The 144,179-nt window shown below is 42.1% G+C and overlaps 1 long non-coding RNA gene across 1 annotated transcript; it reads right to left on the bottom strand.

Annotated features, from left to right (window-relative positions):
• Positions 1-62,370: 62,370 nt before the first annotated feature.
• On the bottom strand, positions 62,371-107,781 carry LOC136872560 (uncharacterized). The gene is made up of 3 exons (XR_010859953.2): positions 107,704-107,781; positions 88,070-88,136; positions 62,371-63,133 (listed from the first exon to the last, which is right to left on the bottom strand). It is a non-coding gene; the product is annotated as an uncharacterized lncRNA (long non-coding RNA).
• Between the last annotated feature and the right edge of the window lie 36,398 nt (positions 107,782-144,179).

Raw genomic sequence — 144,179 nt, 5'->3', positions numbered from 1 at the left:
GCAAGCCTATCCTTCTATGACTTCGTGGCAAGCCTTTCCTTCCAAATGCACTGACCGACCAACTGTGGCCTCTCCATCCTTTCGACTCCCTCACTGTTCACTTATCCATTTGACTTCTTCACTGTTCACCTTCCGTTTGACTAATGACTAATGACCGACTGAGGCCTCTCCATCTCGTTGACTGAAGCTATAAAACGCTGGTCCTAGTATTTATAACCATTGGTTGACACACCTACGCAATCTCCAGAAATGACTATGATCTACTCCCACCCTGCTCAAACTGTTTCACACTATGGTGAAACCGCCTGCGGCACCGTGGCTTTCTCAAACAAAGTGAGCTCACCGCTAAATACGCACGATGACAGAGCGATGACTCAGCAGTTAGTCCAGCAGTATTTCGCAACATTACAATGTCACAAGTTATTGTACACACTACATCCTCATCTGATATACAGCAACTCTTACTGTATACGTTTTTAGTGTTAATCTATACACACGTACATACGTAACAATTTGACTACAAGCACGCAAGCAACAAGCATTGCATAATTGAATTGAACAAAAATAATAGTTACAATAATATTAATATCACAGATAAAATAATAATAATACGGACATAATAATAATAATAATAATAATAATAATAATAATAATAATAATATCACAGATGAAATAATAATAATACAGATATCACCTTGTAACGGGATTTGAACCGTAACACAACAACCACTTTAAACTGTTCCAACTCATTATTTTTATATTCATGATTATTATTCCTAAACACATCATCTCGAAGAGCTGTCTACTGTCCACAGCTATCACCTTCGTTTCTAAGGTCAGAATTACTTCCCAAGTCATTCTCTACCAATGTTTCGATTAAATCATTGCTTTAATATAATCCGATAATTTATTATTATCGACATGATTTTTAATGAAGTCATATATCATCCTTATTATTATCATTAGCCTTCATTTCCCCGTAATCCATTTTTAAGACCTTAATTATACACGTAACCTCGTGAAATTCAATAACAACTGGGGTTATCAATCACTGAATCAACACAGCAATATTCCAAGAAATCAACAAAATGAAATCAATGAATCAATAAATCAATGACTACTCTACCATCACCACAATTTAAATACTACTTCTCTAACTAAATCTAACGTTTCATTACATAAGAATACAATCCAACTAGCAATCTACGGAAATAAAGGAAAATGTGACAAAAGTACTTATTATTCCGATGCAAATCTCCAGCGTCTTGAATATAGGTGTAGATGTAGGTTCCTCCTTTTGATCACGGCGGATCGTAGATGAACAAATTCATCGTGATGGCTCACACGTGTCGGCTTAACACATCAGGATTCCTGTGCAGTCAAATAGTGTAGAATCACTTCAGCGGTGTTTTAGAGTTCCCCAGGATTTCCTTCTTGGTCGGTCCATGATGACGACTGGCCTTCGTTGGTGTTGCTGAAACTAAAATGTTATATTAAAATTGGATCCTCGCTCGTTGTAGACTAATAGTTTGCCTTACAATACTTAACCGGCGCAATGGTGTACAGTGTGATTCAACCCTACAGAAAGCTTCAAATTTGGACCTTATTTATCAGTTTACAACACTTCGTTGAGTTGTGGTAATCTCGAATATTCCACTTTATTACTGTTGAGAATTATGTTCCTCGGCCAGGTATACTCTCGAAGCTTCCATTTCAATGATTACCTTCCCTTGTAATACCTAATAGAACGTTCCATAAGTTTCTGCGGGAAAATTTTAAGTAACGTCTTGCAGTGACTGTCCATGGTTTGGAATCTTTCACCCAGGCAAATGTACTGCAATGAGATATCGTACTAGGCTGATCCGTCTGTAAAAAAAATTGAATTAGCACACTCGAATACCATAACGTCGTGCAGTATCATCTCATAGTCAACTAGTTTCTTCAACAGGTTCAGCAGTGACTATCATACTCCATCTGCCTCTCAGTCTTCCTTCCAGAATGATTCTCTGACTATAGAATGGCTCCGCTAATTCTCATTGGTCGACAGCTATTCTGCGACGTGATTCGTTATTCCATATTTGGTGCAGATTTTTCTGGAATCTCACTCCCCTTCGTCTCCGGCACTCGCTATGTGACGTAAACCTTATGACGTATGATGTCCTTGACCGCCTGACACAGTTTTAACTCGCCCGCAGCGAAACGGCATGGTAACCAGCTGATGCTTGTTCGTGCGTACACCCGTGTTACATTACGAGAATTGAACGAACCTCTCTAAATCCAATAAAATACCATTTGAACGGGTACAATACATGGAGCAAACATAACAAATACGAAATTTCAAGGTTACCTTCAAAATACAGAAATTAATTTAAAAGATGGCGGAGCCAAAAAATAAAACTAGAGAGAGGCTGGGGAAGCCAAAAACAAGAATGAAATAACAAAAGGTACTGGAAAACGGTGACCCAAATAAACAGTATAGATCCAGATATCAAACTCGTTCACACGAACACACATAGAGACCAACACACAGAAAGGTAGGGCGGAGGGACAAGCCGACAAATTATGTCGTAATAGTTCACAACAAGTATAACCAAAACAATCAATTTGCACGTGAATCCGGTCTGGTAAAACAAACACAGAACCAGGCCAATAGGGAAAACGTGCACCACACCAGTAACAACGTATCACACAGTCAAAACCCTCGTTATCAGTACACATCCACACCACACACCAAGAGTGGACATGAATAGTACAGATTGGACGAGCAAGAAAACACCAAAGGGTATCGGAATCGAGCAAAATATAGAATGCCCATGTGTATACAAAAATAGGTCTCCACACATGTATACATACACACGAACCAATCAAACTGAGCAGAAAACATACCGGGATCTACACTGCCCTTGGTTTCCGAATAGAACATAAAAAATGGCAGACATACGAGAATATAAGATCAATGAGAAACAAGTCTGCAATACAATTAAAGTAGAACAAATACGTAACACTAGAAAACTTTTAAAGACAATCATGACAAGTCTTGGGTGGACCAAAAATAACAACCCCATGGCACTACAGGCCTTGAAGGGCCTTAGCCTACCAAGCGACCGCTGCTCATCCCGAAGGCCTGCAGATTACGAGGTGTCGTGTGGTCAGCATGACGAATCCTCTCGGCCCTTATTCTTGGTTTTCTGGACCGGGGCCGCTATCTCACCGTCAGGTAGCTCCTCAATTCTAATCACATAGGCTGAGTGGACCTCGAACCAGCCCTCAGGTCCAGGTAAAAATCCGTGACCTGGCCGAGAATCGAACCCGGGGCATCCGGGTAAAAGGCAGGCACGCTACCCCTACACCACGGGGCCGGCAGCAAAATAATAAGTAAAATAAAATAATTACCTGATGGATAATAAGAATTCTCCCTAATGAACCAAGAGTTTCACAATACCATATATAAAACGATCAAAGTATCTTTTATAGGATAGGAAAGCCATGTCAGAAACCTCAGTCGCCATTTCCTTTTTCAAAAACTGAACAAGAATAAACAAGAGGGCAGATAAAAAGGACAAGACTAGGCAGAAATAAAGAATGACGAATCTGAGAGCGGGAGTCGCCATCCGTCTACATAGGTGTAGGGATGAGTTGTTCGATTATGCAGACATACTCTTTGGATGATCAGCCATTTTGAGCAAGGTGCGATACATGTCAAAAAAGGGATATAGTATAATGAATAGAAAGCTGTGCTTGAAGGATGTACTCGAAATTTATACCGAAAACGTTAAGGCCGTATAGAAAGTGTATTTCCGGCAATATTGTTCAGCTGCCAACGCCCCGTTATTTTCCACAAGGAAAGAAAGTCAATAAAATTACAGTATTCTTGTGTACGTACAGAGCTTATAAGAAGGGACATAATATGCTACACTGTTTGAAATAATCACTGATGATATTGTTACGTACCAGCCCTGCAATAGCCCCTTTCAGTATTTCCTGGAGGGGGCTTGTGAGTTACACGTCTGGGGAACTTCCAACCGGCCTGGAGGCCGGAGCCGGCCTTTCCGTGTATTGTTCTCGTCGGCTCATTTACCTGTCAGTTTCTGGGAGATCCAACGAGATTGTCCCGTCCTTACCACGTCACAAATATTCTGGTGCATGACCCGAGATATTAAAATGAGTCTAGCCGCATGCAGGCAGGCAGGCAGTGTTAGTCAGTGTTAAAGTCACTGTGGGACTCAGTTATGCAGTCAGTGTGAAACTCAGTGTGTTGGGACACCCCCCTGCCCAGTGGTGTGGGCTGTCACTAGTGCATTACCGGTGTTTGAACGAGGAGGTTGTTGTTGCGTCGGAGTCCTGAGCGCGAGTAGCTGGACTCAAGAAAACGTACGGGACAGAAGACTGTGTTCTGCCTTAGAGTATTGTGCGTTTGTGTACTTCTGTGAACTGAGGATCGATGAGTGTCAGTGTTTGGAACAGCTATCGTAAGTGTAATTGGAACAGTGTAAATGGTCATTGTTGTACGGAGTATATCCCTGCTGTTTAATACTGTTGAGCTGTTGCTATTTAGTTGTTCACTGTGTCTGACTGTGTGAATTTCTGAACTGTCTCTTGAGTCGAACGAAGGAACAGTCATCGAGTGTTATGTAGCAAGTAAAACTGTGTTCGAACCAAGGGTCTGCACAAGCAGCTGCTGTGTGGGGTGACGGGACGTGGAGAAGTGAAAGTAAGGATTATAGCCGACCCAGATAATACCAACAACGAGCCGGCCGGCTCTTGTGTGAATTGAAGAGGGATTTATAAATAACCACAAATGAGTAAGTGTGGCCATTCATGGTTGAATAGAACTGTGTGTCTATATGTGTGTGTGTGTGCATTTATTGGGTCATCCTGAAATTAATGAGAGTAACAAAGCCGACATTTGAAAGATTATATCACTCCTGTGGTAGCAGACAAAAAATTCAGGTTTTCAATTAAGGTGGGAGGAAATTGTTTTAAATTTAAAAATATTTCCCAAACCCATCATACGTCCCACTCCCATCTTAACACATTTAAGAGATGCCGCCTCCCATCGTTGATCTCTTAAAAAGGTGCGGGATACTATGTGAAAGTTTGGAGCCAACAGAAAGGACAAAATTCACTGTCCTCTTTAACATCACGGAAAGTCTCACGAAGCAGAACTTTTTAAAGATTTTCGGAGACACCGCGGTGCCGGAATTTAGTCCCGCAGGAGTTCTTTTACATGCCAGTAAATCTTCCGAGACGAGGGTGAAAACCGGACTGAGCCAGGATCGAACCTGCCAAGTTGGGGTCAGAAGGCCAGCGCCTGAACCGTCTCGTGCCACTCAGCCCGACAGCAGAACTGTACATTACGACCAATAAGGAAGGAGAAGATCCAGGACGTTCGATACCTCCTTCAGCATATAGCCATTCCAGGGACAGTCACTTACTTTGTGTTATCAGAAGTAGTCCCAGATGAACCGGCTATTGAGAAGGAAGGAATAATGTAAGTGTGAAAATATCTCTGATTAGTCTATAATAAGAATAAGAATAAGAATAAGAATAAGAATAAGAATAAGAATAAGAATAAGAATAAGAATAAGACTAAGAATAATTGTTATGGAGTTATCCGTGGTAGTTAGAGGTGAAAGAAGGTGTTGGGATGAACAGGTCTCAACTTACGAAATTAAAGTTAATTTAAAATTTAACAAATGTTATATTTTCTTTTCAAGGTCAAGAAATAACAAGTATAACTCAACAAGTTAAGAAAGTACAATTACAGTTTATTAATGCATTTTGGGCTTTGAGCCCCAGATTCACAATCCCTGAGCAATGAGCTCAACTTTACTTATGAACAAGGTTCAACAAAGGGGCAGAAAACCCCAATCATGCCAAGGAGCACTAGCTCCCAATTACCAGTTAAGCCTGCTCGAGGCACACCAAAACCAAATTTAAGAAAGGCAGCCCGCTCTCAAAGTTCAAGCCTATTCAAAGGCCACACCAAACTCCACCTTTAAGCTGCCCTCCAGGCACATAAGAACAGGGGTAATAATACCCAATCTACTGAGGCCTATTAAGTAAAGAAACAGGTCAATTACATGGCCCCAAAATACCAACTTGAGTTGAGGCGTAACTTGCACTCCTAATACACCTTTTTAAAACCTATTTGGCACTAGGCCGCTTATGCAAGGGCTAATCCCATACTACGGAGGTGACACGATAGGAAAACTTTATTACATTATGAAGCGAAGAAAAAAAGGTTATGAAAACGTAGTCACCTCAAAAAACACAATGAGAGGGAGCTCGAGAGGGTTAAGCACTCTCTATCCCGATTGGTAGTTAAAGAGACGGAACTTATACTAAGTGTCTTTTACATTTTAAAGGAAGGTTACATGATGAAAGTTTCGAACCTGCCCCGAGGGTTAAACTGCTGAGCTAGCAAGAAAAGAAGTTATTAAAAGGCCTTTACCTGATGGATGAACTGCCGCCTGAAGAAAGAGGCGCTTCCCGCCCCCTGCTATATAATCACACTGTTACTGAAGTGGCCAGGAGACCAGAAAATCAGCAGTTTATATACCCTAGTGGAAAATTCGAGACGTTTCATGAATGATTACAACCCGCCCACAAAATTTTATTGGATAATGGCAAAAACTAATACACCAGACGAAGAAGAAACACCTTATTGGCGGAAAATTAATTACAGAAATTCCTTATTGGTCAAATTCAAAACTGGCGGAAAGAGAAGGGTTATACTGCCAACCCAAACAATGACTGAAAGAAATTTAACAAAGAACAAACTTATGAATACCAAATTTCTTCAAAAGGAAGGTTCCCTCACTTCGCACTAGGGTGCACAATTGTAGTTCTTAAGTAGTGCCATCTAGGAGAGAATGTTCACACTTCTTACTACAGAGAAAACAAAAACAACTCGAAACCTACATAGTTCAAAACACTTCAAAATTTACAGTAAAGACATCTTCTGAGAAACCTTAGAATTAATGTGGTTGTTAAAGTTCAGGCTTTCTCCAGTAGAGGAGTTTCAACTGGCGCAATGTTTGAATTAGGGGCGTGGAGGTGTACCGCCCGGTACAGACCTCCCCCCTCCCCAAAAGTCCTTCCAAGGGGTGACGCAGAAGAACACCAAATTTGTTTTTAAACAAGGTCCAAGTTATGATGTTGATATAGAAATTAATTGCAGGAGGATTCACCAAAAGGACATAAATTTTTCCGTATCAGAAGTTTTCTTAAATTGATTTGATCCAGTTTCAAAATTCTTTGTAGTAGCTTTTGGTGAAATATCTTTATGCTTGTAGTAGTTGAATTCAGAAAAAAAATATTTTAATTCTTGAAAGGAAGAGACAAATTTTTTTTTTCTAAGTCCACCGCATGTTGCAGCTGAATCCAAAAATGTAGTAATTGTGGAGATGGAATGTCCATGTAGCTGGATAAGTACATTAGTTGCCAATTACTTTGACGGCGAGACCAGCCGCGGCAGCTTGTGTCCAGAGGAGGCCGCTCGGACCCCTCAAGTACCCTGAGATACCGCTCACCCGCACTATGAGAGGGGTAGTGGTGGTGAAGCACGCCGCACACGCGAGGATTGTTTACAGGCCGCGGGCAGTTTGCAGGAGGAGCGCCGCACATCAGCCTTGGCCGGAAGGAGGGCTCCGGCTCGCCGTCCACTGGTTGACCTCGGCCCGTGCTCCACTCCAGTAGCGGTACGGCGCCGCACGGCTGCGGGGGCACTGAAACATAAAGATCTCGGCTGCACCCATGAAATCTGGGGGCAAGCTTGCCCGCGGGAACAAAATTATTGACCATAACCTGCTCGCCTACCTTCAAATGGGTGGGTCTCCGTCCACGATCATATCCTTCCCTAACCTTTTCATGAGACACTTTAAGATTGGCTTTAGCCTTCTTCCAAAGATCTTTAATATTATCAGGATCTATTGTCTCGGGTAGAATGTCACTAAGAGACCAAAGGTTAGAGAGCGGCGTGTTGGGAACAAACTTGAACATCAAAGAAGCTGGAGTAAACTTATGAGATTCATGAACCGCCGAATTCAAAGCAAAAGCTAACCAATGCAAGGATGTGTCCCACCTAGAATGATCGTCGTGATGATAGGCAATAAGGGCCGACCTCAGATTACGGTTGACCCGTTCCGCTAGAGATGGTTGAGGATAGTAAGCAGATGCGATATGGACAGATCAAAACAGAATTTACGAAAGAGATTGGATGTGAAAGCTTTAGCATTGTCAGACACAATATATTGACACGGGCCGAAAGAAGCAAAAATGGAATTTAAACAAGAGATAGTGGACTGCGCGGTAGCCAGCTTAGTGGGAAATAACCAAGAAAATCTAGTAAAGCCATCTACACACACAAGGATGAATCTATTGGCATTCCCCTCTGACTGGGGAAAGGGTCCTACGTATTCTATGTAGAGACGTTCCGTAGGGCGCGACGCTTGGTGAGAAAACAAAAGCCCTTGCTTAGTGGACATGGTAGGTTTACTAAGCCAACATGATTTACAAGATTTTACCAATTCACGGATTTCTCCGTCCATACCCTTCGAGATGAACATTTCACGAATCCTTTCTCGGGTTTTGAAGATGCCTAAATGGGGTCTCATGATAGTACTTGAAGATCATTGGTACAAGAACAGCTGGAACTACAACTTTCATTTTTTGATCATGCCTCGATGGGCAACATAAAACACCATTCCTCAATACATAAGGGACGACATGTTCCCCAGAAGAAAGGGTTTCCATAATGGAAGCCAGCACTGGATCTTCACGTTGATATTTTTCAATATCCCTAAACAATATGGGAGCATCAGTCAGAATGGCATAAACCTCAGGTAGTATGGACTCGGGAGGTGAAGAACTATGAACCTGTTCAAGGGGCTCTACATCATTCGAAAACATACGGCTTAGTCCGTCTGCCACAACATTTTCAGTACCTCTGATATGCCTAACGTCAAATTGGAAGGCAGAAATTCGGATGGCCCACCGGCCTATACGACCTGTACGACGCGGCCTAGCTAAGACCCAACTTAAGGCTTGGTTATCGGTCTCCAAGTCGAATTTGACATTTTCCAGATAGAGACTTCTAAGGAAAATAAGACTGCCAAACCTTCGAGCTCATAGATGGAATATTTGGATTCTTGAGCCGATAGAGTCCTAGATGCATAGGCGATGGGTCGCCTCCCTAGTTCAGTCTCTTGAAGAAGGACTGCAGCTACCGCCGACGACGACGCGTCGTTTGGACGATGAATTTCTTGGAGAAATCGGGCATAGCCAGAACAGGGGCATTACACAGAGCTAAATTGAGATCTTCAAAAGCGGCTTGTTGAGAAGGTCCCCACTCAAATTTGACGCCTTTCCTACGTAGTAAGTTCAAGGACGCCGCTCTATTGGCGAAATTTGGAATACATTTCCTGAAGAAATTCACCATACCAATGAACCTAGCAATACCTTTGATGTCCTTGGGAGGCTTGAAATCACGGATGGCCTGTGTTCTAGAGTGATCGACTGCAACACCATCGGGCGACACAATATGCTCTAGGAATGATATGGAAGGCTTAGCGAAGGCGACCTTGGACAACTTCACAGTTAACCCAGCCTTACGAAGGCGATTGAGAACTTCTTTCAGATGATATAGATGTTCTTCGAAGGTCTCCAAAAATACGACGACATCATCAAGATAGTGATACAATTACTCAAATTTGATCGGAGAAGACCCTATCTAAGAGTCTAGTGTGCACAGCTGCTCCCGTGGGGAGCCCGAAAGGCACGCGGTTGTATTCATACAAATTCCAATCCGTAACGCTGTAAGATGTTTAGATTCTTCAGCCAGAGGAATTTGATTATAAGCCTGATTAAGATCCAAGATGGTAAAGAACTTAGCCTTTCGAAACCATGAAAAACAAGAGTGAAGGTCTGGAAGGGGCACAGATTGTAACACCACCTTCCGATTGAGAGCCCTATAATCAATCACAGGCCTGAAGCCACCTTGGAGTTTCGGGACTAGAAAAATAGGCGAAGAATACGCCGACTTAGAGGGTCTATGATTTCCTTCAAGGCTTTCATTTTAGGAGGAGACAGCCTATAATGCGGAAACCGGACTGGAATCGAATCCGTAACCTTAATCTAGTATTCAATAAGGTCAGTAACACCAAGAGTATCAGAGAACACCTCTGGAAACGACTGACACAACTTACGAATACTGTCAGCCTTCTCCTCAGGTAGATGTCTAAGGTCTAAGAATATCTCATCCTGGGTACGCGAAATAGATGAACATGATACAGAACTACACTTTAACAAAGGAATTTTGACATTAGAAGCAAATTTGAATGTGCACGACTTGCTCTGAAGATCGAGCACTAGACCAGTATATGACATGAAGTCTGCTCCCAATATAATGGGGCAGGACAAGTGCTTCGCCACCAACAATTTGACTTTCCAAGTAAATTTAGATATCCGAATTTTGGCATATAAAAAACCTAAAATTTCTAATGGAGAAGAATTAGCCGAAATATATTGAACTGAAGATGAGCAATAGTCAGGAAGTTTACAAACAGTTTTCAATTTGGAGTGCCATTCAGCCGAAATAATAGAACAAACACTACCTAAATCTAATAAAGCTGTTACCGGTTCATTATTTAATTCAATTTTGAGAAAAGGAACAGGTGCGGGGGTATCCGCCGCAATCCTAAGACATTCTTTAGGGCCTTCAAAAGAGGAATTCGAAAACTGAGTTTTCCTTGGGAATTCGGCAGTTTTACTTGGGGCTGAGCCTCGGAAAGAAGAGTTAGTCGACTCAGCCGAAGCCACTAGTCACTTGTTATTATTGGCATTGGTGGAAGTTGCACCAGGAGTTGAGCAGGAGGGGGTGCTATTCGAATTTGGGCAATTCTTGGCGATATGGGAAAACGCGCCGCATTTAAAACAGCCCTGAGATGACCCTGCTCCATTCGTTGTCCCACTAGACTAGATCAATGGACATTTATAGCGAAGATGGTCGGGCGACCCGCAAACGTAACATTTACGAGGTGTGATGGGTCGGCGAGGTGGAGGCCGAAAACTACTATAGGATGGAGGGGGTTCTTTCGCGACACGCAAGGTATCGGCGTATCTAACTCCTTCGGCTGAGACAGTCATCGCCTCTAACTCGTTAAAAGTTTGCGGACGCGACGCAAAACACAAGTATGAGCGGTATGATGGAGAAATACCTTCCACTATGGCCTGAACAATTTGATCTTCGGGAAAATGAAGGGCAAATATCCTAGTGTAAAACTTAATGTCTTGGATGAAGTCTGCTAAATTTTCATCCAACCGTTGTACTCGGTAGTAGTACTTTTGAATGAGCGATGATCTAGCTCGAGCGGAGATAAAATTTGCCAACAGATGGGCATGGAAGTCTTCTATGGATGACTGTTCGCAATTGCCCTAACTATTTTGTCGGAGAGGAAACCAATGGAATAAGGGTAAATTATCTGAAGGGTTTGACACGGAGAGAGAGAAAAAACAAATTAGGGGCGTGGAGGTGTACCGCCCGGTACAATAATAATAATAATAATAATAATAATAATAATAATAATAATAATAATAATAATAATAATAATAATAATAATAATAATTGTTCCGGGGATACCGTGGAACGCAGACGTGAAAGGAGGTGCGGGCATGAATGAGTAGATATATAAAAGATGATAATGATGATGATGATGATTGTTGTTTAAAGGGGCCTAACATCGAGGTCATCGGCCCCTAATGGTACGAAATGAGACAAAATGGAATGGCAAATAAAAAGTCTAAAGTTCTCCACTGACCAGAATTCAAAGCGTGAGAACGAAGAATGAATGGATGGACATGAATTTAACACAATCAGTGGATGCGACCCGCAATGCTTTACATTCACACAAACTGACGTAAAAGAATAGGATTACTGACCAAGGGACTGCTGCTATAGCATAACACTGAAACGATGATGCTTGCAGTCTAAAAGGAGTCCAAAATCCAAGTTATCGGCCCCTCATAACGGTACTGATCGCTAGGAAAGTAGAACCATGGTATTTGTCCTGTTGCGGTACTAATCAAAAGTAGCAGAGACTTGCAGTATTCTACACATTATTGTTCTACTCAGAGTTATGAAATTCGACATATAATACAGACCTATGTTTTTCTCACTTTGCGGCGCCATTCACAGGTAACGCAAACCTATGGTGTTCATCACATGAGTACTAACTACAGGGACCTTCCACTATCCCGTGGTGTTCCCCACGTAGTGGGTACTAATCACAGGCAAGGCAGAACCATGGTAGCTATCATCCCATGGTACTGCTCATATGGTGGTACTAATCACAGGTTCTGCAAAAGGCGACCGCACGGTGCTCCAGTGTGCTACTAATCACAAACCTATTTGGCATCTAATATAATGGTACTACAAGCAAGTAAAAGCGACCCATGATGCTCTCCGCGTGGTGGTACTAATCACAAGTAGTTTCATGGTTCCAAGACATAATAATAATAATGTTATTTGTTTTACGTCCCACTAACTACTCTTTTACGGTTTTCGGAGACGCCGAGGTGCCGGAATTTAGTCCCGCAGGAGTTCTTTTACGTACCAGTAAATCTAACGACACGAGGCTGACGTATTTGGTTCCAAGACAATCATCCCTTGGTCGCCCCTTTTAGTCGCCTCTTACGACAGGCAGGGAATACCGTGAGTGTATTCTTCGTCGGCGTCCCACCACCCACACGGGGTTGTGTGTTTGGTCCGCGAGAGGTATTTTATTTCCCTCAAGTCCGCCGGCAAGCCGGTTAGAACCCCCCCCCCCTATCCGCCACCTGGGACACGCCACGTGGAAGCTTAATTTAAACCGTTAACATTTGTATTTCTTCCTTATATCTATGGTTGCTTTTCAAATTTTAAACAGGGTTAGAAAGTAACAATCAATCAGGTACAAGAGTTTAGTTCGTAAGCTTGAGTAACAATTTTAGAGAGGTCTAGAATAATCAGACAACAATACGTTAACAATCTGAGCTTGAATCTGCCTAATTACAAATTTTACATGAACACTGCTGCCTCTTTCAACCAACAGTAAAGGAGACGGATCTCTCAATTTTTACACTAGTAGGACGAACGTCTTTACTCTACACAATTACTTCCTATGAGACTATTCTCAAAAATTACAAGTTCCAGGCCTATTAAGGCACCTACCTACATTTAACAGAACCAAACAGTAAACACTGTCTTATATGCTCGACAGTTTGATTTACCTTAAAAGTAAAGTGAAACTGACTCTAACAGGGGCATCAAGTACCCATACTACGTGGCCTTTGGTAAAAACGAAAGGTTAAAGTTAATGGCTGAAAATCAAAAGGTTAGGAGGCGAACACTTGCACACCTTGAAATTCACATGAAAATAATTGAAATCCTATGTGGGCTGATGGCCCTACGTTACAGAGGCTAAGCCTATAGTTCGGAGGTGACTAGATTTAGAGAAAGTTTACAAAATTAAGAGACAGATTTAAACGTTACATAATCATAGTCACCTCAATATTAAGTTGAGAGCCAATACAAGAGGGTAACTCACTCTTTATTCCCTAAGTTCTTGTTTGAAATTTACATTTAAGTTTTGAAACCTTCCCCTCGGACTATCTTTCAGAGTCTATTACATGTTTGTAAACGTTCTGCCATTACCTTGAGCTGATGGGCGTTCCGAAGATGGACAAGGCAGCCTTTCCCCCTGCCTCCGTTACGTACACACCCTAGACCTGAGTGATCACGAAGATAACATGACCCGAAATGTCACAGCTTTTATAGCGGAGAGGAAGGTTCCAGATTTCTCTAGGTCGAAACCCTAACACACCGCCAATTTTCATTAAACAATCAAATAAATATCAATAACAGTGACTGGTTAATTAAATAAATGTACGAATATTCTTACTCGTTTTGTTAACACATTAAGCTGGCAAGAAGAGATAGAAGTGTTGACAACCTTTTAACGCCTAAAGCAAACTATAAACAATTCAGGTTAGGAAACCTTTATATACAAAATTACTTTGAAAATGAATAGTTCGTGTTCACCCCGGAGGGCGCAACGTAAGTTGATAATAGCGACATCGGTCGAGAAATGTTCAAAATATTTCCGAAATGAGTTTCAGATTTCCCGTTATAGATGTTCTTCTACAACGCGCTGTTGTAAATGCACGGGGCGGGTGTACCTCCGGTATAATAATAATAATAATAATAATAATAATAATAATAATAATAATAATAATAATAATTGTTACGGAGATATCCATGGTAGTTAGAGGTGAAAGAAGGTGCGGGCTGGAATAGGTCTCAACTACAAAAGTTCGAAAGATGAATTAAAATTTCAACAAGGTTATATTTTCAAAACTTAACAATGGTAACATAGAATTTTGAGCGTACAACAAATAACAACAGTTAAATCAGGTACACAGCAACTTTACAAATTCTGGGCTACAAGCCCCAAAGTCTGAGCTCTCAGCTCACACCCACAATTTAACAAAGGGCAGAAAACCCCTTAATTACATGGAGCTCTTGCTCCCGCTTAATAATGTCAGGCCTCCTAGAGGCACCTTCCAAAATACCAGAAAGAGCTGACCTGCTCTCGATTTTTACAAGCCTATCAAAGGCCACAACAACCCTTACTACTAACTGCCCTCAAGGCACCTACAGGGCCTTCACATGCAGAAAACAAAACATCGGGTTAATTAAATAGCCCAAAATACAAAATTTAATGGAGGCGAATAAATGCACTCCTACACAAAAGTTATTAAAACCTAAGAGGCACTAGGCCGATAATACAGGGGCTAATCCCAATCTATGGAGGTGACTCGTATGAGGAAACTTAACACATTAAGGAAGCGTAGAAACGGTTTTGAAAACGTAGTCACCTCAATTTCAAGATGAAGGGGAGCTCGAGAGGGTAAAGCACTCTCTATCCCCGCTTTACAGTAAAAGAGATTTGTAGTTTTTACATAGACTGAAAAGGAATTTACATTTTAAAGTGGTAGGTTACATATTAAAGGTTTCGAACCTTCCCCGAGAGTTAAACTGCTGACCTAGCAAGAGATAAAGATGTTAAGAGGCCATTACCTTGATGAAGAACTGGTGCCTGAAGAACGGGGCACTTCCCGCCCCCTGTTACATATCCACACACTCAGTTAGATGTTATACTAGTGGCCCGGAGACAAGAAAATCAGCAGTTTTTATACCCTCGTGGAAAATTCGAGACCTTTAAAGAATGAGTAGACACACACTCTCAACTTTATTGGATAGCTTAGAGCTACATATCCATATCGAAGAAGACATACATGATTGGCTGAGAATTAATGAAATAAATTCGGGATTGGCTAAGTTCAAACCTGGCGGCAGGAAGGATTAATATTGCCAACTCAAAAATAAAAGAACAAAAATTTAGTAAAGACAACAACTTTTGAATATATAATTTCTTCAAGAAGGTTCATTCCTTTGCACCAGAGTGCATGATAATAGTTTTTTTTTTTTTAGAGACATCTGGTAGAGAACGTCCACACTTCTTGATCAATGACAAACAAAAACACATCAAAATTCACACAGAGCCATTTTCGGAGAAACTGTTGAGTTAATACAGTTTTTTAAAGTTCAGGCTTCCTCCTGTAGAGGAGTTTCAAATGGCGCAATATTTGAACTAGCGGCGTGGAGGTGTACCACCCAGTACAATAATAATAATAATAATAATAATAATAATAATAATAATAATAATAATAATAATAATAATTGTACCAGTGGTACAACTCCCCGGCTGTTTAAACTGCGCGTCTTCTCTAAGGCCATATATGCCAATGGAATTGAACTTGTAAACCACTGTTAAACGGCTCTACCATCGATAGAGTTGCTCCCTCTTCTGGACTAACATTTAATTACTGGATAGAGTAATATTTATTTCTGGAGTTGGCAAACCTTTTTCTGAGAATTTTTTTTTATGTACCAAAATTGTCAACACTTCAGCTGCTTCTAGATGCTGGTAAATATGTCCTTTAGGCAATTAAAACCGAGGGTGAGCACAGGAATCCAGCCTATCAGCTAAGCGTTCTGGAAGCTTCCCCTTATGTTACTATAAAAGCAGGGCATTTTAGGGCCGTCTTGTCTGAATTGCTCCAGTGCTGAGGAGTGCGACTAGACGTGAGCCAAGGAGGCAAGGGCGAGGCCCGCCTGAAGGATATCCAGCGACACAAGGTAACGGCAGAATTTACCTACACATGTTATAGCGCCTGTGGGTCGTTTGAGGGGAAGCTTTCAGCCGTTTTTTTCTTTTAAATGTAACTTTGCAAACTGTAATTTTAAATATATGTTTTTCGGCGAAGTCTGAGGACTCCTTTTCTACTACCTAATGGGAAATATGTAATGTAAGGGAACGAAGAGTGCTGACCCTCTGTCGTTTCACATTCAACCTTGCAGTGGGTGACTGGAGCTTTCATCCTCAAATTTCTGTAAATCTTATCTTGGCATTAATGTTTCTTCTTTAGTCATCCGTGTGTAGTATAGGATTAACCTCTATTTCTTCGGGCCGTAAGCCCACTTAGGGTTTTACTGATTTATATAAGGAGTCCTGGTGTTTCGCCTCCTTGCCTTTTGTTTATGGCCGGTTGTGTGCAACCTTTTCTTTTTACCATCAAGGCCAAGTAGTATGGGCAATCATGTCCCTGTTTATTCATTTCAGAGTATAAATATTTCCTTGTTTTAGTTTCCTTTGGGAACAGTGACTAATATAACTGTTGAGCAATGGATAAGCCCACAACTGGACCACTGTGTATGAATACTTTATGTGAGGCCAACCGATAGGTCGTCAGGTGAAATTTTAGTGCGCCATAAGAAACTGATGCCTCCGCGACGCTAGGCTATGGTATATTTGGAGCACAGACCTCTGTGTAGTGTAACTGATCGGAGTAAATCCTGCTCTTGTAAAAACTATTGTACCTGTTTGGAGCAATAATGCTCCTTCCCATGTAAACTAACTACTTGTTAAACTATCATACAATTTTGTACCTGATGTTCGTACTTGTAAGTCCCCGATGTTGTTAGAGCTGACTAGCTCGACAATAACTTTTCGTATTGCTTGTTATTCATTCAGATTTTCTATCCGTAAAAAAGGAAAGAAATAAAATTTCCAAATTTGTTATGTTAAATGTTGTTCTAAGTAATTCCTTGTCCAGCCATTCAATCCAGGCGGTTCTTAATCCTCTGCGAGGCACGGAAACCTCCAAAATAATAATAATAATAATAATAATAATAATAATAATAATAATAATAATAATAATAATAATAATAATAATAATAATAATAATAATAATAATTACTTGGACTTGAGGCTGGTTCGAGGTGCATTCAGCCTACGTGATTAGAATTGAGGAGCTATCTGACGGCGAGATAGCGACCCCGGTCTAGAAAGTCAAGAATAACGGCCGAGAGGATTCGTTGTGCTGACCACACGACATATCGTAATCTAAAGGCCTTCGAGCTGAGCAGCGGTTGCTTGGTAGGCCAAGGTCCTTCCAGGGCTATAGTGCCATGGAGTAATAATAATAATAATAATAATAATAATAATAATAATAATAATAATAATAATATTGTTTTTATTGTTTTTACATGAAATTAAGTACTCTTCACGGTTTTCTGAGACGCCGAGGTACTAGAATGTTGTCCAGCAGAGAGTTCCTTTACGTCCCTATAAATCTTCTGACACAAGGTTGAACTATTTGAGCACCTCCAAATATCACCGGACTGTGTCAGGATCGAACCTGCCAGGTTGGGGTCAGAAGGTTAGCGCCTCAACCGTCTGAGGTACTGAGCCCGACAAAATCAAATGCAAGTTTGTTTGCTCGTTATGCAAATCTGCATGCCTCCCCAGATCACTACTAAAATTTACACCAAGGTGCGTGTGGCACTGGGATGGGTCATAGAACTAGTTATACTGTCAAATTCAAACGTGAATTCCATGTTTTAAGGTGCACAAACAAACAAACAAACAAACAAACAAACAAACAAACCGGACACTGATAATTTTACGCCTCCCACTACGAAAAACAAAACTTTGTAACGGACACCAAAAGCATCATTTTAAGGCCCAAAAATCAACCATTTTAAATATTGTCAATAATCTCTCCATTCTTGGAAGCTGATCAAGGAATGGCCAGCCGTAACCATGGTAACGCCACTTCAAGATGTCTCATTCAAAATTTCATCTAGATTTGTAAGAGTCAGTGACCAAAAATGGCTTGGCTAACTTCAACAACAACTGCGTATTTTGTGGTGTTATCGCTCTACGTCTTTAGAAAAAACGCTTCTTTAAGTCGTCAATACCTACTACATTTTTCTGCATGATACAATCTAGCATTCATTCTCAGAAAAATTAACCTCAATTCCATGAATGAGCATGGAATGATTACTTTCACGTGCGGATCACTTGCTTCAATCGTATGTATTATAATTCTGCATTCTTCTTAGTTTCTTGATTCCAAAACGATGACTGTACTACGTATTTGATTGACTGTGTTTATTCCAACCTGTAGAGACTTCGTTTTAGTCGTTAATCGCAGCAATTGGTAAGTTTGCTCAGAATCTTTCACCTCAGCTTCATAATTGGAGGAAAATCAAAATCATAACGACATAATTAGTAGTAGAAACTGTTGCTGGTCTATGAGATGGCACTACATCAGCGTTACGAAGATTTCGCCAGGACTGTAAACAAGGCTCAAGGACAATCGCTGAAAGTAAGAGGGATTAATTTGTAAACTCTGTTTCTCTCATGGTCAGTGTTATGTTTCTTCCTCCAGAATTGGAACTGCGAGAAATTTATACATTTACGCCTCTAATAGTGTGATACGTAAAATTGTTTATCCTACAGCACTTAATTAGCGATTTCGCACTTAGATAAGATATAAAAGTTAATGATTCGATATCAACAATTCTGATTATTTTTAAAAGTTACTAATCTGTACTAAAGCACAACGAAATTCAATTTCGATTTGTGATTTATTTTCACTATTTGTTGGTATAATATTCTATTATTACCAAACCAAACTCCATGGCGCAACAGCCCCGAAGGGCCATGGCCTACCAAGCGACCGCTGCTCAGTGCGAAGGCCTGCAGATTATGCGATGTCGTGCGGCCAGCACGACGGATCCTCTCCGTCGTTGGTCTTGGCTTTCTAGACCGCGGCCGCCATCTCATCGTCAGATAGCTCGCAGTTGTAATTACTTAGACTGAGTGGTCCTCGAACCAGCCTTCAGATGCAGGCAAAAATCCCGGACCTGGTCGGGAATTTAACCCGCGGCCTCCGGGTAAGAGGCAGGCACGCTACCCCTACACCGCGGGGCCGGCATTCTAAAATTACAAGAGTATAATTTAATCAACTCGAAACTTTCCAAGTACATACGTGGGGATTTCAATGGAAAGCATCATACATTGCAGGCGAAGCCACGGGTAACAAGCTGCTAGTATACAGTATAATAATAATAGCATTTATTTTCTCATTTTTCTCATGTTCCCGATTTCTATGGAAATACATGTGGCATATACTGTTAAAAAAAATGGTATCAAATTTCCCGTTGAGTAAGTCAAATTATCATAACTATGTATTTCAATAAATGAAGCTTAAATTGATAGCGATGAATTTATTTGCATCTACCAAATCGTTTTCGAGATATATCCGTATGGAATTTGGAGTCAAGTGCAGGATTTATTTCATCGAAAGGAGGAAAGTGACTGAGGGTCTATGGAACTACCACGAAGTAAATATTCAGGCCTCTAGAGTTTGATGAGTTGAGGCCTATTTGACAAAAAGCCTTTTTATGTGTATCTCAGTCATGGCTATCCATCAGTACTCACATTACAGGTTGCAAGATCACATTGACCATCTGTACTTTAAAGCTCCCCTTTGATAATATGTCTCTCAGTCATAGTCATCCATCAGTACTCACATCACAGGCTGCAAGATCACATCGACCATCTGTACTCTGGTGATGATGATGATGATGCTTGTTGTTTGAAGGGGCCTAACATCGAGGTCATCGGCCCCTAATGGTACGAAATGAAAGAACAAAAATGTCAAATTCATCCACTGACCAAAAAATAATAATAATATCGTCATGAAGAATGAATGGATGGACATGAACCCAACAAAAAAGACAAAAAAAAAGAAAAACAAAGGAAACAAACAACCAAAATACAGTGGATCAGACTCAAACAAAGATCATACATAATTGATTACTGACCAAGGGACCACTCATAAAGCACGATGATGCTTGATGTCGAAAGGGGTGCAAAATCCATGTCTAAGGCCCCATAGAATGGTACATGTCGCGAGTAAAGTAGAACCATGGTATTGGCATGTTGGGGTACTAATCAAAAGTAGCGAAACTCACGGTGTTCCACACAAGACGGTACTACTCACAAGTATTGTACTTCGTACAGGTAACGCAGACCTATGGTGTTTCACACACAATGGCGCCACTCAGAGCCAACGCAAACCAATGAGTTTCCTCACCTAGGTGTACTAGGCACGGATGCCGGTCCCACGGGCCCCGTGGTGTTCCTCACAGAGTGGATATTAATCAAAGGCAACGCAGACCCACGGTGTCGCTCATATAGTGGTACAACTCACAGGCTACGCCCAGACCCGCGGTGGTGCTCACATGGGTACGACGCACGGGTACTGGAAACCCCCAGGCCACGCTCATGACTACTACTAAACACAAACCCATTTCGTACCGAACATAGTGGTACAACTCGCAAGTACAGGCAACCCATGGTGTTCCCCGCGTGATGCTACGAATCAAAAGTAGTTTCATGGTTCTAATCCAATCATCCCTTGGTCGCCCCTTTTAGTCGCCTCTCACGACAGGCAGGGGATACCGTGGGTGTATTATTCGTCAGCCTCCCCCACCCACAGGGGGTGTGTGTTTGGTCTGCGAGAGGTATTTTATTTCCCTCAAGTCCGCCGGCAAGCCGGTTAGGACCCCCCTATCCGCCACCTGGGACGCGCCACGTGGGAGTATCATCTCTCCCCCTGTTACGCCAGCGTAGTAGGTTCGTGGCATCTGTACTCTAAAGCTCCCCTTTGATAATATGTCTCTCAGTCATGGTCATCCATCAATACTTCACATCACAGTCTGCGCGGTTGCTACGTAACATCGCACCACACATTTTGTACCGGTAATTTCGTGACGCAATAATGTCAGAAGACATATTTATGTCAAAACGTCATCTCAATATTTATAAACAAAACCTTCTTTCTGTAGAATTTAGACTTTTGGCAGCAACCGCTTCAATTAGGCCTCATCATGGTGGTCGCCAATCTTCTATTAGGGTAAGGCATCAGAAGAAAATGTCCCATTCTTAGGTCGCGAACCATCAGTTCTGAGCCACCCTGTAGATCTGGTCTTAGATCAATTACAGTAAAATGATTACACAAACAAGCCAAACTTTATTAAAGAATCTCTGATTCCATGAGTAATGTATCCTGGTTAAGAGAGCTCGCTGCGTTCCTCATCTATTATGCATGTCTTGACACTCGCAGTGAGCTCCTTCATAAACATTAAAAGGGAAAGTCTATAATGGTCTCAGTAAACTGTACTATATTGTATTAAATAATCTTCCCCTTGTAGTCACAATTGCGCTTGCCTTATACGGTATTGGTAAATCTATTTGAAAGCCACATAATAACACTTCCCTCACTCTTGTGTGCTGTACTGTATAACTCGTCTCATGTATAAAATATCATTCCAATTACAACGTTCAGCTTCTTTGTCTCTTCCGTATATATTTTATCGCCTGTAATAGGAGAGTTCGGACAGAGTAGCTGACAGACCGATGAGACCACAGCAACCGCGAAAGAGTTTTTTATGAAGATAACGTTATTTATTAGGGAACCACAGGCAAGTAAGGCAATTAGCACGAAACCATTTCTAGAACGCTTCGCCCCTTCCAGCTGGATTGTAATACATTGCAAGCGCTGGTGGCCAGTGGGCTGTAGAGCAAACCACCTTTCTAGGACAATCTATTAATTAATTATAATGAATCTATTAACTGAAGAGTGACAAGACAAAGTGAGTTGCCAAAATGTGCCAAATCCAGCTCTTTGGTCCAATGTTGTTGACGTGCCAATGCTATACTGAGTGATCTGCGTGCGGACGCTCCTTGCTGTTTTTTACGGGCCATGATCACGACCACCTTGCACCTCTAAATATACCACACTCGTCATTGTTCCAACTCGTAATAACAAATATTTCTTTTTATTAACGAAAGATTTCCAAAATAGGGAAAATCTTATAGTATTCAAGGATTTTAGGCCATTGAATCGTGAAATTACCACCGTTTCGCCTCATTGTGGCAGCTGGATTTTCACACCTTGCCAAGTGCTGGTGGCCAGTGAGCCGTAGAGCAAACCTCTTATCTAGGCCAATCTATTAATTCATTATAATGAATCTATTAATTTATGTCAATAATTTTCCAAAATTTCTAAAATGTTCAGTTTAATCCCGTTTGAATGTTCAAAGAATAGATCCACAACATCTGATCAATGATACAATAGGAAATGAATATAAAAAAATTAAAAATGGTGTCAAATTTCCCTACGGGAAAATCAAATGATCATAAATATGTCTTATATATCGCTTAGTCATGGCCATCCATCAACAGATGTTAAAATCAGATGACCGCCATCCATAAGACATAGACTGCACTGTCGCTAGGTAATTCTTCCATACATAACATCAAAGCCTGCACTGTTGCTAGGTAGCATAGTCTGAACATCCATCCATACTTTACATCAAAGCCTGCACTGTTGCTAGGTAACAGTCTGACTATCCATCCATACTTTACATAAAAGCCTCCACTGTTGTTAGGTAACACAGTCTGACCATCCATTTATACTTTACATCAAAGCCTGCACTGTTGCTAGGTAGCATAGCCTGAACATCCATCCATACTTTACATCAAAACCCTGCACTGTTGCTAGGTAACATAGTCTGACCATCCATCCATACTTTACATCAAAGCCTGCTCTGTTGCTAGGTAACATACTCTGACCATCCATCCATACTCTACATCAAAGCCTGCACTGTTGCTAGGTAACATAGTCTGACCATCCATCCATACTTTGCATCAAGCCAGTAATGTTGCTAGGTAACATACTCTGACCATCCATCCATACTTTACATCAAAGCCTGCACTGTTGCTAGGTAGCATAGTCTGAACATCCATCCATACTTTATGTACCGGGCGGTACACCTCCACTCCGCTAATTTAAAATGTGCGCCTGTGGAAACTCCTCTGCTGGAGGAAGTCTGAACTCTATTTACCCTATTAATTTTCTGGTTTCTCAGAAGATGTCACCACCTGGAAATTTTTAAGTTTGTGAACTGTGTCATTTTCGACGTACTTTTGTTTCGCTTGAAGTAAGAAGTGTGAACTTCCTCTTCTAGAGGACACCACTGAAAAACTACAATAGTGCACCCTAGTGGGAAGAAAAATAACTGTTCTTTGGAGAAAATTTTATTTCAAAAGTTTGTTCTTTGTTAAATTTCTTTCTGTTATTGTTTAAGTTGGCTGTATGCCCCTCTCTTTCCCCTTGTTTTGTATTTGACCTATCCCGAATTTCTGTTATTAATTTCTGACCAATCATTGGTATCTTCCCCCAACTTGAATATGTTTCTATACCCTAGCCAATAAAAAGTTTGTGGGAGGGTGTTTTCTTTCCCCTAACACCTAGAACCTTCCGCGAGAGGATTTAAACTGCTGATTTTAGGGTCTCCGGGCCACTTCTGTTCCATCTTTCAGTGTATAAAGTACATAGCAGGAGGCGGGAAGCGCCTCTTTCCTCGGCAGCGGTCATCAATAAGGTAATGGCCGATTAATAAATTCTTTCTTTGCTAGCTCAGCAGTTTAACTCTCGGGGCGGGTGCGAAGCGTTCCTCCATGTAACCTTTTCCTAAAATGTAACGATCTTTTCTTCTATTCTCTTTTAAGCTGCATATTGGGATAGAGAGTGCTAACCCTCTGGAGCTCCCACTCACATTGTCTTGAGGTGAACTTATTTTCTCAACCTATTCTTCGTTAATGTAAAACAAATTGTTCTTTTCTTAAGTCACCTCTTTAGTATGGGATTAGCCCTTGTATTAACGGCCTAGTGCCAAGTAGGTCTTAATCAAAGTGTATTAGGAGTGCAAGTTCGCCTCCTCTCAAATTGTTATTTTAGAGGTCATTTAATTAACCTGCTTTTCATTTAATAGACCTCAGTAGATTGGGTATTTTACCCCTGTGTTTATGTCCGTTGAGGACAACTTGAAGGTGGAGTTTGGTGTGGCCTGGGAGAGGCTTAAATTTTGAGAGCGAGTGGCTCTTTTGAAAAAAAAGGTGCTGTATGCCTCGTGGAGGCTTTTCTGTGTAATTTGGAGCAAGGGCTCCTAGGTATGAATGGGGTTTTCTGCCCCTCTGTTAAAACTCGTGTTTGGGGTAAAATTGAGCTGATTGCCCAAGCAGTGTAAAATCAGGGCGCGAAGCCCAAATCCTGTAAATATTGTAACTATCCTTTTTGATTTGCTACCTTGTACCTGCCATGCTTGTTATTTCTTTGTTTTTGAAAAGAAAATATAACCTTGTTAAATTTTAAATTAATTTTGCTTTCGTAGCTGGAGACCTATTCACACCCGCACCTTCTTTCACCTCTACCTACCACGGAAAAACTCCGTAACAAGTGGTAGCAGAGCGTGGTTGAATGGGTCTCAATTTAGCCCCTTTTGACGGCTAAACATTGTTTGTTCCGAACTCTAACTATTTTCCCAGTTGCTGGAATTTTTTGAGTTTTTCAAAATTGTTCTGTCACCATGCCCGGCCCTCGCGATGTTCTCCATCTTAACTATTTGCGCAAGGAGGAGCTTATCTATGAATTGACTATTAGAAATGTACAATCTGGAGGCACGGTTGCAGTAGACACTAACAAGCTTAGAGAGTCCCTAGATTTGCCCATTTCCATCCCCAATTTGGGAGAGAAAGAAATTGACGACTCTCTTTCCACGATCACGGAGAATATTACTGGGCTAGCTTCTGTAGTTAGTTTTTTTGATGAAAATGATCCTTCTCCTAATCAAATTAAGCGTGTGCAAGCTAGGCTATATCATTTTTCGAATAGGGTTAACGATCTGTTGTCTCTAAAGTTGAATGACGTTCAGAAGAAGGAAGCTAGTACGCTGCTTGAAAATATGTCTGAATTATCTAGCAAGGTCACTCAATTGTTAACAGGGGAGGTTCCTCCCAAAAGCGATCTACCCACCACAGTGAATGCAGGTAGTGAGGAAGCGCCTCCCAAGGGAGAAGTTAATAGGATAACCGTTGCTGCTCAAACTATCCCTGCCCCCTTGGACAACGAATCTGAACGTCGTGCATCATTGAGTAACATCCGTTCTGAATTAACTTCCTTGCCATTGAAACCTTTACCTACTATGTCACCCGGGTTTGGCAGCTTGCCTCATCCATTGGCAATGTTGCTCAGAGGTATCTCTAAGTTTTCCGTTAATACCACCAGTGATGTAATTTCTTTTTTAAGATTTCTGGTTGAATTTCAGGATCATGCACTTGTGTTTTCTCTTTCTCCATGTCAAATTTTGCAAATTATCTATCCGTATGCTATTGGTATTCTCTCAGATAAAATCGTAAGAGCCATTGCCGAGCAATCATCTATTGAGGATTTCCATGCCCATTTGCTAGCTAACTTCATCCCGGCTAGGGCCAGGTCCTCCCTTATTCAGAAGTACTATTACCGTGTACAACGCTTGGATGAAAACTTGGCTGATTTCATACAGGACATTAAGTTTTATACTAGGGTGTTTGCTCTTCATTTCCCTGAGGATCAGATTGTACAAGCTATTGTGGAAGGGATTTCACCACCCTACAGGTCATATTTGTGTTTCGCGGCGTGCCCGCAAACTTTCTCTGAACTTGAAGCATTGGCCGTCTCAGCGGAAGGAGTTAGATACGCCGATTCTTTGCGTGTCGCGAAAGAACCCCCGCCTTCCTTTAGTAATACTCGGCCTCCACCTCGCCGACCAGTCAATCCCCGTAAATGTTATGCTTGCGGGTCGCCTGACCATCTGCGCAACAAGTGTCCACTGATCAAGTCAAGTGGGACAAGGAATGGAGCCGGGTCATCACAAGGCTGTTTTAAATGTGGGGCTTTCTCACATATCGCCAAGAATTGTCCCAATTCGAATAGCACCCCCTCCTGCTCAACTTCTGGTGCAAACTCCACCTATGCCAATACTAAAAAGTGACTAGTGGCTTCGGCTGAGTCGACTAATCCATCTTCCCGAGACTCAGCCCCTAGTAAACTGGTTGTAAATGCAGAGAACGATCAGCCTTCAAATTCATCTTTTGAATGCCCTAAAGAATGTCTTAGGATTGCGGCGGATACCCCCGCACCTGTTCCTTTTCTTAAGATTGAGTTAAATAACGAGCCTATAACAGCTCTCTTAGATTCAGGCAGTGTTTGTTTGATTATTTCGGCTGAATGGTATTCTAAATTGAAAACGGTTTGTAAACTTCCTGACTATGTCTCTTCTCCTGTTCAATACGTATCGGCTAATTCATCTCCATTAGAAATTCTAGGTTCCTTACTGGTCAAAATTCGTATTTTTAAGTTTACATGAAAAGTTAAATTGTTTGTGGCCAAGCAATTGTCTTGCCCCATTATATTGGGAGCTGACTTTATTTCTCACACTGGTCTTGTGCTCGATCTCCAGTCTAGGTCGTGCACATTCAAATTTGCCTCTAATTGTAATATCCTTCTATTAAAGTGTAATTCTGCATCATGTTCTTCTATTTCGCCTACCCAGGATGAGATGTTGTTAGACCTTAGACATCTACCTGAGGAGAAGGCTGATAGTATTCGCAAATTGTGTCAGTCGTTTCCCGAGGTGTTCTCTGATACTCTTGGTGTTACTGACCTTATTGAATACAAAATTGAGGTCACGGATTCGATTCCTGTCCGTTTTCCACCTTATAGGCTATCTCCACCTAAAATGAAGGCTCTAAAAGAAATCATCGATCAGATGTTGAAGGACGGTATTATTAGGCCCTCTAAGTCAGCGTATTCTTCGCCTATTTTTTTAGTCCCGAAACCCCAAGGAGGCTTCAGGCCTGTCATTGATTACAGGGCTCTCAATCGGAAGGTGGTGTTACAATCTGTGCCCCTTCCCGACCTTCATTCTTGTTTTTCATGGTTTCGTAAGGCCAAGTTCTTTACTATCTTGGACTTGAATCAGGCCTATAATCAAATTCCCCTTGCCGAAGAGTCTAAACATCTTACAGCGTTTGCCACGGACTGGAATTTATACGAATACAACCGCGTGCCTTTCGGGCTCCCCACGGGAGCAGCTGTACTCACTAGGCTACTAGATAGGGTCTTCTCCGACATCAAATTTGAGTACTTATATCACTACTTGGATGATGTCGTCGTATTTTCAGAGACTTTTGAAGAACACCTAGATCATCTGCGAGAAGTTCTCGATCGCCTTCGTAAGGCTGGGTTAACTGTTAAGTTGTCCAAAGTTGCCTTTGCTAAGCCCTCTATGTCATTCCTAGGGCATATTGTGTCACCCGATGGTGTAGCAGTCGATCATTCTAGAACACAGGCCATCCGTGATTTTAAACCTCCCAAAGACATTAAAGGTATCGCCAGGTTCATTGGTATGGTGAATTTCTTCAGGAAGTTTATTCCTAACTTCGCTAATAGAGCGGCGCCCTTAAACCTTCTTCGTAGGAAAGGCATCAAATTCGAGTGGGGACCTTCTCAACAAGCCGCTTTTGAAGACCTTAAATTAGCTCTTTGTAATGCCCCTGTACTTGCTATGCCTGATTTCTCGAAGAAATTCATCGTCCAAACCGACGCGTCGTCGTCAGCAGTAGCGGCAGTCCTTCTTCAAGAGACTGAACTAGGGAGGCGACCCATCGCCTATGCATCTAGGACCTTGTCGGCTCAAGAAGCCAAGTATTCCATATATGAGCTCGAAGGTTTGGCAGTCTTATTCGCCTTAGAGAAGTTCCGTCTCTATCTGGAACATGTCAAATTCGACCTGGAGACAGATAATCAAGCCTTAAGCTGGGTCTTAGGTAGGCCGCGTCGTACTGGTCGTATAGCCCGCTGGGCCATCCGTATTTCTGCCTTCCAGTTTGATGTTAGACATATCAGAGGTACCGAAAATGTTGTTGCTGATGGACTCAGCCGTATGTTTTCTAACGACGTCGAGACCCACGAACCGGTCGACAATTCATCACCTTCCGAGTCCATACTATCTAAGGTTAATGCCATCCTAACAGATGCTCCCATGCTCTTTAGGGATATCGAGAAATACCAACGTGAAGATCCGACGCTGGCTCCAATAATGGAAACCCTTTCTTCTGGGGAACATGTTGTCCCTTATGTTCTGAGGAATGGTGTGCTATGTTGCCCTTCGAGGCATGATAAGATGATGAAAGTTGTTGTTCCAGCGGTTCTTGTACCTATGATCTTCAAGTATTATCGTGAGACCCCATTAGGAGGGCATCTTGGTATCTTTAAAACTCGTGAAAAGATTCGTGAAATGTTCATCTGGAAGGGTATGGACGGTGAAATCCGTGAACTAGTAAAGGCTTGTAAATCCTGTTTGCTTAGTAAACCGACCATGTCCACCAAGGTAGGCCTCTTGTCTTCTCAGCAAGCGTCGCGCCCCATGGAACGCCTGTATATTGATTATGTAGGACCATTCCCCCAGTCAAAGGGTAATGCCAACAAGTTCATCCTTGTGTGTGTAGATGGTTTTACAAGATTTTCTTGGTTATTTCCGACTAAGCTGGCTACCGCTCAGTCTACCATTACTTGCTTAAATTCTATTTTTGCTTCTTTTGGTCCGTGCCAATATATTGTATCTGATAATGCTAAGGCTTTTACATCTAACTTATTTCGTAAATTCTGTTTTGACTTATCCATCTCTCATGTAACTACTTCTGCTTATTACCCTCAACCATCTCTGGCTGAACGGGTTAATCGTAATCTCAGGTCCGCACTTATTGCCTATCATCATGAAGATCATTCCAGGTGGGACACGTCCCTGCATTGGTTAGCTTTTGCTTTGAATTCGGCGGTTCATGAATCTCATAAGTTCACTCCAGCTTCTTTGATGTTCAAGTTTGTTCCCAACTCGCCGCTCTCTAACCTCTGGTCTCTGAGTGACATTCTACCCGAGACAATAGATCCGGATAACATTAAAGATCTTTGGAAGAAGGCTAAAGCCAATCTTAAGGTATCTCATGAAAAGGTTAGAGAAAAGTATGATCGTGGACGGAGGCCCACCACTTTGAAGGTAGGTGACCAGGTGATGGTCAAGAATTTTGTTCCCGCGGGCAAGCTTGCCCCCAGATTTCATGGGCCATGCATCATTCTCGATTTTCTTACTCCGGTTACATTGTTAGTAAGCAATCCAGCCACCGAGAGGATATTTAGGGTTCACATGTCCCAGGTGAAACCGGTGTAAATTTTGTGTCAACTTGCTTCATATAATTTGATAGGAATATGAAGGTTATATTTTTTTTGTGAGTTCCACACTTAAGGCTTTCTGCTCCTTCTATTATATTTCTCTATATTTAAGCATTTCTTGTAAACCAACCCCGATTTGTTAAACTGCCATCCTGCCCTTGCCACGGCCATTACCACGCTCCCGTCTCCTGCTCCACTACACGCAGTGGCTGGCTTAGATGAAATGCCATGGATATCTGCACGCCGCTGGCCCCTCAATCTCTCTACATGCCTGTGCCCTCAAAAGAAACATGATGGTCCAACACAATTCTGCCGCCTAGCTTATATGTTTCAGTGCCCCCGCAGCCGCGCGGCGCTGTGCCGCGGCTGGGTTCGAGGACGGGCCCCCTCGGCCCCAGCGAGGACGTCATGTGCACGGCGAGCCGGAGCTCTCCTCCCGGCCTAGGCCGATGTGCGGCGCACGACCTACTACTTGTCCGCAGCCTGTATATGTTCACCGCGGGCGCGGCGTGTTTCAACACCTCTGCTCCCCTCATAGTGCGGGCGAGCGGTATCTCAGGGTACTTGAGGGGTCCGAGCGGCTTCCTTTGGACGCAAGCTGTAACGGCCGGTCGGGCCATCCAACTTTGCCTACATCAACTACATAGACATTCCTGTTCAACCTTAATACCGTTTCATGGGAATTCAACAGCAATATTTGGTGGACATTGCAAAATTTTTCTTCACTTTTAAGTATTAAAAGTTTATCCTCAGAATTCAACTACTACAAACAGAAAGACTTTACTTCACTTACAACAACAAAATTTTGAAACTGAAACAAACCAAATTAAGAAAATCTCATAAATGCTTCTGCAATCTATCTTCATATTCACATCATAACTTGGAACTTGTTTCAAACTGACTTCATGTGTCATCCCTCGAGGAACTTTTGGGGGGGGAGGTCTGTACCGGGCGGTACACCTCCACTCCGCTAATTTAAAATGTGCGCCTGTGGAAACTCCTCTGCTGGAGGAAGTCTGAACTTTATTTACCCTATTAATTTTCTGATTTCTCAGATGATGTCACCACCTGGAAATTTTTAAGTTTGTGAACTGTGTCATTTTCGACGTACTTTTGTTTTGCTTGAAGTAAGAAGTGTGAACTTTCTCTTCTAGAGGACACCACTGAAAAACTACAATAGTGCACCCTAGTGGGAAGAAAAATAACTGTTCTTTGGAGAAAATTTTATTTCAAAAGTTTGTTCTTTGTAAAATTTCTTTCTGTTATTGTTTAAGTTGGCTGTATGCCCCTCTCTTTCCCCTTGTTTTGTATTTGACCTATCCCGAATTTCTGTTATTAATTTCTGACCAATCATTGGTATCTTCCCCCAACTTGAATATGTTTCTATACCCTAGCCAATAAAAAGTTTGTGGGAGGGTGTTTTCTTTCCCCTAACACCTAGAACCTTCCGCGAGAGGATTTAAACTGCTGATTTTAGGGTCTCCGGGCCACTTCTGTTCCATCTTTCAGTGTATAAAGTACATAGCAGGAGGCGGGAAGCGCCTCTTTCCTCGGCAGCGGTCATCAATAAGGTAATGGCCGATTAATAAATTCTTTCTTTGCTAGCTCAGCAGTTTAACTCTCGGGGCGGGTGCGAAGCGTTCCTCCATGTAACCTTTTCCTAAAATGTAACGATCTTTTCTTCTATTCTCTTTTAAGCTGCATATTGGGATAGAGAGTGCTAACCCTCTCGAGCTCCCACTCACATTGTCTTGAGGTGAACTTATTTTCTCAACCTATTCTTCGTTAATGTAAAACAAATTGTTCTTTTCTTAAGTCACCTCTTTAGTATGGGATTAGCCCTTGTATTAACGGCCTAGTGCCAAGTAGGTCTTAATCAAAGTGTATTAGGAGTGCAAGTTCGCCTCCTCTCAAATTGTTATTTTAGAGGTCATTTAATTAACCTGCTTTTCATTTAATAGACCTCAGTAGATTGGGTATTTTACCCCTGTGTTTATGTCCGTTGAGGACAACTTGAAGGTGGAGTTTGGTGTGGCCTGGGAGAGGCTTAAATTTTGAGAGCGAGTGGCTCTTTTGAAAAAAAAGGTGCTGTATGCCTCGTGGAGGCTTTTCTGTGTAATTTGGAGCAAGGGCTCCTAGGTATGAATGGGGTTTTCTGCCCCTCTGTTAAAACTCGTGTTTGGGGTAAAATTGAGCTGATTGCCCAAGCAGTGTAAAATCAGGGCGCGAAGCCCAAATCCTGTAAATATTGTAACTATCCTTTTTGATTTGCTACCTTGTACCTGCCATGCTTGTTATTTCTTTGTTTTTGAAAAGAAAATATAACCTTGTAAAATTTTAAATTAATTTTGCTTTCGTAGCTGGAGACCTATTCACACCCGCACCTTCTTTCACCTCTACCTACCACGGAAAAACTCCGTAACACTTTACATCAAAGCCTGCACTGTTGCTAGGTAACATAGTCTGGCCATCCATCCATACTTTGCATCAAAGCCTGCACTGTTGCTAGGTAACATAGTCTGACCATCCATCCATACTTTGCATCAAGCCAGTAATGTTGCTAGGTAACATAGTCTGGCCATCCACCCATACGTTACATCAAATCCTGCATTGTTACTAGGTAACATACTCTGACAATCCATCCATACTTTACAACAAAGCCTGCACTGTTGCTAGGTAACATAGTCTTACCATCCATCCATACCTTACATCAAAACCTGCACTGTTGCTAGGTAACATAGTCTATAGTCTGACCATCCATCCATACTTTACATCAAGCCAGTAATGTTACTAGGTAACATAGTCCTATCATCCACCCATACTTTATATCAAAGCCAACACTATTGGTAGGTAACATAGTCTGGCCACCCATTCTTACTTTACGTCACAGCCTGCACGGTTGCTAGGTAACATAGTCTGACCATCCGTCTATACTTTACGTCAAAGCCTGCACTGTTGCTATGTAACATAGTCTGACCATTCATCCATACTTTATATCACAGCCAGCACGGTTGCTAAGTAACATACTCTGACCATCCATCCACACTTTATATGAAAGCCTGCACGGTTGCTAGGTAACATAATCTCACCATTCACCCATAATTTACATCAAATCCTACACGGTTGCTAGGTAATACAATCTGACAACTCATCCTTATTTTACATCAAAACCTGCACTGTTGCTAGGTAACATAGTCTGACCATCCATCTAGTCCGACTCGTTGGCTGAACGGTCAGCGTACTGACCTTCGGTTCAGAGGGTCCCGGATTCGATTCCCGGTTGGGTCGGGGATTTTAACCTTAATTGGTTAATTCCTACGGCACGGGGGCTGGGTGTAGGTGTTGTCTTCATCATCATTTCATCCTCATCACGACGCGCAGGTCGCCTACGGGAGTCAAATAGAAAGACCTGCATCTGGCGAGCCGAACCCGTCCTGGGATATCCCGGCACTAAAAGCCATACGACATTTCATTTTTATTATACCATCCATCTATAATTTACATCAAAGCCTGCACTGTTTTTAGGTAACATAGTCTGACCATCCATCCAAACTTTACGTCGAAGCCTGTACGGTTGCTAGGTAACATAACCTGACCACCCTTCCTTACTTTACATCACAGCCTGCAGGGTTGCAGGATTACACTTTCGTCACACACTTTGTTACCTAAACTCTTTCCATTAAACAAATGTTCGGATTATGTCGACAGTCTTAAACTTTAGCAACAACTGTATATTTCTGATATGACACGCACTTATAGCTGACCCAACATAGATATAGTACATTCATACGGTACATATATCCTACTTTTAAATGTAATATGAAGAGTCCAGGGGAATAAAGATGAGGGTCCACTTTTTTAAGAAAAATGAGCTTGCTTGAATTTGTATAGTTTAACCCCAACAGAATATGTTACACTACTCCTAGAACGCTAAAAGATGAATGTCTGGGGGTACACAGCCAACAAAAATATGTAATGTAGACAAGAAAGACGAGAATGCCATTTTATGTGAGCTACAAGGATTAGGGTGCACTTAGTTGGCAGTGCTGAGTGCAGAGTGATCTGCTTTCAGTTCACCCTGCTGTTGATGGTTTAATGTTGTGTTAACTGTTAAAGAGTGTTACAAGAGTTTTGGTTTATTGGTTGTTGTGCCTTGTTTGGTCTGTAACCTATTAATGAAATGTCGGATAATGAAGAGAATACAATCTTTGAAAATAGTTCAAAGAAAAGAAAATCCTTTGGCTGCATCAAGGTGTAATGAAGAAGTTGAGATTGAGTAGCAATGAAACAGGACCAGACTGTAAGTACTTAAGACCAGAGTGTTTTGAAAACATAAGTGCAACTGAACGAAGTGATATCAGTTCGAAGTTTAATCAGATTGAATCACATGAAAAACAGTCGATATATGTTTATGGATTAATACAGTGCTCTCCTGTCACTCGCCATCGGCCTAGGAAAGCAGAATCTGAGGCTGACTTTCACAAATATTCATATTCTTATAAGGTAAGAGTAGTAAGGAGTGAAATTTACAAAAGAGTCTTAAAACAAAAGGTTTACCACCAGTTGATATGCGAGGAAAGCACAGCTCCAGGCCTAACAAGTTTCCTGATGATGTTGTAAATTCGGTAATTGAACACATTCAGTCCTTTAAAAGCAGGAAGTCGCACTATGATTTAGGTAATTCTCAAAAACGCTACTTACCAGAGAAACTTAATGTGAGTAAAATGTTTTGTCTCTATACAAAGGCTTTCCCATACAATAAAATATCACTGGACAAGTACAGAGAAATATTTAACAACAAATTTAATTTGAACTTTGGCTATCCGAGGTGTGACACCTGTAGCACCTGTGACGAATTTACTGTGAAAATACAATCTGTCCATTCAAAACTATGCCTGCCTACTACTATTCAGAATGAAGCTTTAAAACTTAACTCTGAACTAAAGAACCTACTACAGCAAAAATAATTACACGTAAAGCGAGCTTATTCTTTTGACAAATTGAAGAAAAATGCTAGGCTTGCAGCACAAAAAGACAAGACCAAAGAAGCAATCACCATGAACTTTCAAGAAAACCTGCCTCTTCCAAATATCACCACCAACGATGTTTACTATCGACGGCAACTATCATTCTAGATGTTCAACATATATCAATTATCAGATTCTGAAGCTATTTTCTACACTTGTCCTCAATACTCCGTCAAAAATGGAGGAGATGAGGTTTTTTCCATGATGTGGGATTTCATTTTTAATCATTTTGACTCTGAAGTAAAGGAACTGTCAATTTTTTGTGACTCGTGTAGTGGTCAAACCAAGAACTACTCTGTGTTTGGAATGCCACACTACATTGTACAGAACACCAAACGACTAGATACAATAGAACTGGTTTATCCAATAAGAGGACATTCGTATTTATAATCCGATAAAAACATGAATTTTGTCAACCAGAATTCTGTGGTTGAACTTTCGTCTGAATGGAACAAAGTTCTCCAAAACTCGAGAAACAAACCAAGACCATTTAAAGTCATTTCTTGTGACAATCAAGAAATATTCATATCGTTCACAACCTTTCTTTTCCCACTATACCGCGTAAAACAATGTCCCTTTAAAACACGTCCAGTGAGGAAACTGAAGATCGTCCGTCACCATCCTAGAATGATCTTACATCGGCAAATTTGCAATGGCATGGATGATGAAGGTGTTGTCACCAAACCGAAGAGGAAACTCTTATCTCTACCAGAAGGCTGCTTTCCCCTTCCTGAACTAGCATATGCCTATACCTGTCCCAAAAACAAAATCTGATTACCCTCAGCACCTGAAAAATGTTGTTCTATCAATGCCCAAAAATGTTATGAATCACTCCCTCATTTGTGAAGTGTACTGTGTATTTAAGAAGCCTTTTATTAGTTTCACGTAATGATGAAGGCCAACAACCAAGTGACATTTTAAGTGTTCCAAAAACTACCACACAAACAATATATTCATAGATTTTACTACAAACCAATGGACATTCATCCTTTTTGCGTATATTTTTGTGACATGAATCAATTACAAATATTATTTTTATAATACTACATAAATGCAAAATGTCTATCTACATAATAAATATGTGCCAGATATGTTATTCATCAGTGTAACATCAAAATAACTCTTGTTTTTTGTTTAGGATTTAGGTATTTCTTTTTAAAATTAAAACGGCTGTTTTCTCCAAACTTTGTTTTCTGGACCCTCATATTTATTCCCCTGGATTCTTCATATGTGATAAAATTCTACGGAAATAATTGTATATGAAGTAGAATTACAATGCCTGTCACCATTTCACTGCCTGACGATGGAGCACGTTTCCTGAAACGCGTTGTGAAGTGAATTAATTAATTAAATTTCAAATGTGACCGGTAACAGTGTTATATTATTTCGTACAGAATTATTTCACTGTCAGGGAAAGGGACCCCCTGTGGGTGGGGGCGGTAGAATAACACCCACGGTATCCTCTGCCTGTCGTAAGAGGCGACTAAAAGGGGCCCCAGGGATTCTGAACTTTGGAGCGTGGGTTGGCCACCACGGGGCCCTTAGCTGAGTCCTGGCATTGCTTCCACTTACTTGTGCCAGGCTCCTCACTTTCATCTATCCTATCCGACCTCCCTTGGTTAACTGTTGTTCTTTTCCGACCCCGATGCTATTAGGTTTGCGAAGACTAGGGAGTCTTTCATTTTCACGCCCTTCGTGGCCCTTGTCTTCCTTTGGCCGATACCTTCATTTTTCGAAGTGTCGGATCCCTTCCATTTTTCCCTCTAATTAGTGTTATATAGAGGATGGTTGCCCAGTTGTACTTCCTCTTAAAACAATAATCACCAACACCACCATCAGGGAAAGGGACCACCCCAATACATACTAGTGTTCAATATTTTGTTTATAATTCTTTCTAAATCAAGTTATTTATTTATTTATTTATTTATTTATTTATTTATTTATTTATTTATTTATTTATTTATTTATTTATTTATTTATCATTATGTTAAATTATGCATACGCAGGAAAGTCTATGAACACCCAAGAAGCTATTTCAAAATGTGTAAAGTAAATGAGTCATTAGAGCCTTCAATTCATAGGGCCCCAGGTTCGACTCCCAAGTGGGTCAGTATTTTAACTTTTCTCGAGGACTGCGTGTTCGTGTTTTCTCCTGCACCTCATACTCCACACTTAACACTATCCACCACTACAACAATACGTAGTTTCCCGTACGTGGCAGATGCCACTCATCCTCGTTGGAAGGTCTACCATATGAGGGTTGCACCACGCTAATATCAGCCACACAAAATTATTTATTAGAGGAAGGAAAATTATGATGATTATCGATTTTTATGGGTTACATCCTCCTTAGCACAGAAAATCACAAAAACAAACACACATAAATACTTACGTACATATCACATATAAAAAGAAACATACATGCATATAAACTCGTGGCCCACAGAGCATGAGGGCCTTTAAAGCCTTCAAGACAACTACTGTCAACTTTGATATGAGAAAGTCACGAGATTAGTGTCCGACTCGTTGGCTGAATGGTCAGCGTATTGGCCTTCGGTTCAGAGGGTCCCGGATTCGATTCCCGGCCGGGTCGGGGATTTTAACCTTAATTGTCTAATTCCAATGGCTCGGGGGCTGGGTGTGTGTGGCGTATTCAATATTAGAAATCATCCTAGGTAGGTTCCTCGTCTTCACAGACATGCAGGTCGCCTAATAGGCCGTCTACTAGAAAAAGACCTGCACCAGGCCTCTCCGGAGGCCATACACCATTATTATTATTATTATTATTAAATGAGATTAGTCGTATTACTTACTGTACGTGAAGCAAGAAAATGTTACGTTTCTTTATTTCGCTCACCTTTGTTATGTACAACTGGTATATTTGGTTCAGATAATAACGTATGAGAGCCTCTATCTACACACAAACAGGCCCTTAAATCGAACGAGCTTGAATAATGGCAAATCATATATTTCTTGTCCTTCTCAAGTAGGTTTTGGGTATTAATTTTCCAACAGATGTGCCTAAACTTTCGGGTCATTAATTTAACAGTTATTACTTTAAAACCGACCTTCGACACCCTAAACCAATAACTTTTCTTCTTGAAACAGAAACACTTTAATCTTCGCACAGTCCAAGAATGAAACCCTTGTTCCTGCAGAATATCATTAACAGCACAGCAGTGTTTCTTTTCTTTTGACATAAATGACAAGAACACTGCTACCTACTAACCAATACTAATGATTTACAGGAACATAAATATTATTTATCTCTATCAAGTAAATATTATTCATTTTACGAACCCGGAGAGAGTCTTAAGAGCTGGAAATCTTTATCGGGACAAAGCACTGGCAGTTTCCACTTGTCTAATTGCCATGTTGAAGCCATCTGATAAAGGCTTGAATTAGATATCATCTGTGGGAAGAAGCAAAGGTTTTCGTGTAACAACAGCTGCAGTTGAGGTAATAAAAGTGTAGTAAATAAAAGCGAAGAAAGAGAGAGATCAGAACAGAAGCGGTGTCAGAGCGCCCTGCCCTCGCCCCGAGAACTACTGTGTGTGTCGCAAGTTGTGTACCACTTCATTACCGGAAGGTGCGATATTTTAAATACGATTTCGAAGAGATGTTTTGACTGGAAGTTTTTTCTCATGTTGACACCGATGAACACGAAAACCTTAACGAGTGTTACATAAAGAATTCAAAATCAAAGAATAGAAATTATGTACGAGGTTTCCATAAGGGTCTCTATTAGCTCCTCTGATATACACTGCTTACGCATTTGACTAACCAGAAACCAAAAGATGAACATGCACATTCAGTTTGCGTTAATGATACTAGGTTTCTTTCTTTTTAATTTAACATATTTTTATACGGAGAACTTCATGTCAAAGTTATTTCACGGTCCACTGACCAAATGAAGAAAAATACCTGTGGCGGACTAGCCCCGAAGAGCCATGGCCCACCAACCGACCGCTACAGATTACGCAGTGTCCTTCAGTCAGCACGACGAATCCTCTTGACCGTCATTCTTGGCTTTTGAGACCGGGTCTGCCATCTCGTCGTCATCTAGCTCCTCAATTGTAATCACGGAGGCTGGGTAGACTTCGAACCAGCCCTCAGATCCAAGTGAAACACCCTAACCTGGCCGGAGCCTCCAGGTAAGAGGCAGGCAACCTACCCCTGAGCACTGACCAAAGGGGCAGCTGCAATTGTTTATAGTTACTGGTTCCAGTATTCTCTCCTTTCAGTTAATAAATCACAACTCCCTAACAGTTCTTTACTTAGTATTTTCTTAAATTATTTCAAAAAAGTTAGAAATGCGTCCTACATCTCCCTTCATAAATTACATCAATCCCTAATTCCTCTTCCCATAAACGACTATGATTAGACTAGCATTCTATCTTTGGAATTACAGATTAAGTTCTCTGCCGTAGTTTATATTTTTTTAATGTTAAGGATAAAATTCATAACAATATGACCATACAATATAATAGAGATACACATCAACATGACATACGCAAATTCTGAATATTTACACTTGTCAATCAGGTACAGTAAGTTACGGAGCAAAGAGTCTGAAGAGTATTTGTTTAAAATATCCAACGAAGTACCTCATGAAATAAAATAATAATTCATCTATTAACAAGTTTAAAATTAAACTAACGAAATTATTGTTTCAGTCCTACCTGGTCTAAAAAAATATTTATGTAAAAATTATCTGTAAATTATAAGTTAAAACATTTAAACATTTTTTATCATTTAGGCTATGATTTAGTTTCTTTCGATTTTATTCTGATTTTTGTATACGATATTATTATTTGTATTATTGAAGTAGTTCGAATTTTAAATTCCATTGTAACTAACTGATTGATCACACATATTCAATATATTCAGATGTTATATTTCGAATGTGATGTACACAGCCCCTTTAGGCAATCTTTGCTCGTTTGGGTCTTTCATGAATAAATAAAATGAAATACTTGCCCCAATTCGTCCCTTTGAATTCCAACTTTATCTTCATTTTTTGATCTTTCCTACTCTTAAAAACTCACTCAAGTTATCGTTTAGTAATGTAATTTCAAGCCATCTCACCACCGACAGGTCGAAACATGCCGCTTAATCAAGCAGCTCGTCTCGTTACTTCCAAGTCTTCCCTGTACAAAGTTTGCAACGTTTTCGTAACACTACTCTTTTATCGGAAATCACCCAGAACGAACCGTGCTGCGTTTCTTTGGATTTTTTCCAGCTCTTGTATCAAGTAATCCTGGTGAGGGTCCAACTTATCAGTCCGATCTCCATAAGTAAACTCTTAATTTCTTCCAGTCTCGATCATATTGAGTTTGCAAGGCCAAGGTAGTTTTGAGTACCGCGACGCTAATAGTTCTTCCCTTCCTTTATTCTACATTCTTCCCACTGCCTTCGTCTTTGTAAGAGTCTTCCCAACATGCACACTGTTGGGTGATGAGTGCCGAAGACCCACCCTAATAACTATTATGTAATCAGCCAACTTGCAATAATTCTCTCTTTTGGTTCTCCTTTTATGTTTTTCCAAGTCTTTACGTAAAATTAATTTCATGCTGAATGCATTAATTTAGTCGTGAGGACTATTACTCAACACCAAACGATAGCTTATATAACACTTTTCCGCATGATTCCTCATCTTGTTGGATGTAGCGTATTCACAGCCAAACTCACTGATGTTTATAAAGCATTACACCCTTACTGCAGGTGTAAGATGTAACGCATCTACAGCAAGTATTAAATAATTGATTTCTGTGTCTCTTTACGATATTTCATAAACTAATGCATGATGAAAAAACGAACTAGCTAGCAGTTTCAGGTGAATGTTAAACCATCTATAGTGTCATATGAAAATCAAATAAAGCGGACATGAATTTTCATTTCTAAACGTCCGCATACACGGACCGATCTTCAAACAACACGCTCGAGAGATTATTCCTCGGTTCATTTTAAATGTTTGGAAGCAGTTTAATTTAGACGTTTCAGAACTGCGAACTATTTCTGTATTAGCCTTACGAGGTTCCATTTCATTACTTAGAAATCATTTCTACATGCTATAACTCCTGTGATTTAACGACATTATAAGAATTATGTAATCAACAAAATTATCATTGTAGGCCAAAATTATACATTTTATTGTTTCCTTATTGTGGCAACCTTCAACTGAAGGAAGTTTTGTAAATAATAAATGTAAGAGTTAGTTACTAGGTTAAATTTCTCTTTAGAATTAATTACTAATGTCCACCTCTGTGGTGTAGTGGTTAGTGTGATTAGCTACCCCCGATGCCCAGGTTCGATTCCCAGCTCCGCCAGGAAATTTGAAAATTGGTATACGATAAAGAGGAATTTGGACAAAAAATCACAATCCAAGGAGAGGAAATCAAACCTCTGAGATTTACCGATGATATTGTTATTTTGTCTGAGTCTGCAGAATTCCTGGAGAAATTCCTGAATGGTATGTACAGAGTGTTAGAGAACGAGTACAACATGAAAATAAATAAACCCAAAACAAAAGTAATGGAGTGGAATCGAACGAAGTCTGGGGATGCAGAGAATATTAGGAAATTAATATTGTTACTTGGGTAGTAGAATAATTAACGATGGCAGAAGTAAGGAGGATATAAAATGCAGACTAGCACAAGCAAGGAATGAAGGCCCTTTTTAGAAAAAGAAATTTGCACACTTCGAGTATTGATATAGGAATTAGAAAGACGTCTTTGAAGACTTATGTGTGGAAGTGAAACATGGATGATAACTAGCTTAGGAAGAAAGAGAATAGAAGCTTTCGAAATGTGGTGTTACAGAAGAATAATGAATGTGATGTGTGTAGATCGAATCACGAATGAAGATATACTAAATCGAATTGGTGAAAAGAGATCGATATAGCACAATTTGGCCAGAAGAAGAGATAGATTCAAAGAACACATCTTAAGACATCCAGGACTTATTCAGATGGTTTTTGAAGGAGGTGTAGGTGGAAAGAACTGTAAGAGTAGACCAGCGTATGAATATAACTAAAGCCACAATAGTAATAAGTTAGAATGTAAACTAATTTTGTTTGTAGGAAGTGTTGTCCAGCCCTCTGTTCGGTAATGTAGAAAGAATAACATAAATTCAAGGGTTTCTGATACAGTACCGGTCAAAAGTTTAGGACCACATTAAGAAAATCATGAAGTGTCATCTAGAACCTGAAATTGTGATACAAGACCTCTGTATTTTTCTTCCTAAGCTTTCTCATCTAATTTAATATACGTCGCCAGATTTCATTGATTTACGCCAAGTATTGTGTAAGTTATACATTTTTAACTGTTGGAATGTCACATCAGAAAGTCAACATTTTTTGAAATATTATGTAGTATATATTCTAATTGGTTTCAAGTATCACCACAAAGTTGCTTTTGTAGACTTAGCAGTTGTTGGGGGCATTTTCGTATAAATTTAAAAATTCCGAAAAAATCCAGCACCAAATTTTGTACGTTTAATCTTTTTCCAAAACAGCCCTAAAATGGTCAATCTTTCCTTGTTCTTGTCATAGGTCTAGTGTGAGCCATCGGCATCAGAAATGTGTTCTTGGATGCCAACCGCAGAGTGAAAATGAAACTATCAGGGCAGATAAGTCTGACGCCAATAGCTCGCCCTGAGACCTTGGGCCACACATGACAAAGACAAAGAAAAATCAACTATTTTGGCTCTGGTTCGAAAAAAGTAAAAGACGCAAAAATCGGTGCCGCATATTTTCGAAATTTTTATATTAATACTAAACTGGCTCCCGCCTATTGCTAAGCCTACAAAAAGATCTTGGTGGTGATAGTTGCAACCAATGAGAGTATACAGTACATTGTATAACCAAAATGTTTGATATCCTGGTGTGACCTACCAAGAGTTGAAAGTCCATAACTTCTACAGTGACCGACTCGTTGGCTGAATGGCCAGCATACTGGCTTTCGGTTCAAAGGGTCCCGGGTTCGATTCGCGGTCGGGTCGGGGGATTTTAAACATTGGTTAATTCCAAGGGCCCGGGGGCTGGGTGTTTGTGCTGTCCCCAACAACCCTGCAACTCACACACCACACATAACACTATCCTCCATCACAATGACACGCAGTTACCTACATATGGCAGATGCCGCCCACCCTCATCGGAGGGTCTGCCTTACAAGGGCTGCATTCGGCTAGAAATAGCCACACGAGATTATTATTACTTCTACAGTATTTGGACTAACTGAATGAAATCAGGCGACATATATCCTATTAGATGTAAGAGCTCAGAAATAAAATAACAGAGGTCTAGTGGCACAATTTTAGGTTCTAGATGACATTTCGTGATTTCTTTGCGTGGTCCTAAACTTTTGACCGGTACTGTGGACCGTGCCCCTAAAGTTTATGCAAATCTCATACCGTACACATTTAGCAGGCTAGAATATACTTGTTACTCGCTCGATTGAGATTGCATTCTAACCTGCAACTGCATAAAAAAAACAGGCTCTAAATATCATAAACCGATTAGAGTAAATGTAGGATGTAGTAGTTACATAGAAATGAAAACATTAATGCAGTTCAATAGACGGATGACACAAAGAACAATCATAACAACCACCTTTCGATTGAAACTGTAATTCGAATATATTTACTTATAATAAAGCATAACGTACGAATCCACTCCTGAGTGGCCATCACCTTGTCCGTCAGTTCTTCGGGACGCAGGTTCGGTTCCCGGTCGAGTCGAGAGATTTTAATCTTCAATGTTACATTCCCTTTATTGGTGGAGAGAACGATTACTTGGTGTCTAGTAATAAGCCACACGAAATTATAATTGTCCGCCTCTATGATGTAGTGGTTGGCGTGATAAGCTGCCACCTCGCGGGCGGGCGGGTTCGATTACCACTTCCTTCCCTCTGATTTGTCTAACCCTTCCAATCTTCCCATCCCACTTATAAGGCCCCTGTTCAGTACAGCAGGTGAGGCCGCCTGGGGAAGGTACTGGTCCTCATCCTCAGTTTTATCCACCCGACGCAAAATCTCACGTTCCAGGACACTGCTATTTAGGTGGTAGAGGTGGGGCACTAGCTGAGCATGATGGCGAAACCAACCTTGGACGAAACAGTCTATGAAGAAATTATTATTATTATTATTATTATTATTATTATTATTATTATTATTATTATTATTATTATTATTATTATTATTATTATTATTATTATTATTATTATTATTATTATTATTATTATTATTAATGTACCGGAGGTACACCCACTCCGTTCATTTAAAGTGAGCGCCTTTTAGAAGGCCATCTGTTACATGAACAGTGAAATATATTGCAGAAGTTTTGAACTTTGTCTTCAGATGTGTCTACTGTCGACTTATGTGCCTCATCTGGTGGGAAGATAAACAATTAATTTTCGAAGAAATTTGTAGTTTCTAAGTTTGCAAAACTGTAATATTTGTAGATTATTTTATGTGTTCTTAGGTTACTAGAACTGTCATCCCTTCCTCCTCCTCCTTCTTCTTCTTCTACTTCTTCAATATTTTCGACCAAACAGGAATTTTGTGCATTTATTAAATCAACCAATAGAAATTGTGGGTGTGTACAGGTCTCCGGCCAAGAGAGATCTGGAACCTTCCTCTCCACTATAAAAGCTGGGACATATTGGGCCATGTTGTCTTCCCATCGTTTCAGTCTAGAGGTTTAGAGTGTGTCAGAGGCAGAGGGTAAGCCTCTCCCATCGTCGGAAGGTCCACCAGCTCAAGGTAATGGCAGACATCTTTTACTCACGTAATAGCCTCAGAAAGCCAACTTAGTGGAATGTTTCAAAATAATTTCTTAATGAAAAACTCAAGCCTTCAATGTAAACTTTCAAAACAGTCTAAAGACTTTATTGTAACTTAGGAAATAAAGAGTGTGAATCCTCTTTTAATTCCCATTCAACTTGGTATTGGGGTGACTATGATTTCGTAAACTTTAAAATTTATCACTCCTTTTTGGAATCTAAATTTTTCTCTCCGTCTAGTTACCTCTCTAGTATAGGCTTAGCCTCTGTAACGTCGGGCCATAAGCCCACATAGGATTTTTAGAGTTTGTGTGTTCGCCTCCTAACATTTTGGTTTACGGCCGATATTTAATATTGAATATTTTTTCGCTAAGGCCATGTAGAATGGGCACTTATTGCCCCTGGTAAATGTTAACTATCCATGTTTAAATGTAACTTAGGCTGTCTAGCGAGTAAGACAATGAAACTGTTTATATTCAAAAAGTAGAGAATTGGGCCTTGGAGAGGCTGGAATATTGTAAAATTTGGAGTCTCGTCTCCTAACTTTTAACTGATTGGAGCAGTAGTGCACTTTGTAACAGTGCAACGTTTCAGTTACCACAGTCATCTCTTAAAAATCATTGTGTCTATTGTAGTCATTATCCTTAGAATTCGAAGAAATATTGTTTCTAGAGATAACGAGCTCGCCTTTTGCCTATCGAACTTTTTACTTGGTGTTGTTCATTTAAATGTGAATTGAAATAAAAAGAAAAAACAAGGAAAGAAATAAAATGTTAAATTTTTGAATTTTAAATTAATATTTGATCTTTTCTCTGCCTATCCTATCACGCCCGCACCTCCTTACACGTCTATGCTCCACAGTCCGTAACAATTATTATTATTATTATTATTATTATTATTATTATTATTGTACCGGGCGGTACACCTCCACACCGTTTATTTAAAAGTTGCGCCAGTTGAAACTCCTCTTCTGGAGGAAGTCTGAACTTTTCTACGGTCTTAATTTCCAAATTTCTCTGAAGATGTCACCACGTGGAAAATTTTGAGTTTTTGAACTGTGTCATTTTCGACGTACCTTTGTTTTGCTTGTATTAAGAAGTGTGAACTTTCTCTTCTAGAGGACACTACTGAAAATCTACAATAGTGCAACCTAGTGCGAAATCAAAGAACTATTTTTTTGGGAGAAATTTTTATTTCAAATGTTTGTTCTTTGTTAAATTTCTTTCTGTTATTGTTTAAGTTGGCTGTATACCCCTCTCTTTCCCCTTGTTTTAGATTTATCCAATCATGAATTTCTTTGAGTAATTTCTGTCCAATCTTGTGTATCTTCCCCCAACTTGATTCTGCTGCGGGATCCTATCCAATAAAAAGTTTGAGGGAGGGTGTTTTCATTCCCCTAATGACTAGAATCTTCCGCGAGGGTATTTAAACTGCTGATTTTAGGGTCTCCAGGCCACTTTTGTTCCATCTCTCAGTGTGTAAAGTACATAGCAGGAGGCGGGAAGCGCCTCTTTCTTCACCAGCTGTTCAACTTCAGGTAATGGCCTCTTAATAACATCTTTTCTAGCTAGAGTTGGCAGTTTAACTCTCGCGGCGGGTTCTAGGTCTTCCACCATGTAACTTTCCTTTCAAATGTAAAAGCAACTGGTATCTATTCTATCTTTCAAACTACATATCGGGATAGAGAGTGCTTAACCCTCTCGAGCTCCCACTCACATTGTTTTGAGGTGAACTTATTTTTCGCAACCTATTCTTCAGTAATGTAATGTAAGTTTGTGTTTTCTTAAGTCACCTCAGTAGTATGGGATTAGCCCTTGCATCAGCGGCCTAAGAGCCAACGTAGGTCTTAGAAACAAAGTGTATTAAGGAGTGCAAGTTCGCCTCCTCTCAAATTGTGATTTTAGAGGTCACGTAATTAACCTTCTTTTCATTTATTAGACCTCAGTAGATTGGGTATTTCTCCCCTGTGTTTTGGTCCGTTGAGGACAACTTGAAGGTGGAGTTTGGTGTAGCCTTTGAGAGGCTTAAATTTTGAGAGCGTGGGGCTCTTTTGAAAATCGAGTGTCATATGCCTCGTGGAGGCTTTTTAGTGTAATTTGGAGCAAGGGCTCCGAGGTATGAATGGGGTTTTCTGCCCCTCTGTTGAAACTAGTGTCTTTGAGGTAAAACTGGGCTGATTGCCCAAGCATTGTGTTTTCGGGGCTCGAAGCCCAAATCCTGTAAATATTGTGACTCCTCGTTGATTTGCTACATTGTACCTGCCATGCTTGTTATATCTTTGTTTTGAAAAGAAAATATAACCTTGTTAAATTTTGAAATTAATTTCTCTTTAGTAGCTTGAGATCCATTCACCACCCAGCACCTTCTTTCACGCCTACCTACCACAAAAACACGGTAACAAGTGGTAGCAGAGCGTGGTTGAATGGGTCTCAGTTTAGCCCCTTTTGTCGGCTAAACATTGCTTTGATTCGAACTCTAACAATTTTCTCCGTTGCTGGAATTTTTTGAGTTTTTCAAAATTGTTCTGTCATCATGCCCGGCCCTCGTGATGTTCTCCTCCTTAACTATTTGCGCAAAGAGGAGTTGATATACGAGTTAACTATTAGAAATGTGCAATCTGGAGGCACGGTTGCAATCGACACCAACAAGCTTAGAGAGTCCCTTGATTTGCCCATTTCCATCCCCAATTTGGGAGAGAAAGAAATTGATGACTCTCTTTCCACGATCGTCGAGAATATTACTGGGCTAGCATCTGTAGTCAGCTTTTTTGATGAAAACGATCCGTCTCCTAATCAAATTAAGCGGGTGCAAGGCAGGCTGTATCACTTTGCAAATAGAGTTAATGATCTGTTGTCTCTAAAGGTGAATGACGTTCAGAGGAAGGACGCTAATACGCTCCTTGAAACTATTTCTGAATTCTCTAATAAGGTCACTCAATTGCTAACCGGCGAAGTTCCTCCCAAAACTGATCCACCCGCCACGGTGAATGTAGGTAACGAGGAAGAGCCTCCTCAGGGAGAAGTCAATAGGAAAACCATAACTGCTCAAACTATCTCTGCCCCATTAGACAGCGGGTCTGAACGCCGTGCATCATTGAGTAACATCCGTTCTGATTTAACTTCGTTGCCATTGAAACCTTTACCTACTATGTCACCTGGGTTTAGCAGCTTGCCTCATCCATTGGCAATGTTGCTAAGAGGTATCTCTAAGTTTTCTGTCAACACCACTAGTGATGTAATTTCATTTTTAAGATTTCTAGTGGAATTTCAGGATCATGCTCTTGTTTTTTCTCTTTCGCCATGTCAAATCTTGCAAATTATCTATCCGTATGCTATTGGTATTCTCTCTGATAAAATCGTAAGAGCCATTGCCGAGCAATCATCTATTGAGGATTTCCATGCCCATTTGCTAGCTAACTTTATCCCGGCTAGGGCCAGGTCCTCCCTGATTCAGAAGTACTATTACCGTGTACAGCGCTTGGATGAAAACTTGGCTGATTTCATACAAGATATCAAATTCTACACTAGGGTGTTTGCTCTGCACTTTCCTGAAGATCAGATTGTACAGGCTATTGTAGAGGGAATTTCACCTCCCTATAGGTCATATTTGTGTTTCGCGGCGTGCCCGCAAACGTTCTCTGAACTTGAAGCGTTGGCCGTTTCAGCAGAAGGGGTTAGATACGCCGATTCTTTGCGTGTCGCGAAAGAACCCCCGCCTTCCTTTAGTAACACTCGGCCTCCACCTCGCCGACCAGTCAATCCCCGTAAATGTTATGCTTGCGGGTCGCCTGACCATTTGCGCAACAAGTGTCCACTGATCAAGTCAAGTGGGACAAGGAATGGAGCAGGGTCATCACAAGGCTGTTTTAAGTGTGGGGCCTTCTCACATATCGCCAAGAATTGCCCAAACTCCAATAGCACCCCCTCCTGCTCAACTTCTGGTGCAAATTCCACCTATGCCAATAATAAAAAGTGACTAACGGCTTCGGCTGAGTCGACTAATTCTGCTTTCCAAGGCTCAGCCCCGGGCAAAAAGGTCAAGAATTCAGGGAATGAGCAATCTTCAAATTCATTTTTTGAATGCCCCAGAGAGTGTCTTAGGATTGCGGCGGATACCCCCGCACCTGTTCCTTTTCTTAAGATTGAGTTAAATAACGAGCCTATAACAGCTCTCTTAGATTCAGGCAGTGTTTGTTCAATTATTTCGGCTGAATGGTATTCTAAATTGAAATCTGTTTGTAAACTCCCTAACTATGACTCATCTCCTGTTAAATATGTTTCGGCTAATTCATCTCCATTAGAAATTCTAGGTTCCTTACATGTCAAAATTCGTGTTTTTAAATTTACATGGAAATTCAAATTGTTTGTGGCCAAGCATTTGTCTTGCCCCATCATACTGGGAGCGGACTTCATGTCTCACACTGGTCTTGTGCTCGATCTTCAGAGTAAGTCGTGCACATTCAAATTTGCCTCTAATTGTAAAATCCCTCTATTAAAGTGTAATTCTGCATCATGTTCATCTATTTCGCCTACCCAGGATGAGATGTTGTTAGACCTTAGACATCTACCTGAGGAGCAGGCTGATAGTATTCGCAAATTGTGTCAGTCGTTTCCCGAGGTGTTCTCTGATACTCTTGGTGTTACTGACCTTATTGAATACAAAATTGAGGTCACGGATTCGATTCCTGTTCGCTTTCCACCTTATAGGCTGTCTCCTCCTAAAATGAAAGCTCTGAAAGAAATCATCGATCAGATGTTGAAGGATGGTATTATTAGGCCCTCTAAGTCAGCGTATTCTTCGCCTATTTTTCTAGTCCCGAAACCCCAAGGAGGCTTCAGGCCTGTCATTGATTACAGGGCTCTCAATCGGAAGGTGGTGTTGCAATCTGTGCCCCTTCCTGACCTTCATTCTTGTTTTTCATGGTTTCGTAAGGCCAAGTTCTTCACTATCTTGGACTTGAATCAGGCCTATAATCAAATTCCCCTTGCCGAAGAGTCTAAACACCTTACAGCGTTTGCCACGGACTGGAATTTATATGAATACAACCGCGTGCCTTTCGGGCTCCCCACGGGGGCAGCTGTGCTTACTAGGCTACTAGATAGGGTCTTCTCCGACATCAAATTCGAGTACTTATATCACTATTTAGATGATGTTGTCGTATTTTCAGAGACTTTTGAAGAACATCTAGATCATTTGCGAGAAGTTCTCGATCGCCTTCGTAAGGCTGGGTTAACTGTTAAGTTGTCCAAGGTTGCCTTTGCTAAGCCCTCTATGTCTTTCCTAGGGCATATTGTGTCACCTGATGGTGTAGCAGTCGATCATTCTAGAACACAGGCCATCCGTGATTTTAAACCTCCCAAGGACATTAAAGGTATCGCCAGGTTCATTGGTATGGTGAATTTCTTCAGAAAGTTCATTCCTAACTTTGCTAATAGAGCGGCGCCCTTAAACCTTCTTCGTAGGAAAGGCATCAAATTCGAGTGGGGACCTTCTCAACAAGCCGCTTTTGAAGACCTTAAATTAGCACTTTGTAATGCCCCTGTACTTGCTATGCCTGATTTCTCGAAGAAATTCATCGTCCAAACCGACGCGTCGTCGTCAGCGGTAGCTGCAGTCCTTCTTCAAGAGACTGAACTAGGGAGGCGACCTATCGCCTATGCCTCTAGGACCTTGTCGGCTCAAGAAGCCAAGTATTCCATCTATGAGCTCGAAGGTTTGGCAGTCTTATTCGCTTTAGAAAAGTTCCGTCTCTATCTGGAACACGTCAAATTCGACCTGGAGACAGATAATCAAGCATTAAGCTGGGTCTTAGGTAGGCCGCGTCGTACTGGTCGTATAGCCCGCTGGGCTATTCGTATTTCCGCCTTCCAGTTTGAGGTTAGACATATCAGAGGTACCGAAAATGTTGTTGCTGATGGACTCAGCCGTATGTTTCATAACGACGTCGAGACCCACGAAACGGTCGACAGTTCATCACCTCCCGAGTCCATACTATCTGGTGTTAATGCCATCTTAACAGATGCTCCCATGCTTTTTAGGGATATTGAGAAATACCAACGTGAAGATCCGACGCTGGCTCCGATAATGGAAACCCTTTCTTCTGGGGAACATGTTGTCCCTTATGTTCTGAGGAATGGTGTTCTATGTTGCCCATCGAGGCATGATAGGATGATGAAAGTTGTCGTTCCAGCTGTTCTTGTACCTATGATCTTCAAGTATTATCATGAGACCCCATTAGGAGGGCATCTTGGAATCTTTAAAACTCGTGAGAAGATTCGTGAAATGTTCATCTGGAAAGGTATGGACGGTGAAATCCGTGAACTTGTAAAAGCTTGTAAATCTTGTTTGCTCAGTAAACCCACCATGTCCACCAAGGTAGGCCTTTTGTCTTCGCATCAAGCGTCGCGCCCCATGGAACGTCTGTATATCGATTATGTAGGACCCTTCCCCCAGTCAAAGGGTAATGCTAACAAGTTTATCTTTGTGTGCGTAGATGGCTTTACTAGATTTTCTTGGTTATTTCCGACTAAGCTGGCTACCGCTCAGTCCACCATTACTTGCCTAAATTCTATTTTTGCTTCTTTTGGTCCGTGCCAATACATTGTATCTGATAATGCTAAAGCTTTTACATCAAATCTGTTTCGTAAATTCTGTTTTGACTTGTCCATCTCTCATGTAACTACATCTGCTTATTACCCTCAACCATCTTTGGCTGAACGGGTTAACCGTAATCTCAGGTCCGCACTCATTGCCTATCATCATGAAGATCCTTCCAGGTGGGACACGTCCCTGCATTGGATAGCTTTTGCTTTGAATTCGGCGGTTCATGAATCTCACAAGTTTACTCCAGCTTCTTTGATGTTTAAGTTTGTTCCCAACTCGCCGCTTTCTAACCTCTGGTCTCTGAATGACATTCTACCCGAGACAATAGATCCAGACAATATTAAAGATCTTTGGAAGAAGGCTAAAGCCAATCTTAAAGTGTCTCATGAAAAGGTTAGGGAAAGGTATGATCGTGGACGGAGACCCACCCCTTTGAAGGTAGGCGACCAGGTTATGGTCAAAAATTTTGTTCCCGCGGGCAAGCTTGCCCCCAGATTTCATGGGCCTTGTGTCATTCTCGATTTTCTCACACCGGTTACCTTATTGTTAAGTAATCCAGCCACCGAGAGGATATTTAGAGTTCACCTGTCCCAGGTGAAACCGGTGTAAATTCTGTGTTAACTTGCTTCATATTATTTTGAAAGGATATGAAGGTTATATTTTTTTTTTTTTTTTGAGTTTCACTTTTAAGGCATTCTGCCCCTTCTGTAATATTTTGGTTTTAGATGTAAGCCTTTTGTACAACCTGCCCCGATCCGTTAAACTGCCATCCTGTCCTTGCCACGGCCATTACCACGCTCCCGTCTCCTGCTCCACTCTACACTGTGGCTTCATAATAGTAAATGCCATGGATATCTACACGCCGCTGGCCCCTCAACCTCTCCACAAGCCTGTACCCTCAAAGAAGATGATTGTCCAACACAATTCTGCCGCCTAGCTTTAATGTTTCAGTGCCCCCGCAGCCGCGCAGCGCCGTGCAGCAACTGGGGAGGGGGATGGGCCCCCTCCTCTCCAGCGAAGACGACATGTGCCCGGCGAGCCGGAGCTCTCCTCCCGGCCAAGGCTGATGTGCGGCGCACGACCTGCTACTGGCCCGCAGCCTGTATATGTTCACCGCGGGCGCGGCGTGTTTTCAACACCTCTGCTCCCCTCATAGTGCGGGCGAGCGGTATCTCAGGGTACTTGAGGGGTCCGAGTGGCCTCCTTTGGACGCAAGCTGCAACGGCCGGTCTGGCCATTCAACTTAGCCTACATCAACTACATAGACATTTCTGTTCAACCTTAATTCCGCTTCATGGGAATTCAACAGCAATATTTGGTGGACATTGCAAATTTTTCCTTCAATTTCAAGTATTAAATGTTTATCTTCAGAAATTCAACTTTTACAAACATAAAGACCTTACTTCTCCGGCAACAACAAAATTTTGGAACCGAATTAAGAAATTTCTCAAATACTTCTGCAAGTTATTTTAATATCAACATCAAAACTTGGAACTTATTTTCGAACAAAAGTTTATGTCCTTCTGTGTAACCCCTTGGAGGAACTTTTGGGGGGGGAGGTCTGTACCGGGCGGTACACCTCCACACCGTTTATTTAAAAGTTGCGCCAGTTGAAACTCCTCTTCTGGAGGAAGTCTGAACTTTTCTACGGTCTTAATTTCCAAATTTCTCTGAAGATGTCACCACGTGGAAAATTTTGAGTTTTTGAACTGTGTCATTTTCGACGTACCTTTGTTTTGCTTGTATTAAGAAGTGTGAACTTTCTCTTCTAGAGGACACTACTGAAAATCTACAATAGTGCAACCTAGTGCGAAATCAAAGAACTATTTTTTTGGGAGAAATTTTTATTTCAAATGTTTGTTCTTTGTTAAATTTCTTTCTGTTATTGTTTAAGTTGGCTGTATACCCCTCTCTTTCCCCTTGTTTTAGATTTATCCAATCATGAATTTCTTTGAGTAATTTCTGTCCAATCTTGTGTATCTTCCCCCAACTTGATTCTGCTGCGGGATCCTATCCAATAAAAAGTTTGAGGGAGGGTGTTTTCATTCCCCTAACGACTAGAATCTTCCGCGAGGGTATTTAAACTGCTGATTTTAGGGTCTCCAGGCCACTTTTGTTCCATCTCTCAGTGTGTAAAGTACATAGCAGGAGGCGGGAAGCGCCTCTTTCTTCACCAGCTGTTCAACTTCAGGTAATGGCCTCTTAATAACATCTTTTCTAGCTAGAGTTGGCAGTTTAACTCTCGCGGCGGGTTCTAGGTCTTCCACCATGTAACTTTCCTTTCAAATGTAAAAGCAACTGGTATCTATTCTATCTTTCAAACTACATATCGGGATAGAGAGTGCTTAACCCTCTCGAGCTCCCACTCACATTGTTTTGAGGTGAACTTATTTTTCGCAACCTATTCTTCAGTAATGTAATGTAAGTTTGTGTTTTCTTAAGTCACCTCAGTAGTATGGGATTAGCCCTTGCATCAGCGGCCTAAGAGCCAACGTAGGTCTTAGAAACAAAGTGTATTAAGGAGTGCAAGTTCGCCTCCTCTCAAATTGTGATTTTAGAGGTCACGTAATTAACCTTCTTTTCATTTATTAGACCTCAGTAGATTGGGTATTTCTCCCCTGTGTTTTGGTCCGTTGAGGACAACTTGAAGGTGGAGTTTGGTGTAGCCTTTGAGAGGCTTAAATTTTGAGAGCGTGGGGCTCTTTTGAAAATCGAGTGTCATATGCCTCGTGGAGGCTTTTTAGTGTAATTTGGAGCAAGGGCTCCGAGGTATGAATGGGGTTTTCTGCCCCTCTGTTGAAACTAGTGTCTTTGAGGTAAAACTGGGCTGATTGCCCAAGCATTGTGTTTTCGGGGCTCGAAGCCCAAATCCTGTAAATATTGTGACTCCTCGTTGATTTGCTACATTGTACCTGCCATGCTTGTTATATCTTTGTTTTGAAAAGAAAATATAACCTTGTTAAATTTTGAAATTAATTTCTCTTTAGTAGCTTGAGATCCATTCACCACCCAGCACCTTCTTTCACGCCTACCTACCACAAAAACACGGTAACAATTATTATTATTATTATTATTATTATTAAACATTACATTCTTCACGTAGTTACGATTATTGGTAAGCAAGGGATTCGCTCAGCCTCATCTTCGTTTACGGGGTTAACGAGTCCCGGAAGCTTGGGAACCGGTCGTGCAGTCTCTTCAAGACTTATGAGTGAGGAGGGTGTTGAAACTTCTTTGTTTTCAACAGTGTGTTAGACAGTAACAGTTAGTGTGATGACTTACACGCCTCCCCAAAGAAATTGTTAATCATGCTATGGCGTGGTTTCATAAATATGATAGCTCAAAAAAGTTTATGCCGTTAGTGGGTGAGGCCCTTCAATCTTAATGTACGAGGGTGCTTCAATAAGTAAGGTAGCAGAACGTCTTAATGTGTAATTAAAAGAAATTATTTTCTTCCATACCCATGTAATATATAGTAGAGCTTAATGCGTTGATGATGCTTGTTGTTTAAAGGGGGCCTAACATCTAGGATATCGGCCCCTAATGGTAATAAATTAGACGAAATTTTTTATAATTTAGAAGTCCAAAATTCATCCACTGACCAGAATTCAAAAAGACCACAATAAAAATTATTATGCACATAAAACAACTAGTGGATCCGACCCGCAATGCCCCACCTTCCCAGAAACTATCTTAAAACAGTATTACACACTGACCAAAGGACTGCTTCCAAAGCACAATCCTGAATCGATGATGCTTGTTGTCTAATGGGGTACAATATCCAGGTCAACGGCCCCTCAAAATGGTACTTATCGCTAGGAAAATAGAACCATGCTATTTGTCATGTTGCGGTATTGATCAAAAGTAGCGTACACTCGATGATGATGATGATGATGCTTGTTGTTTTAAGGGGCCTAACATCGAAGGTCATCGGCCCCTAATGGAACGAAATGAATGACATGAGACATGGAGTTAAAATTTTAAAAAGTATCCACTGACTAGAGTTAAAAAAGAATGGTGATGAAGAAAAATGAGGGTGAGATTAAAACAGTCAGTGGATCTAATACGCAATGCCTTATGTTCTATTAAAATAAGAGAAAGTACAGGAAATCGAAGGAATAAGGCATTGCCCAGTAATACAGATATTAACACATAATTTACGTTAGACGTTCAAAACACATTAAAATGCGCAACACAAACTAAAATGAAGTCAATGAGATAAAAGCGCAACTGACATAAACAACACTAGGACAAAGGACATCATCACACACGATAAAACAGACCGCTATCCCTCATAAAGCGGATGACGAGGTCTGCTGACTGCTCGTCATCGCGCAAGATAAGGGAGATAGATCTCGGAAGGTTAATACTACGGCGTAGATCGACCAGGTCCACGCACTCCGTAAGGATGTGTACTACGGTAAGATGGTCGCCGCAGGTACACACCGGAGGGGGTTCTCCTTTCAGTAGATGGGAGTGCGTCAAGATACCGTGGCCGATCCGAAGGCGACATAATACCACGGCTTCCCTCCGCGAAGCCCGAAGGGAAGTCCTCCATACCTTCGTTGTTCCTTTTATCGCTCTCAGCTTATTGGGAAGTGGGATGGCCTGCCACTCCATCTCCCAATGAGACATAACCAGATGTCTCAGCTGAGAGCGAATATCACTTGCTGGAACCTTGAAAGGCAACGGGGGCAGTGTAACTGCCTCCTTGGCAGCCTGATCTGCTAACTCGTTTCCCTCTATGCCCATGTGGCTGGGGAGCCACACAAACGTAATTCTGGTGCCGGCATCCGAACACCCGGCCAGCAGGTCCTGGATCCGCTGCACCAGAGGGTGTCGAGGGAAACAGGTATCAATAGACTGAAGCGAACTCAAGGAGTCAGTACACATAAGAAAGTGTCGGCGCTCATTGTCTAGTGCGTACCGCAGAGCCTCACAGATAGCATAGAGCTCTGCCGTGTACACACTACAGGTGTCCGGGAGAGCAAAAAGAAACCGATCATTGTCGACAACGAACGCACAGCCCACCTTCGTATCTGTCCTTGAACCATCCGTGTAAACGACGACTGAACCTGGATAGCGGCCAAGAACGGACAGGTAGATCCTCCGATAAATCGAAGGGTCCGTGTCTCCTTTCGGGCCAGTGTGCAAATCCAGGATGATTTCAGGTCGTCGTACAACACACGGAGGTACCCCACTTGGTTGTCTGACAAGGCAAGGAATCGAAGGTACGTCAAACAATTCATAACTGCTATCCAGGCGTATCCCAACCGGCCGCGTCGCACGTGGATGAGCAACGTACAACAAACGGTTGCCATTGTTGAACACGCAGGGATAGCTCGGATGAAGTGGCATCTGTCGCAAATTAGCAGCATATGTAAGTAGTAGTTGCTGGCGCCTCAGGTGTAGAGGCGGCACACCAGACTCAGCGAGCAGGCTAGCGATGGGGCTAGTACGAAAAGCTCCCGTTGCCAACCTAACCCCGCTGTGGTGGATACTGTTCAGCTTCGCAAGAACGCTTGCTCTTGCGGAGCCATATGCTGCACTGCCGTAGACTAACCGGGATAAAATGTGTGCCCGATAGAATCGCAGGAGCACCACGCGGTCAGCTCACCAATTAGTGCTGCTAAGAAACTTCAAGAGGTTAAGCCTCTTGGTGCATTGCACTTTTAGCTCCCGCACGTGTGGCTCCCACGATAATTTACTGTCAAAAAGGAGCCCAAGAAATCGGTAGGTGTCAACAACTGGAAGAACGACATTTCCTGGATAAAGCTCAGGATGAGGGTGAAGAGTACGTTGACGACAAAAGTGGACAACGGAGGTCTTTGCGGCAGAAAACCGAAAGCCATGTTCTAAGGTCCACTTCTCCACCCTCCTAATAGCTTGCTGTAACTGTCGCTCTGCGCCTGCCATACTGCACGAGCTATAGTGCAGAGCAAAATCATCCACATATAGGGACGGTATTACTGCTGGACCAGCAGCAGCGACAATACCGTTTATGGCAATCGCGAATAGAGTGACACTAAGAACCGATCCCTGTGGGACTCCGTTTTCTTGAACGTGGTATTGCGAATATGTCCTCCCTACTCGGACACGGAATAGACGGAGGGACAAAAAATTCGCAATAAATACCGGCAAGTTACCTCGGAATCTCCATTGATGCAGGACTGAAAGGATGACATATCGCCAGGTGGTGTCGTAGGCCTTCTCCAAGTCAAAGAAGACAGCTACCAAGTGCTGTTTGTGGAGAAACGCATCCTGGATAGAGCTCTCCAGGCGTACCAAGTGGTCTGTGGTGGATCGAGCGGCTCGAAATCCACATTGGTACTCGGACAAGAGTCCTTGTTTCTCCAGACACCACACGAGTCTGCGATTTACCATCTTCTCAAATAGCTTACACAGGCAATTTGTAAGACAAATCGGTCTGTAACTTCCTGCATACTTAGGATCTTTGTCAGGCTTGAGGACAGGGATGACTATGCCCTCTCGCCACTGAGACGGAAAATCACCCTTTGTCCAGATTCGGTTGAACACACGAAGGAGATATAATAAACTATCATCACTAAGGTGTTTCAACATCTGGTTATGGATGTTGTCCGGTCCAGGAGACGTGTCCTTGCAAAGCGCTAAGGCGCTGCGGAGTTCCCACTCCGTAAAGGGCACGTTGTAGTCCTCTGAAGCTTGGGTGGCAAAACTAAGGTGATGACGTTCTGCCTCCCGCTTCAGAGGGAGGAAATCAGGATTGTAATTCCCGGAGCCAGAGACATCCGCGAAATGACTAGCGAGATGATTAGCAATCGCGAGGGGATCAGTGGCGACACTGCCTGCAATGGAAATTCCCGGTACAACAGATGATCCTTGAATACCCGAAATTCGTCGAAGTTTCGTCCCCACTTGAGATGATGGAGTATGTGACGTCATGGACGACACATATCTCTCCCATGAAGCCTTCTTACTTTGTCAATTAAGAACTCGCGCCTTAGCGCGGAGTTTCTTAAATGTTACCAAGTTGGCCACAGTAGGCTGTCGACGGTAACGTTTATGAGCGCGACGGCGTTCTTTGATGGCTGCTGCTATTTCATCGGTCCACCAAGGAACGAGTTTTCGGCGAGGAGCCCCCGCGAAAAACGGAATGGACTCCTCAGCAGCAGCAAGAATAACTTGGGTGACGTAAGTTATTTCCTCTCCGACGGTCCGCCTGACATCATCGTGAAAGACAGCTAGTGATGTGTACTTTGGCCAATCAGCATGTTTAAGAATCCATCGAGGGGGAGCCTCGACAGGTTTATGTTTCAGCAAAGTAAGAATAATGGGAAAATGGTCACTGTCACAGAGATCATCATGTGCATTCCACCGAAACAGTGGATCCAACGTTCGGCTGCATAGACTTACGTCTATGCGAGAGTATGTGCCGTAACGTACACTAAAGTGAGTTGGTTCCCCTGTGTTCAGAATACATAAATCCAGAGCTGTTAGAAGTGTTTCCAGCTCTCTTCCTCGGGGACAAGGTGTCTCAGAGCCCCTTGTGGGGTGATGGGCGTTAAAATCGCCCAATAAGAGGAAGGGTGGTGGAAGCTGATCTATAAGATCAGCGACATCATTAATGTTCAGATGCTGGCCTGGTGGAAGATAAACATTACACACTGTTGCTATGACAGGCAGCGAGACGCGAACAGCTACAGCCTCAAGAGGGGTTCTTAATGGAACCTCTTCGCTGTAGCTATCAGAACGTACAAAAATGCCAACGCCTCCGGAAGCCCGGTGAGCATAGTATCGTTCTGTTGAGTATAGTTTGAAATGCCTCAAGACCGTATGATGACCAGGTCTGAAATTGGTCTCCTGAATACAGACTATACTCGCTCCGTACTCACCAATAAGCTGACGTAACTCAGCAAGATGCCTGTCATAACCGTTACAATTCCACTGTAACAGTGCCATAGTGTGGACTATAAAAGGAGTGTTAGGTTATGAGCGACAAAATGCTCGTAAGCCTAAACACTATCTAGTTCTACATCCGTAGATGTAGAGGACAGCGCGACATCCATCCCGTCATCGAAAGATGGCAGGGGTGCCGCCCAGAACTTCGACGCTTTTCGGGCGCGAGGGGGTCCCCTACGAGGAGAGCGCGCAGGTTTGGGAGCAGGAGTGCCTCCTGGCGCAGACTCATATCCCCCAGATGGGGGGCATGACTTCTCCTTCGCAGGGGAAGTCCGAGAGCGCTCAGGACGGGCGCTCTTCTTCCCCTTTTTCTTTTCTAGTTTAGACGGGTTGGGAGATGGTTTCCCAACCCTGGTCGACGATGCCGCCTCCGCCGGCTGGGGCACGACTTTCGTCGACCTCCTAGGGGGGGAGACTTAGTCTTCCCCCCTTGCTGTGCCGGCTGGGAACTGCCAGCCGGCACAGACTTCTGGTTGGTCGAAGGTGGGGTGGTCCCCCCCTTCGAGCTTTGACTATTTGCGACGTTGCTGGGAGCAGCAACAGTCGCCTTGGGCGCAGCGGTCTGGACAGGTGTCGAGATTGTGAATGACGAACCGGGAAGACTCTGAGCTATCAACCTATAGTCGAGTGTACGGGCAGGTGTATTCGTAGAATTAAACTTACGGCGCGCTTCCTGGTAGGAAAGACCATCCAGGGTCTTGATCTCCTGGATCTTCTTCTCACTCAGGTATGTCGGACAATTCCGATCCCGAGGAGAATGAAAACCGGAGCAGTTAGTGCACTTGTATGGAGTTGTGCACTCCTCCGCGCCGTGAGCTACTCGTCCACATGTACCACATACTGCCTGATTCGAACAGCGAGATACCATATGTCCGAATCGTTGACATTGATAGCATCGCATAGGAGGCGGGATGTACGGCCTCACATCGCAACGATAAGTTGTTACCTTGACTTTCTCTGGTAACACTGACAACTTGAAAGAGACAATGAAGTCACCAGTGGCAACGTCTTCACCGTTGACCTTGCGCGTAATGCGCCGGACGTGTGTCACGCCACGGTTCTTCATGTCTTCCATCAACTCGTCGTCAGTGTTCAAAATAAGGTCGCGGTGAAAGATGACTCCGCGAACCAGGTTCAAGGACTTATGCTCCTCCACTTTGACGGGGATTTCGCCAAAGTGCTCGCACTTAAGCAACTGATCAGCTTGCAGTGCTGTACGAGTCTTTAGAAGCAAACTACCGTTGCGCATTTTCTTAAGTTCTTCCAGTTCGCCATAGACGCCTTCGATGTGTCTACTAAACAGGATCGACTTCACCAGCTTAAAATCCTGCCCATCGGTTCTGGTAGCGACCAGAAACCTAGGGAAGCTGGATCCCATTCCTTCACGCTGCGCATGTTCCCAGGGAGTTGAACCTCTCAGGGAAGCAAAAGTTAAAGACTTAGGTGGGCGACCACCTTGAGAGAGCCGACTTCGTTTGGAAGCCATGCCCGATAGCATCCTCCCCGAATGCCACCCACTCCGATCAGGGGTCTCTGTAGCCGAACCAAGCAGCCAAGGCAATACCCACCTGGTCGTAGCAGGTATTGCCCGGGGTCCGATGTTGAACGATGCCTAATACGGGATGACTGAGGCAATGAGCACTAGGACTCCCTTCCTCCAGTCACCCGCAATAGCATGTACCCCATAGCGTGTACAGAGCACTAACAATAGGAAAAATAAATAAAAATAATTAATAATAATATGTCCTTCTGGCATTCGGCTGTGCGGGGACCTGCGTTGTCAGGCGGATACCACTGCCCGGGTACATGACACTCCCACCCGCCGCGTCCTGGGTGGTTGCTGGCACGGGCTTTCGAGCGTAGTCGCACACATAGGAGCTCCATCGCCGGGCACCACGCACATCAAATTTTGAATGGTCTACATCTGACCCTCGGAAAAATAATAAAAAATAAAGAGGGGACCATGGCCACATGACCCTTTAAGTCGCCTTCTACGACAGGCAGGGATTACCTATGGATGTATTCAGCCTCTCCCATCCACAGGAAGTCCATCACATGATACCAAACCGCAATCCATGTCCGCGCCAAGGTCGCCCCTTTTTGTCGCCTCTTACGACAGGCAGGGGATACCGCGGGTGTATTCTGCATGTGTGTGCCCCACCCGCAGGGGGTGCGTACACTCGCATTATGTTACTACTTACAGGCAATGAAATTCGCACATGTAACACAGACCTATGGTGTTTCGCACACTGCGGCGCTATTTACTGGTAACGCAAACCTATACTCGCAACGCAAACCTATGGCGTTCATCACACAAGGGTACAAACCACAGGGACCCGCACTATACCGTGGTGTTCCTCACATAGAAGGTACTAAGCATAGGCAAGGCATAACCATGGTGTCGCTAATTCCATGGTGTTGCACATATAGGGGTACGAATCACAGGTACTGTAGAAGCCGCCAACGTGCTCTGTTGCTACTAATCACAAACCTATTTGGTACCTAACGTAGTGGTACTACGAGCAAGTAAAAGCAACCCGTGGTGTTTCCCGCGTGGTGGTACTAATCACAAGTAGTTTGTTCTAGTTTGATCATCCCTTGGTCGCGCCTTTCAGTGGCCTCTTACGAAAGGCAGGGGCGACCGTGGGTGAATTCTTCGTCTGCGTCCCCCTTCCACAGGTGGTTGTGTGTTTGGTCCACGAGAGGTATTTTATTTCCCTCAAGTCCGCCGGCAAGCCGGTTAGGACCCCCCTATCCGCCACCTGGGACGCGCCACGTGGGAGTATCACCTCTCCCCCTGCTACGCCAGCGTAGTAGGTTCGTGGCTGCTGCCACTCACCTCAGATAGATTGGATTACTGTTGCGTCCTGAGTAAAACAGCCTGCTTGAATATTGACGGAAATTAACTGGGGAGTTACGTAACTGTGCACATGCTACACAATTGCCCCATCAACGACGGGCACTACAGCTAGTTTTATATTAATAAGAATTGTTTGGAGGACAGTGTAAGCACTAGCCCTTTCATCTCCCATCGTTGTCATAGGACCTACCGGTGTCGACGCGACGTAAAGCCAATTGTTTAAATTTGCTTAAAAGGGTCGAACATCTAGGTGGTGCTGGTGGTGGTGATTTTGGTTTTAAGAGGTAGTACTACTCTCTGAACAAATTAAGTGACAAACAAATTAAAAGTAAAACAATTAATTCAACAAAGCATTTCGAAATGAACTAAAAGTAAAACAAAATTATTGTGTCATCGGCCCCTAATGAAACGAGATGAAACGAAATGTAATAGTAATGAAAATTACCCACTGACTAGAATTTAAGAAACGAAGAAAATAATCATGAATTTAAAATAATCAGTCTAATTCACAGTGTTTTATTATCTTACAAAATGGTTTAAAGGGATTAAAATGGAATAAGGCATTGCCTTTGAAGGGGATTTATGTATTTCATTCAAATTACAAGTTCAAAAACTCACAAAAATAGATTAACAACGCAGTTAGCAATAAAATAAAAAGTAAAACAAATAGAAAATTCACTTTTAAAAACGATAAAACAGGCCATTATCCCTTATAAAACGGATGACATGGTCTGCTAAATAGCGCAGATCGGCCAGGTCGGAACGTTCAGTAATGATGTGTACCACGGTAAGGTGACCGCCACGGGTACACACCGGGGAGACTTCGCCCTTCAGTAAGTACGAGGTCGTCACTATACCGTGGCCGATCCGAAAACGACATAATACCACTTCTTCCCTCCTAGAAGCCCGAAGGGAAGTCTTCCATACCTTCGTAGTTCCTTCAATAGTTCGCAGCTGATTTGGCAGAGAAATGGCCTGCCACTCCAACTCCCAATGGGGCATAACCAAATGTCTCTGGTGAGAACTAATATCACCGGCTGCAAACTTGTAAGGCAACGCGGGCAATGTGAAACGACCGTATTTGATCTTTCCTGCCAATGTTAATGTAGTTCAGAGCATTCGAACACAAACACTTCCCTAATGATTAACTCCCCTCGTCAGTGACCATGTTCCTGTATTCGGCACTAGTTGGTTCTTCACTTGGCTAAAAATCTGGCTGAATAGAATTTTCTAAAAATGGAATTACAGTTGCTTTCCTGAGTTGAGACGACAACTCTTGGGATCAGTACTTGAAGAAGGATGTTCACCTGCCAATTACCGCTGGCTCGTGGACAAACGACGGGCAGAACCTGAAAAAAGAAAGAAAGGAACAGTTACGAAAGTGATTCAGACTGCTAATGAAGACCGAAGCTGCATATTAATGTGGAGCTCAGACTGGTTTAGCAGCTCTCACGGCAGCTGTACTTAGAACTTCGAGAGGTAGCAGAATGTTCACCAAAACTGTCATTACATAAACACTCTTTGATAGTAAACCAATTAAAATAAATAAAAACTCGAAGAAAGAAGAAATGGGAGAACTGTGGAGTAACAGAGTTAGCCCGGTAAGACTGTGAATGAGGCAAACATTTCTTCTTCTTATTCTTCTACTTCTGTTTTACGACCGTTTTTCCCACACCTGTGAGGTCGGCGCGCATATGTGGATGTGGCCCTGTTTTACGAGCGGACGCCCTTCCTGACGCCAGCCCGATGTGGCGGGATATATTCAATATCGCGTGTTCCTCCGGTGGTTGGTAGTGTAGTGCCTTGTCTGAATATGAAGACGACAATGTACGGGCAAACACAAACACCCATCCCCAGAGCCAGAACAATCAGACGTGATTAAAATCACGGACTTGGCCGGGAATCGGACCTGAGACCCTTTGAACCGGACGCCCCAATGCTGACCATTTAGCCAAGGACTCGGACAAACGGCGTAAAGACTAAATCTCTGTGATTATAATTTGCATTTCGTCTATGCGATATGTAAATGATCGTTTTGTTGGACTAACCAAAACTTGATCCGCCTCTATGGTGTAGTGGTTAGTGTGATTAGCCGCCACGCTCGTAGGCGTGGGTTCGATTGCCCCCTCTGCCACGAAATTTGAAAAGTGGTACGAGGGCTGGAACGGGATCCACTCTACCTCTGGAAGTCAACTGAGTGGAGGGGGTTCGATTCCCACCTCAGCTATCTTTGAAGTGTTTTTTGCGTGGTTTCCCACTTCTTCACCAGGCAAATGCCGGGAAGGAACCTAACTTAAGGCGATGACTGCTTCCTTCTCTCTTCCTTGCCTATCCCTTCTAATCTTCCCACACAAGGCCTTGTTCAGCATAGCAGGTGAGGCCACTTGGGCAAGGTCCTGGTCCTCCTGCCCAGTTTTATCCCTGACCAAATGTCTCGGACTCCAGAACACCGCCCTTGAGGTGGTATAGGTGTTATCCCTCGCTGAGGCTGGTGTAAAAGCTAAACCTGGAAATAAGAAACTATTTATGGTTTCTCCACCGCCCCCCCCCCCCGGACTCAGCGAGGGATCCCAAATGTGCCGCCTCAAGGGCAGTGCCCTGGAGCGTGATACATTTGGTCGGGTGGGATAGAGGACCAATACCTCGGCCAGGTGGCGTCACCTGCTATGCTGAACAGGGGCTTTGTGGGGGATGGTGGATGGGAAGATTGAAAAGGGCGGGCAAGGAAGAGGGAAAGAAGCTGCCGTGCTCTTAAATTATGTACCATCCATGCATTTGTCTGGAGAAGTCGAAGACCACGGAAAACCATTTTGAGGATGGCTAATGTGGGAATCGACCCACAACCCCTCTACACAGCTGACCTCCCGAGGCTGAGTGAACCCCGCACCACGTTTCACATTTTGTGACAAAGCCGGCAATCGAATCCGGACCTCCGGGGGTGGCAGCTAATCACACTAACCACTACACCAGAGAGGCGGACATGGTTTTTTTTAGAATTATTTACACTTTTACATCCAACTTCGCAATTGTTTCTTAATATTTCGAATCCTTTACAAAGTATTTCCTTTTAAATCAATATTCACTCTATTGTGTATTCTTTACCTTCCATCACCTCTAAGTGGGGGAAGAATTTATAATAAAAATAGCCTGTATGTAAATGATGAGTAAAGAACTGGAATCACAGAAGGGGTTTTTTGCGGATGATGTTATTCTGTGTACAGTGTAGAGATATGCGAAGTTGTTCTTTTTGTGAAAGAGTTTCCGTTGTTCTTGTTCCGGAAAGATACTATGTTCCAAATAACAGTTCCAAAATAACGGTCATCGGCTTAGCAGGAAAAATTAGAAAATGTTTCCTCATTGTGAGTTACATGTTTTGTTTTAATTAGATGCGCTTTGGGGTAGTTGAGAGCCTAAAAGAGTTAATTAGTACCTATCTTTATCGAGATGGTACTAGGAGCAGTATGAATAGGATCGCAGGAATGGAGAGTGAATGGTTAGCTGATGAAGTGATGACAAAAAGACTTGTTAGGCGAAGCTTAATCTGGGGACTACGAGTAGCGTCTTTCACGTACTTACCTGTCCGACTCGTTGGCTGAATGGTCAGCGCACTGGCCTTCGGTTCAGAGGGTCCCGGGTTCGATTCCCGGCCGGGTCGAGGATTTTAACCGTCATTGGTTAATTCCAATGGCCCGGGGCCTGGGTGTTTGTGCTGTCCCCAACATCCCTGCAACTCACACACCACACATAACACTACCCTCCACCACAATAACACGCAGTTACCTAAACATGGCAGATGCCGCCCACCCTCATCGGAGGGTCTGCCTTACAAGGGCTGCACTCGGCTAGAAATAGCCACACGAAATTAATTTTTTTTAAAAAAGTAGTTACCTGTACACATCTGACGGTATTTATGCAGTTCAAATATTATTGTTAGGGTATCTTCTAACACCAGTAATTTACAAATTGCTGTGAACCGCTGTAGAAAATAATGGTAGTTGACGATGGACGTGATTAAGAGCAATTAGAATTGAAAGGAACAAAGATGAATAATTAATCAGTGTCATTTCACGGATACTTACTGTGAATTCGCTATCTGCCGAATTGCTAACAAAGATACACGCCTCTTACGTATTTATATTTTGCGGTTTCACTTCTCTGGTCGTTTAGTGTCCACTGCTGTTCATTGCAGCCAGTGACTAATCTAGTTTGAAATAACACCGAAAACAGTGCAGAGAACTAAACTAGCACTTACGTTCTCCCATAGTCGGAACAGTCAGCCAAACACCGGTGTTTGCGAGATTCTCAAACACATCGACCGTGGCGTTGTTAGACCAATCCCGCTGGTGAACTGACGGTACGGAAAACTATTATTCAGAAACAGGATGTTGCGGCGTACTGTTCACTTTAAGAGCAGTTTTGAGTCCGGAACAGTTCCAAAAGCACTGTTCGCGTTCTTTTTCGTCCATCTCCAGTACAGTGCATGAATGTTAGCAACAGCAACACGAGGTTGTCGAAATTGTGAGATGTACAGCAGACATTGACATGTTGATAAACAGGATGAAAGTTAATTTTGTAAGTTTTACCAAGAGGAAAAGCCCCTCAGTTTTAATGACTATGTTGCTGGAGTGAACCACACAAAATGTGGCCGGTAAAGAAATCTCTAATTTTGTACATTCTTGAATAGCCAGGATATTGATCAACTGTGCATTGCCAGTGGCCGAAGAGGAGATACTTGGAATCCTACCATCTGCACAGTAAATGTAATGGCCTATGGCGTTTCGTGCCGGGAGTGTCACTGGACATGTTCGGCTCGCCAGGTGTAGGTCTCTCGATTTTACACACGTAGACGACCTGCGCAACGTGATATGGATGAAATGATGATAAAGACGACACATACACCCAGACCCAGTGCCAGCGCAATTAACCAATGTTGGTCAAAATTCCTGACGCTGCCAGGAATCGAACCCGGGACACTTTTAACCAAAGGCCAGCACGCTAAGCATTCACACTGGAACCGGACTCCTGCACAGTATGTTCATACTCTCTCAGACAAGAGGATTTTAAAGAAAGTTACCTTCTGCGACGGCCAATTTCCAATCAATCAATCAATCTATCTATCTATCTATCTATCTATCTATCTATCTATCTATCTATCTATCTATCTATCTATCTATCTATCTATCTATCAAGCAAGCAAGCAAGCAAGCAAGCAAGCAATCAACAATCAATCAATCAATCAATCAATCAATCAATCAATCAATCAATCAATCAATCAATCAATCAATCAATCAATCAATCAATCAACAAATCAATCAATCAATCAGTCAATCAATCAATCAATCAATCAATCAATCAATCAGCCATCAATGATTTTCATTTAGGATTGTCGCCCATGTAGTAGATTCCCTACAAATTGTTTACCTAGGCTATACTTAAACGTTTTCAAAGAACCTGGAAATGTATCAAACATTTCCCTTGATAATGTATTCCAATCCCTTATTCCTCTTCCTATAGGGCCGATGACCTCGATGTTAGGCCCCTTTAAACAACAAACAAACCTCTTCCTATAAATTAATATTTGCCCAGATTTATCCTCTTGAATTCCAACTTTACGTTCGTTATGATCTTCCCTACTGTAAAAATTCTACTCAACCTCATTCGACTACTAATGTCATTCCACGCTATCTCTCCACTGACAGCTCGGAACATATCGCCTAGTCGTCCAGCTCATCTCCTTACTCCCAAGTTTTCCCAGTTAAAAGTTTGCAACGTTTTTGTAACAATAGTCTTTTGCCGAAATTCACCCAGAACAATTCGTGCTACTTACCTTTGGATATTTTCCAGTTCTCGTGTCAAGTAATCCTGGTGAGGGTCCCATTCCCTGAATTGGGGGTCTTACCAGATGATGATGATGATGATGATAGTTGTTTAAAGAGGCCTAACATGGACTGTAGGTCATCGGCACTAATGGTACGCGGTGAGTCGAAATTACATGTTAATTAAAATTTTAAAATGTATCCTCTGACTAGAATTTAAAACAAACTATATTGAAAAATGGCTATTAGTTTAAAATAATCAGTGGATCTTATTCGCAATGCCTTATTTTGTGATAAAATTATAAAAATATAGATTACAGTCGAATAAGGCATTGCGTTGGAAGGCAGTAATATATATTATTCAAATTAATATTAACAAAACACATTAAAATATACAAACACAGACTAAAACAGAGTCAATAGCATAAAACGTAGGAAACAATATTATTAAAGACTAGTAGGTAATACTACGTTTATATACGATATAGCATCCCACTTTCCCTCATAAAACGGATGATGAAGTCACGGTCTTGCCAGAGACATACGCCCTCTCATTTACATTCTTAGTACAACAATTAAATAGCCTACGTGATAACAATTTAAGAGATATCTGGCCGTGAGATAGCGGTCCCGGTCTTCAAACCCAAGAACAACGGCCGAGAGTATTCGTCGTACTGACCAACGACACCTCGTAATCTGCAGGCGTTTGCGTTGAGCAGCGGTCGCTTGGTAGGCCATGGCCTTTTGCGTGCTGTCACGCTATGGGGTTTGGTTTTATTTCTAGAGCAATGATTGGATGGAAGGTGAGTGGAGGAAGACTGGAGTTGAACATCTGAGGGGTTGGAACTAAGTAGTGGATAGCCAAAGGAGAGGAAGCACTGGAGAGTAGAGGGATGAACTGGTCCAGAGTGTTCATAGAAGAATGTTGCAAGTACAAGCAGAGGTGGTCGTCACGAGTTCATTACCCTATCCGGCACGGAGTCGAATAGAGAGGTTACGGAACAAGAAATTTAAAAATTCCATCCAGAATCCGTTGGTTTCGAACCTAGGTCGTTAAGTTAAGAACATTCCTTAAGTACCTGCAACAACAAAACGTCTTTGCTGAGCTACAGGCGACACACTTTTAGTCCTTGTAGCAAGCGAAGGAATGATATCGGTTAGCAAATAATCGTGGTTATTGCGAATATCTCTTTTCTGACCGCACAAGTTTTTGTAGGCGACGTCCAGCGCACGCAGTTGGCCGGTAGGCAGCACATTTCTCTGGGTCATTTTCTCGAGCTGTCTGGCGAGCTCGGTTACAAAACACCATTTCACCACCACACCGATAAAAGAAAGAAGGAGACTTGAAGTAATAGCAGTAAGTGGTTAATGAATAGAGCAAGCTGCAGTAGGCACGTAGACCCTCGGTTTTATCGGCCCAGCACTACCATTGTGTACCTTATTGAAAACAAATCGATTGTATAACTAGATTACAGCCTGCCCTAATAAACCATTGTAATTTTGTTCCACCAATAGATGAAGAACTTACCCAGTGATTTGGCTAAACACTACCTATGTTTGCATTCGACAGATGGGGCGTTCGAATCCAGCCGTCAAAAGTACTGAACATTTTTAGTGGCCTTAATTTCGCTATGGGTAAATCCCAGGGTTGCTTGTACGGCATTAAGCACATAAGTAAATAATAACACGAACTTCGTTTCATTGTAATTAATTCTTCTTGCTCTTCCTCTTCTGTGTACCGTATCACGACAGCTTTATATTGGCTATCATTTTGATGACGATGTTTGTTTAAAGCGATCTACCCGTCATGGTAGGAAATGAAATGACAATTTAAGAGTACAAAATTCATCCACTGACTACAATTCAAAACGTGATGATGTAGAATGGATAAATATGCATTTAAAATAATCAGCGGGTCCAAATCACACTCCTGAAAGTTAAAAATAATTCCAAAATCAATCCACTGACTAGAAATCAAAAAGACGACGATGAAGAATGATTACGAACGTAAAACAATCAATGTATCCCACCCGCAATGCCCCACCTTCCCAGAAACTACCTTGAAACTACAGTATATATTGACCAAGGAGCTGCTTCAAAATTATTACGAATCGATGATGCTTGTTGTATAAATAGGTGCACTTTATGGTACTACTCACAATTAATGTACGTCGCACAGGTAGCACAAGTCTCTCACATAATGGCGACACTCTCAGGCAATAAAAACCCATGGTGATCCTCACTTAGATGCACTAATAAGAGGCATGCGAACTATCCCGTGGTGTTCCTCACACAGCGGGTACTAATCACAGGCAACGCAGACCCACGGTGTAGCTCATATAGTGGTACTAACCACAGGCAACGCTCGGACTCGTGGTGTTTCTCACATAATGGTACTAATCACACGCAACGTAAGCCCGTGGTGTCCGCATATAGTGATACTAATCGCAGGTACTGTAAACATATACTGATTCACCGTCTGTTGCTACTAATCACGAACCTATTGTGTACCTAACCTAGTGGTACTACTCGCAAGTAAAGGTGACCCATCGTGTTCCTCGCGTGATGGTACTTATCACAGGTAGTCTCATGGTTCTAATTCAATCGTCCATTGGTCGCCCCTTTTAGTCGCCTCTTACGACAGACAGGGGATAACGCAGGTGTATTTTTATCTGCGTCCCCCACACACAAGGGGTCAGAGAGACATAGAGAGAGAGAGAGAGAGAGCGAGAGATAGAGGGAAAGGAAGGGATACGACAATTCCAAAACTGAAGTACCGGACAAGAAAAGCAAGGTCCTCGATGTGCGTGAAAATGAAAGAACCCCTGGGCCTCGAATGCTCTAATATCACAGGGGTCAGAAAAGAACAACAGTTGACCGAGGGAGATCGGACAGGATGGATGAAAGTGAGGAGCCTGGCAGAAGTAAGTGGAAGCAATGCCGGATCTCAGCTATGAGCCCCGTGGTCGCCAACCTACGCTCCCAAGTTGAGAAACTCTGGGACCCATTTTAGTCGCCTCTTACGACAAGCAGGGGATACCGTGTGCGTATCCTTCATCTGCGTCCCCCACTCACTGGGTGTCTACCAATTTGACATGTTCGTATCTGTTTGCAGCTGTTCTAAAAATCCTCACTACGGTTTGAATTCATATCCAGTGCTTGGTATTCAGTGTGTTTGAGGCGCTGGCCTTCTGACACAACTTGGGCAGGTTCAATCCTGGCTCAGTCCGGTGGCATTTGAAAGTGCTCAAATATGTCAGCCTGGTTCAGTAGATATAGTGGCACTTAAAAGAACTCCTGCGGGACTAAATGTCGGCACCTCGGCGTCTCCGAAAACCTTAAAAGTAGTTAGTGGGACGTAAAGCCAATAAAATTATTATTATTATTAGTCCTTGGTATTGTTCGCCCACGATATTCTTCTGCTTTCTGGTCGACGTTAACTATCCATTCGACCCAGAAGTATGATATGCAGCAACTGCCGTTTTTCCTGTTCCGCGAAGTGACCGACATACGACATTTCCCTACATTTTACTCTTCTTCTAAGTTCATATTGTGAATTAGCTATTAACAGGACTTAATTAGTTAAAACTTTGTCATCCCAGGATATAATAATAATAATAATAATAATAATAATAATAATAATAATAATAATAATAATAAAGATGATCGAAAAACAAGAAAGAAAAATCCACAGGAAAATCTTGGACCGAAATGCGAAAATGGGATTTGGATGAAAAATACCACCGGTGTGAGCCAGGATCGAACCTGCCAAATTGGTGCCAGAAGGCGAGCGCTCAACACTCCGAATACCAAGCACTGGATGGGAGTTCACCCCGTAGAGAGGATGTTCCGAACAGCTGCAAACAGATACGAACATGTCAAATTACCGAAAAAACACATATACAATCAGGATAAGGTGATTACATTTTTATAGAATGGATAATAACAAGCCCACAAAGAAAATTTTTCACTTAGTCATATCAATGAAAAATCAAAACAATTGGCTGAAAGAAATCAGTGAGCCTGTGTGGTGTAGTGGTTAGTGTGACTAGCTGCCACCCCCGGAGGTCCGGGTTCGATTCTTGGCTCTGCCGCGAAATTTGAAAAGTGGTACGAGGGCTGGAACGGGATCCACTGAGGCTCGGAGGTCAACTGAGTAGAGGTGGGTTCAATTCCCAGCTTAGCCATCCTGGAAGTGGTTTTCTGTGTTTTCCCACTTCCCCTCCAGGCAAATGCCGGGATGGTACCTAACTTAAGGCCACGGCCGCTTCCTTCCCTATTCCTTCCAATCTTCCCTCTTCCTTCCAATCTCCCCCCCCCCCCCCACCCCGCAAGTCCCATGAAATTGACATTAATAAAGAAACCATTCAAGTCTGAATAAAACTCAGAATCTTAATTCATGAACAGAAATTTTCTGTAAAACCCACCTGACTGAATACAGGATGGACTGAACAACGTATAAAGGAACACAGCGAGAGGATGAGGAGACACTGGGAAGAGGAGGAAAACCAAACAAAAAAGAGCAAATAAGTTAGTTGGGCATAACGAATAGAAATTAATAACAATAATTTCGTAAGAGGAGTTGAATTACTGTAAATGTCAAAGTTGTCTTTCCGAGCTTAATTGAAAGTATATTGTATCTTAATAATTATGATAATGAATGTGACGCCGTCTTAACGGACTTCACTGAAAGAACGGAACCAGTGTTTGATTACATATCGAGTCAGCTACGTGTTACGAGTATGCAGTAATAAGTTTGCATTCGAGAGATTTTCCGCGGCTTCCCTTTCTTCACAGGGTTCGAGCCCCACTGTCGGCAGCCCTGAAGATGGTTTTCCGTGGTTTCCCATTTTCACACCTTAATTAAGGCCACGGCCGCTTCCTTCCAATTCCTAGGCCTTTCCTGTCCCATAGTCGCCATAAGACCTATCTGTGTCAGTGCGACGTAAAGCAAATAGCAAAAGTAGCAACCTTTCTTCACAACCCCCTGTGGGTGCGGGTGACCGAATAACATCCTCGTTATCCCCTGCCTGTCGTAAGAGGCGAATGAAAGGTATACCAGGGGCTGTCAACTTGGCAGCGTGGGTTAGCGACCACAGTGCCCGTAGCTGAGCGCAACATTGCTTCCACTTAACTGTTCTCAGGTTCCTCACTTACATTTAACATATCCGAGCTCACTTGTTGTTTTCCGACTCTGACAGATTTAGGTTTGTGACTCCGTGGGAGTATTTCACTTTCTTTCACTACTGTTCAAACAAACTGTTCATCAGTTAAGAGAGAATGGTTGCCAAGAAATGCTTCCCCTTAAATCAATAATCTAGTGATATCGTCAATCACTCCTCAATGCATCCTTCGTTGTGGTTGGATCACGACTTTATAATTCACAGGAACTCTAATCCTACATCAAAATTTAAGACTGGATGCAGAGATTACCTGCTGATTAACGCTGATCGTTTCGCGCTATTGGTGACGTATAATAGGTTGTGTGATTCGGTTATGTAAGCTAGTAACATATTCATTTTACTGTGCAATTGCAGACCACTGTTGTTCCTTGTCATTGATATTATTAGCTTATTATTTTTAATTTTAATTGCACATAATATTTATATTTTTAGAATTTTAATCCCGTGTAGCTATTTCTAGCCGAGTGCAGCCCTTGTAAGGCAGACCCTCCGATGAGGGCGGGCGGCATCTGCCATGTGTAGGTAACTGCGTGTAATTGTGGTGGAGGACAGTGTCATGTGTGGTGTGTGAGTTGCAGGTATGTTGCAGACTGCACAAACACCCAGCCCCCGGGCCAATGGAATTAACCAATGAAGGTTAAAATCCCCAACCCGACCGGGAATCGAACCCGGGACCCTCTGAACCGAAGGCCGGTACGCTGACCATTCAGCCAACGTATATTTTTGCACATGTGCATAGATCAATGTTTATTGCCATATTTGTTTTCCATTACATTATTACTCCCTGCGGGTGGGGGACGGAGACGAAGAATACGCCCACGGTTTCCCATGCCTGTCGTAAGAACCGACTAAAAGGGGCGACCAAGGGATGATGACATTAGAACCATGATATTACTTATGATTAGTACCATTACGTGCGGAATACGTTACATAGGAACAGTACTGCTATGTGAGGAACACTACTGGTCTGGGCGTTCTTTGTGATAAGTATCATCGTGTACATTCCACCGGTCGTTTCCATTGGGTTCAGAATGAGTCTGCGTACCACTTTCTGAGAAACGCCATGGGTGTACGTTCCTGTGATTGGCACCACTATGTGAGATAAACCACGCGTTCGGCTGGTGCCCTTGATAAGTACCACCATGGGTCTATGTTGCTTGTGAGTAGTACCTTTATGTGTGAAACACCATGAGTTTGTGTTACCTACGAGTGGTGCCATTGTGTGTGACATACCATGAGTTTATGTTACCTGTGATTAGTACCACTGTAGGATGAACACCATGGTTCTGCTAATGAGGGACCGGTGACTTGGACATTGCTCTCCTTTAGATAAGTATCATCGCAGTACTTAAGGCACTGTGAATTGGATCCACAGATTGTTTTAGTTTCACGATCATTATTTCATCATTCATTTTAGATTCTAGTCAGTGGATACATTTCGAAGTTTATTTTTCATTTCGTTCACCTCGTACCATTAGGGGTCGATGACCTAGTTGTTAGGCCCCTTTAGAAAACATACATCGTCGTTACTTTATTTTCTTTAGTGCTCTGTTTATGCATTGGCTTATATTCTTCCGTCTGTATTTTATTTATTTTCTCTTTCTTTTCACTTTCTTACACTGAATTTATTTTGTTTTATTTGTAGAGGTTCGCTTTCTTTCTTCATCGTATGTCCCCCAAATCAATTATTTAGCTTACTTTGATTTTGTAATATAATAATATATTTCTTCTTATATATTTTTATTGTGCCGCCTCCGTGGTGTAGTGGTTAGCGTGATTAGCTGCCACCCCCGGAGGCCCGGGTTCGATTCCCGGCTCTGCCACGAAATTTGAAAAGTGGTACGAGGGCTGGAACGGGGTCCACTCAGCCTCGGGAGGTCAACTGAGTAGAGGTAGGCTCGATTCCCACCTCAGCCATCCTGGAAGGGGTTTTTCGTGGTTTCCCACTTCTCCTCCAGGCGAATGCCGGGATGGTACCTAACTTAAGGCCACGGCCGCTTCCTTCCCTCTTCCTTGCCTATCCCATCCAATCTTCCCATCCCTCCCCAAGGCCCCTGTTCAGCATAGCAGGTTAGGCCGCCTAGGCGAGGTACTGGTCATACTCCCCAGTTGTATCCCCCGACCAAGAGTCTGAAGCTCCAGGACACTGCCCTTGAGGCGGTAGAGGTGGGATCCCTCGCTAAGTCCGAGGGAAAAACCGAACCTGGAGGGTAAACAGATGATGATGATGATGATGATGATGATGATGATATATTTTTATTAACTTAATATCACTGAATCTGACAAAGTGGGATGCGCATTCGTTGTCTAAGAAAACAACAGCGAAGTGTTTTCAGCCAAGTATAAACTGTCATCTAGCTCCTCAGTATTTTAAGCCGAGCTATGGACCATGATATCTGTGGAGTGTTTGAACACAACAGCAGTAGTTCTCGGATACTACGTGACTCGCAGGCTGCAGGGATCTGTCACAAGAAATTTATTTTCACACCAGGCAAATGCTGGGGCTGTACCTAAATTAAGGCCAGGCCGCTTCCTTCCAAACTCCTGGCCCTTTCCTATCCCATCGTCGCCATAAGATCTATCTGTATCGGTGCGAAGTAAAGCCACTAGCAAAAAAATATTCTTTCCGACATATATAGCCGACGCCAGTGCAAAACCTTAGTGGCCGTATTCATTCTCACTCAGCTTCGCTCCGGTCATGGAAAGTACAACCGTTACTCTGAACGCTTTAAAATTATCATTGCAGGCAATTATTTTGTGATTTCATCTGTTTCACTGTGCCATATTCGGAAGGATAAGATTAGATCTTGAGTGTCAGCGAAACAATTGTAATGTGGAACTCTTAAAGCCATTAAACAATTTGTTCGGAAAATTCTGCTACTGCAAATAGAACCTGAAGTTCATTCAACACATCATCAATAATGTAGCTTCCTAATTTTGTGTCAAAGACCAATAATTAATTCACCGATCAAAACTATAACCTACCGGGCGAGTTGGCCGTGCGCGTAGAGGCGCGCGGCTGTGAGCTTGCATCCGGGAGATAGTAGGTTCGAATCCCACTATCGGCAGCCCTGAAAATGGTTTTCCGTGGTTTCCCATTTTCACACCAGGCAAATGCTGGGGCTGTACCTTAATTAAGGCCACGGCCGCTTCCTTCCAACTCCTAGGCCTTTCCTATCCCATCGTCGCCATAAGACCTATCTGTGTCGGTGCGACGTAAAGCCCCTAGCAAAAAAAAAACTATAACCCTAATATAATCATGTAAATTAGAGTTCAAACTATTAGAATATTCAATACTTAGCCACTGCTAAAATGAAAAAATAAATACATTTAAAATTATTGATCGCTCGGGAGTCATTTAACTATGCGTCGTTACAAAGCAGAAAATTCTGCTGCTGCAAACCGAACTTTAAGTTCATTCGACACATCTTCAATAATTAGCTTCGTAATTTTGTGTCATGGACCAATAGTTAACCAACCGATCAAAACTATAACCCTAATATACTCATACAAAATAGAGTTCAAACTATTAGGATATTCAATACATAAATATCCTGTAATTTACGTGGTTAAGGGGGGACTTTACTGAGTTTTATAAGTCTTGTAATTTTCATCCGATATTCTCCACATTTTGTGAGTTCATTTGTGATGACAAAATTAAGATTGTACTAAAATCTGGAACAGTTTGGTACAATAGTTTCTGATTTATAGCACATTTTAGAAAAATGCATAATTTTAAAGCATCGCTTGCATGCCATTTTTTAGTTTGTCATTTGAAACTATTTGTGATATTGCAGGCAAGTGCACCCATATTGAACTTCCCTACAGCATTCACAACCGCCATATCAACACTGAATTTCAAAACAAAGGTTTGCTTGGGGCACTTTTGCCAAATTATAGAGTGTAAGCTCTTATTTAGGTTCTGAGTCTTGCCCTTTGTACACTTTTTCAAGAGTTCATCATTTACCAATTTCAAGTACAAAGACATGAGTGTTTCAGCCAACTTGGGGGTCAACTTAACAAGCATTTTATCATGACTCTGGTGTTTCGCCCTTCGTTATCGCTTTCTTCTAGAAGCACCACGAGTTGAACAAACACATCAAGACACAACTGAATATAAACATCGTTACATGCTTCCTGTTGGAGTTTCAAGATACTCATTGATAAATAAACAACCTTTTAAACTAATAATACCCCAAATATCAACAGTAATTAGTCTTCAGTTTATTATAAACATGAAAGTCAGCACAGCATTTATGCGCAAAATTGTCACGTGGAAAGGATTTTAATTTGACTATTTCTAATGTTTTTCTGTGCATATAACTATGGTAACTGTCTACACATGGCAGCATAGACCAGTACTCTAGGAATAGGCGGGAATTCAACAGCGAAAATACTAAATACATTGCAATTCCGAAAGTATTCAGCAACGTAGTGGGCGTGGCCTTTCGAAGGGATGTGCTTGTGTCATTTAAATGATTCAATAGGACACTTAAAAATGGCCGTACATGCAAAAAACATATATCATCATGTGCCGCAAGGAATGGGGTAAATTGAAGGGTAAAAACCCGAGTTTCTGTTTTCGGACAATTTTGGCTTAAACACTCAATAGGCTCTCCCCTTAAGTGTAATAGAGGGACACGAGCCTTAACTAATCCACTGCTTAAATGAAAAGAAAGCATTTAAAAATATTATTTGCTTAGCACAGTCATTCAACTATGAGTCGTACCAAAGAAAAGCAAGAAATTTGTTTGCAGTTTTTGTTGAACCCCATAGAATATCCTCCAACGTTAACTGAGCATTAATTACTAAAATTCCCTACCTCTATTTTATCCAGTGTGCTGAAACATTATATGACTTCATTCTCTGGTTCGAAAATAAATAGCAGTAGGCCTACATCTCACTGAAATTTCTAGTCATTTAAAAAGTTTTAAAATACATGTGAGGAATTGCTATCCTAGGAGACTAACTGGTCTTAGTTAATGCTACTGCAGCTGCCTTTATTGTTATCCTTGTTACTGAAGTTAACGATGGTTCATGGATCTGTAAACACCTATTGTTATCTCTGTTTGAGTAGTGGTCGAATCGCTAAGTGTAACTGTTATTATTTAGGGGAATGATTCTCCAGGACTTCTTAGAATTTTCCTTCCCAGCGAGGGTCAAAACCCTAAGCCAGTTGAAGGGTAGTCATTAACCTTGGATATCAAAGGGAATAAGAATGGTATATTTCGTTCTTTTGAAGTATCTCCTTTTAAATCTCTCTAAATTTACAACTAAAATCTCTCCTATTGTTATTAATGAATTCACTCCATGGGTTAGGATGCAAACTAATTTGGTTATTACCGGGCGAGTTGGCCGTGCGTGGAGAGGCGCGCGGCTGTGAGCTTGCATCCGGGAGATAGTAGGTTCGAATCCCACTATCGGCAGCCCTATCGGCCGCTTCCTTCCCATTCCTAGGCCGTTCCTATCCCATCGTCGCCATAAGGCCTATCTGTGTCGGTGCGACGTAAAGCCCCTAGCAAAAAAAAAATTTGGTTATTAGGAGGTATCATCTAGTTCTAGGCTACCCATCCGTTATGTAGTGAGAGTAACATAAATTCTAGGGGTTCTGATGGGCCGAAACCCTAATGTTTATGCAAAACTCACAGCATAACCGTAGTGCAGACTATAGTACACGAGTTACTCGTTTCAGTAAGTTTGCATTCTAACTTGTTACCGCTTAAAATTCCGCCCTCCACAGTGAAGATTCGATTGAAATATACAATCGCTACCTCAAGATTTGCCTTAAGATGAGGGAGTCTACAGAAGTATAGACAGTATTGTGAGTTACCTTAGAGAAGATCAGCTTGTTATTTATGAAATAATAAAAACTGGTAACAATTGTTGTCATTTAACAAAGAATTATTTCACAGTGACGGACACGGCCCACATAAAAACATATCTTTAATATCAACTTACTTGTCCTCAAAAGTTCTTTATCAATCTAACACTAACAGGAATGCCTACGCACAACCTAAAAATGAAGATAGCTGCTATAACTAGGAACTAATTAGGAATTAATAGGTTACAGTGCAAACTTACTGAAGCGAGAAACAAGTGTACTGCACAACGGTTATACTATGAGACTTGCATAAAAACATACTAGGGATATGAGCTACAAATTTTAGGTAAACAAAATATAATAAAGTATGAGAATATATCCCTTATTTATTCCTAAAAATTACAATCCTGTCCTTAATCATCGTTATCCGGTCGATTAGATTAGCTGTTTGCCTTTTCTTACCTCTACGAGCGCTAATGTGAGTCAATGCAGAGTTTCACTTAAGCTCTTATAACTACATTCATTGTGAACATTTTTCTAAAAATAAGAAAAGCCTGAAAGTATTGAACCAAAGAACACATTACAGAAAGAATTATGTAAATAAGTTAATTTGGCTTGGATTTGAATCAAAAAGAAAATGAGAAAAGAAACAAGCGATTTAGGCTGTTTTTCCGGAACTGCATTTAGTCCGAATGTGTGTTTTCGAAATTTGTCTCTTTAATTTTATAGAGCTATCCTAGACTCACAATTTGAAACCTTTGCAGGCCATTTAGCCTTTCAACTTTCGGCTCACTTGAGAAAATTGAATTTTACCTTTTTCGTAGTACGGGGACTCCTACTTTGTCTGCTAAGAAATGTTTTCAACATACACGACTCATCACAACCCCTAGAATTTATGTTACTCTCGCTACAATACGGAAGAGCGGGCTAGTCGACACTCCCTAATAACAAAAATAGTTTGTATTCTAACCTATTACAAACCAAACCAAACCCAATGGCCTACAAAGCGACAGCTGCTCAGTCCGAAGGCCTGCAGATTACAAGGTGTCGTGTGGTTAACACGACGAATCCTCTCGGCCGTTATTCTTGGCTTTCTAGACCGGGGGCGCCATCTCACCGTCAGATGGCTCCTCAATTGTAATCACGTAGGCTGAGTGAACCTCGAACCAGCCCTCAGGTCCAGGTAAAAATCCCTGACCTGGCTGGGAATCGAACCCGGGGCCTCCGGATAAGAGGCAGGCACGCTACCCCTACACAACGAGGCCGGCATTCTAACCTATTACTGCATAAAAATTCGGAATTTAGAACTATTTCACCAAGAAATGATGATGATGATGATGATGATGATGATGATGATGATGATGATGATACTTGTTTATAGGGGCCTAACATTTAGGCCATCCCCCTAATGGTACGAGGTGGACGACATGACCTTCTACTCCTTTTTCTTCTTTTTTCTACCGCTTTTCCACACCTGTCGGATCGCGGATGCGAACTGTGTCGCACACGTGGATTTGACTCTGTTTTACAGCCGGATGCCCTTCCTGACGCCAACCCTATATGGAGCGATGTAATCACTATTGCGTGTTCCTGTGGTGGTTGGTAGTGTAGTGTGTTGTGTGAATATGAGATGAAAGTGTTGGGACAAACACAAACACCCAGTCCCCGTGTCAGAAGAATTAATGAGAACCGATTAAAATCGCCGATCCGGCCGTAAATCGAACCCAGCACCCTCTGAACCGAAGGCCTAAACGATGACCATTTAGCCAATGAGTCAGAACGAGGTGGACGATATGATATGACAGTTAAAATTTTAAAATGTATCCACTGACTACAATTTAAAACAAATTATGATAAACAATGATTATGAGTTTAAAGTAATCAGTGGATCTAATTCGCAGTGCCTTATTTTCGGTAAAATGATAAATGATAGATTATAGTAGAATAAGACATTGCCTTAAAATGCAATAATATATCATGCAAATTAATATTTTTAAAAACATTAAAATATATAAACAGAAACTAAAACAGAGTCATAATATAAAATATAATATAAAAACTAATACGAAACAATAAATCTATATGCGGTAAAAGAAACCACTGTCCCTCATAAAACGGATGATGAGGTCTGCTGACTGCTCGTCATCTCGTAGGATGAGGGAGATGGTATTCGGGAGTTTTAGACTACGGCGCAGATCGGCCAGGTCCACGCACTCCGTAAGGATGTCTACCACGCTAAAATGATCGCCGCACCAAGCAATGTGCTACCCTCCAAAGGCGACTGGAAAGTGACAAACCTTACAAATAAGGAACTGGACCGTAATGTAAGAAAGGCAATTGCTTTATGGTTTCGTACCTACAAAAAAAACTGTTTTCATATGCAGAATAACACTTACTCCTTCTGACGAGTGTATGCCTTTTTAATTTAAACGAAGACAGTTCTCAATACGTCTCACGGTCAAACTTTTGACAACATCTGACTTTATTGTCCGAGACCATACTTCTGCCTTAGGCAAATTTACGTAGGTTATTCACGTGCGAGATCATTTACCTCACTATGTGCTGTATCAAGGATTCAGGAAATTAAGGAAAAAGAATCTTTATAACAGTGAAACTTTCGACGGTGACTGGCATGAAATAATTTAGCAGAACATTGCTAGGATGGAAAGAGATGGTAAGTTAACCTTCATAAGGTAACATCTTCAGAGGAAATAAGAAGAGTCTCTTGTACGACCACTTACAACTTGCATGGGCACCTTTACTTACTTCCTCAACAGCATGATTCTCTAACTGTACAATATCTAGAGCGTAGATATTCTGCATGGGATATGCCAGTACAGCAAAACCCCCCTTAAATGAAAGAAAGGGGTGTTACGTAATTTCCGATAATAAGTAAATGGTCATTTTTGGCGTTGAAAGACAGAAAATGACTCGTATTTCAGTTTACACTATACCAGGTGTATGCATAAGTTTTTGCCGGGTTTTGTGGTAAAGAAAACACGTAATTTTCAAGGGAAATTAATTTTTTTGTTCATTCAAAATATTGGCCATCGGCCTCTACACAATTCGCCCATCCTTCAGGTAAGTTGTGAATACCATGCCAGAAGAACTGCTTGCCTTTTGCGGCAAACCATTCGTCGAGCCATTTTCCAACTTCCTCGGAAATGCTGAAGTGCTGCTCTGCGAGCGCGTGGCCCATTGATGCGAAGAGGTGATAGTCAGATGGAGCCAGGTCGGGAGAGTACGGCGTATGAAGAACGATGTCCCATCCAAGAGATTTCAAGGTGTATTTCACTGGTTTGCTGTGTGAGACGACGCAGTGTCGTGTACCAAAATCACTTTGCCATGTCGTCAGGCCCATTTGTTGGTGATAGCATTGTGGATTAACTGTATCGCCGGGCACCAAGTGTCTTCGCACTTCTGTGGTCTACCGGAGCGCGCACTGCCTTTCACATTGAAATCACCACGTTTAAATCGTAGAAGCAATGTCTCACATGTTCTGATCGATGGAGCGTGTTCACCGTACGTTTCTACCAGCAAACGATGACTTTCCAAAGCTTTTTTTTCTTTTGATTAAATTTGAAAATCAATGCATGCTACAAAAGTTCTTTTTAAGGCACAAACGTCGACATGATCACTGAACGATACAACATAGACACTAGTGTTTGGCGGACTCAACTTGTGTGTGTTGGTAGGTTAATGTCAGACGAACAAACTGACGTATGTGTCAAATTCATACACTGCGTACTGTTCGCTTGTGCCATCTCTTAGTGAAACACCTGGTAGACTAATTGTTCCAGTTGACAGCCTTCAAATTATAATACTGCTTTACAGGATCGATATTTCAATTCTGCAGGCCTATGTACCGGTATAAAATTATTTTTTTAACGTGGCACTACAGCCCTTGGCCTGCCAAGCGACCGCTGCTCAGCCCGAAGGCCTGCAGATTACGAGGGGTCGTGTGGTCAGCACAACGAATCCTTTCGGCCGTTATTCTTGGCTTTCTGGACCGGGGCCGCTATCTCACCGTCAGATAGCTCCTCAATTATAATCACGTAGGCTGAGTGGACCTCGAACCAGGCCTCATGTGCAGGTAAAAATCCCTGACCTGGCCGGGAATCGAACCCGGGGTCTCCGGAAAAGAGGCAGACACGCTACCCCTACACCACGCATACAACTTATTAGTCTCAAATATATTACTACTGTGGCCCTAAGTTTCACTCAGCCTACACAAAAATGAGTACCAGGTTAACATTGACGATTTCACGGCCCGTACTTGTAGACATGATATGGCCTTTCAGGTTTTGGCGTGTCAAAAAAAAGGCCATACTCTTTAGGCCTAAGTTTCGCAGGGAGCTTGCTCCGCGTCTTCAGGAGAAAATCTCGACTGTTCGCGAGGAAAAGTTTCGTAACACGGCATAAGCTCAAAAGCCAGTATCATGTCTGTTAGCAGCAGGTTAATTCCTGGCTTGACTTCACTAATCAGAAAAATAAATCGCCAGGGGAAGGATTTCAGTACGAAGCTCCGCTCTGACAGGATAGCGCTATAGCAAGTACCCTATGTTCGAATCCTATAGTCGGCAACCCTGAAGATGATTATCCGGTGGTTCCCCATCTTCACACCAGACTGTACCTAATTAAGGCCATGTATGCTTCCTTCCCACTCCTACGCCTTTCCTACCCTATCGTCGCCGTAATACGTATCTGTGTCGGTACGACGTAAAGCAACTAATCAAAACATATTTTTAATATTGATGCACATTATAACTTATACCTTCCTGCTAATAATAATAATAATAATTTCGTGTGGCTATTTTAGCCGAGTGCAGCCCTTGTAAGGCAGACCCTCCGATGAGGGTGGGCGGCATCTGCCATGTGTAGGGAACTGCGTGTTATTGTGGTGGAGGATTGTGTTATGTGTGGTGTGTGAGTTGCAGGGATGTTGGGGACAGCACAAACACCCAGCCCCCGGGCCATTGGAATTAACCAATGAAGGTTAAAATCCCCGACCCGGCCGGGAATCGAACCCGGGACCCTCTGAACCGAAGGCCAGTACGCTGACCATTCAGCCAACGAGTCGGACACCTTCCTGCTATATACTGTATATTGTTTTAACATGTTTCCTGCCGAACTCGGGAACTGGTATACTAGTCAAAATAGGCCTAAATGGAACTCTACCTTCATATCCCTCAAAGTAAATACCGCAGATGAAATAATAATCTCGTACGACTCATATTTCCTCTGTTCTGTTTTACTGTGTAGTATTGAGCAACGTGGCCCGCCATCATTAGAAGTGCCACGGAGTGTAGTGTTTGAGTCAATTGCAGCCAGATAATTCTCACTGCGCTGGATAAGGCCATGACCAACTAAGTGACCCCCTGTGTTCTTTTTGCTGAATTAAGTCATCGACCAGACTGCACATCCTCTGAACAGTTATCGAGCCATAACTGTGAAGATAACGTTACTGCTTCTGCCCACACCATATTCATCATAGCGCTGACAACTAGAGTCATCACCTTCAAAGTGGCCGACTAACATAGCCGTGGGTCCCACAGAAGGAACAAGAATGCATTTGCTGGAGATGAGCTCAACAAGGTGACTGACCATCTCAATGACAGATTCCTATAAAAATATTCCACTGCTACTATAAAAAAGTCCTAAGCACATTCTTAGTCCATTAATTCACAGACTCAATGTACCAGCGTCCTTATTGTGAATGCTGGCTGTCAACGTAGCCCTTTTAGCTAGCTTTAGAGTGCATTGAATCTGAGAATGAACCGTCTTCACAGAATAATGAGCTAAGCAATTCTTCTCTTCCTTTGTACGATGACCTGAAAAATTTGGGATATATATATATATATATATACATATATGCTCATACCTGAGCACAGAGAATTTCTTGGGACAGCCGATTGGATTAATTATTGCAATGCTGTGTGTGTACGTATGTTCATTCAGTCCTCAGCCGGAAGGCCGCTTGGATCCGAAACAACTCCACATTAACTGTGATAGATGACCTAGGTATGACTGAAGAGGCGTACTAGGGAAATGAGGAGTGAGATAGATTCCCGTTGCTTTCCTCGCTGAGCTAGAAGTTGCTATTACATACCAGTCTGGCAAGCCTACAGAAATGCGTGCACCAACCGTCCCTATGAGCAACATTTTTACACCATCCAGAGCAAGAATTGGCTACATAAGGTATGGTATAACTCATACCTCAGTCAATTTCATTTTGTCAAAGACAAGGATAAGACTGGGATAGACTAACGAACGTAACAACATTGCCCTAGCCCATACAAAAAGACATTGTGCAGTGTAAATACCAGGTCTCGCCAGCAAAGGCATACTCAAAGCTACTGTACTGTATCCAGGTAAAAATCATTATATAAAGTATAATCTATTCACTACTTGCTTTACTTCGCACCGATACAGATAGCTCTTATGGCGACGATGGGGCAGGAAAGGGCTAGGAATTGGAAGAAAGCGGCCATGACCTTATTCAAGGTACAGCCCCAGCATTTGCCTGGTGTGAAAATGGGAAACCACAGAAAACCATCTTCAGGGTTGCCGGCAGTGTGGTTCGAACCCATTATATGCCGAATGCAAGCTCACAGCTGCGCGCCCCTAACCGCACGGCCAACTCACTCGGTAAACGTACAGTACAATAAAAGGCACATGGAACGTATCCACATTCGGATACTACATCTTTCTGGTCTGGATTGCTCATGACATTCGATAGTATTGAACAACTGCAATGCATGAGGACGAAAAACTAAAAAATATATATTTATGTGAAGTGGAGATAGCACCTTTGGAACAGACACTTCTCAAATAGCCTAGAACATCCTATATACTGAGACGCTAACTACTGTACCTTTTAACATTGTTGTTTGGGTCATTATTCTGTAGAGTGGGTTGATGCAGCTGTCCATGGCACCCTATCCTGTGCTAAGCTTTCCATTTCTACATAACAACTACATCCTATATTTGCTCTGATCTGGACAAGATAAGGCAGGGCCGAATAAGAAATACGGTAATTCGAGGAACATTAGTTATATGCGGAATGGGAAAGAGTAGAAATATCGAGAGTGGGGCGGTATGGGCACGTGAAAAGAGTGGGATGAAAGAGGGTCCCGGAGTCGATGCTTGAACTGGATGGAGGTTGGAGGTAACAGACCTAGAAGTAGACCTAGTAAACGATGAAGAGAACACATTGACAAGGCTAAGAAAGAGAGTGGCAACCTTTCAGGACGTCTTTGATGATGAATGGTAGCAAGATAGACAGATATAGAGATCAATGATACACACAACCCAGTCCAAGATCAAATTGGATAAAGGGAATGATGATGATGATGATGATGATGATGATGATGATGGTAATGGCTGGAGAACGACTGTGCCCAGCCAACGCTTTAATAACCTAGCAGTCAGTTTGAATGAGAAAGAGAAAAGCTACCACTAAATGGGTGAACCAGATGCCATCATTGACGAGGTTGCCTCATAAAAAGCACGCAGGCTTCAGTTCACCACATAGCATGAACAAATGAGTAAAGTAAGTATTTCGTGTCTTATGATGGATTTTTCTGCTTACAATACAGCATAATCATATTAATGGTTTACATTATTTTAAATTTTTGCAATGTTAGGCCCCTTTAAAACAACAAGCATCATCATCATCAAATAGTGCATTGTCGCAAATAATTAAGTCCTTCTATATAACAATCTCGTTACGAACACGCAGAGGTTTCTGAACGTTATAATGCTATGAGCATGCAATTAACGTTGATGTATCAATCACCACTGATATGCATTTAGGACTATCACCTACGTGGCAAATCCCCTAACGTTTGTTTACCTAAACTTTCCTTAAATGGCATCATAGTTCTTTAATGCATCGAATATTTCCCTTGAAAAAGTATTCCAATTACTATTTTTTCTATAAATGAATCTTCGTCTTCTTTTCGTACCACTTTTTCCCACACCTGTGGGGTCGCAAGTGCGAACTGCGTCGCACATAAGGATTCGGCCCTGTTTTACGGCCGGATGCCCTTCGTCAAGCCAAACCTATTTGGAGGGATGTAATCACTATTGCTTATTTCTGTGGTGGTTGGTAGTGTAGTGTGTTATGTGAATGTGAAGAAGAGAGTGTTGGGACGGACACAAACACTCAGTCCGCGAGCCAGATGAATTAATCAGAAACGATTAAAATCCCGGACCCGGCCGGGAATCGAACCCGGGACCCTCTAAACTGAAGGCCAGTTCGCTGACCATTCAGCCAACGAGTCGGACTTTTCCTATAAATGAATAATAACCCCAATTTGTCCTCCTGAATTCCAACTTTATGTTCATATTATGATATTCACTACTTTTAAAAGCTCTACTCAAGTGTTTTCGTCTACTAACATCATTCGAAGCCATCTCTTCGCTGACAGCTCGGATCATACCGCTTAGTCGACCATCTCGTCTCCTTACCCCCAACTTTTCCCAACTCAAAGTTTGCAACTTTTTCGTAACACTATTCGTTTGTCGGAAATCACCCGGAACGAATCGTACCGCCTCCCTTTGGCCCACTTAAAATATTTCTCAACCTAAAATCCATTGCGATATGAGTGTTTTATTAACACTTTTATGTTTCGGCACATTCGCTTCATTTCTTCACTGATGTGGTGAGTTTGCAGGTATCACAAGTTTTGTTGTTGAGGGGAGTGGTTCAGACGGTTGTGGCGCTAGTCTTCTGATCCCTACTTCGCAGGTTCGATTCTGGTTCAGTCCGTTCGTATTTGAAGTTCCTCAAATACGTCAGCCTCGTGTCGATAGATTTACTGGCAAGTATAATAAGGATGATGATGATGAAGATGATTGATGTTTAAAGGGGCCTAATAGCTAGGTCATCGACACGTAATAGTACAAGGATAGTTGCCTAGTTGTACTTCACTAAAGTCACAAAAGAGTCATACTAGGAAAGCGAGGAGTGAGGCAGTTTCCGGTTGCTTTCCTCACCGACTCAAAAGTTGCTATTACATACCAGCCTACCAAGCCCACTGAAATGCACGCCCAAACCGACCCTATGAGTGACATTTTCACACCATTCATGAGAGGGACTGACTGCATAAGGAATGGCATTACTAGCATCGATCATACCCCAGTCACATTCATATTGTCAAAGCTCAGGATAAAACTGAGACAGGTCAAAGAAAGTAACAAATTTGTTCTAGTTCATACCAGAAGACATAGTGCACTGCAAACACCAGGTCTCACCAGCCAAAGCACGTTTATTATATACACCAGAAAGTATAGTATTTTCTAATAAGCAATTAGAAAGTGTGATCACAATCTCAACCGTAGGAAAGCACGAGCAATGCGTTACGAAGAATGACGTTATCAATTCTAGGTAAATCAATTTTGAGTCTAAAATAATAAAAAATGATTAGCTTGTCCATAGCAATTATTTCATACCATATTCACCTCTTGATCTTTGTACATATCCATTGTCCATTATTCTCAGCAAGAATCTTACATCTTCCAGGAATTCCTGTAACATTAAAAAAAAAGGAAAATTCACTTCACTCTTACTAAATAATTAGAATGCACATTTAGTTCATTAAGAAGTTTATAGTTTCGCTCATTTATGTATAGGAGTAATACAAGATAGCAATCTCTCACTCTCATTGGCATTGCTTATATGAATCAAATACCAAATAAGAAGAAGAAGAAGAATTGTACCGGGAGGTATACCTCAATTCCGCACATTCAAAAGAAGCGCCCTAAAGAACTCTATTTATCAAACAAAACGTGAAACAGCTACTGCATGAAGTTGGGACATTAATCAGAAGATGTCACTACTGAATAACTGAGTTTGTCATTTCTAAGTTTCCTAAATTGATTGAATTCATTTTGTTTTGTTTTGGTGTACATCAAGAAGTTTGAACTTTTCTCCATAGTTGTCTCTACAAAAACTGAGGTCACGCACTCTGGTGCAAGGTGGAATAATTTGTTATTGAAAGAAATTTTGTGTTTATAGGATTTCTCAAGGAAATTTTCATTTTTTAAAATATATTTCAAGGTTTGCAACACTTCCTTCTCTTCCCGCCAGCTTTGGTGTCTGGCCAATCAAATTTTTCTGGAATTATTTTTCAGCCTATCACGGGCTTCTTGTTGGTTTTTGGGTGTAAATTTTGATTCTGCCAATAAAAATGAGAGGGTGGGTCCGGATTTAGTCCAGAATCCTCTCGAACAATCCCCTCGGGTATATAAGCTGAGGCTTTTCTGGCTCCTTTGTCTCATTTATCGTCGAAGTTCTGAGTGTGTGTATTAAGACACGAGGCGGAGTGCCTCATACTTCGGCAGGCAGAACACCAGCCCAGGTAATGACCACCAATTTTCTATCTTTGTAGCTGTCTCCGCAAACTTATCCGAGGGGAAGGTTCTAAACTTTAACTATGTAACCATCTCATTCTGAAATGTAATAGTCTTGTTTCTAACCTAAACTTCATAAAAGTCTTTAACTGTAAATCGGGGATAGAGGGTGTGTTACCCTCTCGAGTTCCCCTTCGATTTATCGTGAGGTGACTACGATTTTGTAACTGTTTCTCTTTTCCGTAAAGCACTAAATTAACCTTCATTCGAGTCACCTCAGTAGTTTGAGATTCTAAAAGAAATATAACCTTTATTTAAAGTTATAAATTAATTTTGATATCGTAGTTAGACCCATTTAAGCCCACACTTTCTTTCACCTCTTTGCGTTCCACAGATATCCCGGAACAATAATAATAACGCAGGTTAACATGGTTATTCCCCTTTTTGGTTTTTGGCTTTTGTTTTATATGTAATTTGTTCATCTGAATCCACAAATGCCATTACTTTTGTCCTGTCGCATCCCAATTCCAGTAATAGTGATTAACAAGATATTAAAAAATACACAATGTCTCCTGAATTAGGAACATATTTGTAACTAAACAATCACTGTAAGTTAGTTTTTTTGTGTAATTTTGTTATAGCAGACGACAATATACAAACATGGCAGCACATTTCATTGTTGTAAATGCGGATATCAGGTAGAAGTTAGATCAACAAGTGCTGAGCTAAATATTGTAATGCATGTTTAGCAGAGTGTTTCGCTGTGCTGTTTCATCTGTTTTAGTATATTTGTTGTGCTATAGCCATACGAAGAAAGAAATGTTTTGTTATATTTGTGGAGATTTTGATGATCACAACACAGAGACAAAGGCTGTTTCAGAACTTCTAGCGTCAAGGCTGAAAGAGAAGAACCTGCTTGCTCCAGGAATACATGCAAGAGTTTATAGACATCGACAGAAAGATCTAGAATAGTATTTTAATCACGAAGACTCTTTAGTATATTGCACTGACATTCCAAGCCTCAGATATAAGTTAGGAGCTGAGTATAAAATAGATGAATGGAGGCTCTTCATTCATTCAAGCGAGAGAAGTTTAAAAGGTGTGTTGATACACAACGGTAACATTCTCGCATTAGTCCCAATCTCTCATTCAGTCCATCTTAAAGAAACATGCGGCAATTAAAAGGAACACAAATGGATGATCTGCAGTGATTTTAAGATTTCGTGCACGTTATTAGGACAACAACAGGGTTACACCAAGTAACCATGCTACACTCATGTTCATAAAAACAGAACACCTTAAAAGACTAGAGATAGGAAGTTCATATGCACACGACATGTTCATTAGTATGTTTTGCAGGAAGGATTAGCATTTCAGTCACCTATGTTCAGCATGTGGCCTGTTGCTTAGTAGGCACTGGGTCCTCTATGGGCGCTGATAACTTGTCCCATGCGTGATGGCATCGACGCATATACTGCGCGAATGGCGTCCTGGGGTTTAGCCATCCATGCTGCATTCACCTGGTTCCACAGTTCATCTTTGGTGGTTGGCATTTGGTCACAGCGCCGCACCCGTCATTTCACCATATCCAACACATTTTCGATTGGCGAAAAATCCGGTAATAGGTCGGGCAAGGGCAAGTCTTACATCCTGTGACAACAAGAAGGCACGTATTCATGCAGCAACATGTGATCGTGCATTGTTATGCTAAAATATGACGTCTGGGGTGTCTTGCAGAAAGGGTATGGCTACGGGTCGCAGGATATCATTCGCGTAGATCAAAGTGGTCACAGTGCCCTGGACACGCACCAACTGTAATTTGTGGTTGTACTCAATTGCACCCCACACCATAAGGTCTTGAGTTGTCGCTGTATGTCTTGTACGAATGCAGTCAATGTGATGCCTCTCCCCCTGTCTGCGGCGAACCAAAATGCGGCCATCATTTTCAAACAAACATAACCTGAATTCGTCCGAAAACACCAGCTGCTGCCATTCCTGGCCCCAGTGACGTCGTTCATACACCATTTCAGTCTAGCATGTTTATGCACATTAGTCAAAGGTAGGCGGAGAAGTGGATGACGCGCCATTAACCCAGACCGTAACAAATGGCGACGACTGTCACTCCTGATAGTGTACGATGTGTTACACTGTTCCACTGTTGAGCCAGAGCCGAATAAGACGCAGATTTGCCCTGCAATGCCATTCAGGTGAGGTGTCGATCTTCTCAGGGGTGGTCTGGGTGGTGTGAACAAACCCATCTCGTCGTGTTCTATGGCCTTCAGTGAACCATTCTGTACACACCCGTTGTACTCCCGACACACTTCGTCCCACACGAGCAGCAATTTCCCGGATGGATGTATCGCGTTCCCTCATGCCAACAATGCGCCCTCTTTCAAACTCACTCATTTGACGGTACGGTTCTCTCATACGTCTGCGAGGCATCTTGCACGTCTCCTCAAGCCACACTCATACATTACCTTCGGTTTATAGCAACAGCGAGAGCCGCAGGCACATTTTACCAGTCGGTGGTGGTATCGATGTCGACCTTGAACATGAGGGCCGACGGGGTTTAACTGCTATTCGTTTCTTCAGGACATACTAATGCACATGTCCTGTGAATATGAACTTCCTATCTCTAGTCATTCAAGGTTTTCTGGATTTTATGAACATGCGTTTACATTTTGTGAATGGGACAGCCGGATAGATAGAAGAAACACACTGATCCATGCTCCAAGAACATTATGAGGAGCAGTTTAGTAGGTTATGAAAAAATTCTGTTACCTCTCTTACATTTTAAATTGGGATTAATGAAGCACTTTAGTAAGGCATTGCATGAAAGTGGTAGTTGTTTTAAGTACTTAACCAACACATTTCCTGCACTCTCAGAAGGAAAGGTCTAAGAAGGAATCTTTGTAATGCCACTGATCAGGCAACTATTTAAAGAACATTCTGAAGCAAGTGTGACTCCTGCGGAAAGGACGGCTTGGATTGGTTTCAGAGAAGTTGTTCATCAGTTCTTGAGAAATATAAATGAATCCTTAGGATGTAACATGAGTCTGAAAGTACATTTTCTTCACTTACATTTAGATCACTTTCCAGAAAACCTCGAAGCAGTGAGTGAAGAACAGGGCGTGAGGTTTCACCAAGACATTAAGGACATTGAGGACATTGAAAGGCGGTACAAGGGGCCATGGAATACATCCATGATGGCCGACTACTGTTGGTTATTAAAACGTGATGATACTGCTAGAGTGAACAAGAGAAAAAGTGGTATAAAAAGCCTTTCATCCAAGCGACAATGGTTGTATTGACTGATCATACACGTGAACACAAACTGATGTTAAATGCTTTTCCTTTGAAATGTATGCGTTATGTATATATATACGGTAGAGTCTTTTTTTTTAGCTCGTACCGCAGCACCACTCAGAGCACGGCACGCCTGGCGCAATGACTCTCCGTCGCTAGCCTGTATAATGCGCGCTTTTCCTTCCCACTACTCACGGCAATTTACACTTATAGAAATCCATTTCTAGTGAAACTATTAGTATAAAACCTTCCTGGCATTACATTTGATGTTCAAAATGTTGTCCCTCAGCTCCCAAACACGCCTGACACCTCGTAAATAGGTTTGCAGACACTCGGTGAACCTCAGCCCGTGTGATGTTCCAAATAACTTATATAATGTTCTCATGTAGTTCTTCACTTTTGTGAGGGTTGTTCACATACACTTCGCCCTTCCGCATCCCCCACAGGTAATAATAACAGGTATTTAAATCTCGAGATCTAGAGGGATAATTAACCGCACGATGTTCGAAACCTTCCCGTATTACCTCCATAGACCGATTAGCAGTGTGTGCCGTCGCATTATCTTGCATGAAGTAACCATTACTCCTTTCTTCTTCCGTCAGCTCTTGAAAGAATGGTCTCAGAATGAGGTTTATATATCTATCAGCATTTATTGTTGCACGGAAAAAATATAAGCGTTATAATTCTGCGAGCACTTCTTGCGCACCAAACTCCTATCTTTACCTCATGAAGTGGACGGACACGCCGCTGGTGGGGATTTTCTGCACATCAAATGACTGGAAACAGGCTGAGGATTTTGAGTAGCGATTGTTTTCACTATTTACATAGCCACCTAAGTGTAGCCATGTTTCATCACTATAAAATATATGTTTTCTGTCAACATACCCATTGTGAACTGACTGAAGCAACCAGTTACAATACCGAACCCTAGCGAAACTGTCAGGTCATCTTAAATATTGGGACAGGCGTAGTTTTGTACGGTTTTGATTTTAACAGTTTGTTGCTTTGTGGGCAGAAGATAATGCCACATTAGCTAGTACGGCGAGACGCGACAGGGATTTTGGTGGAGTTCTTTCCAAGAAAGCTCCTATTCCGTCAAGCTTTTCCTCTGTTAAAGCCGGTTCCGTGGTGTAGGGGTAGCGTACCTCTGTACGAAGATCAGGCCTAGACCCACCAGCTTCACGCATGGGCATGACGTTTCCAATGTCAGCCATTCTCTGTAGGGCCTATACCTGCTACAATCCTCACTAGAAGACACAACAAATCATTGATTGATTAACATTTTATTTTTAACGTCTGGCTTTTAGTGCCAGGAGTGTCCTAGGATGTATGCTGTGTGAGGGTGTTGCCTGTGAGAGTAATTTCATGGGCTAGAAATTGGAGGAAGGTGCCATCAAGGCATTTTCCTGAAGATGAAAATGGGAAACCACGAGAAACCATTTCCGAGGATGGCCAAGGGGGTATTCGAAATAGCTGTAACTAGTCGTGCTGCAGCACACTGACTAACCTGCTTGGTACCTTCCAGACATGGAAACGCAGCTCCATATATGGACATATTTTAGGAAAAGACGTAAACGCATCACCATATTTCGTGTTGTAAGACAACGAGTTTCCCCCAGAAGTGTTACGTAAAGTAGGGGCAGTAGCTGCTGTTGAAATGACATTGCATTCCGTACTGGTACTTCACAGGAAAGTTCATGAAAAGCAACTAACGAAGATGCTGCTCTGTCATATCTGTTTCCCGAAAATCCAGGGACTGCTCCTGATGATCTCCGAGAGCTGTACTTACAGATCAGTTAACTGTAAAACAAATAATCCTTGTTAAAATGTAACCGAACACTGGAACCATACTCTAGTTGGGGTCTTACCAGAGACTTACACACCCTGTCTTTCCACCCTTCTACAACTCCTAAATATCCTCATAACAATATGAAGAGATCTGTGACCTTATTCACAATTGCGTTTATGTGATTACCCCAATAAATTCTTTACTTGTATTAACACGTAGGTACTTACAATGATCCCCATAAGAAATTTTCACCCCATCAACGCAGTAATTAAAACTGAGAGGACTTTCCCTATTTGTGATTAACGTATTTGTTTACATTTATTTACTACAGACGAGTATGAATAATAATATTATTGACTTTACGCCCCACTAACTACTTTTTTCTGATTTTCGGAGACGCCGAGGTGCCGGATTTTAGTCCCTCGGGAGATTTTTAAGTGCCAGTAAATCTACCGACACGAGGCTGACAGAATCGAACCTGCCAAGTTGGGGTCATTAGTGCCAGCTTTTGAACCGTCTGAGCCATTCAGCCCGCCTGGAACAGTATGTATGTATGTATGTATGTCCAGACAAGGTATAAGTAAGTAAGTAAGTAAGTAAGTAAGTACCAAGAGCAGGATATAGTATCTTTGATGAAGACTGCTAGAGTGCGTTGGCTAGGACATGTCCATCGAATGGAGACTACAAGAGAACCTAAGAAAGTGCTGGAGGGGCATCCAGGTGGAAGACGATGTAGAGGTAGACCAAGAAAGCGATGGATAGAAGAGGTGGAGACTGATCTACGTACCATGGGAGTCCGGAGATGGAGGACCAAGGCAATCGACAGAGAGCTTTGGAAGAAGATTGTTGCGGAGACCAAGGTTCTGCAAGGACCGTAGCGTCAAGGAGTAAGTAAGTAAGTACGTAAGTAAGTTACGTAACATTAATGGCTAAATTATTGACATTATCAACTTGAAATACCTGTCCTACGAAATCATTTTTTGAAATTGAGTTCTAGAAACTTTAGTTGAATTATCTATAACGAGGATCTCACTCATATCGTGACAGAAAATGATTTCCCTCCCAACTACTTTAGAGTAAGGAAATGCATGTTCAGTGACCAGTCGCAGACACGCACTTAATGACATCAGCTAACAAGAAGTGCGATAAGTCCTCATTATAACAGATTTTATTTTCAAAGTATATTTCGGAGAGTACCGAAAATACATATAAAAATGTGCTCCCAGAATAAGCCACCTTCACCCAAAGATGACGTCTACACCCACTCACACACCCTGCCAGCGTTATTTTAATCTGTTATTACCTTCCCTTTTAGAAGGCCTGCGCTATTTCTGGTTCCAGTAATTCGGCCGGGCTTGGGGGTCGCGTTACCATGGCAACGTCGAGATGCTGTTCCGCCCACACCGCGCCTCGCTCAACAAGTGCCTCTGCCCTGGTAGCCCATCTGTGGGGCACACACAGTCACACGCGCTAATTTGACTTGGATAAATCGCTCCTTCGCACTGGGAGACGGGTGGTAGTAATGTCATATTTCCACAGTACGTAGGCGGGACTGTATCAATTACATTCCAGGCCAATGCCCTCTGGAAACCACAGACATGTGCACCCTTCTGACAACCAACTTTCTGTAAGTAGCACAGCACTCGAATGAAACCTGTCCATAACAAAGCCTGTGATCATTAGAAACCACCTTAACGGAAATATCCCATAGTCCTATTGAAATGACAGGAGCTGCCTGGCCGAAGAGGTAAAGGAGTGTTCGATTCACCGGGAAGGACATGGGTTCTATCCCCCGTATATAGGTCGAAAATTTAAGAAACAAGATACACTCACTTTTCCAATTTTTGAATGCATCAACCCCGCAGTTTCTTGCCGAGAATACTAGCTACTTTTCCTTCGCTCAGTGGCATTACACCCGCTCCAACTGTTCGCTTACTATAGGCTGCCAATAAATCGTACATCAGCATACAATCCTTCATTTCTCGTGTCTGATGCTAGGCTGAGGAATTCTTCCGCGCTATATTGGCCTCTTTTAAACGATCATGATGGGATTTTCTCCTAAGTGCGAAGTCAGCTTGTATAAGTGCATGGGTGAATGTAAGAATGAATGGAGTATTTCCATTAATGATATCGTTGTAAAAAGACGCACTCACGTAGACCATCAACCTGCTACAAAAGGTGCATGTTATAAATTAGGCTACTTGTTTTTATTACGCTATTATCAGTGTTATTACCCCACTCACAGTAATCTAGTTATGTACAGAACTATGCTTTTCCATAGATTACCATATTTTCTAATTTTTAACTACAGGTTGTATGACAAAATCTCTTTTCTGTTTTGATAGTGACCTAACGTCGCACTAACACATCGAAGGATAGAATTGGGAGGGAAGTGGCCGCGGCCATAATTAAGGTACAGTCCCTAGCATTTGCCTAGTGTGAAAATGAAAAATCTTCGAAAACCATCTCCAGTGTTGCTGATGGTGGGATTCGAACCCCCTATCTCCCGACTGCAAGCTTACAGCCACATGGCCAACTCACTCTGTCAAAATCTCTTCTCCACTATCATGATTACAATCATAATCATCACCTTATTTAACCCAACTTGATTTCAAAAATGTGGATAAGTGTAAGGAGAGAGCAGAGAGCATCTTCTAAATAAATAAATAAATAAATAAATAAATAAATAAATAAATAAATAAATAAATAAATAAATAAATAAATACTCTTCTTTTCTGGTATACCTCTGTATCCTATTCATTTCCCAATTCAAATACTGTATTTTTATGGGACCCACAATTCATCCTCGCTTTGTGTTAGTGGAGTGCTCTGCCATGTAAATCCTCCGAGTTGATCCATTCACAGCAAAGCAGGACATTTCCTCATCTACTGCTCAGTCCTTCTACCTCAGGGCGTCAGCTATTTTGGACTTTACGATATGTTGACGTGAGTTCCGAATGAGCATTCCACTTTCACAATGTCTTAAGATGTGAGCCTGGGTTTTAGACTCCGGGTAGCCATGTCTGCACTGACTGGGAATGGCACGAACTGCAACATTTTTCATGCATCTAAAAACACATCACCCACTCCGAAGTAAATAACTCACTCTTGGTAGATATCCACTTGTTAGCTTCAGGCATCGCGCTGTACGTTGTTACCCCGCTTTGCACTACCAGACATAGATTTCCAAGTTTCAGACTCGCAGTTACTCAATCCTTCCCGAAATTTGATCAAAGATGGCTTCGTCATTTCTCATCACATTATATTTTCAACTCATCTTCCAACATACTATAGTCTTAATTTTGAAAGAAGCGTTCGGACAGCTAGTGCACGGAGGGTCCGTTTACTGCCTGCCTGGCGGGACAGAAGGGAGTAGTGTCATGGTTGCCATGGAAACGTGAGTAGACCTAATGCGGTCGCCATAGAAACGTACCTGCTGCCCGCCTGAAGTTGCCTGGAGTTGCCAAACCTTTCACTTGTCAGTGAGATCTTGTTGCACGTTACAACAGAATACAGAATACAACGAACACAAGAGCAAGAAGGAGAAAGGAATTTAGAAATTTAGCAACACCACATAACAGCACTACAGTAGGCCCTCCTTCATGTGCTAGTCATTTTTCAATCATCCATACCTCAGTAGCTTCCGTAATCTCACAGCCATAAATGAATGAGACTGGGTCTTCACCAGCAGCTACATTTTACTCCCGCCTGTGCCAAGAGACAGATGAAGAATATTTGCATCCATCAAGAACTAGCAATATATGGCGTTTAATGCCATGTAATATTAGTTTCTCAGTTCCTCTTCACTGAAGAAACCAATTTTTAGTTTATTACAGCCTCAAAAATCCCTAGGCCTATTTTATTGCGGAATTTAAATAATAATAATAATAATAATATTATTAGTAACAATAACAATAATAAATTTTACGTGCCACTAACTACTTTTGACGGATTTCAGAGACGCCGAGGGGCCGGAATTTTGTCCCGTATGAGTTCTTTTACTTGCTAGTAAATCTATCAACAGGAGGCTGACATATATGAGCACCTTCAAATACCACCGGACTCAGCCAGGATCGAACCTGCCAAGCTGCGGTCAGAAGACCAGCGCCTCAACCGTCTGAGCCACTTAGCCCAACAGAATTTCAAAATCCACCCCGGTACATGATCATTTTCGAGCAAGGCAATGGTACGAGTCAATGACACCCTCTCAGATCTCTTTCCCACCTATTACTCATGTGAGACATTGGTGCATTCTTTCCGCTCTCCTATTCGGCATCTACGGAGAGTACATCATGAGGTAGGTATGTGAAGAGTGAAATGGGGGTATTTTACTTGGAGGCAGAAAAGTAAGTCATCTTCGATACGCAGACGACGCCTTGATAATTTAAAAAAATCCAGCATGAGCTAGAAACTACCGTGCACAAGATAAAACAATATTTCAGAATGCTGATGCTTGTTGTTTAAAGGGGCCTAACATCTAGGTCATTATCCACTAATGTACGAGAAGAAAATAAATTTAAAGATAATTTAAGTTTTAACATTTATCCACTGCCTATCATTGAAAAAATGCTGATGAAAAATGAATACGAATTTAGAATATTCAGCGGATATAATTCGCAATGCCTAATTTTCTTATAAAATTGATTTTAAAATAAATTATAATATAATAAAATGAAATAAAGCATTGATTTTAAGGTAAATCATATATTTCCAGTAAATTAAAAAATATAAAAATTAAAAATATATATAGAAAGACTAAAATAAGGTCAATAGAATAAAATCGAAGGTAAAAATAACATAAAAATTACAAAGAATTGGAATATTTATTTTTAAACACGATGAAATAGGGCACTATCCATCATAATAGGTCTGTCTGTCTGTCTGTCTGTCTGTCTGTCTGTCTGTCTGTCTGTCTGTCTGTCTGTCTGTCTGTCTGTCTGTCTGTCTGTCTGTCTGTCTGTCTGTCGACAGCTCGTCATCTCGTAGGATGAGGGAGATATTACTCTGGAGTTTTAGACTACGGCGCAGATTAGCCAGGTCTACGCACTCCGTACAGATGTGTACCACCGTAAGAAGATCGCGGCAAGTACACACCGGGTGAGGTGGGGGGGGGGCTTCTCTTTTGATTAAGTAGCAGTGCGTTGCTATACCATGGCCGATCCGAAGACAACACAACACCACTGCTTCTCTCTGTATCTCCGTCGTTCCTTTAATAGTTCCTAGCTTATTTGAAATAGGGGTGGCCTGCCACTCCCGCTTCCAATGGGGCATTACCAAATGTTTCTGCTGAGAGCCAATATCACACATCACAGTGTGTGGACGTCAACACACGAAAGACCAAAGTTATGATTATAGATCGCCCTAATAATAATCTGCCTGACATCGCGAGTGTTGCTAACTACGAAGTGGTCAGGGGTGCCTCAGGACTGCGAACCCGAGCTCCGCACGCGCGTCGCAATGGGGAGGAGTTCAACATCAAAGCTTACTCGGATACAGAAAGCCACCTCTCTTACTGTAACGACGAAACGTATGCATTTGAGGACACTCATTTTTTCCATCAGCACTTACACAGCAGAAACCTGGACGCTAAAGATGACTGTTTGGAAATGTGGTATTACAGAACTGTGGGCGGCATACCGAACGAACGAGTCAAACTCGAAACAGATCAGCATCAAAGTAACACTTAACAAACAACAGCAGTTCAGGTACTTGGGTCACATAGTTAGAAGACCCAGTGGACTGGATAGGAAAGTCGCAGGACAAAGACCCAGAGGACGTGCTCCATCAACTCAAGAGCCTAACTGCAGAGAACCTGCAACAAGCCACTATGTCTAGGAGAGAGACTCGTGGAGTCACGTCGTAAAGTTACTTGATGCCATGACACTCTACCGGAGGGTTGGAATAAGACACACATACACATACAGCCCGAGGCTCTCTTTCTCCACACTCCCGAGAGGAAAGAGAAAGAAACTGGGTACGCTATGAGAAGTAGATATTTTGATCAATCAGTCACTGAACTACATACTTCAGTGAAAGGCTACAGTGAAACTGATGTCATATAGAATGTTAAAAATAAAACAGCCGCGCCCTGCGCATTCGTACATGAGCTGCCTTAAACCTGCACAGCATGAACTACTCTCCATGACGGTTAGCAGTCCCGCGTATTTTCTACTGTGAAGTCTGTACTTCTGTGTGTATATGAACCTCCGCTTCGCAATGTTCTTCAATACAAAACAAAATGTAGCAAACTTTGGGCTGGGAGGACTTGAGAACAAAGAGACAACATGTTCCACTAATACCGGGTTAGTTGGCCATGCGGTTAGGTTCGCGCAACTGTAAGCTTGCATTCGGGAGAGAGTGGGTTCGAACCCCATTGTCGGCAGCCCTGAAGAGGCTTTTCCCTGTTTTCTCATTTTCACACGAGGCAAATTCTGGGCTGTACCTTTACAAAGGCCATGGCCAATTCTTTCCCACTCTTAGGCCTTTCATATCACATCGTCACCATAAGATCTACCTGTGTCGGTGCGACGTAAAGCAGATTGTAAAAAAATGTTCCACTAAGCAGAATGTTCCCAGCCGTCAGTGGAGAGATGGCTTGGGATGGCTCTTTGTGTAAATGATTTCGGAAGTAAAACTTCCCCTCAAGCGGATCTCCGGGAGGGGATGGTAATGAGACAAACCAGAGATAAGTTGAAGGAAAATGAGAAAAGAAGGTCAAAGCAGGTTAGGAAGAAGGAAGAGAAGGTAAGGATTGGAACATGGAATGTTCTAACACTGCTACAAGGTGACAAGCTTGGAAAATGCAAAATAGGAGATGAAGAAAAATCGACTGGACGGCTTAGGAATGTGTCAAGTAAGATGGAGAAGCTGTGGTGAGGTAGAAAGTGAAGACTACAGGTTGTTTTATTCAGGAAATGTAACTGGTAGTAGTAATGGCGTGGCAATTACGATAGGAAAACGACTGAAGAACAAAGTATTGAAGCTAGACTATAAAGATGATAGATTAATGACGATTAGATGAAAGGGTGACAAGAAGGATGTTGTTCCAATACAAGTTTACATGCCAACAAGCCAGCACAAGGATGAGGAAGTAGAAGAGTACTATGAAAAGACTGAAGAACATATGGTAAAGGAGAAGAGAAGTGTCTGCATCCTTGTAATGGGGGATTGTAATGCAGTGGTTGGTGAAGGAAGAAAAGAAGAAGTAGTTAGAAAATTCGGACTGGCTACAAGGAACAACACGGGTGAAATGTTGATTAATTTCTGCAAAGAAAACTCACTTGTGATTGGAAACACTTTGTTCGAACATCATATGAGACGGCGTTACACGTGGACATCCAGGCTCAATGGTGAGAGGCATCTAATTGATTATATCATGACACAGAACTTGTACAGAAACTGTCTAAAGAATGCAAAAACATATCCCGGAACAGATATAGATTCAAATAGATTTTAAAGTGCGGTTAAAAAAAGTGACAAAGGGTAAACCAAGAGAAATTTTAAACTAGAAATTCTCAGGGTAAAAGTTAAAGACAAGGAGCTGGAAGATATATTTATGTCAAAATGGAACAGAGGTTCTAATGAAGAAAGTGCAAATGAGACATTGAAGAGGATGAGAGAAAACCTCACAGATTCTACAGAAGAAGTAGTTGGGGAAAGGACGTTTGCAAGAATAAGGAAAGAATGGGTCACAAATGCAATGCTGATCAAGATGGAGAAAAGAAGAAAATGGAAGGATGTAGGATCAGAGGAAGGAAAACAAATGTACAGAAAACTGAACAACGAATTAAAGAGAGAAACAGATCAACAAGAAAGACATGGATGAAAGAGGAAATAGAGAAACTAGAAAAGGAAGAGAAATATCAAATGATGTATAAATTAGCTTCAAAACTGGTATTTGAAGGGAGGAAAAGCATAACCAGTATGGAAATATAAATAAATGATTGCACATTGGTGAATAAACCTGAAGAAGGAAAAGGTGGAAAGAGTATATAGAGTATATGAGTATTATCAAAGAACATACGATATAGAAATAAAAGATGAAACAAGAGTAATAGAATATGAAAAAGGATACAGCATGTTGGAAGGGGAGGTAGAAAAACTCTGAAAGAAATGAAGAATCGCAAAGCAAGTGGGACTGATGGATTAGTGATAGAGCCTTTTAAGAGCCTTGGATAAAAGGAGTGAAAGAGATAGCATATCTCTGTAATAAGATGTGAAAGCAGCGAATGGCCAGATGATTTTCTTTCAGTAGTAATGGTACCGATTGAAAAGAAAAATATTTCAAATAAACGTGAAGATTTTAGAACCATCAGTCTGATCACACATGCAGCCAAAGTATTACTGAGAGTATTGAACAGAATACTTCGTGGAAGGCTAGACATCTGTATCTCTGAGGAACAGTATGGCTTCATGAGAGGTAAAAGAACAAGGGACTATTGTTTTATTAAGAACCTTAGGTGAAAGATACATTGAAAGAGGAAGAGAAATATATGCCGCGTCCATTGACCTAGAAAACGCTTTTGAGAGAGTACAGTGGAAAAAGTTAATGGACATTCTAAGCAGGAACAGAGTCGACTGGAAGGAGAGAAGGCTGATTAAGAATCTGTATCTACAGCAGAAGATAAGAGTGCAGATAGGGAATGAGATGACAGAGGAAACCACAATTGGAAGGGGGGTAAGACAACGCTGCTGTCTCTCTCCCATACTTTTTAACATGTAATTGTAAGAGATTATCCAGAAATGCACGAATGGAAAAAGAGGAGTGAAAGTTGGTGGTAGGAGAATAGAACGCATTCGATTTGCTGATTACATGTTCCTACTGGCAGAGGGTGAACGAGCTATGATGGCGATGCTAACTGATCTAAATGCTGTCTGTGAAGCATTTGGAATTATAATTAATAAGGAAAAGACAAAATGTATGGTGATAAGCACAATAAAAGTGAAGACAACCATAAAATTAGGGCAGTAAATAATAGAACAGGTGAATGCTTTCAAATACTTGGGAAGTGTAATAACAGAGGACATAAGGTGCAGTCGAGAGGTGAAAACTCGTACTGCGATTGCGAAGGAAGCATTTAATAAGAAGAGTAGACTTTCTGTGGGGGTATGGATAGATACTTGAAGAAGCGATTCGTGAAGTGCTTTGCATGGAGCGTGGTACTGTATGGAGCTGAGACATGGACATTTAGAAAAGAGGACGAAAGAAGACTGGAAACATTTGAGATGTGGATTTGGAGGAGAATGAAAAGTATACAATGGATAGAAAAAGTAAACAATGGAGAAGTCTTGAGAAGAGTTGGGGAAGAGAGAAATATATTGAAAGTAATCAAGAAGAGAAAGCACAGTTGGATTGGTCATTGGATGTGAATAGAGTGCTTGCTTGTAGTTGCTATAGAAGGAACGGTAAATGGAAAAAGACAAAAAGGAGGGAGAAGATATCAGATGCTGGACAGTATCAGGATAGAATACAAGTATGAGGAAACAAAGAGGGTGGCAAGAGACAGGATTGCGTGGAGAGCTGTGATGTGAAGACCTGCCGTATGGCAGAACACTGATGATGATGGAAAAACATATTCAGGGCTACCGACAGTGGGATTCGAACCCACTGCCTCCCGAATGCACGCTGAGGGCTACATGACCCAAACCGCCCTGACACTTGCTCGGTATCCAGCTTTGACATTTGGCCGCTATATCCTATATTCAAATACTGGTGATTGTGAATAAGATTTGTGCTTGCTACGATGCGTTTGCAACATACAGTATTTCATCGACTAATCGACTACCTGCTTCATACCACACTCGTTACTATAGAGGATGCATGCTACCTCGAATACGTATATATATTGATAGGGTTATTACGCATATCATGATCCTTCAATAATTAATGGCCTTGCTGTAAAAAAAAGACGCAGTAAACTACATTTTTATGTCTCTCAAATACAGGCTTATAACTTTCTTCGTGGGTTCATGCTACCTCCACCATCGCTAACGAGACGCAATCGGATTTCATTTACACTGACCTGGTTAAAGTATTTGTCCCTATAAACCATAATCTGCTCATAAAAAAACTATCCCACAGGTATAACATACATGGCAACCTTCTAACTATTATAGAAAGCTATCTTCTCAATCGTCAACAGCGAGCTTTACTTCCTGGCTCTATCTCCTCATGGCTGAATATCTGGTCTGGCGTTCCACAGCGAGGAAGTCTACCATTTCAGCTTCTCTTCTTTCTTTTCCTTTTGTATATGGCCTCAAAGATGAAGTATATGTTCCATAATACTATATGCATATGATGTAAGAAATGTACAAAAACATCGTGAACTGCAGCGATTGTGATACCGGTAGCATTCAAAATGCTATGGACTTGTGCTACGACGTGTAACGAGACGGAAACTGAAAAATGAATGCAGAATAAATTGTTAAAAAATCGATCTGCCCAAACGAATGTGAGCTTACCCACAGGTACAAAATAAACGGCACTACACTGAAGGTTGTTACTCAGGTGAAAGATATTGAAATAATTCATGACAGAAAACCAAATTTATTTTCAATCAGTCATCAATGGTCCCAGGTGGAAGATTCCCTATCACTTGTTTACCTAGCATTTTCCTCAATATTTTCAAAGTACTTGGATATTTATTGAATATTTTCCTTGATAAATTATTCCAGTCTCTTACTCCTCGCCCTCTGTCATATATATCAAGTTATATCCCATGCCAAGAGGTCTCTTAAACGTTTGCTCAGATTTACTGAAATTTTTGACTTAAATGCCCCTTAATTATACCTCTGTACCAAGTTCTTCCTTTCATTGATTTCTACTCTCCCGTTTCGTCATCAGCTACCCCAACAAATGTCAGTAAAATTAACCCCGTATTCTCATTCTCTGCATATACTGTGAAAGCCCGTTAACCCCAACCTGAGACAGTTTAGTAGCAAACAAATTTTGTCATTTCAACACCTTGGACCTCAGTAAATGTCTACAGTACACAGATCTCTGCTGTCTTCGCACACGTGTTGATGTTGCTCATTTCCCATTACATGTTCATCCACGTACGATCGTCCCTCGTGTACACCAAACACTCTAGCAACTCCCCATAGCCTACTGCCTTTCCACAACAACAAATGCCCTGCATGAAAGTGACATCTACATTCCCTACCATCTCTTCAAAACTTCTCTGTTGGCAACCTAGCGATAACATTACTAGTGACAAAAACATGATCATACCCGTTCTTGACATCATTATACCTTATGGCAGGGAGTCATGCGAAAATTTGTGTAACGAAACGCCACAAAACGTGTGACGGAAGCGTGACCCGAGCAACCGTGCAGGCAGTGATGTAAGGCAATGTTACCTAGCAACCGTGCAGGCAGTGATGTAAGGCAATGTTACCTAGCAACCGTGCAGGCTATCTCTAATGGCTGGTTGCCATCTGAAATTAGCAGCCGTTCAGGTATGGCCATGACCGGGGGACATATTTATGATCATTTGATTTTCAGAAGAGGGAAAGTATGTTTAAATATCCATAGATTGGAAATAAGCAACTGAAGTACACTAGAGTCTAAAAGATTAAATCCCCTCTGCAATTCCCTATATTTTCTTGAAGATGCTACTTTCTTCCTTTCTTAATCTGCTTATCCTCCAGGGTTTGTTTTTCCCTCGGACTCAGCGAGGGATCCATCCCACCTCTACCGCCACAAGGGCAGTGTCATTGAGCGTCAGACTCTGGGTCGGGATACAACTGGAGAGGATGACAGTACCTCGCCTAGGCGGCCTCACCTGTTATGCTGAACAGAGGCCTTGGTGGGCGATGGGAAGATTGTAAGGGATAGACAGGGAAGAGGAAAGGAAGCGGCCGTGACCGTAAGTTAAGTACCATCCCGGTATTTGGCTGGAGGAGAAGTGGGAAACCACGGAAAACCACTTCCAGGATGGCTGAGGTATAAATCGAACCCACCTCTACTGGGTCGACCTCCCGAGGTTGAGTGGACCCCGTTCCAGCCCTCGTGCCACTTTCCAAATTTCGTGGCAGAGCCGGGAATCGAACCCGGACCTCCGGGGGTGGCAGCTAATCACTCTAAACACTACACGACAGAGGCGGACGAAGATGCTACTTAATTGAGATTTATTGGATTTACTGCCTTCCGATCCATTTGCCTCGTTTCTTCCTTGTTATTTAATTTCTGACGGTGATGATGTTGATGATGATGATGATGATGATGATGATGATGATGATGATGATGATGATGATGATGTTCGTTGTTTAAAGGGGCCTAAGAGCTAGGTCATCGGCCACTGATGGTACGAGATGTAACGAAAGGAAAATTAAAATTTTAAAATGTGTGCACTGACTAGAATCTAAAACAAATGATAAGAAAATGATCGTGAAACAAAAACAATCAGTGGAGCCACTTCACAATGCCTTAATTACTGGGATGATACTCATTAGGGGTCATTACCTAAAGGGATCAAGAATCCAGGTCATTGGCCTCTCATAATTGTACTAATCAGTTGTAACGCAGAACCATGGTGTTCCTCCTACAGTGTACTAATCACAGGTAACGTAGACTCATGGTTTCTCTCACATGGTGATACTAATCACAGGTAATGTAGACCCATGGTATGTCAGACACAATGGCACGGCTCGCAGGTAACACAACCCATGGTGTTTCGCACATAAGCAACGTAGACCCACGGTGCTCCTCACACTGTGCGACTAATCACGGGCGGCGGTATTCCCGTGGTTTTCCTCACTTGGTGGAACTTATCTCAAGCCACGTATACTCATGGCGTCGCTCACATATTGGTACTAACCATAGGCAATGCAGACCCACGGTGTATCACATATTATCGTAAGGCCCATAGGCAACACAAACCCATAGTGTTCCTCACAAAATAATGCAACTCTCAGGAAACGCAGACCAATGTTTTTCCTCACATAGAGGTATTACGAGCGCAGACAACCCCAAGGTGTTTCTCACTTAGTAGTACTAACCACAGGCAACGTAGACCCATAGTATTTCTCATAAAATGGTACTACTCACAGACCCATTCTGAACACAGTGGAACCGATCAGTGGAATACACATGATGACCTCTATCACAAATAACACTCAGACCCATAGTGTTCCTCACATAATGGTACTGCTCCTATATAACGTAGATCCATAGTTTTCCCCGCAAGGTGGTACTAGTCGTAAGTAACGTCGACCCATGGTGTTCCGCATGTACTAGTACTAATCATGGTTCTAATGTCATCATCCCGTAGTCACCCCTGTTAGTCGTCTCGTACGACAGGCAGGAGATACTGTGGGTGTAGTTTTCGTCTGCGTCCCCCACCCACAGAGGTTATTTATTTTCTAAAGATGTAAAAAAGTGATATTGTTTGTTTTCTTACTCTTTATATTTTGTATTGTTATGCAGTCAGTGTAAAATAAAGTTTTTCCTACCGGTATCTTATTACAACTAAATAAATACTTCCGTAAGTTATTCTACTGTTAACATTAGAAGCACAAATGCATAGTTAATCCTCATTGTTACATGATGGTCCTTGAAAGTTACTTTCTGATAGACCATTCCTGAGATCAGAGTACAAATTAACTACAGCTGAGTAAAACCGTTTAAGTTTTCAAGTAGCAAACTTACCATCCTTGCAACCGGATGGCTGGCTTAAGACACAGCAATCATAGAATGCACACTGTATTCAGTTATCTTCCATCTATACCCCAGTTGTTGGACTTCTCCAATCTGTAAGCAACAAAATATTAATGTAATGCGCAGACAGATAGATAGATAAATAGATAGATAGATAGATAGATAGATAGATAGATAGATAGATAGATAGATAGATCAAATCACTCATCGTATCATTAAAAAGGAATCTCTGAAACGTGATAGAGCCGTTACGAATAAGTACCTTGTTTTCTTTCCTGATCATGATGGTGATGATTATGATGGTGATAATGATGATGATGATGATGATGATGATTGTTTAAGGTGGCCTAACTCCTAGGTCACCGGCCCCTAATGGTACGAAATGTAATGACAATTTAAAAGTCCGAAATTCATCCACTGAACAGAATTCAAAATGTGATGTTGAAGGATGAATGAATGAATATGAATTTAAAATAATCAGCTCACAATATTGAAAGTTAAAAATAATTCCAAAATCAATTCACTTACCAGAATTCAAAAAGACGATGATTAACCATGATTATAAACTTAAAACAATCAGTTGACCCGACCCATAATGTCCCACCATCCCAGAAACTATCTTTAAACTATACTATATACTGACCAAGGGGCTGCTTCCAAAGCACAATCCTCAGTCGATGATGCTTGTTGTCTAAACGGGTCCAAAATCCAGGTCAACGGCCATTCATAATGATACTTACCGCTAGTAAAGTAGAACCATGGTATTCCTCATGTAACGCTACTAATCAAAAGTAACGTAGACTCAAGGTGTTCCACACATGATGGTACTACTCAGAAGTAATGTACGTCGCACAGGCAACGCAGACCCACAGCGTCACTCATGTAGTGGTACTAACCATAGGCAACATAAGCCCTGGTGTTCCCCGCGTGATGGTACTAATCACAAGTAGTCTCATGGTTCTAATTCAATCATACCTTGGTATCCCCTTTTAGTCGCTTCTTACGACAGGCAGGGTATACCGTGGGTGTATTGTTCATCTGTGTCCCCCACCTCAGGGTATTTTGTTTCTTGAATCCTCAGCCCAAAGTGGTTAGATCTTCAATAATTCAACTACCGGCTGTCATAGAAAGTCCAGGCTTTTTCGACAAGCGATCTAGGGAACTGAAGAGTGGAATAGTATCCTGTTGGTTCCCCCATCGGGTCATATGCTGTTGCACATCTACTGCCAAGCTCACTGAATGTCTACATCAGCCAACAGAATAAATAATGCATCAATCAATGACATGATCCACTGATCCACAATGATCCACTGTCGATCCGAAATGTTCACGGGTACGAATAAAAATGATATTGCGGATAGATAGTCTACAGATTGCATCCAAATTCAAAACTCGAACTTCTCAGGAAAAAAAGAGACAAAAGCTGATATATTGCATAATTAACTATAGATCGGAAATCATTAGTAGAAATACATTTTAGGAGCATAGAATAAAACTAGTCCACGTCAATTAATTTGTAATTTTTTACCAAAAATTATTCGCTTGCGTGTCCACGTCAGCGTAACATAATACGTCCTATAACATATGCAAATTTCTCCGCTACACAGAAAAGCATAGAATCATGGATATGGTTTGGTGCTTAGAAGACGAGAGAGAGAGTACAGATTCTTTGCATGTTCCCCTCTTAGTAGCCTTAGTCTATGGAGGGGGTGGAGATAATGCACCCTTTGACTCCACCCACAGAAGAAGTAAAGAGTTCCGATAAATGACCTAAGTCGAACAATATGGCAGCTGGTCCAGCACACAACATTCCCACGTTAAGTCACAAGATAGCCCCAGCTATCGAGGTCTACGTCCAATGAAATGTTCCCCGATTTAGCACGCAATTGTATGGTCATAAATATTATTTGCTTATGATGATGATGTTTGTTGTTTTAAGGGGCCTAACATCGAGGTCATCGGCCTCTGATGGTACGAAATGAGACGAAATGCAATGACAAAATAAAAATAAAAAATACTCCACTGACCAGAATTCAAAACGTGAGGACGAAAAATGAACGGATGGATATGAAGTTAAAACAATCATTGGAGACGACCCGCAATGCCTCAGTCTCAGAAACTGACGGAAAACAACAGTAATACTGACCAAGGGGCTGCTTCTATAGCTCAATACTAAAGGGGTCCAAAATATAGGTCATCGCACTCTCATAACAGTACTTATCGCGTGGAAAGTAGAACCATGGTATTTGACATGGTGCGGTACTAATCAACAGTATCGTAGACTCGCGGTATTCTACACATTATGGTACTACGCACAGGTAATGAAATTCGCACAGGTAATACAGACCTATGGTGTTTCACACATAGCGGCGCCATTTACAGGCAACGCAAACCTATGGTTTTCATCACGTACGTGTACTAACCACAGGGACTCGTACTATCCCGTGGTGATCCTTATATAGTGGGTACTAATCATAGGACAGCCAGAACCCTGGTGTCGCTCATATAGTGCTACTAATCACAGGTACCGTAAAAGCCTACTAATCACAAACCTATTTGGTACCTAACATAGTGGTACTACGCGCAAGTATTAACGACCCATGGTGGTACTAATCAAGAGTAGTTTCATAGTTCTAATCCAATCATCCCTTGGTCGCCCCTTTTAGTCGCCTCTCACGACAGGCAGAGGATACCGTGGGTGTATTATTCGTCTGCCTCCCCCACCCACAGGGGGTGCGTGTTTGGTCCGCGAGAGGTATTTTATATCCCTCAAATCCGCCGGCAAGCCGGTTAGGACCCCCCTATCCGCCACCTGGGACGCGCCACGTGAGAGTATCACCTTTCCCCCTGCTACGCCTGCGTAGCAGGTTCGTGGAATATTATTCGCAAGATACAAATTCCACTGCCTTAAGTGATGTTACCGTGTGTGAGGGGCTTTGCTGCGACGTAGACGAAACGCCAGTCAAAGACAGTGGAAACTCATTTAAAACACGCCATTTGTACTTACCGTACTGTATATAGAAGGCAGCGTTCTGGCACACGGTAATAACGTGAGGAAAAAGATGACGAAGATTAAGTATAGACACTAAGCACTACACTACAGAGGCGGACAATTCAGCTCACCAGACAAAAAGTTATTCACCCTAGTGCACAGCTGGAGCGTTAAGCCTGTACAACGAGGGCCGTGCTCAACCGCACGCGCACTCACTCTACGTGAGCATAAGGCAGTAGCGATCAGTGGGACATTGATGTTTCCAGCGGATAGTGTACGTGAACACGGGTGGATGTAAGGATGTGACAGAGTAGCAAAGAGGGGCAATAGGGTTTGGCCGTCCCCACAGCCATACGGTGCGTGGAGTTGCTGGATTTGTTGGTGTTTCGCAGAGGACTGTTCAATATGTCTACAAGCAGTGGTGTACTGCACATGGCCACGAAACACGACGTCAAAATTGTGGTCGGAAAAAGATCCTGACTGAGAGGGACCAGAGACGCGTTCCACGGCTTGTGAATCAAAATTGATGATGATGATGATGATGCTTGTTTAAAGGGGCCTAACATCGAGGTCATCGGCCCCTAATGGTACGAAATGAAACGACAAAGTAAAAGTTCAAAATTATCCACTGACCAAAATAAAAAATGCCATGAAGAATGAATGAACGAATGAATGAATGAATGAATGAATGAATGAATGAATGAATGAATGAACATGAATTTAAAACAATCAGTGGATCCGACTCAAAAACCTATCATAGTTAATAGTATTACTGACCAAGGGACCACTTCCAAGGCAAATCGAGGATGCTTGGTGTCTAAATGGGTCCAAAATATAAGTCAAAGGCCCCTCAGAATGGTACTTATCGCTAGTAATGTAGAACCATGGTATCTGTCCTGTAGCGGTACTAATCAATGGTAGCAGAGACTTGCGGTATTCCACACATTATTGTACTACTCAAAGCTTATGAAATTCGACATTAATACAGACCTATGTTTTTCTCACTCTGCGGCGCCATTCACAGGCAACGCAAACCTATGATGTTCATCACATAAGAGTACTAACCACAGGGACCTCTCCCTATCCCGTGGTGTTCCTCATATAGTGGGTACTAATCATAGGCAAGGCAGAACCATAGTAGCTATCATCCCATGGTCCTGCTCATATGGTGGTACTAATCACAGGTACTGCAAAAGCCGACCGCGCGGTGCTCCTGTGTGCTACTAATCACAAACCTATTTCGTACCTAATATAGTGGTACTACGCACAAGTAAAAGCGACCCTTGGTGTTCTCCGCGTGGTGGTACTAATCACATGTAGTTGCATGGTTCGAATACTGATGATGATGATGATGATGCTTGTTGTTTTAAGGGGCCTAACATCGAGGTCATCGGCCCCTAATGGTACGAAATGAAAGAACAAAAATAGCAAAGGCATCCACTGACCAAAATACAAATAAAATATGGCATGAAGAATGAATGGATGGACAGGAACTCAACAAAACACAAAACAAACAAACAAAAATCAGTGGATCGGACTCAATACAGATCGAAAATATTATTACCGACCAAGGAACCACTTATAAAGCACAATGATGCTTGGTGACTAAAGGGGGTCCAAAATCCACGTCTAAGGCCCCACAGAATGGTACATGTCGCGAGTAAAATAGAACCATGGTATGTGTCATGTTGGGGTATTAATCAGAAGTAGCGAAGACTCACGGTGTTCCACAAAAGATGGTACTACTCAAAAGTATTGCAATACGTACAAGTAACGCAGACCTATGGTATGTCTCACACAATGGCCCAACTCAGAGTCAACGCAAACCGAGAAGGTTCCCCACCTAGGTGTACTAAACACGGGCGCCGGTATTCCCGTGGTGTTCCTCACACAGTGGGTACTAATCACAGGCAAAGCAGACCCACGGTGCTGCTCATATAGTGGTACAACTCACAGGCTACGCCCAGACCCGCGGTGTTGCACACAGGGGTACGACGCACGGGTACTGGAATCCACCAGGCCAGGCTTTTACTGCTACTAATCACAAACCTATTTCGTACCGAATTTAGTGGTACTACTCGCAAGTACAGGCAACCCATGGTGTTCCCCGCGTGATGGTACGATTCAAAATTAGTTTCATGGTTCTAATTCAGTCAGCCCTTGGTCGCCCCTTTTAGTCGCCTCGCACGACAGGCAGGGGATACCGTGGGTGTATTATTCGTCTGCCTCCCCCACCCACAGGGGGTGTGTGTTTGGTCCGCGAGAGGTATTTTATTTCCCTCAAGTCCGCCGGCAAGCCGGTTAGGACCCCCCTATCCGCCACCTGGGACGCAATCAAAATTGCTTCCATATCCGATAAGAATTGCTACAGTCAGGGAATGAAGGTCCATCCTAACCTGTTAGTGGGAGAAGTGCATTTAATGTCACCTCGCCATTGCTCACATAGGCACATAATCCTGCGCGTCTACAATGGGCTGGACAGTAGCTGACTGGCGGAACGTAATGTTGTCTGACAAGTCACGTTTTTTGCTTGTATTCGAATGACGCACGTCGTCGGGTGAACCAAGGGCCAAATGAAGCGTTTCCTCCTGGATGTGCACAAGATCAGGTTCAAACCGGAGGTGGGTCTGTGATGTTTTGGGGGTGTTTTTCCGTATCGCACACTGAGGTGAGCACTAACATGAACCACCATGTTTATTTAAACATTCTGGATGATCAGGTGTTGCCTTTCAGTCAACATCTGCATTATGAGCATGCTATCGATACCCCAATATTTCGAGATGACAACAGCAAAGTTCATCGGGCTAGGCACATATGTGACTGGTTTTATGAACACTCCACCACCCTATTACATCTCAATTGGCCTGCAAAATCACCTGACTTGAACTCCATTGAAAGTCTGTGGGATATATTGGAACAGCAGGTAAAAGGCCGACTTCAGCATCTCCGCAATTTTATGGAATTGCGCAATCAGATCCTCAGCGAGTGGCTTAACCTGGATGCGACGAAACTGCACAACCTTGTTGACTCACTTCCCAACCAAATCCAGGCGGTTATCAAGTCCAAAGATCGAGTTGCACGGTGTTAACTGATGCTTGTAATGATTTCTCAAAGAGGTGACTAATCTTCTGTCCAGCGATACTACTACTACTACTATTATTATTATTATTATTATTATTATTATTATTATTATTATTATTATTATTATTATTATTATTATTATTTTTTAATTTGTTTTACGTCGCACCGACACGTATAGGTCTTTTGGCGACTATGAGATAGGAGAGGTCTAGGAATGGGAAGGAAGTAGCCGTGGCCTTAATAAAGGTACAGCCCCAGCATTTGCCTGGTGTGGAAATGGGAAACCACGGAAAACCATCTTCAGGGCTGCCGACAGTGGGGTTCGAACCCACTATCTCCCGGATGTAAGCTCACAGCTGCACGGCCCTAACCGTACCGCCAACTCGCCCGGTAACTTTAGTAGTAGTAGTAGTAGTAGTAGTAGTAGTAGTAGTAGTAGTAGTAGTAGTAGTAGTAGTAGTAGAAATTGAAGACATTCTGATACTCCGTATTAGAGTTCGTGGACGTTTGTGCAGTGGACTTTCTGCTATGGACTAATTGACTGATAATCCTTTTGCCATGTTCTTCCTCGATGAGCATGTTTACCTCCTAGGAGACAATTAAGTTTCGGGGAACTCGTTTTCAAGAATGAACAAGCTTTTTAACGCCTGCTGGTCAAGATTATTATCTTGAACGTGAGAGTGCAGTCGCCGCATGCCTGAGAATTCCCTTCATATTTGTTTAGGTAAGTGCGGTGATTGACTGATTAATTAGCTGTGTGATAAGGTAGCCTGGCTGTGCGCACGACACAGTTACCGGTGACTTGGTGGGCCCGCCTACCCCTGCGGCACCGCGCTACCTACAACCAGCCCAGCCGCACGCCAGCTCTGTGCGAACAGCTTGCGGGGACACTGAAGAAAGAAAAACCTCTTTTCATTTCTGCCACGACAAAACTTGTTAAATTCGCATGTGCTCTTAAAATACAGAAACATGTAGACGGGGAGAAGGGTGAAAGTTATTGAGCGTTGGCTTTCCAAACAGGTAAATCCTTGGCTAGGTTTGTTTTACCCGAAAACACTCGTGTCATCAGGAAGCCCAAAATGGATCCCGGCTCAGTACGGGGGTATTTGAAGAAGTTCAAATTCGTCAGCGTAGTATTGGTTGATTTAACGCAGGCAAGATGAACTCCAGCAGGCTAAAATTTGCGGCATATTGGAGTCAGTGGGGTGTAAAAGAAATAACATTAACATTATTATTTTTATTATTAGAACATATATAGAAATTCTATTCATTGGGCTTTGATGATGATGATGATGCTTGTTGTTTAAGGGGGAACGAAATGCCATGATAATTAAAATTTTTAAGTGTATCCAATGACTAGAATGCAAAGCAATAATGACGATGAAAATGATTGTGACATTAAAATAATAAGCAGGTCTAATTCGCAACGCCTTATTTTCTGATAAAATGATAGAAAATATAGATTACAATGGAATAAGGCATTGCCTTGAAGTACAGTGATATATATATATATATATATATATATATATATATATATATATATATATATCATTCAAGTTAAAAGTTAAAATAACACATTGAAATACCCAAACACAAACTAAAATAGGGTAAATGGGATAATAGCGTGGTTAACAAAAAATTAACACTAATATAAAATGCACTTTTATACACTATAAAAAATCTACTCTCTGTCACAAAACGGATGACGATGTCTGCTGACTGGTCGTCATCTCGTAGGATGAGGGAGTTGGTACTCGGGAGTTTTAGACTACGGCGCAGATTGGTCAGGTCCAGGCACTCCGTAAGGATGTGTACCACGGTAAGACGATCGCCGGAAGTACACACAGGGAGGTAGGGGCTGAATGTTATTTTATATTTTTTATTACAATTTGCTTTACGTCGCACCGGCACAGCTAGGAGTGGGAAGGAAGCGGCCGGGGCCTTTGTTCAGGTACAGCCTCAGTATTCGTCTAATGTGAAAATGATGGGTTAACCATCTTCAGGGCCGCCGAAAATGGGGTTCGAATCCCCAACCGCGTAGACTTCCTCAGCATGACAAATAGGGATGAGGGTAGAATTAAAACCAACGAAATGGAATGCCTGAGAAGTATGATAGGAAAGACAGTGTGAGAAACGAAGATGTTTGAAAGGAAATTGGAATAGAAAAGTTAAATCACTGAATTAATAGGAATAAACTGAAATGGTTTGGACATGTAAAGAGGATAAATGAGAAAAGATTGATGATTGATTGATGCTTGTTGTTTTAAGCGGCCTAACATCGAGGTCATCGCCCCCTAATGGTACGAAATGAAAGAACAAAAATTGCAAACGCATCCACTGACCAAAATAAAAATAAAATATGGCATGAAGAATGAATGGATGGACAAGAACTCAACAAAACACAAAACAAACAAACAAAAACCAGTGGATCGGACTCAATACAGATCGAAAATAACATTATTACCGACCAAGGAACCACTTATAAAGCACAATGATGCTTGGTGTCTAAAGGGGGTGCAAAATCCAAGTCTAAGGCCCCACAGAATGGTACATGTCGCGAGTAAAATAGAACTATGGTATGTGTCATGTTGGGGTATTAATCAGAAGTAGCGAAGACTCACGGGGTTCCACAAAATATGGTACTACTCACAAGTATTGCAATACGTACAAGTAACGCAGACCTATGGTGTGTCTCACACAATGGCCCAACTCAGAGTCAACGCAAACCGAGAAGGTTCCCCACCTAGGTGTACTAAACACGGGCGCCGGTATTCCCGTGGTGTTCCTCACACAGTGGGTACTAATCACAGGCAACGCAGACCCACGGTGCTGCTCATATAGTGGTACAACTCACAGGCTACGCCCAGACCCGCGGTGTTGCACACATGGGTACGACGCACGGGTACTGGAATCCACCAGGCCACGCTTTTACTGCTACTAATCACAAACCTATTTCGTACTGAATTTAGTGGTACTACTCGCAAGTACAGGCAACCTATGGTGTTCCCCGCGTGATGGTACGATTCAAAATTAGTTTCATGGTTCTAATTCAGTCAGCCCTTGGTCGCCCCTTTTAGTCGCCTCTTACGACAGGCAGGGGATACCGCGGGTGTATTCTACATGTGCGTCCCCCACCCGCAGGGGGTAGTGTGTTTGGTCCGCGAGAGGTATTTTATTTCCCTCAAGTCCGCCGGCAAGCCGGTTAGGACCCCCCTATCCGCCACCTGGGACGCGCCAAGTGGGAGTTTCACCTCTCCCCCTGCTACGCCATCGTAGTAGGTTCGTGGAATGAGAAAAGAATACCAAAACGGATTATGGAGATGAAGTTCGAAAGAAAGACAGAGAGGAAGACCTAGAACAAGGTGGATCGATTCGACAAAGAGGAGTGCAAGAAGAAGAAACCTGGACTGGGACAAAATGATGGAGGAGGAATATTAGAAGGAGAGAGAAAGGTGGAGAAGTGTTTTAAATGCCCAGACCCTGCAGGAGCTGGATAAGGAGAAATTATGATGATGATGATGATGATGATGATGATGATGATGATGATGATGATGATGATGATGATGAATTCAAATTTGCATTGTAAAATTATCTTCGGGACTTAAATTTTGTGCGTTGTATGATGTTCGGTCATCCTAACAATATCTGGCGCCACTTGGATTCGATAATTAACCGATGCCCTACTGTAGGTATTGATATGGAACCCAAATAAACTGAAGAGGCAAGTGATCGACAAATACAGTCTGTAGTCTTCTCTTGCGAGTTATACGAACTCGAGGTCCTTGTAAGTGTGGTGTGGACAATGGAGGAGTCGTTCCTCACACCATACAGCTGTATTAAAATTCATGTCAAAGAAATATTGAATTAAAGAGCAGAGTGAGATACGGGAACACCGGGGACCACCCTGATGTTATCAGACACCAAGTGTGCAGGGGAATGGAGTGGGAAACTGTCCGCTGTGATAATCTCAAGTGAACGTGACATGCCTGAACATAGGTGTCACCGTCACATGTTGTGTGACCTGAAATAAGTCAGTTACACTTCACACCTTGTACGGGCAAGGACCCGGTCCTCATACCTCCTCGACACCGGCATTCCATCAACGTGCGTGTACGTTAGAAATGAAGCTTCCCTACATTTCTTTTAGGAGAAGAGTTGGCAGAGGTGGCTGTTGTTTCAACCCTGGAATACCACACTTCTAAAAACTTACATGAGTACCGCAATGGGGTCTGACAAACCTTGGTGGTGGTGGTGGTGGTGGTGGTGGTGGTGATTATTGCTATTGAGGATGAAGATCGTTGTTTAAAGGGACCTAGTATCTAGCTCATCGGCCCCTAAAGATACATAATGAAGCGCAATGATATTATCAAAATTCTAAAATCCAGCCACTGACTAGAATTCAAAACGACGACGAAAAATTAAAAACTGACTATGAACTTCAAACTACCAGTGTGTCCGATCCGCAAATGGTTAAAACAATGGTGTAAATGGGAAAGAGAACTGCTTCCAAAGCAAAATCATATTTCGATGCTTGTTGTCCAAAAGAGTCCAAAATCCAGGTCACGGACTCCTCATAACGGTACTAATCACTGGTATGTAGACCCATGATATGTCACACCTGCTCACACGTAACGCAGACCCATGGTGTTCCTCACATAGTGGTACTGTACGTATCATAGACAAGTGGTTGTGATGTTTATTGTTTTAAAAAGAAGTACAACTAGGCAACCATCCTCTATATAACGCTCTAACACGCTACAATAGGATTATACAAAAGAGGAAAACATTCAACACCTCACAGGGTGAGAGTAAAAAGGAAGACGAAGTCACCTCAGTATAGATCACAGCAGCTAGCTGTGTAGTTGTTCATTCTTCCTACGTGAGCGTAGAACATTTGTCAGGATAGAGGAACCGGCGTAGAAAGGTCCGACTGATTCAGCGTGTCCTCTTGATGTTATCTGGAACATTCTTGGAAAAGAAAATTACACTAATAGCGTCAGAAAACACTTAATTTCAATGGTACGATTGTTTATCATTAAACACGTTAAAACTTTTTAAATATAGAAACAAAAACAAAAAAATCATTGTAGAGTGCTAGAATAAATCATGGCAAGATTTCAGTAATAATCTGGAGGAACGGTGGTAAGGAAAACTTTCCGAAATGTAATAAAGAAGGTTAGAAAGGGAGGGAAAAGGGAAATGAATGCTGTATTAGATGAATCAGTTGAACTTATTGAGGATCCTAGGAAATCACTGGACAGATGGAAGGAATATTATGAAAATTTTCTCAACGTGAAAGGAAATCTTTTTGTTGAAATTCCGTAAAATATAGTTCAAGGGAAGGATAATTAGAAGTGGTGGTGATTATTATTGTAAGAGTAAGTACATCTGGGAAAGCATCCTCTTTATAACACTTATCAGAGAGAAAATTGGAAGAAAGGAAACGGCCACAAAGGCCGTGATATTGAAAGTCCTCAAGAACTTAAGACCATTGGGGTCGGAAAGGAACACGAGTTGACCAAGGGAGGTCGGATAGGAAAGTATAAATTGAGTAGCCTGACACAAGTAACTGGAAGCAGTGCACGAATTAAAAAGCGGAACCGGAGAACAACGAGGACAAGGTATTCACGGGCATTTTGTAAAGGAGGTCGCGATGAGTCGTTAAGAGTACTTTGGATGAAAACCAGCGTGATTTCAGACCACTGAGGGGTTGTCAGGACCAGATTTTCAGTACGCACCAAATAAATAAAAATTGTATTGAGGGGCATGGACATTTATATTCATGTTTCGTAGATGTAGAAAACTATATCACAGAGCACAATAGAAAATATTTTAGCCATACTGGGATATTATGGGAATAGGGTAGATTATTACAGGCAATCAAAGGCATATGTTTTGACCATTTGTCAACAGTGAGAATTAGTTGTAAGTGTTGGGCAAGGCTGTAATATTTTACGCTTGTTGTTTATAGAACACTTGAATCATTTGCTGAAAGGTACAAAGCAGCGCGGAAGGATTCAGTTAGGTGGAAATGTAATAAACGGTCTGGCCTATGCCGACGACTTGGTCTAAATGGCAGGTTGTGCTGACCGCCTGCACTCTAATATCTTTGGAAAGTGAAAAGAGATGCAGTGTGTACGACATGGAAATTAGTATCTCTAAAACTTATTTTAGTACGCAAGAAACCTAAAATTACTGAATGCCAGGTAGGGAATATCAAACTGGAACAAGTAGATCGTTTCAAGTACTTAGGATGTGTATTCCCTCAGGATAGAACTGTACTAAGTGAAACGGCATCAAGGGGCAGCTAAGCTAATGCAGTGAGTTCACAATTGCGATCGACGGTATTCTGTGAAAAGAAACAAAGGAAAGAATTTTACGACGAAAATCTCTTTATATCGGTCTTTTTAAGGACCAACTTTTCTATACGGGAGTGAAAGCTGGGATGACTTGAATATCGTACTTATAAGTTAGAAGTAATGCCATGAAAGTAGCGAGAATGAATTGCTGGTGGTAACAATGGTTAGAGGATACCCGAAATGAGAACATAAAGGATAAATAGGAATAAACTCCATGGATGATCCTGTACGTATAAACAAGCTTTGATGATCAGTTCACGTAAGGTGAATGTAGGAAGAGGTGGTGATGGTCGTGGTGACTATTGTTTTAAGAGGAAGTACAACTAGGCAACCATCCTCTATTAACGAATCAGAGAGAAAAAATGAAAGAGGTCCGACAATCCGTCCAGAACAAGGAAACGGCCACGAAGGGCGTGAAAGTAAAGGACATTCTAACATCAAATGCTGTAATACCGTCGGGGTCGGAAAAGAACAAGAGTTGACCAAAGGAGGTCGGACAGGATAGATGAAACTGAAGAGTCTGGAACAAGAACGTGGAAGCAATGTCAGGACTCGCTTAAGGGCCCCGTGGTCGCCAACCCACGCGCCCAAGTTAAAAGCCCATGAGGCCCTGTTAGCCGCCTCCTGCAAGAGGCAGGGGATATCATTAGTGTTATTCCACCGCTCCCCCCCACCACCACCACCACCACCACCACAGGGAGAAATGAAGGGAGAGACTTTACCTTGGGGAATAACAGACTCGGCCATGGAAGGTAAGAGAAGTAGAGATTTCCAACTAAATGAGTTCACAGAGCTGGTTGGAAATAAAATATTGTGTAGCTTATTCATTCATAGAGGCTTGCAGACTGAACGCTGAAAGGCACATTAGTCTATATGAGAAGAGAAGATTTTTAACTACACGGCAATGGTGATAATATACATGGTTATGAAAATAATAATAATAATAATAATAATAATAATAATAATAATAATAAACAAAGCAAAGCAAAGTCACCTCAGTACAGGCCATGAAGGCCCTTGGAGGAGTGGAAGGTAAAGGCTTCCACCACTGTTAACCTCGACACGTGATGGGGTAGAGTGGTTGGCTGTACGCCCGGCCGCCTTTGGCCCCAGGAATTAACCTGGTACTCGTTTTTGGTGTAGGCTGAGTGAACCTCAGGGCCATACGCACCTCCGGAAGTGGAAATCTCGTTTCTTAAATTTTACGACTTCCTGACGGGGATTCGAACCCACGTCCTTCCGGGCCTACCGAGCACGCCTTTACCGCCTCGACCAGGCAACCCCTAATAATAATAATAATAATAATAATAATAATAATAACACTTTGTCAGGCGCATCTCAACTTCGGAAATTCCAACATATCTACCTCCCTCCGCAGCCAGCATTAAAAAAAGAATGATCTCAAACTTTCGACAGTAAGATTTTAAAATGATGTAAATTATACTTACAAAGTAAAAGAACCACGGGTTCTTTACTCCAGGTCTGAATGTGTCACCTTTTCGAAGATGTGGACGATGTCGGACGAATTCTCGACGCGATAACTGTTCAAGCTGCGTACCTGCATTCGGCCTTGGTGTCTCGATCTCCATCTGCAAACCTAGAGTACATCGATATAAGTAACATGATCGTACATTATTTATTTATTTATTTATTTATTTATTTATTTATTTATTTATTTATTTATTTATTTATTTATTTATTTATTTTTATTTATTTATTTATTTATTTATTTATTTACCCTCAAGGGTTGGATTTTCCCTCGGACTCGGCGAAGGATCCCACCTCTACCACCTCAAGTGCAGTGTCCTGAAGCGTGAGATACTGGGTCGGGGACATAAAAATGCGGAGGAGGACCAGTACCTCACCTAGGCGGCCTCACCTGCTATACTCAACAGGGGCCTTGTGGGGGATGGGAAGATAGAAAGGGATAGACAAGGAAGAGGGAAGGAAGCGGCCGTGGCGTTATGTTAGGTATCATCCCGGGATTTGCCTGGAGCAGAAGTGGGAAACCACGGAAAACCACTACCAGGATGACTGAGGTGGGAATCGAACCCCGTTCCAGCCCTCGTAACACTTTTCAAATTTCGTGGCAGAGCCAGGAATCTAACTCGGGCCTAAGGGGATGACAGCTAATCTCACTAACCACTACATCACAGAGGCGGACATTATTATTATTATTATTATTATTATTATTATTATTATTATTATTATTATTATTATTATTATTATTATTATTATTATTATATACTGGTACTATAAAAGTTTCCTTGGGTTGCTTAAAACGCTCAAAATCATTTTTTGACAGTCCATTACCTGCCGACCAAGACTTCCAGAGACCTGTGTTACCGTATGACTAGTGACTGGACTGATGTTTCTATGCCCTCTTCTGAGCGCATCAAATGGATCTGTGAAGTCGATGTCCAGTTCTGAACTTTTTCGCTTGGTTGTGCTTTCAATATTTTTAATGTACGCTGATTTTCTTCGATTGTATTGCGTCATACAAAGGACATACACCGAATAAAAAAAATAAAACTTCAAGTTTCATTCTAGTTCATGAATATTGTGTGGAATGACTGAAACGAAATTGGCAGTCCTGTGATCTCCCAGCTGAATCTAGTTCACTGGCGATAGCTCGGTCCAATAACTGTTGCACGTGCAAGCTGCCACCCACTCCTCACTTCTATCACGATGAGCCTCAATCCATAAATAAGCCTGTTGTACAATTGCACTTCCAAATACTGCGGGCTAGTGTTTAACAAGCCGAGTCACGCCTCTGATGTGTTTTACATGGACACTTGTAGTAAGATGAGGTCCATACTCCATCTGGCGCTCATCCAGATATGTCAAGTCAGGTGGAACCAACAGACACCTCTTCCATTTACAGTCACGTCGAGCCGCAGTACGTTAATGTTATTAGTTATATGATCCATTGCTACTTTTACGCTTTCCGGAGACCCGATGTGCCAGAATTTTGACCCAAGTGAGTTCTTTTACGTGACAGTAAATCTACAGACAAGAGCATGGCGAATATGAGCATCTTCAAATTCCACAGGACAGAGGCGTGATCGAACCAGGCAACTAGGGTTCAGAAGATTACCGCTTCTGTTCATCGGATAGCAACCCACAGCACCCTACATGTCCCATAAATGCTCGATAGGGTTATATCGGGTGAATGAGGTGGCCATAGCAGTCATTAAAACACTCCAGAATGCTCCATGAAACAATTCTAGACAACTTGTGTCTGATGATACGTTGCATTATACTGGTGGAATATCTTGACATCGTAACTCTCCTGTGTGTCCGGGTCTTGTCGAGTTCATACAAACAAGTATACTTCCAGTATAACGATCATAAAAATGTATTTTGTTCGTCTTTTTTTTTCTCTGCTTCTGTCTTCTCGCGGAAGATCGTCTACCGTCGTCGGAGTGTCTCGCTCCATGGCTAAATGGTTAGCATACCGGCCTTTGATCCAAGGGGACCCGGGTTCGATTTTCGGTCGGGTATAGGATTTTAAATTTCATTGTTAACTTTTCTGACTCGGTTCCTTACCAGACCCAGGCCTCACCGGAGGCCACACATTATTATTATTATTATTATTATTATTATTATTATTATTATTATTATTATTATTATTATTATTATTATTGTAGCGGGGCACACCTTCTCCGTCCCGTTGAACTGAGCGCCTTCTAGAAGGCCATCTGTGCTGTGAATCCTAAACTATGTATCCCTAGATACTTGGACCTTTAACCTTTAGATGTCTCTACTATCGGCTTACGTGCCCCCTCTGGCGGAATTACGGACAAATTACATTTTAGGGGAATTTTCAACATTTGTAAACCTTACGTTTTTGTAGATCTTTTAATGTAGTAAGGTTATCAGCACTTCTACGGCTTCCTTCTTTCTAGGTCATTAACCAATCTGGAATTTTTGTGCACATTTTTTTAGCCAATTAAAATTGGAGGTGTGTACAGGCTCCGGCCAAGTGTATGTGTGTCTGTACGGCGTATTTTAGGAGGCAGGGGCAGCCTTGCCGTTATCGGAAGGTCCAACAACTCAAGGTAATTGCAGATATCTCTTCACCTGACATAGCTCCAGACAAATAACTTGAGGGGAAGGTTCCAAACTTCTTTTATTAATGTAAAGCTCCAAAATAACTGTTTAAATGTAAATTTTAGGCACGTCTGAGGGCTTTGTTCAAATCCCTGCGCGGAAACATGTAATTTAAGGGACCAAAGAGTGTTCACTCTCTGTTAGTTCCCATTCAACTTGGTATGGGGGTGACTAAATTTTCTAAACCTCTAAATCCTTCACACTGGTTTGGTACTTAATATTTCGCATCTAGTCACCCCGCTGTAGTGTAGGCTTAGCCTCTGCAAACTTTCGACCATAAGCCCATTTAGGATTTTAAGCGTCTTTCAAATTGAGTGCAAGTGTTTCACCTCCCAGCCTTTTGTTCACGACCGATCGTCTTAAAACTTTTATTTTGTACATTGAGGACATTTAGAATGGGCACGCATTGCCCCTATTTAAATTGACATTATTTATAGACAAGTGTAGCAGACTGTCGAGCAGAAACGAAAGTAAACACTGTTTTTGAAGTTTATAAGGTGTAATTTCGTTAGAAGTTGGTGCTTCTGAGCAGTCGGAGCGCTGTCTCCTAGAATGAAAATGAGTGGAGAAAACATGCTCTTGTAAAACTGTACCTGTTTTGAGCTAGATTACTCAACCCTTGCAAGTTATTGTGTCAATAATTTTCTCTATTGTACCTGATTTTTGCTTTAAGTCATTGTTATTGTGGGAGCTAACGAGCTCATTGTTAACTGTTATTTGTTGTTGCTTATTCAGAGTATGTATCAATTTTAAACACACAAAAAAATCCAAATTTAGTGCTTTAACTTATACTCTGTTCATTTCCCTGTCCACCCATTCACCCCAGCACCTTCTTACACCTGTGTGAACCACGGAAACCCCGCGGCTATTATTATTATTATTATTATTATTATTATTATTATTATTATTATTATTATTATTATTATTATTATGCTTCGTTTCCGCCGGCTCTGGACCACGTTATTTCAACCCTTCGCATCCTTAAGATTTAATTCTTTCCCAGTATTCGCGAATTCGCCTTCTGTGAATCTCCTTTCTTACATCAGTCCACTTCTTGCCTGTTTTTAACTTCGGCTCTTCTTGGAATAGCTGATATGCTCGAACTTTCATCTGGAGAGGAACACTTTGTTGGATGTCTTCATGTGTGATTCCAAGTACTTGAAGGTCTCTTTCAACTTCGGTGAACCAGGGTTCCTTGGTTTTCTTGCTTACAAAATTAGTAGGAAAACATCCGCTTGGTCAACCTCCGCGAGCTCATCCGTGTTATGTAGCCATAAAAACTATTCCTCCGTTTCCGACTGATGTTCGTTATCCTCTCCACATGCAGGTACAGCCCATTGTTATGCCGTTTCCTGTAGTCGCCATTTTCTTTGACTGATCCTAAGATCTTTCTCAGGATTTTTCTTTCTTTGTTTCTAACTTTTCAATTAGACCCTTCCTGTTCAATGGAAGGTATACAGGGCCTCTGGACGAATGACTGAACAATAATGTCTTAACTTGGCGTTGATGGACACGGATATTTTGTTGTAGATATTTCTAGTTAGTCTATCTTGTTAACCTTAGATGTAAATTCTACCTTCTCAGAGCTGTTAGCTACTATCCACTCGCCTAAGTATATTATTATTATTATTATTATTATTATTATTATTATTATTATTATTATTATTATTATTGTAGGAGTTATTTTCCCCTTTTTTGGCTTTCCCCTACCCCACATTCATGTTTCCTACCTATAGTACCGTCTACGATCAGTTGTATTAGACTGTATTTGACATTTCGGAAAATGAGATCAAAATTAGCTGCTTTCCTTGCATTTTACGAGGGTTAGAGAATATGATTTTTCAGTACCTCCATCATTGGTGGCGTGACATCGTTAACATTCTGGGATACATCCACATTTTTTGAAAGGTCTGCATTCGATTCAATGACGAAGCCTACATTACCCATCCTTCGCCACTGAAAAACAGCACTTTTACCTTGCATTCGGGAGATAGTAGGATCGAGCCCAAGCCCTAAAGATGGTATTCCGCGGTTTCCCATTTTCACACCAGACAAATGCTGGGCCTGTACCTTAATCAAGGCCACGGGCGCTTCCCTTCACCTCCAAGCACTTCCCTATGCCACCTCGCCATAAGGCATATCTGTGCCGGTGCGACGTAAAGCAAATTGTAAAAAACAACAAAGAAAGGCAGCACCGTTAACACAAAAAAACATACAAAGTGCGTCTAGAAAGTACGGCGAATGGACCGATATCACAATGGAAACGTGTGGTAACACTGAGTGCATGCGCATGAGAATAGAGAGACATTTCGAAAAGCTCCATGTAGTCTTGAACACATGGAGCTGAAGCACATTGGTCTGCTGCACCCAGTCGAACGTAGTGTGTGTAAAGACTCGTGTCATAGCGCGATGGAGCAACGCTAAATATCAAGGTTTGTTAGAAATTGGGAAAAGGGCGACGGAGACGCATGCGTTGGTGCAAGTGTACTGAACAGAAGCCGTAAAAAGAACATTTGTTTACGACTGGTTCAAACTCTTTCGAGATGGACAGAAAACTATTGACGATGCATCACGTCCGCGTCGACTGTCAACAAGCAGAAGTGATAAAATATCGAGCAAATGCGACAGACGTTGGTGCAAAATCGGCGACTGTCTCTGAGAAGGATATAAAAGGAATTACGGATTATCAAGGATAGTGTGAACACCAACCTTCACAAGTCCTAGATCAGTTCTGCATTTGTGCCATGCACATTGACTGACAGGAGGAGGCAACACGCATGTTAATTGCTGCCGACTTCATTGATATTATTTGAAAACCGTCATCACAGGCGATCACATTACAATCAATAGCAAGTGTTCACCGGGTTTCCCACGTCCCAAAAATAGTCTCCTTCAAAAGTCCAAGATCAAGAAACCGTTGGTCACCTATTTCGACAGCAATGGCATAATGGTTCATACCCGAGGGTCAAGCTGTCAACGCCGCCTTCTACGAGACCGTTTCGAAACGGTTGCTGCTATGCATCTGGTATGTTCAGCCAGATTTTGTACAGGACAGGAAAGTGGTTTTTACTCCACAATGTCCGCCACAAACACTGCGATCCTCGCGATCAACATCTAGGCTAAGATGCGCATAACTGTTCTCGAACATCATCGTACTTCCCGGATCTGGTACCTAGATACTTCTTTCCTCTTTCCCCACCTCAAGGGAGTCCCAAAAGGCACACATTGTGCTGAGAAACCGGACAACCAAAGACGTGTGACATCCGTGCTTCGATCAATTCCAAAAAACAACTTCTCTGTCAGTTTCCAGCAGCTGTATACACGTTGCCACAAGAGTATTATGGTCAATGAGAGTACTTCCAAGGCGACTAAACGGATTTGATGATGATGCTTGTTGTTTACAGGGGCCTAACATCTAGGTCATCGGCCCTAATGGTATGAAATGAAAGGAAATGCAATGACAATTTAAGAGTCCAAAATTCATCCACTGACTAGAATTTCAAACGTGATGATGAAGAATGAAATGATGAATATGAATTTAAAATAATCAGCCGAGCCAATTCACAATACTGAAAATTAAAAAAAATTCCAAATTCGATCCACTGGCTAGAATTCAAAATAATGATGATGAACAATGATTATGAACTTAAAACAATCAGTGGATCCGACTCGCAATGCCTCACCTGCCCAGAAACTAGGCCTATATTGAAAAATTATTATTACTGACTAAGGGATTACTTAAAAATCACAATACTGAATCGATGACTCTTGTTGTCCAAACTGGTTCAAAATCCAGGTCAACGACCCCTCATAATGGCACTTATCGCTAGTAAAGTAGAACCATGGTATTTCTCAAATTGCGGTACTAATCAAGAGTAACGTAGAGTCACGGTGTTTCAAACGTTATGGTACTACTCACAAGTATTGTACGTCACACAGGTACTGCAGACCTATGGTGTTTCTCATATAATGGCGCCACTCGTAGGCAACGCAAACACATGGTGTTCCTCACATAGCTGTACTAATCATAGGGCTCCTACTAGCCAGTGGTGTTCCGCATATAGTGGGTACTAATCACAGGCAACGCTGACCCACAGTGTCGCTCATATAGTGCTACTAATCACAGGCAACGCAAGCCCGTGGTGTTCCGCATATAGTGGTACAAATCACGGGTACTGTAAACCAATAGTGAGCCACCCCTATTGCTAATAGTCACACACGTAGTGGTACTACTCGCAAATAAATGCAACCCATGGTTTTCTCCGCGTGATGGTGATACCTGCACTATACCGCGGTGTTCCTCACATAGTGGGTGCTAAGCATAGGCAAGGCAGAACCATGGTGTTGCTCATACAGGGATACGAATCACAGCTACTGTAAAATGCATCCTGAGCCATACACTGTCGCTACTAATCACAAACCTATTTTGTACCTAACATAGTGGTACTGATGATGATGATGATGATGATGATGATGATGATGATGATGATTGTTGTTTAAAGGGGCCTAACGTCTAACATCGAGATCATCGGCCCCTAATGGTACGAAATGAGACGAAATGGAATGACAAATTAAAAGTCTAAAATTCTCCACTGACCAGAATTCAAAGCGTGAGAACGAAGAATGAATAGATGGAGATGAATATAAAACAATCATTGGATGCGACCCGCAATGCCTTACATTCACACAAACTGACGTAAAAGAATAGTATTACTGACCAAGGGACTGCTGCTATAGCATAACACTGAAACGATGATGCTTGCAGTCTAAAGGGGGTCCAAAATCCAACTTATCGGCCCCTCATAACGCTACTGATCGCTAGCAAAGTAGAAGCATGGTATTTGTCCTGTTGCAGTACTAATCAAAAGTAGCAGAGACTCGCGGTATTCCACACATTATGGCACTACTCAGAGGTTATGAAATTCGACATATAATACAGACCTATGGTTTTCTCACTTTGCGGCGCCATTTATAGGCAACGCAAACCTATGGTGTTCATCACATAAGAGTACTAACCACAGGGACCTTCCACTATCCCGTGGTGTTCCTCATATAGTGGGTACTAATCACAGGCAAGGCAGAGCCATGGCAGCTATCATCCCATGGTCCTGCTCATATGGTGGTACTAATCACAGGTACTGCAAAAGCCGACCGCACTGTGCTCCTGTGTGCTACTAATCACAAACCTATTTGGTACCTAATATAGTGGTAGTACGCGCAAGTAAATGGGACCCATAATGTTCTCCGCGTGTTGGTACTAATCACAAGTAGTTTCATGGTTCCAAGACAATCATCCCTTGGTCGCCCCTTTTAGTCGCCTCTCACTACAGGCAGGGGATACAGTGGGTGTATTCTTCGTCGGCGTCCCAGACCCACAGGGGGTTGTGTGTTTGGTCCGCGAGAGGTATTTTATTTCCCTCAAGTCCGCCGAGAAGCCGGTTAGGACCCTCCTATCCGCCACCTGGGACGCGCCACGTGAGAGTATCACCTCTCCCCCTGCTACGCCAGCGTAGCAGGTTCGTGGACATAGTGGTACTAGGCGCCAGTAAAAGCGACCCACGGTGTTCCCTGAGTGATGATAGGCCTACTAATTACAAGTAGTATCATGGTTCTAATTTGATCATCCCTTGATCGCCTCTTTTAGTCGCCTCTTACGACAGGCAGGGGACATCGTGGGGATATTCTTAGTCTGCGTCCCCACCCACAGGGGGTGATGGTGATTATTGTTTTGAGATGAAGAACAACTTGGTAACCATCCTCTAATAACACTAATCAGAAGGAAAATGGAAGAGATCCGATACTTCGATAAATGAAGGTATCGGAATAAGAAAGGAAAATACCACGAAGAACGCGAAAATGAAAGACTCCCTACGCCTCAAAAATCGAATACCGTCGGGGTTGGAAAAGAAACTAGAATTGACCAAGGGAGGACAGACAGGAAAGGTAAGAGTGAGCAAACTGACACAAGTAAGTGGAAGCAACGCCAGACTCAGCTGGGGAACCGTGGTCGCCAACTCACACTTCCAATTTGAGGGGCCCTGGTCCCCCTTTTAGTGGCCTCCTCTTGCGACAGACTGAGGATACCGTTGACGTTATTCTATCATAACCACCCACAGAGGGATCTAAGGTTAAGTACTAAAATGTGATGCAGATGTGTGATACGTAGCTTACGTTAAAGCACCTTTATTATTTTAGTGCCATTTTTGCATTATAAATGCCAATTTACTGTCTACTGTATTTCCTAAATGTTAAGAGCTTATTTGCCTGCCTATTTTAGCAAAACTAAATGCACGAACTTCCTGGCTGTAGTACTAACTTAGGTCGAGTGGACCTACAAACAACACTCAGATTAAGGTAAAATTCGCTGATCCTGCCGGAAATCGGACCCGCGGCCTCTAGATGAGATGCAGGCACGTAACCCCTAAATCGCGGGAACACCATTGTTTATTTATGTATTTGTTACTGAAGAATGTTATGTATATTAGCTTTATAGATTGCCTTTGTTGCTCCGACTCGTTGGCTGAATGGTCAGCGTACTGGCCTTCGGTTCAGCGGGTCCCGGGTTCGATTCCCAGCCAGATCGGGGATTTTAATCGCTTCTGATTAATTCTTCTGGCTCGGGGACTGGGTGTTTGTGTCCGTCCCAACACTCTCCTGTTCATATTCACACAATATACTACACTTCCAACCACCAGAGAAACACGCAATACCGAGCTCGATAGCTGCAGTCGCTTAAGTGCGGCCAGTATCCAGTATTCGGGAGATGGTAGGTTCGAACCCCACTGTCGGCAGCCCTGAAAATGGTTTTCCGTGGTTTCCCATTTTCACACCAGGCAAGTGCTGGGGATGTACCTTAATTAAGGCCACGTCCGCTTCCTTCCCACTCCTAGCCCTTCCCTGTCCAATCGTCGCCATAAGACCTATCTGTGTCGGTGCGACGTAAAGCAACTAGCAAAAAAAAAAAAAAAAAAAAAAAGAAAGAAACACGCAATAGTATTACATCCCTCCATATAGGGTTGGCGTCAGGAAGGGCATCCGACTGTAAAACAGGGCCAAATCAACATGTGCGACGCAGTTCGCACCCGCGACCCCACAGGTGTGGGAAAAGCTGTAGGAAAAGAAGAAGAAGATTGCCTTTTTTTTTCAGTCTCAAAGTTGTTTTATTGAGGTAGTAGGAAGTTCTCGCCACTCCTCAATGACGAACGTCGCAAATTTTGAATAGTTTTGGACTAAAAAGATGGAGAGTTCGATGTCAGAAACCAAAAAACTACTTAAGAAAGGAACAAAAACTAAGACTCTTTTCGATTTCTACTTTCTCCTTCGATTCTGCTAAATCACACACCTCTTTAAACCCATTCCACGATTATCCATGAGATACATCATAATTAGGCATTAGCGTCACAATTATTCATCAGCTCAGTCATTTGCTAATCGTGATATATATTATTCTGTTACGTTTCACAACACGAGGAACGGAGAAATGACAGTCCGCCTTACTCTGTGGGATAACGGGTTCTTACGAAACTCTAGATGCACTTATTCAGGGTAGACAACCAAATCGATCATGGGAGTGGCATGCGTGACAGTTTGATTCTATTTTCCATGGCTAATCTCGCAATAATCTTGGGAAGAACTGGAATAAGAAACGTGTTCTGCAGTGCCAACGACACCACGTTGGTGTTCGAAATATTTCAGAATGCACGTGCGTCAAATCATTCAAATCATTAATAATAATAATAATAATAATAATAATAATAATAATAATAATAATAATAATAATAATAATAATAATAATAATAGTAATAATAATAATAATAATAATAATAATAATAATAATAATAATAATAATAATAATAATAATAACTGTACCGGGGGTACACCTCCTCGGTCCAGTTAAACTGCACGCCTTCTATAAGCCCATCTATGTAATTGAATTTGAACTGATGTGATGCAAGTTACTTGGAGTTGCAACTGTCAGATGTCTTTACCATCGTAAGTGCCCTCTCTAGCGGGATTAGGGACAAAAAATTCTTAAGGTTTTTTAAAATGTTGGATAACGTTAGTTTTTGAAGATTGTTTTGTTCATGTATCAAAGTTGTCAACACTCCTACTGCTTCCTTCTTCCTTAGTTACTAACCAATCAGGAATTTTTGGAATATTTTCTCTAGCAAATTAAAATTGGGGGTGTGTACAGGCATCCAGCCTATCAGTAAAGAGTTCTGGAAACTTTCCCTCGAAATGCTATAAAAGCTGGGCGCTGTAAGGTCGTATTGTCATCTTCATCGCTCCAGTTCAGTGAGTGCGGCGTGTTATTTGCAGGCAGGGGCCGTGGTTCGGCGTTCGGAAGGCCCAGCTAAACTAGGTAATGGCAGAATTTTGTTAAACATGTGATAGCTCCAGCAGACAACTTGAGAGGAAGGTTTCAAACCTCTTTTATTTTATGTAAAGTTCTAATTTTACGGTTTAAATGTAGATTTTCAGCAAGACTGAGGATTCTGTTGAAATCTCGGCTGGGAAACATGTAAACCAATGGAATAAAGTGTGATTACCCTCTTTTGATTCCCATTCAGCTTGGTATGGGGTGACTAAAATTTTCTAAACCACTAAATTCTTAACACATTTTTGGCATTTAATATTTCTCGTTTAGTCACCCCTCTGTAGAACAGGCTTAGCCTCTGCAACTTCGGGCCATAAGCCGACTTAGGGTTTTAAGAGTTTTTTTTTTTTTTTTTTTTTTTGCTAGTTATTTTACGTCGCACCGACTCAGATAGGTCTTATGGCGACGGTGGGACAGGGAAGGGCTAGGAGTGGGAAGGAAGCGGCCGTGGCCTTAATTAAGGTACATCCCCAGCATTTGCCTGGTGTGAAATGGGAAACCACGGAAAACCATTTACAGGGCTGCCGACAGTGGGGTTCGAACCTACTATCTCCCGAATACTGGATACTGGCCGCACTTAAGCGACTGCAGCTATCGAGCTCGGTAAAGAGTTTTTCTAAGAGGAGGGCAAGTGTTTCGCCTCCTAGCCTTTTGTTCGTGGCCGATTATGTTAAACCCTTTCTTTTCGGAATGGGAACTCATTGCCCCTGTTTAAATTGTAATTATTTATAGACCAATGTATAACAAACTGTTGAGCAGAAGTTACTGTAATGTTTGTCAGGCATAACCTTCTAAGACATTTGTGCCTCTGAGAGGCTGGACAATATTAATTTTTGGAACTCATACTCCTAGACAATGATGGTGAATGGAGCAAACATGCTCTTATAAATAGTGTACCTGTTTAGCTATAATGCTCATCCCGTCGTGTTGAAAATTCTCTCTAATTCTTGTACCTGATTTTTGGACTTATAGTCCGCTGTTGTTATCAGGGCTGATGAGCTAATTTCTATTTAACTGTTATTTGTTCCAAGTCTTCCATCTATCTAATTTTCTAAAAAAAAAAAAAAAAAAGAGACGGAAAGAAATAAAATTAGAAAATGTAGTGCTCTGGTCATTTCCCTGCCCGCCCATTCACCCCGGCACCTTCTTACACCTCCGCGTCCCAAGATATCCCCGGAATAATAATAATAATAATAATAATAATAATAATAATAATAATAATAATAATAATAATAATAATAATTGTTACCGTGTTTTTGCGGTAGTTATGCGTGAAAGAAGGTGCGGGGTGGTGAATAGGTCTCAAGCTACGAAAGTAAAATTAATTTAAAATTTAACAAGGTTATATTTTTCTTTCAAAATAAAGAAATAACAAGCATGGCAGGTACAGAGTAGCAAGTCAAAAGGTAGTTACAATATTTACAGGATTTGGGCTTCGAGCCCCGAATTCACATTTCTAGGGCAATTAGCCCAACCTTACTCCAAAATAAGTTTTACCAGAGGGGCCGAAAACCCCATTCATGTCCCAGAGCACTTGCTCCAAATTACACAGAAAAGCCTCCTCGAGGCATACAACACTCAATTTTCGAAAAGAGCCACTCGCTCTCAACTTTAAGCCTCTCAAAGGCCACACCAAACTCCACCTTCAAGTTGTCCTCTCGGGACATAGACACAGGGGTAAAATACCCAACCTACTGAGGTCTATTAAATGAAAAAGGGTAATTACATGACCTCTAAAATAACAATTTGAGAGGAGGCGATCTTGCGCTCCTAATACGCTGTGTTTAAAACCTACTTGGCACTAGGCCGTTAATACAAGGGCAGGTACGAAAGTGTCACACTGGCAACAAACTGAAGTTGGCGTAGTTCAGGGCAGTGTTCTAGCGCCACTGCTATTTTCACTGTACTTAAATGACCTACCAGAACATATAAAAACGTGTAAATACAATTTCTTCGCAGACGATATTCAACTTTATATACAAACAAACACGAAAGACATCCAACTAGACATTGACAAACTAAACGATGACCTGGAAAATATAAAAGACTGGACTAAAAATAATTCTGTTAAAGTCAATCCATTCAAATCGCAAGCAATCATAATTGGATCCAAAAGTAATCATACCAAACTGAAAAGTGTTAAAATTCCCCCAATCCTATTCCACGCAACACCAATACAAATAAACGAAACAGTAAAAAACCTTGGCCTCATTTTTGATAAGTACTTAAACTGGACGGAGCACACGACGAAAATATGCCAACGAGTATTCTTTTCTTTGCACTCTCTTAAACGTTTACGGGATCTCCTCCCTCTAAATACGAGAAAGTTACTTATTCAAAGCTTAATTCTACCCATCTTCGATTATGGTGACGTAATATACAACAACCTAAACACCACACTTAACACTAAACTTCAGCGGGCTTATAATACATGCATCCGTTTTGTATTAAATATGCCCAGGTATTGCCATATATCACCTTGTCTTGAACAGCTGTCGTGGTTATATTTGGCGGAGAGAAGAAACCTTCACTCTGTTTCGCTTGTTCACAACATTCTCCGTACAGACACACCAAGTTATCTGAGAATGGATCTTAAATACTTGTCATCTCCCAACAGCATACCTACAAGGTCAGAAACCTCTTCCCTGCTGAGCTTCCCAATTTACCGCACGACCGGGTACGGCAACTCATTCATACCTGCAACCATACGCTCTTGGAATTCCCTTCCGGCTGTAATTAGAGACATACATAGTAGAAATGTATTTAAAAAAACATGTTATAAATGGTACATAGACTTAAGAAATTAGTATTTAATGTTTTTTTTAAAGTAACTCTCAGAAATTTTCCTTTTGTTTATAACTATTATTTAAATTTAATTTTATAATTAATTATATGTAACTAGAAATCCTAATACTCTGTAGTTTGTACAATGTAGTACATATGAGATGGTTTGGCATAACAGCAGGCTTCATAGCCTGAGCCACGCCACAAGTCAATAAATAAATAAATAAATAAATAAATAAATAAATAAATAAATAATCCCATACTAAAGAGGTGACTTAATAAGGAAATTTACATTAAGTCGAAGAAGAATAGGTTGAGAAAAATATAAGTTCACCTCAAAAAATATGAGTGGGAGCACGAGAGGGTTAAGAACTCTCTATCCCAATATGTAGTTTAAAAGATAGAATAGATAGAAGTTTCTTTACATTTGAAGGAAGGTTACATAATGGAAAAACTTCGGACCCGCCCCGAGAGTTAAACTGCTGAGCAAGCAAGAAAAGAAGTAATTAGTCGGCCATTACCTGGTTGTTGACTGTCGCCGAAGAAAGAGGCGCTTCCCGCCCCCTGCTATGTACTTTACACACTGAAAGATGGAACAGAAGTGGCCCGGAGACCCAAAAATCAGCAGTTTATATCCTCTCGCGGAAGGTTCGAGGCGTTAGGGGAATGAGAACACCCTCCCACAAAAACTTTTATTGGGTAGGATACCGCAACATATTCCAGTTGGGGGAAGCTACATTCAATTGGTCAGAAATAAATTAAAGAAATTCGGGATAGGCTAAATACAAAACAAGGGGAAAGAGAGGGGTATACAGCCAACTTAAGCAATAACAGAAAGAAATTTAACAAGAAACAAACTTTTGAAATAAGAATTTCTCCAAAAAAAACAGTTCTTTCACTCCGCACTAGGGTGCACTATTGTTGATCTTCAGTAGTGTCCTCTAGAAGAGAAAGTTCACACTTCTTACTACAAGCAAAACAAAAATACGTCGAAAATGACATAGTTCAAAAACTCCAAATTTTCCACGTAGTGACATCTTCTGAGAAACTTGAAAATTAATACCATCAATAAAGTTCAGACTTCCTCCAGCAGAGGAGTTTCAATTGGCGCACATTTTAAATTAGCGGAGTGGAGGTGTACCGCCCGGTACAGACCTCCCCCCCCAAAAAGTTCCTCCAGGGGTGACACATGAAATTTGTTTGCAAACAAGGTCCAAGTTTTGATGTAGATATGGAGATTAATTGCCGAAGAATTTATAAGATTTTCTTAATGTGGTTTGATTCAGTTTCAAAATTTTTGTTGTAACAGGAGAAGTAAAGTTTTTATGGTTGTAGAAGTTGAATTCACAAGATAAACTTTTAATACTTGAAAGTGAAGAAAAATTTTGCAAGGTCCACCAAATATTGCTGCTGAATTCCCAAGTGCAGTAATTGCTGATAGTAATAGTTCATGTAGTTAATGTTGATTAAGTTGGATGGCCAGACCGGCCGTTGCAGCTTGCGTCCAGAGGAGGCCGCTCGGACCCCTCAAGTACCCTGAGATACCGCTCGCCCGCACTATGAGGGGAGCAGTGGTGTTGAAGCACGCCGCGCCCGCGGTGAACATATACAGGCTGCGGTCCAGTAGCAGGTCGTGCGCCGCACATCAGCCTTAGCCGGGAGGAGAGCTCCGGCTCGCCGTGCCCATGTGGTCCTCGCTGGGGAAGAGGGGGCCCTTCCTCTGACCCAGTCGCAGCACGGCGCCGCGCGGCTGCGGGGGCACTGAAACATTAAAGCTAGGCGGCAGAATTGTTGGACCATCATCTTTTCTTGAGGGCACAGGCTTGGTGGAAGGGTTGAGGGGCCAGCGGCGTGCAGAAATCCATGGCCTTAATTAAGCCACTGTGTAGAGTGGAGCAGGAGGCGGGAGCGTGGTAATGGCCGTGGCAAGGACAGGATGGCAGTTTAACCGTGCGGGAGGGGTTTACAAAAACTTACATATGAAACAAAATATTATAGAAGGGGCAGAATGCCTTAAAAGTGAAAACTCAAAAAAAAATATAACCTTCATATTCCTTTCACGATTATAGGAAGCTAGTTAACCCAGAAATTACACCGGTTTCACCTGTGACAGGTGAACCCTAAATATCCCCTCGGTAGCTGGATTACTTAATAATAACGTAACCGGCGTCAGGAAATCGAGAATGACACATGGCCCATGAAATCTGGGGGCAAGCTTGCCCGCGGGAACAAAATTCTTGACCATCACTTGGTCGCCTACCTTCAAATTGGTGGGTCTCCGTCCACGATCATACCTTTCCCTAACCTTTTCATGAGACACTATAAGATTGGCTTTAGCCTTCTTCCAAAGATCTTTAATGTTGTCCGGATCTATTGTCTCAGGTAGAATGTCACTCAGAGACCAGAGGTTAGAGAGTGGGGTGTTGGGAACAAACATGAACATCAAAGAGGCTGGAGTAAATTTATGTGATTCATGAACCGCCGAATTCAAAGCAAAAGCTAACCAATGCAGGGACGTGTCCCACCTGGAATGATCTTCATGGTGATAGGCAATAAGCGCGGACCTGAGATTACGGTTAACCCGTTCAGCCAGAGATGGTTGAGGGTAATAAGCAGAAGTTGTCACATGAGAGATAGACAGGTCAAAGCAGAACTTACGAAATAGATTAGATGTAATAGCCTTAGCATTATCAGATTTATTTATTTATTTATCGTGTCAGAAGTACAAAGTAAGAGAGACAAAAATTAAACAAGGAATTTTTAAACATTGGTTGACCAAAAATTGGCCACGACAAGCGCATTTGGAGTTGCCCTCATTAGATCTTTAATGGTACAAGTGGCTGGAGAAGATGGACACAGTAGAAGATGCTCGTTAGTCTGCTTAGTACCACACTTGCAGTAAACTGTCTCCACAGGAAGGCCCCATTTTTGTAGGTTGGTCTTGCATCTCGTGGTGCTGGAGCGTAATCGATTGAGAGCCTTCCATGTTGTCCACTGTTCAGAATGTCCAGGAGGAAGTTCTTCCTTTGGCACCATCCATTCTCTCAAATGTTGACATTTTTCCCGCCACATTGAGATTCTTGCTTGTTGTGGTGTTCCTTTAAGAGCTTCAGTGGTTGTCCAGAAGCTCTTTCTTGATTTCAACCTAGGATGTGCTGGTTGACAGGCATACAAAGGATGGGCTTCCATAGTCATAGCCTTGCTTTTCTCATGCCTAGCAGCAATCTCACGTCGGATTTCGGGTGGTGCTATACCAGCGAGACAGTGGAGTTTATCTATGGGAGTAGGTCTTAAACAACCTGTGATAATACGGCAGGTGTCATTTAGTGCTACATCTATGTTTTTGGCATGGCTGGACTTATGCCACACGGAGCATGCATACTCAGCAGTGGAGTAGCACAGTGCTAACGCGCTTGCTCTCACAGTGCAAGGGTGAGCTCCCCAGGTGGTGCCTCGAAGTTTCCGCACTATGTTGTTTCTGGCAGACACTTTTTGTTTCACGTTTAGGCAATGTTTCTTATACGTAAGCGTACGGTCCAGAATCACTCCCAGATATTTTGGAGTCGAACAGTGTTGAAGAGGGATTCCTTCCCAGGTGATTTGTAAGGTTTTAGCTGCTTTTTTGTTATTGAGATGAAATACACAGCTATGAGTTTTGGCAGGATTTGGCTTCAAGTCATTTTCATTGTAGTAGTTCGTAAATTCTTTCAGAGCTTTGGATAAAGTCTGTTCTACCTTTTCAAAACAGTTGGCCTGAGCAGTGACTGCACAATCATCAGCATAGATAAAACTCTGGGTACCTTCAGGTAGAGGCTGATCGTTAGTATAGATGTTGAATAACAGTGGTGCGAGCACACTGCCTTGCGGTAACCCATTCTTCTGTGTTCTCCATCTGCTTCTTTTTCCCTGAAATTCCACAAAGAATCTTCGGTTTTGGAGAATATTTTTAATGTTGCACATTAGATGGAAATCTTTGGTGATGTCATACAATTTTGTTAGAAGAAGCCGATGGTTGACTGTGTCATAAGCTGCAGAAAGATCAATGAAGACAGCGCCTGTAATGAGCCGATTCTCAAAGCCGTCCTCAATATGCTGTGTCAAGTTTAATACCTGTGATGTGCAACTTTTTCCTACTCGGAATCCAGCTTGCTGTGGTATAAGAGACGACTCCACCTTTCCTATCAGTCGCTCAAGAATGAGCCTCTCCAGGACCTTATACAGGTGACAGAGCAAGGAAATAGGCCTATAGCTTTTGGGATCCAGCCGATCTTTGCCTGGTTTAGGGATAGCAATGACTCTAGCCTTCCGCCAGATTTTGGGAATCTTGCATTCTTGGACACAGATATTCATTAATTCCAGTAGCCATCGCCTCGTAACAGGACCAAAATTTATGATCTGCTCTACTCGAATGTCGTCTAGTCCAGCTGCTTTTCCCAATTTGCACTTCCTCAGTGCTGATTCCAGTTCAGTTTCAGTAAATGGTGGAGATAGTATGTTGCTCTCTTGGTTTGGCTTCCGTGTTATTGGTTTCTTATCTAGCTTTCTAGATCGGGTTGATTTTCCATTTACTAGCAACTGATGGGCAATTTGATCTGCCTTTATATCAGCATATGTGCTGGCTTGGGTATTGTCATTATTGAGACGACGTAAAAGTCTCCAGGCCTTCTGACTGCTCTTGCTCATGTCACAATCTGTCATTAATTTTATCCACTCATCCCTTTTAGCCAGTGATACTGAGGAAAGAACGCTTTGTGCAAGGATTGATGTTTCTTCGCTAAAAGGATCAAGTTCATATTTCTTGTAATATTCTTCTAGCAAAGTGGCCGTTTCAGGTTTAATGCCTTTGATAAAACTGGTTCTGCAACCTCTTGGAATTGATGCCCTTGAAGAAAATTGGACGATGTCAACAAACTTGTCGTACTCTTCAGGAACAGGAGCGATGCTCAGAATCTTCTCATCCAGTATGCTGGAAAATCTTGCCCAGTCAGCCTTCTTAAAGTTGTATCTTCGCCTAAAACGGACTTCTTGAGGTCTTATTGGTGGCAAAATTTGGCACATGATGGGCCTATGTTGTGTGTTTGGAATTGGTGGACATACTGCTTTGGTGCATGTATGCATAATGCTTTCACTAACAAAAAGGAGGTCTGGATTATAGCCTCGTCCCCATCTTCCACTGTTAAAAGAAGGAGAGAGTTTGCTATCATGGATGAGGGCGAGTTGAAAATTTTCAGCCCACGACAGAACTGTCTCACCATTCTTGTCCTCATGTGCGTAACCCCATACATGACTGTGACTGTTGAAATCACCTATAACAATGGAGGCTTTACTTTTATCAAAATTGTGGGGTGGAATGAAGGAAAACAGAGCATTATCAGATACAATATATTGGCACAGACCGAAAGAAGCAAAAATAGAATTTAGGCAAGTAATGGTGGACTGAGCGGTAGCCAGCTTAGTCGGAAATAACCAGGAAAATCTAGTAAAGCCATCTACGCATACAAAGATGAACTTGTTGGCATTTCCCTTTGACTGGGGGAAGGGTCCTACATAATCGATATACAGGCGTTCCATGGGACGCGATGCTTGATGCGAAGTCAAAAGGCCTACCTTGGTGGACATGGTGGGTTTACTGAGCAAACAAGATTTACAAGCTTTTACTAGTTCACGGATTTCACCGTCCATACCCTTTCAGATGAACATTTCACGAATCTTCTCACTAGTTTTAAAGATTCCAAGATGCCCTCCTAATGGGGTCTCATGATAGTATTTGAAGATCATAGGCACAAGAACAGCTGGAACGACAACCTTCATCATCTTATCATGCCTCGAAGGGCAACATAGAACACCATTCCTCAGAACATAAGGGACAACATGTTCCCCAGAAGAAAGGGTTTCCATTATCGGAGCCAGCGTCGGATCTTCACGTTGGTATTTCTCGATATCCCTAAAGAGCATGGGAGCATCAGTTAAGATGGCATTGACACCAGATAGTATGGACTCGGGAGGTGATGAACTGTCGGCCGGTTTGTGGGTCTCGACGTCGTTGGAAAACATACGGCTGAGTCCATCAGCGACAACATTTTCGGTACCTCTGATATGCCGGACGTCGAATTGGAAGGCAGAAATACGGATGGCCCAACGGGCTATACGACCAGTACGACGCGGCCTACCGAAGACCCAGCTTAAGGCTTGATTATCTGTCTCCAGGTCGAATTTGACATGTTCCAGATAGAGACGGAACTTCTCTAAGGCAAATAAGACTGCCAACCCTTCGAGCTCATAGATAGAATACTTGGCTTCTTGAGCCGATAGAGTCCTAGATGCATAGGCGATGGGTCGCCTCCCTAGTTCAGTCTCTTGAAGAAGGACTGCAGCTACTGCTGACGACGACGCATCGGTTTGGACGATGAATTTCTTCGAGAAATCAGGCATAGCAAGTACAGGGGCATTACAGAGAGCTAATTTAAGATCTTCAAAAGCGGCTTGTTGAGAAGGTCCCCACTCGAATTTGATGCCTTTCCTACGAAGAAGGTTCAAGGGCGCCGCTCTATTAGCAAAGTTAGGAATGAACTTCCTGAAGAAATTCACCATACCAATAAACCTGGCGATACCTTTAATGTCATTGGGAGGTTTAAAATCACGGATGGCCTGTGTTCTAGAATGATCGACCGCTACACCATCAGGTGACACAATATGCCCTAGGAACGACATAGAGGGCTTAGCAAAGGCAACCTTGGACAACTTGACAGTTAACCCAGCCTTACGAAGGCGATCGAAAACTTCTCGCAGATGATCTAGATGTTCTTCAAAAGTCTCTGAAAATACGACGACATCATCCAAGTAATGATATAAGTACTCAAATTTGATGTCGGAGAACACCCTATCGAGTAGCCTAGTGAGTACAGCTGCTCCCGTGGGGAGCCCGAAAGGCACGCGGTTGTATTCGTATAAGTTCCAGTCCGTGGCAAACGCTGTAAGATGTTTAGACTCTTCGGCAAGGGGAATCTGATTATAGGCCTGATTCAAGTCCAAGATAGTAAAGAACTTGGCCTTACGGAACCATGAAAAACAAGATTGAAGGTCGGGAAGGGGCACAGATTGTAACACCACCTTCCGATTGAGAGCCCTATAATCAATGACAGGCCTGAAGCCTCCTTGGGGTTTCGGGACTAGAAAAATAGGTGACGAATACGCCGACTTAGAGGGCCTAATAATACCATCCTTCAACATCTGATCAATGATTTCTTTCAATGCCTTCATTTTAGGTGGAGATAGCCTATATGGTGGAAAACGGACAGGAATCGAATCCGTGACCTCAATTTTGTATTCAATAAGGTCAGTAACACCAAGAGTATCAGAGAACACCTCTGGAAATGACTGACATAATTTACGAATACTATCAGCCTGCTCCTCAGGTAGATGTCTAAGGTCTAACAACATCTCATCCTGGGTAGGCGAAATAGATGAACATGATACAGAATTACACTTTAGCAAGGGAATTTTACAATTGGACGCAAATTTGAACGTGCACGACTTACTCTGAAGATCGAGCACAAGACCAGTGCGAGAAATGAAGTCCGCTCCCAGTATGATGGGGCAAGACAAGTGCTTAGCCACAAACAGTTTGGTTTTCCATGTGAATTTAAAAATACGAATTTTGACCTGTACAGAACCTAAAATTTCTAATGGAGATGAATTAGCCGAAACATATTGAACGGTAGATGAGACATAGTCATGTAATTTACAGACAGACTTCAATTTTGAATACCATTGGTCCGAAATAATTGAACAAACACTGCCTGAATCTAATAGAGCTGTTATAGGCTCGTTATTTAACTCAATCTTAAGAAAAGGAACAGGTGCGGGGGTATCCGCCGCAATCCTAAGACACTCTTTGGGGCATTCGAAAGATGGATTTGCAAATTGAACGTTCCCTGAATTCACGACCTTTTTGCCAGGGGCTGAGCCTTGAGAAGCCGATTGAGTCGACTCAGCCGAAGCCGCTAGTCACATTTTATTATTGGCATTGGTGGAATTTGCACCAGAAGTTGAGCAGGAGGGGGTGCTATTTGAGTTTGGGCAATTCTTGACGATATGTGAGAAAGCCCCACATTTAAAACAGCCTTGTGATGAACCAGCTCCATTATTTGCCCTACTAGACTTGATCAGTGGACACTTATTGCGAAGATGGTCAGGCGACCCGCAAGCATAACATTTACGAGGTGTGACTGATCGGCGAGGTGGAGGCCGAGTATTACTAAAAGAAGGCGGGGGTTCTTTCGCGACACGCAAGGAATCAGCGTATCTCACTCCTTCCGCTGAGACGGCCAACGCTTCAAGTTCGGAGAAAGTTTGCGGGCACGCCGCGAAACACAAATATGACCTATAGGGAGGTGAAATTCCTTCTACACTAGCCTGTACAATTTGATCTTCAGGAAAATGAAGGGCAAACACCCTAGTATAGAATTTAATATCTTGGATAAAGTCAGCCAAGTTTTCATCCAAACGCTGTACACGATAATAGTACTTCTGAATAAGGGAGGACCTGGCCCTAGCCGGGATGAAGTTAGCTAGCAAGTGGGCGTGGAAATCCTCAATAGATGATTGCTCGGCAATGGCTCTTACTATTTTATCAGAGAGAATACCAATTGCATAGGGATAGATAATTTGCAAAATTTGACATGGAGAAAGAGAAAACACAAGGGCATGATCCTGAAATTCAACTAAAAATCTTAAAAAGGAAATTACTTCACTAGTGGTA

The sequence above is a fragment of the Anabrus simplex genome, chromosome 4 (genome assembly GCF_040414725.1).
Source record: "Anabrus simplex isolate iqAnaSimp1 chromosome 4, ASM4041472v1, whole genome shotgun sequence".
NCBI classification, from domain to species: Eukaryota; Metazoa; Arthropoda; class Insecta; order Orthoptera; family Tettigoniidae; genus Anabrus; species Anabrus simplex.
Note: the sequence above shows the minus strand (reverse complement) of the source record. Positions and strands in the feature narration are given on the sequence as shown.